The sequence below is a fragment of the Bufo gargarizans genome, chromosome 4 (genome assembly GCF_014858855.1).
Source record: "Bufo gargarizans isolate SCDJY-AF-19 chromosome 4, ASM1485885v1, whole genome shotgun sequence".
Taxonomy (NCBI): domain Eukaryota; kingdom Metazoa; phylum Chordata; class Amphibia; order Anura; family Bufonidae; genus Bufo; species Bufo gargarizans.
In genome coordinates this window covers 95,666,155-95,810,333 of record NC_058083.1, presented here as the reverse complement: position 1 = coordinate 95,810,333, position 144,179 = coordinate 95,666,155, and the positions used below count along the sequence as shown (strand labels likewise).

The window sequence follows — 144,179 nt, the reverse complement described above, 5'->3', positions numbered from 1 at the left end:
GTCTTTTGCCAAGATATTTCTCTCACCCAGCATGGGTATATGTAAAATGACACCCCAAAACACATTCCCCAACTTCTCCTGAGTACGGCGATACCAGATGTGTCACACTTTTTTGCTGGCAAGGTGGGCAAAGGGGCACATATTCCAAAGTGCACCTTTCGGATTTCGCAGGCCATTTTTTACACATTTTGATTGCAAAGTTCTTCTCACACATTTGGGCCCCTAAATTGCCAGGGCAGTATAACTACCCCACAAGTGACCCCATTTTGGAAAGAAGACACCCCAAGGTATTCTGTGAGGGGCATGGTGAGTTCCTAGAATTTTTTATTTTTTGTCGCAAGTTAGTGGAATATGAGACTTTGTAAGAAAAAATAAAAAAAATAAAATCATCATCATTTTCCGCTAACTTGTGACAAAAAATAAAAAGTTCTATGAACTCACTATGCCCATCAGCGAATACCTTAGGGTGTCTACTTTCCGAAATGGGGTCATTTGTGGGGGTTTTCTACTGTTTGGGCATTGTAGAACCTCAGGAATCATGACAGGTGCTCAGAAAGTCAGAGCTGTTTCAAAAAGCGGAAATTCACATTTTTGTACCATAGTTTGTAAATGCTATAACTTTTACCCAAACCATTTTTTTTTTTTTGCCCAAACATTTTTTTTTTATCAAAGACATGTAGAACAATAAATTTGGCGAAAAATTTATATATGGATGTTGTGTTTTTTGCAAAATTTTACAGCTGAAAGTGAAAAATGTCATTTTTTTGCAAAAAAATCGTTACATTTTGATTAATAACAAAAAAAGTAAAAATGTCAGCAGCAATAAAATACCACCAAATGAAAGCTCTATTAGTGAGAAGAAAAGGAGGTAAAATTCATTTGGGTGGTAAGTTGCATGACCGAGCGATAAACGGTGAAAGTAGTATAGTGCAGAATTGTAAAAAGTGCTCTGGTCATGAAGGGGGTTTCACCTAGCGGGGCTGAAGTGGTTAAGTACCAGGACATTAGGGCGTACAGGTACACCCTGTGTCCCCAAAGAGGTTAATTCTTGTGGAACACCTAAAGGGTTAACAAAGTTTGTAAAATCAGTTTTGAATACCTTCAGGGGTGTCGTTTCTAAAATGGGGTCATTTTGGGGTGGTTTCTATTACGTAAGCCCGACAAAGTGACTTCAGACCTGAACTGGTCCCTAAAAAGTGGGTTTTGGAAATTTTCTGAAAAATTTTAAGATTTGCTTCTAAACTTCCAAGCCTTCAAACATCCCCCCCCCCCCCCCCAAAAAAAAAGAAAATACAATTTACAAAATGATCCAAACATGAAGTAGGCATATGGGAAATGTAAAGTAATAACTATTTTAGAAGGTATTACTATCTGTTTTAAAAGCAGAAAAATTTAAATTTTTAAATTGCGAAGTTTTCAAAATGTTTGGTAAATTTGCTATTTTTTATAAATAGATATGAAATACTTTGACTCAAATTTACCAGTGTCATGAAGTACAACATGTGACGAGAAAATCTCAGAATGGCCTGGATAAGTAAAAGCGTTTACGTTATTCACACAAAGCGACACTGGTCAGATTTGCAAAAAATAGCCTGGGTAGAAAGGTAAACAATGGCAGGGTCTTGAAGGGGTTAACTCTGACACAATCTGATACAATAGAAAACGGATCCGTCCCCTATTGACTTTCAATGGAGTTCATGACGGATCTGTCTTGGCTATGTTACAGATAATACAACTGGATCCGTTCACAACGCATGCAGGCGATTATATTTTCAGTGACGGAAGCGTTTTTTGCTGAACTTACTGACAATAAGTCGCACGACAGATAGGGCACAACTACACTGCAACATTTGTAGCGCAACATTTTGTTGCACCAATGTCGCGCGACAATTTTTATAATGGCAGTCTATGGTGTCGCACTGCAACGTGCTGCAACTGCGACGCAACAGTCGCAGAAAAATCCATCTCGAATGGATTTTCTGCGACTGTTGCGTCGCAACATGTTGCATTGCGACACCATAGACTGCCATTATAAAAATTCTCGCGTGACATTAGTGTAACAAAATGTCACGCAACAAATGTCGTCGTGTAGACGTAGCCTAAATCTGTGTTAGTGAGCACTTCTCCTTTGCCGAGATAATCTATCCCACCTCACAGGTGTGGCATATCAATGTGCTGATTAGACAGCATGAATATTGCACAGGTGTGCCTTAGACTGCCCACAATAAAAGGCCACTCTGAAATGTGCAGTTTGATCACACAGCACAAAGTCACAGAATCATTGCAACATTTGAGGGAGCGTGCAATTGGCATGCTGATTGCAGGAATGTCTTCCAGAGCTGTTGCCCGTGCAATGAATGTCCATTTCTCTACCATAAGCCGTCTCCAAAGGCATTACAAAGGCAATTTGGCAGTACATCCCACCGGCCTCACAACCGCAGACCACGTGTAACCACACCAGCCAGGGACCTCCACATCCAGCATGTTCACCTCCATGATCGTCTGAGACCAGCCACCGGACAGCTGCAGCAACAATCGGCTTGCCTAACCATAGAATTTCTGCATAAACTGTCAAACGTCTCAGGGAAGCTCATCTGCATGCTCGTCGTCCTCATCGGGGTCTGGGCCTGACTGCAGTTCATCGTCGTAACCGACTTGAGTGGGCAACCACTTACATTCTATGGCGTCTGGCACGTTGGAGAGGCGTTCTGTTCACGGATTAGCCACGGTTTTCACTGTTCACGGCAGATGGCAGACAACGTGTGTGGCGTCGTGTGGGTGAGCGGTTTTCTGACGTCAACGTTGTGGATCGAGTGGCCCATGGTGGCGGTGGGGTTATGGTATAGGCAGGCGCATGTTATGGACAATGAACACAGGTGCATTTTACTGATGGCATTTTGAAAGATACCGTGACGAGATCCTGAGGCGCATTGTTGTGCCATTCATCCACGACCATGACCTCATGTTGCAGCATGATAATGCACGGCCCCATATTGCAAGGATCTGTACACAATTCCTGGAAGCTGAAAACATCCCAGTTCTTGCATGGCCAGCATACTCACCGGACATGTCACCCATTGAGCATGTTTGGGATGCTCTGGATCGGCGTATACGGCAGCGTGTTCCAGTTCCTGCCAATATTCTGCAACTTCGCACAGTTATTATCTAAGGCACACCTGTGCAATATTCATGCTGTGTAATCAGCACCTTGATATGCCACACCTGTGAGCAAAGGTGTGGCATATCATGCACATGTGCGTGGAACACGGACCGTGTGATACCGGCCTGGATTTCTTCTGAGTGCAGGAGCGCACGGCGTCATTGGTTGCTATAACGCCGTGCGCTTCCTGCTGCCGCCGCAGTACAGTGATACACTGGTATGATCTATACCAGTGTATAATAGATCACACCAGTGCATTACTGTACTGTGGCGGCAGCAGGAAGCGCACGGCGTTATAGCAACCAATGACGCCGTGCGCTCCTGCGCCCAGAAGAAATCCAGGCCGGTATCACACTGTGTTCCACAGACGTGTGCATGAGGCTTAACACAGATTTAGACAGATTTGTGAACAATATTTGATGGTAATGGGTCTTTTGTGTATGTAGAAAATGTTTCAGATCTTTGAGTTCAGCTCATGCAAAATGGGAGGAAAACCAAAAGTGCTGCGTTTATATTTTTGTTCAGTGTATATATATATATATATATTTATTAGTGTCTAATGGCAGCCTGCATGTCTAGGAGCTGGATTTTCTACACCTGTGGCAATGGAACTGAAAGAAACACCTGAATTCACTGATTAAAACATGTGTCCCAATACTTTTTTCCATACAGTGTATAGTCATTGCTAACATACTGTATGTACAAGGGGACAGTGATGGAGGTGCCTTTAGTGACAAGTATAGCAGTGACATTCATTACCCACTATGGCACCAGCCATGCTACCGATGTGCCCCCACCACACGCCCAGCACCCTGCGTTAACCCCTACGTGTCAACCCCACAGCTTCCTCTCTTCCCCCGTACAGACTCTGCCGTGACGTCACACGCCCGGCACCGACTCCCATCATACACTGCGTCTATCAGTCGCTTAGGACAGCTCAGTGGTTGGCAGCCAGTGACACGTTGCCGGGAGCACAGCGCATGCGCAGTAAAACCATTAGCGCACTGCGCAGGCGTTCTGTGGGAAAGCCATGGCGGCGGTGCAGGAAAGCGTGAGCAGTCAGTGGCTGCCGGACATGGACTTTATTAGGAAGGAGCTGGAACGGCAGGACCCCACTGTGCTGTCCGTGGTGGCGGCGCTCGTGGTTGTGCTGCTCAGCCTGGGTGAGTGTGAAAACTTGTGCCTCACGTTATCCCTCCAGCTGTTGTGGCACCACAAGTCCCAGCATTACAAGATCTGGAAGGAGCTTGTAACGTCCTATAGGAAGACATCAGGTGCATCAGGCCTGTGTTATGGGTTGTGTAGTTGATATCCTAGGATTGTATGGGTGCCAAGGTAGTCACAGCCCTAAAAGGGGCGCTCCAGTTACAAGTAATGATCGCCTATCTGTGGTATAGGGGACAAGTGTCTGATCGGTGGGGGGCGCATGTCGAGACCACCACTCCATTCAGTGTCTGACCCAGGGGAGTGTGGACTTAGCTGTTGGTCCCAAACCTGCTCAACTGCTCGCTATGCACACAGGACCCCCATTCTGGTGATCGGACCCCACTGATCAGACCCTTATCACGTATAATTACTTATAACTGGAATACCCCTTTAATGCTGTGCGACTACCCTGGCCCCCCATTTAGTCTTACCGAAGTGTGTTGGGGGTCATTGTCCGGCTGGAAGGTGAACCTCCGTCCGAGCCTCAGATCACGCACAGAGTGGGACTGGTTTTGCTCAAGAATATCCCTGTATTTAGCACCATCCATCTTTCTCTCAACTCTGACCAGTTTCCCAGTCCCGGCTGCTGAAAAACATCCCCCAAGCATGATGCTGCCACCACTATGTCTCACTGTGGGGACGGTGTTCTTTGGGTGATGTGTTGGGTTTGCGCCAGACATAGCGTTTTCTTTGATGGCCAAGAAGTTCAATTTTTGTCTCATCAGACCCGAGCACCTTCCTCCATACATTTTGGGAGTCTCCCACATGCCTTTTCGCAAACTCCCAGTGTGCCTTTTTGTTTTTAGCTGAAAGTTATGGCTTTTTTTTCTGACCACTCTGCCCTAAAGCCCAACTCTATGGAGCGTACGGCTTGTTGTCGTCCTATGTACAGATACTCCATTCTCTGCTGTGGAACTCTGCATCTCCTCCAGGGTTATCTTAGGTCTCTGTGCTGCCTCTCTGATTAATGCCCTCCTTGCCCGGTCTGAGTTTTGGTGGGCGGCCGTCTCTTGGCAGGTTTGCTGTTGTGCCATGTTCTTTCCACTTGGTTATAATAGATTTGATGGTGCTCCTGGGGATCATTAAAGATTTGGATATTTCTTTATAACCTAACCCTGACTTATACTTTTCAACAACATTGTCCATTACTTGTTTGGAGAGTTCCTTGGTCTTCATGGCAGTGTTTGGTTAGTGATGCAGCCTCTGGGCCTTTCAAAAAAAAGAAAAAGGTGTGTGTATATGTAATGACAGATTATGTGACACTTAGATTGCACACAGGTGGGCATCATTTCACTAATTATGTGACTTTTGACGGTAATTGGTTGCACCAGAGCTTTTTATGGCTTCCTAACAAAGGGGGTGAATACATACGCACGTGTCAATTTTCTGTTTTCTATTTCTAAACAATAGTTTTATTTATATATTTTTCCCATTTCACTTCACCAACTTAGACTATTGTGTTCTGATCCATCACATAAAATTCAGATTAACAAAACATTGAACTTAAGGCTGTAATGTAAGAAAATACGAAAAAAAAGGCAAGGGGGTGAATACTTTTGCAAGGCACTGTATCTCCATAACTCCTATAGAAATGAGTGGAGCAGTTGCGTGTACGCCATACTGGCCTCTCCATTCCTTTCGTGGATTTCCCAGCGTCAGGACCACCACCGATCTGTTATCTCCTGTCCTGTGGCTAGGGAGATAACTTCATATAACCGGAATACGCATTTAAAGCTGACCGTAGTTGTGGCACGGAAATGCACAACTATGTATGTAGAGACTGGCCGATGTAAACGTGGGGCTTTATGGAGTCTTATTTCTTCTTTGAACACAATTGGTGGGTCAGAAATTCAACATAGACGATTAGTTTTATGGAGTCAAACAAGAAGCAGGTGCTAAAGAGGATCACCGTCAGCAAGGTAGAATTTGATGCCACCATATATTATATTTAGGGATCAGCGAACTTTTCCAGTTCGGCGTACAAGGTTCGGTTATCTAAGGATTACGCTATAACTAGGGACGAGTGAAACATGTTTCATCCGAAGTCGATTTGCTCATCCCTAGTTATGACTTATGGTCCGTGGTAGTGGAATCCTAACCTGAACCCAAACCTTGTACGCTGAACTTGAAAACAGAAGTTCACCCAACACTAATTATATTGAATTTAAGGGGTTAGTCTCACGTAAACAGTCTTTGGGTCTGGATTCTCTAACCAGTAAAGGGTCCATGACATTTCTGCTGCAATGTGGAAGCATTGGGTCCACCAGACCAACTCACCACTCTGACGTCCATAGGGAAAACACAGGCGGGTCTGTCTGCCCACTGTGCCTGATGAAGAAGGCCTTTGTGGTGGAACAGCCCTTTTAGGTCCATACTTGTTGCAGTCTGGGCCTCGTAGGTCTAGAAGAACAGAAGCTCAATGACAGTTTCTTACACATCTTTGTTATTCTAGTGTTGTGTAGCCTCATACTACAGAGCGGGACATTATGGTTGGTTGATTTTAGTATCGGGGCCGAGGAGTTTATGCTTCACATGGTTATATATTGTATTGTATGTTCCACCTACTGACATGGATCCTCTAACTTGTGGTTCCTTTTTTTTTAGTGATCTGGAGGTTGCTGCGGGGAAGTCAGAGCAGCAGGAGAGCCGTTCTACTCGTGGGCCTGTGTGACTCTGGTAAAACCCTCCTCTTCATCCGGGTATGACATTCAGTATTCTCATCTCACTGTCGATCAGGGTGTATTATAACTAGGGATGTCCCAATAGCATTTTTTTTAAGACAGAGTACTGATACTTTTATTAAAGCATAACTGTCACATTTAGACCCCAATTTCAATTTTCATATATGTAGTTACTAATAACATGATATTCCAGAATCAGTTACTATTAGACTGACTTACCCCATGTTTAATAAGATTCAGCCCTTAGTAAGCAGTCTGCATAAAACTGCAATTTCACTATTCAGTTAAGATGGCCACCACTGCCCTCACCCTGAGGCTAATCCCGCCTGCCCTCACTAGCCAGTAACAATAGCCCCCCAAAAGTGTCAGTAACCAGAGCCCTCCCCCCTAAAGGGTTAATCTCCTGCAGCACAAAGGGGTCCTCTTACCACATGTTGCTTTCATTTATACACTGAGCAGACGGCAGATCTCCCTTCCCTGCTCTGCGCTGCTTCCACTCTGCATTGTCCCAGTCTGCTGAGTGAGGGAGCGTCTGCCAAGCGCAGGGACAGGGAGAAGTGCACACAGCCCAGGCACTGTTATCAGCTGCTGGGTAGGACCTGGCTTCAAACATTTACTTGCAGTCCCTGGCTGTCTGTAATCTGACCTTGCACGCTGCCTGCTTCTGGATCCTCCGTCCTGCATAGCAACCCTATTTTAAGCACAGGTAAAAGTAGGCAGTACAGGGAACAAAACTGTGGAATTAAGGGGTAATTGAATACACAGTGAAAAGTTGAAATAGGGCCACCAAGGTGATATTAATCACCACAATCCAATACTCCAAAAAATAAATATACAACAGTTATCCTTTAAAGTATAGGTGCAGCACCTGAGGGGTAAATTGCCACGGCTCGCAAGATCGCTGTGCCCTGTTATTGGGGCTAGGTGCTGGGTTTGTGATACCGCCGCCGGCACCTGCAGCCTACACTTGAATTACTGTGTTAATTACATTCATTGGCCGCAACCCTTCCTCTCCTCCTCACTGCTAGTCTCATTGGTGGCAGCAGCGGCACCGTGGGGAGGGACTCCCTCCTTCTTCACTGTGCTGCTGAAGAGATCATGGCGCGTGCTGAGCGCAGTACATGTCATGTTCTCCTACACATACTAGGATGCGCAGCCTAGTATCATTAAATAGTAAGACCTGGTATCGTATCGATCCGGATGTAACCGTATCGAGACTTCAATAACCGATGCAACTCTAGTAGAAATAAATGTTGGAAAACCATTAGAGTACCTTCTGGTGTGAAAAAACTTGTGGCCTTAAACTGTAAGGTCTTATTCAGCCGGCCGTAGTGTTCTGCGCATCCGCAAAACATGGATACCGGCCCGTGTGCGTTCATGGACTTCGTGTCATCGTATAGAGGTGATGAACAAGAAACTCTGGAGACACAGATCACTTAGTTTGTTTCACAGATTAAAAGGGTTGTCCTGCCATATATATTGATTTCCTATCATCAGGATAGGTCATCGGGATCTGATCGGTGGCAATCAGACCCCGGCTGATCAGCTTTTTAAAGAGGAGGTGGCGCTCCGTGTGAGCCCTGCTTCCTGATGATTACACTGCCGGTTCTCTCCTGTAGATCAGCAGCGTAGTGTAATCATAGGGGTTCGCTCCATTCAAGTGTATGGAGTGAGTACTCGTTACACTTGCTTCCAAAACAAAGTGCTTTGTAATGAACAGGAAGTACCGCATGCATGGACCATCGCCTCCTCTTCAAACAGCTGATTGGACCCCCGCCAATCAGATATTGATGACTTCATATCCTGATGATAGGTAATCAATACATATGGCAGTACAGACCCTTTAACAGAGTGGATATGCTGTGTGCGGATGCCCCTGGCAAAAGATTGAAGGGGCCTCAGGATTGGTGTGCTAATGCTGAAGACCCTGCAACACGTACAGTACATTTAGGGGGTTGTTGGGTAACATTAAATTTGTTTCAGTTTTGTATTTTTTATTTCAGCTTCTAACTGGAAAATTCAGTAAAACGCAGATGTCCATTTCTCCCAATACTGGAATTTACAGAGGAAAGAACGACAAGGTGAGATGGCGGAGCATTTATACAGTAACCTTGCACTTGTGACCTACCTGTAAATCTTCCCTGAAGACGACCCTGGGTGTTGGTTCCTCCTTACACGCTTCAATGTTATATGCTCCCAGCAGAGTGGGGGTTATGTATGGACTACTGCAGAAACAATGGAGCGGGCTGCTATGTCCAGATAGTTGGTTTAAAGGTGGCTAAACCCGCTAGTATGGGAGCAGCATTCAATCTAATGTGTACTGAGATGAAAAACACACACCAGACCTAAATTACCTTAAAGGGGTTGTCTTGCCGTTACTAGGGCAGAGTTCAAATCTTGTTTTTCCCATCCATTTAATGTATACATTAAACGGATGCCTCAGACATGCCGTACAGTGGCACCCGTTCACCATAGAGTTCCATAGTGAAAACTAAATACAAATAATATATATACATACATACTTACATCAATGTGTGTGTGTGTGTGTGTAATATATATATATATATATATATATATATATATATATATATATATATTTTTATTTATTTATTTTTTTTTACCGGACAATAAGGTTATGTAGCTGACATGAGTGATGTGCTACTGTCAGCAGTACGTAACAGCATGCTTTATAACTCCCTGCCTGCCGCCGTTCTTTTAAAATACTTTAAAAATATGCAAATGAACCTGTAGGTGCTACTGGGGCGTTGCTTCAGCCCCTAGAGGCTCGGTCTGCGCACCCTTTGGCACGCCCAGGTCCAGTTGATTGACTTTCGAGTCCTCCTCAGTGTCCCGTAAATCCCGATCTGTCCCGTTTAGTATTTGGCGCAGTAAAAACAAGCCTCTAGGTGCTGAAGCAACGTCCCGGTAGCACCTAGAGGCTCATTAGCATATTTTAAAAGTCTTTCTTTATTTTAAGGGAACAGCGGCAGGCAGGGAGTTATAAAGCATTCTGTTATGTACTGCTGACATCAGCACATCACATAACGTCATTTCTCATGACAAAAACCCTTTAAATAGATGGGAAAGTCCTGACCAACAGCCGGATGGGAAACGGCAGATAGATCCAGCTCGCTGGTTCAGTAGCATGGATCGCGATGCATGATCGCTACGAAAACCGCGTATCACAGCTCATAAGCTGCATAGCTTGCAGTGCTACGCTGTTTCCGTGGCTCTCATGCACGGTCGGAGTGCTCTAGTGTTTCCTGGCCAGAAGATGGTCGGGACTGTCTCGTCTCATCCTTAGTAACGATGACACAACCCCTGTAATGTTACTCTGTTCTGAAATGAATGTAATTCAGTTTTGCTGTGTGTTTTCCCTTTGCTGGAATAAACTGCAGCATAAACTCGGGTATGTTGTTGCAAAAATCGAAATGGTGCTATTTTATTTTATTTTTCTTTGCTGCATCAACAATGCAGCACAGACGTGACATGTGGCAATAGCCTAAGATTTCTTTGCCTCTTCTTTATGCCCGAGTTCAAAATGTCCTGTGTAGTAATAAGATGTACTATATTCCGCAGCGCTTTAGACATTAGCATCCAACTGTTCCCAATGGGGCTCACAATCTAAGGTCCCTATCAGTATGTCTTTGGAGCGTGGGAGGAAACCAGAGTATCCGGTATATTAGTATCTTTGCCTTGTACTTTGTGACTAACGTTTTTTTCGTTGCATCTACAGCGTTCTACTTTCACCTTGGTTGACATTCCTGGCCATGAAAGTTTAAGGCTTCAGTTCTTGGACCAGTACAGGACATCGATCAGGTACTGTATGATATGCGCCCATACTCCATCTAGCACAGACAAAAGTAACGTAGAGTAAAGTTCTGTTCACATTGCATTAGTGATTCTGACCCTGACTCATCATGCCTTCACCCCAGAATTCTGGCTTCAAAAAGTCGCCACATACTGCTTTTGCAGCTTTTTGCACTCAATTGCGCAATATTTTTGCAACTTTTTTCATTCTTATTAAAAATATGTGTATTCCCAAATAATGCAATGATCACAACCAAATATAGTTAAAAATATATCTTTATTAATACCACATAAAAGTGTTTTTAAAAAAACATATAGAAATCCACACCGTACATGAAGAAAGGACAACTGGAAAGGGGCTGGCCAAATTTCATATTCTGTGTATATCGATCAATTCCTCTATTGGTGACATGGCGTAATACTGGTAGTGCGTGGCTTTTGTATCGGCAGTATAACGTGCGTATCTATAAAAAAGCACAAAAGGTTGTAATATATTCAAACATTTGATTATAACAAGAGCCCATTAACCATAACAGGTATAATCTACATACATACAGTGGGATGCGAAAGTTTGGGCAACCTTGTTAATCGTCATGATTTTCCTGTATAAATCGTTGGTTGTTACGATAAAAAATGTCAGTTAAATATATCATATAGGAGACACACACAGTGATATTTGAGAAGTGAACTGAAGTTTATTGGATTTACAGAAAGTGTGCTATAATTGTTTAAACAAAATTAGGTAGGTGCATAAATTTGGACACTGTTGTCATTTTATTGATTCCAAAACCTTTAGAACTAATTATTGGAACTCAAATTGGCTTGGTAAGCTCAGTGACCCCTGACCTACATACACAGGTGAATCCAATTATGAGAAAGAGTATTTAAGGGGGTCAATTGTAAGTTTCCATCCTCTTTTAATTTTCTCTGAAGAGTAGCAACATGGGAGTCTCAAAACAACTCTCAAATGACCTGAAGACAAAGATTGTTCACCATCATGGTTTAGGGGAAGGATACAGAAAGCTGTCTCAGAGATTTCAGCTGCCTGTTTCCACAGTTAGGAACATATTGAGGAAATGGAAGACCACAGGCTCAGTTCAAGTTAAGGCTCGAAGTGGCAGACCAAGAAAAATCTCGGATAGACAGACGCGACAAATGGTGAGAACAGTCAGAGTCAACCCACAGACCAGCACCAAAGACCTACAACATCATCTTGCTGCAGATGGAGTCACTGTGCATCGGTCAACCATTCGGCGCACTTTACACAAGGAGATGCTGTATGCGGGAGTGATGCAGAGGAAGCCTTTTCTCCGCCCACAGCACAAACAGTGCCGCTTGAGGTGGGCTAAAGCACATTTGGACAAGCCAGCTTCATTTTGGAATAAGGTGCTGTGGACTGTTGAAACTAAAATTGAGTTATTTGGCCATAACAAGGGGCGTTATGCATGGAGGAAAAAGAACACAGTATTCTAAGAAAAACACCTTCTACCTACAGTAAAATATGGTGGTGGTTCCATCATGCTGTGGGGCTGTGTGGCCAGTGCAGGGACTGGGAATCTTGTCAAAGTTGAGGGACGCATGGATTCCACTCAGTATTAGCAGATTCTGGAGACCAATGTCCAGGAATCAGTGACAAAACTGAAGCTGCGCCGGGGCTGGATCTTTCAACAAGACAACGACCCTAAACTGCTCAAAATCCACTAAGGCATTTATGCAGAGGAACAAGTACAACGTTCTGGAATGGCCATCTCGGTCCCCAGACCTGAATATAATTGAAAACCTGTGGTGTGACTTAAAGAGAGCTGTCCATGTTCGGAAGCCATCAAACCTGAATGAACTAAAGATGTTTTGTAAAGAGGAATGGTCCAAAATACCTTCAACCAGAATCCAGACTCTCATTGGAACCTACAGGAAGCGTTTAGAGGCTGTAATTTCTGCAAAAGGAGGATCTACTAAATATTGATTTCATTTCTTTTTTGCGGTGCCCAAATTTATGCACCTGCCTAATTTTGTTTAAACAATTATAGCACACTTTCTGTAAATCCAATAAACTTCATTTCACTTCTCAAATATCACTTTGTGTGTCTCCTATATGATATATTTAACTGACATTTTTTATCGTAACAACCAACGATTTATACAGGAAAATCATGACGATTAACAAGGTTGCCCAAACTTTCGCATCCCACTGTACATCCTATAAGTGCAAAAAGCACAAAAGTATCTACTATTTAAACCTCGCATGCAAAGGCCCATACACCAAAAAAGAGATCAGTTCATATTACATAAAGTGCATATCCGGCTTTGAGGATGCCAGAATCCACCCGACTATCTCACAAGTCAACACAAACCATCCCAGTGTCCCTCACTTACCCAATGCGCAGTGCCCCCGTCCCCCTCAGTATTAAATCATTGGTGGCAGTGGCCACAGGGTCCCTTCTTCATTGGTGGTGCAGTGGCAGCTTCTGATCGGAGCCCCAGCAGTGTAATCCTGGGGCTCCGATCGGTTACCATGGCAGCCAGGATGCTACTGAAGCCCTGGCTGCCATGGTAATCTCCCTGCTGCTTTTTGTACTATGCACAGGGCTGCAGGGAGAGTGTGAGGACCTATTCACCCTGATAGATCTCTATTAGGGTAAATAGGACAAGGAATCAAAAGATCCCAGGTTCTGGCCCCTAAGGGGTGAAATGGTTATTAAATAAAAAGTAAAAAATATTAAGTATAAATCACCCCCTTTCCCAATTTTACATATAAAATATATAAACAATAAATAAACATATTACATATCGAAAAGTCCGAACTGTTCTATCATGTGCCGGACGTTCCATAAAATGCGGAATGCACATGGCTTTTTTGGTGCAAGTGTATTGTAATAATGCTTCATTTGAAATGCCCTCTTCGTTGCATAGGACTACTTTTGTGCAACCGCATAACAGGCATCAGCAGCAGGCATCATTGCGTGCACAGGAGAAGGGACCCAGCACCAGGTTCTGTGCAGGTAGCCACTGACATTCAGTGCAGTCTGCATTCTGATCATACAGCTGCTTGTTGAGGCCATTGTAATCAGCTTGTCTATAGAGCCCGATGCCTAGGATGTGGCAATGGGTTCTCTGCCCCTCATCTCAGTCTTGATAAAAACTCACAAGAGCACAGTAAGCTTAGACTATGTTCACACTGTTTAACCCCTTAAGGACACGGCCATATTTCACAGTAAGGACCAGGCAATTTTCAGCAAATCTGACCAGTGTCACTTTGTGTGAATAACTTTAAAACTTTTACTTATCCAGGCCATTCTGAGATTATTTGTTCGTCACATATAGTACTTCATGACACAGGTAAAATGGAGTAAAAAAAAAAAAAAAACTATTTATAAAAAAAAATACCAAATTTACCAAACATTTGGAAAAATTAGCAAATTTCCAAGTTTTCATTTCTCTACTTCTTTAATACATAGTAATACCTCCAAAAATAGTTATTACTTTACATTCCCCATATGTCTACTTCATGTTTGGATCATTTTGGGAATGCCATTTTATTTTTTGCGGATGTTACAGGGCTTAGAATTTTAGAAGCAAATCTTGAAATTTATCAGAAATTTTCAAAAACCCACTTTTTAAGGACCAGTTCAGGTCTGAAGTCACTTTGTGAGGCTTACATAATAGAAACCACCCCATTCTAGAAACTACACCCCTCAAGGTATTCAAAACTGATTTTACAAACTTTGGTAACCCTTTAGGTGTTCCACAAGAGTAATTGGGAAATGGAGATGAAACTTAAGAATTTCAATTTTTGGGGCAAATTTTCCATTTTAATCCATTTTTTCCAGTAACAAAGCAAGGGTTAACAGCCAAACAAAACTCAATATTTAAGGCCCTGATTCTGTAGTTTGCAGAAACACCCCATATGTGGTCGTAAACTACTGTACGGGCACACGGCAGGGTATAGAGGGAAAGGAGCGCCGTGTGGTTTTTGGAAGGCAGATTTTGCTGGACTGGTTTATTTACACCGTGTCCCATTTGAAGCCTCCCTGATGCACCCCTAGAGTAGAAACTCCATAAAAGTGACCCCATTTTGGAAACTACAGGATAAGGTGGCAGTTTTGTTGGGACTATTTTTAGGGTACATATGATTTTTGGTTGCTCTAGATGACATTTTTGTGAGGCAAGGTTACCAAAAATAGAAATTCAGAAATTGTTGAACACACAAAGCAGGCATCCTCAAACTGCGGCCCTCTAGCTGTTGTAAAACTACAACTCCCACAATGCCCTGCTGTAGGCTGTCCGGGCATGCTGGGAGTTTTAGTTTTGCAACAGCTGGAGGGCCGCAGTTTGAGGATGCCTAACCTAAAAGGTTAACAAAGTTTGTAAAATCAGTTTTGAATACCTTGAGGGGTGTAGGTTCTTAGATGAGGTCACTTTTATGGAGTTTCTACTCTAGGGGTGCATCAGGGGTTCTTCAAATGGGACATGGTGCAAAAAAAAACACAATCAATAACACAGAGGCCCGGATGATCGTCCTTTCATATCCCCCTCCTGTGACACACTCTGCACCTTTTTTGGGTCCGTCCGTTCTTTCCAGTATGGGGGACCACACCTGGAAAGTGTTGGCCAGGGACGATCCGGGCGCCTCCAGTTCCTGAGGTACTTCGGCCTGCTCTTTCCCGGTCAGAAAAGATCAGGTCTTTGAGGATTGCCTCATAGAACTGCAGGAATTTCCTGTGTTGCCAGCGCTCCGGGACAGCACAAAAGAGTTGTACAAGGCAACCTGTACCAAGTAGACCGCAACTTTTTTGTACCATGCCCGGGTTTTGCGCATGGCATTATATGGCTTGAGGACTTGATCAGAGAGATCAACTCCTCCCATATACCGATTGTAGTTAACGATACAATCGGGCTTGAGGACCGTTGCCGCCAGTGGTGTATCTTGGTTTTGTGCTGCCCTAGGCGAGACTAAACTCGGGCACCCCCCTAATATAAATTTGACCCACCCCTTCCTGTCAAGGCCAAACCCCTTTCTCTCTAAACCCCACCCCTTCCTATGTGCCATCCACAGATCCCCCTCCCCTAAACAGTGCCATCCACAGATCCCCCTCCCCTAAATAGTGCCATCCACAGATCCCCCCCTCCCCTAAATAGTGCCATCCACAGATCCCCCCTCCCCTAAACAGTGCCATCCACAGATCCCCCCTCCCCTAAACAGTGCCATCCACAGATCCCCCCTCCCCTAAACAGTGCCATCCACAGATCCCCCCTCCCCTAAACAGTGCCATCCACAGATCCCCCCTCCCCTAAACAGTGCCATCCACAGATCCCCCCTCCCCTAAACAGTGCCATCCACAGATCCCCCCTCCCCTAAACAGTGCCATCCACAGATCCCCCCCTCCCCTAAACAGTGCCATCCACAGATCCCCCCCTCCCCTAAACAGTGCCATCCACAGATCCCCCCTCCCCTAAACAGTGCCATCCACAGATCCCCCCTCCCCTAAACAGTGCCATCCACAGATCCCCCCTCCCCTAAACAGTGCCATCCACAGATCCCCCTCCCCTAAACAGTGCCATCCACAGATCCCCCCTCCCCTAAACAGTGCCATCCACAGATCCCCCCTCCCCTAAACAGTGCCATCCACAGATCCCCCCTCCCCTAAACAGTGCCATCCACAGATCCCCCCTCCCCTAAACAGTGCCATCCACAGATCCCCCTCCCCTAAACAGTGCCATCCACAGATCCCCCCTCCCCTAAACAGTGCCATCCACAGATCCCCCTCCCCTAAACAGTGCCATCCACAGATCCCCCTCCCCTAAACAGTGCCATCCACAGATCCCCCTCCCCTAAACAGTGCCATCCACAGATCCCCCTCCCCTAAACAGTGCCATCCACAGATCCCCCTCCCCTAAACAGTGCCATCCACAGATCCCCCTCCCCTAAACAGTGCCATCCACAGATCCCCCTCCCCTAAACAGTGCCATCCACAGATCCCCCTCCCCTAAACAGTGCCATCCACAGATCCCCCTCCCCTAAACAGTGCCATCCACAGATCCCCCTCCCCTAAACAGTGCCATCCACAGATCCCCCTCCCCTAAACAGTGCCATCCACAGATCCCCCTCCCCTAAACAGTGCCATCCACAGATCCCCCTCCCCTAAACAGTGCCATCCACAGATCCCCCTCCCCTAAACAGTGCCATCCACAGATCCCCCTCCCCTAAACAGTGCCATCCACAGATCCCCCTCCCCTAAACAGTGCCATCCACAGATCCCCCTCCCCTAAACAGTGCCATCCACAGATCCCCCTCCCCTAAACAGTGCCATCCACAGATCCCCCTCCCCTAAACAGTGCCATCCACAGATCCCCCTCCCCTAAACAGTGCCATCCACAGATCCCCCTCCCCTAAACAGTGCCATCCACAGATCCCCCTCCCCTAAACAGTGCCATCCACAGATCCCCCTCCCCTAAACAGTGCCATCCACAGATCCCCCTCCCTAAACAGTGCCATCCACAGATCCCCCTCCCCTAAACAGTGCCATCCACAGATCCCCCTCCCCTAAACAGTGCCATCCACAGATCCCCCTCCCCTAAAACAGTGCCATCCACAGATCCCCCTCCCCTAAACAGTGCCATCCACAGATCCCCCTCCCCTAAACAGTGCCATCCACAGATCCCCCTCCCCTAAACAGTGCCATCCACAGATCCCCCCTCCCCTAAACAGTGCCATCCACAGATTCCCCCTCCCCTAAACAGTGCCATCCACAGATTCCCCCCTTCCCTAAACAGTGCCATCCACAGATTTCCCCCCTTCCCTAAACAGTGCCATCCACAGATTTCCCCCCTTCCCTAAACAGTGCCATCCACAGATTTCCCCCCTTCCCTAAACAGTGCCATCCACAGATTTCCCCCCTTCCCTAAACAGTGCCATCCACAGATTTCCCCCCTTCCTAAACAGTGCCATCCACAGATTTCCCCCTTCCCTAAACAGTGCCATCCACAGATTTCCCCCCTTCCCTAAACAGTGCCATCCACAGATTTCCCCCCTTCCCTAAACAGTGCCATCCACAGATTTCCCCCCTTCCCTAAACAGTGCCATCCACAGATTTCCCCCCTTCCCTAAACAGTGCCATCCACAGATTTCCCCCCTTCCCTAAACAGTGCCATCCACAGATTTCCCCCCTTCCCTAAACAGTGCCATCCACAGATTTCCCCCCTTCCCTAAACAGTGCCATCAACAGATTTCCCCCCTTCCCCCCGACGCTCACAGGAGTACATTTATGAACTAATCAGTAACTTTATTTATTGGTGATCTCTTAACTGGATTCCTTACTCTGTCAGGCAGTGCGGGGGGGCGGCGCTCACTCACTGACGTCACGCGCCTGCTCCTCCCACTAGGCGGCACAGGCGTGTGACGTCAGTGAGTGAGCGCCGCCCGCACTGCCTGCTGCTACCGGAGCTGAAAGACAGAGTAAGGAATCCAGTTAAGAGATCACCAATGAATAAAGTTAAAGGTACGATTCGTTTTTAAATGTTCTCCTGTGAGCGGCGTGGCCCTGTATACTCTAACCCCCAGGCAAGCGCCCCCGTCACCATGGGAACGACTGGTGGTTAGAATATACCATTGGATCTTCTGAGTATACCGGCGGCATATAAGACGGATGGGACAAGGCATTTTGCCGCCCCATTGGCAAGTGCCGCCCTAGGCAAATGCCTTGTTTGCCTCGTGATAGATACGCCACTGGTTGCCGCGGTACCTCGCACAGGGACAGAGGTGATGCCGTTACCGTGAATTGTGGACAGTACAAGGACATCCCTCTTGTCCTTATACCTGACCAGCAACAGGTTTCCAGTGGTAAGGGCATGGGTCTCACCCCTGGGGATAGGTACCTGGAGGGGCAGGGTAGGGAGGCCGCGTTGATTTTTCTGCACGGTCCCACAAACTGACGTGGATCTGGTGGCGTCTCCGCCACCTTGGGGGCTCATCATCATCGCTAGATGAGGAGGACGCAGGTGACAAGAGGAAAGTGGGGTCATCCTCGTCCTCTCTGGGGCTCTCTGAGTCAGAGGCAAGCTGGGAGTATGCCTCCTCGGCCGAGAACGTCCGGCGGGCCATAGGGGAGTGTGTGTGTGTGTGTGTGTGTGTGTGTGTGTGTGTGTTGTGTGTGGAAAACTTTATTTAGTGTTCGTGTGTGTGGGGGCACGGGTGTTTGGGGACTTTTCCCTAAACCTAACAGAAAAAAAAAAAAAAGATTCAAATTTGCTCATCAGCCGTGGGGTGGGCGATGCGCTAAGAGTTCCAATCACAGTCAGCGTACACGTACTGTGGACCCCAGACACCTGATCAGGGTAATGCAACAGTCAAACCCCCTTTTTTTTCCCTAAACTTTCCCTGAATATCCCTGCCTAACCTAACCTGTCCCTAAAGTACCTTATAGTGCCAGATGGCACTGTGGAGGGTCAGAAGGGGGGTGGTGGGCACAGATGGGGGTGCTGGGTCAGGAGATCCAACGCAGGCTGCTCTCTCTCCCGGACGCAGAATGGAGGAGGAAAGGAGAGCTGGGGGGAGCTAACGCCCGTGCAGCCAATAGGAAGCGATCCTGTGAGGTGATGTCACCATCACCTCACAGGATCTAAGGATGGTGATTGGTGGTGTATTATCACACCACCGATCGCCATCCTATTCCGGGTTATCGGGTCACCAGAAACCCAAATAACCCGGGAATGCAGCAAACCGCAGGTCTGAATGGAGAGCATTCAGAGAGAGAAGAGCCCCTTTGTGTAATGGTAACGCCCCTGTTGCTCCAAGAGGCTCATTTGCATATAGTAAAACATCACTTCTCTCAGCAATGTGGGCACATCGTCGATACGGGGGGGGTCACAGGACCCCCCTCGGCATTGTCACAGAGTACGCGGCGGTGATTGTAAATACACATGACGTACCAGTATCATCGTCATGTGTCCTTAAGTGCCAGGGCATCATGACGTACTGCTACATCATGTGTCCCCAACAGGTTAAAGGGCACCTGTCAGCAGATTTGTACTTATGAAACTTGCTGACCTGTTACATGTGCGCTTGGCAGCTGAAGGCATCTGTGTTGGTTCCATGTTCATATGTGCCCACATTGGTGAGAGATGTGATGGTTTACTATATGCAAATGAGCCTCTAGGAGCAACAGGGGCGTTACCATTACACCAAGGGGCTCTACTCTCGCTCTGCAACTGCACCCTCTGCACTTTGATTGACTTTAGTAGAAGTCAGGGCCAGGCGTAATTACATTTTTACTGCTTGGCCCTGTTCATCAAAGTGCAGAGGGTGCGGCAGTTGCAGAGAGAGCAGAGGCTTTAGGAGTAACTACAACGCCCCCGTTGCTCCTAGAAGCTCATTTACATATATTAAAACATTATTTTTCTCAGCAATGCGGGCACATATGGACACAGATGCCTTCAGCTGCGATGATGTCCTTTAAATTCCATGTGGAGTCCATATCCCATTGTTGCCAATGGTAATCAGCATTGCTATTCATACGGCTGTGGATTTGTTTGTTTTTTATTGGGATTTTAAATTCACTTCAGGAAGTGGCATGTTACGTCTTGATGCTTTCACGTGTTATAAATTAGAAGCCTTGGTATATATACTTCTCCACGTTTCAGGACTGTTTCCTTGACCCTTCTGTGTTGTATATGCATTCAGACTTTTTATGGGAACTTTCATAGCATGTAATCTCAATATTTTGAGTGAATAATGGTGATTTCCTCTTGACTCTTGCAGGGCTATGATTTTTGTGGTGGACAGCTCAGCTTTCCAGCGAGAGGTAAAGGAGGTGGCAGAATACCTCTACCAAATTCTGACAGATTCGTCATTGCTGCGTAATGTTCCCTCTATACTGGTTGTCTGCAACAAACAAGGTGAGTTGTTTCCTGAATGTCCTCAGATCAAGTCCAACCTGTAGTGCCTGTAGATTCGCACAGCAGAGACCCGCGGCTAATGACCACAACAGGCAATAATGCCCATCATCAACTTTGTGCTGCCCATACTAACAGCAGAATAAAGTAGAGACAGGTGAGATGATTTCAGCGGTCTGTCATTTATAAGTTAAAAGTAAGTGGTTGCCGTGAACAAACATCACAATCATTGCAGACTGGGCCTGGAATAGTCATTGTCACCTGAGAAGACTCCTGGTTATTCATGAATTCCTGGTCTCCTGCTGATGGCTGACAGTCTTCTACCTAGTTTTCTCCCTTTCTCTCTAGGAGAGAACTGCCAGTCATCAGCAGATGGACGGGGAGAGCAGGAGATTATGTATAACCAGGACTCTCGTCAGGTAGATCTGACTCTCCAAGGCCTGAGCTGCAATGATTATGATGCTGGTTCTGAGCAACCGCTTACTTTTAGCTTATGAGTGACACACCGCTGACATCAGCATTTCTGTCACTATTTTATGCTGCCCTCAGTGAGGTCAGCATAAAGTTGATGACGGGTTCCCTTTAAATCGTTTAGATGCCTTGATCAAGTGAGATCATGTTTTTTTTTTACCGGCATACTCTGCCGAAAACGCCCCTAAAAAAACTTTTACTGAACTCGGTAAAAGGTTTTTAACAGTAGAAATAATAATTTTGGCTTATAGGAGCATTCTACTACTGTACAGCGCGCTCGTTCCATACAGCATTGAAACTAAGTTTTATGCAAAATGACTTTGGATGTTTCATCTGAAGTCTATTCGCTCATTTCTAGAAAGTTATGGGGTCAGAATATGGTGATGTTAAAAAACCAAAAAAATAAAAAAAATCTTAAGTTTATCTTTACGCTATTTAGACATTAAAAAAAATATACATATGGGGTATCGTTGTTGTAATCATACTGACCCAGAGAATGAAGGGGTCAGTTTTGCCGTAAAGGAAATGCGGTGGGAACAAAAGCCACAAAACGGTGGAGGAATTGTGTTTTTTTTTTTTTTTTTTTTTATTCCACCCTATTTAGAATTTTTTTCCCCCTCTTCCCACTACATTGTATGCCATTAGAAAGTACAACTTGTCCCGCAAAAAATAAGCCCTCATACAGCTATGTGAACAGAAAAATTAAAATTTATGGCTCAAGGAAAATGAAAACGAAAAAACCTCCGGTATCCTAAGGGTTAATAACACTTTTTAGTTAATTTTTTTTTTTTTTTACCATTTATTAGTCCCAAAGGGGTTCCTTGACATGCAAGCCTTTGATGTCTTCCAAAATGCACTGTATTACTTATGTAGTACAGTGTACTATGCTGTCAGTAAAAAATGAAAGTCTATTAGTGCTAAGGGCACAGCCTAATTCATACACAGAGGGCAGGCCTTATGGCTTTCATTGGACCCTCGGCTTCCCTGTAAAGACATTGTCACCCATCTGCATCAGTGCAAATGTAATGGAAGGGTGCCAGCGTAAGCCTTCCTCTGAAACCAGTTAGATGCCATGGTCGCTATTGACCGCAGCTGCCCATCCGGACTGTTAGGCTAGGTCTACACGACGACATTTGTCGCGTGGCAATTTCTATAATGATAGTCTATGGTGTCGCGCTGCGACTACAACGTGAAAGTCGCAAAAAATCCATTTGAGATGGATTTTTCCACGAGTGTTGCGTCCAAGTCGCAGCATATCGCATGTCGCATTGCGACACCATAGACTATCATTATGAAAATTGTTGTGCGACAAAATCTTGCGTGACAAATGTTGTAGTATAGTTGTGCCCTATCTGTCGCGTGACACATGTCGTCGTGTAGACCTAGCCTTGGAGCAGGAGCCCAGCTGTCATACAAGAGCCGAGCTCTTCTGGTTCTCCCATGCAGCGCTTATACTAGGCCCCTCAATGATCGCCATAAAAAGCCACATAGGGATATTATAATAGATGCTCCATAATTCTTACATGAGTGCAAGTAGCAGACATGTCAGGAGACTAACATTTACCGTAATTACCATATAACTTAAATTAATATGTAATAAATGAAAAGCATAAAAATTGAGAGATTGTAATTTTGAATTTTTTCCCCTAGATATTCTTATTAAAATAATGATTAAGTGTTAGTAGGTTCTGAACTGATACAAGATTGTATTAGTGGGTGTTGCCTGCTACCACAACGCTGGCCACCATTTTCATAATGGGTGTTACCCAAGGGCTCATGCACAAGAACGTCCCCTGCTGTGGATTGCAAATAGCGGTCTGCAATATACGGGCACTTGCCGTGAGCCCATTTGCGGAATATGTTCTTTTTTTTGCGGTACAGAGGCATGGACCGAAATCCCACAGAGGCACTACGTAGTGCCTCCTTTGCGCACCGCTCCATACCTTGTGGATTGTGGACCCATTCAAGTGAATGGATCTGCATCCGTGATACGGAATGCACACGGCCGGTGCCCTTATATTGCATACATTTATGTGCATGAGGCCTAAGCCTGCTGACCTACTAGAGAATTACATTGTGAATGGAGTTACCACTAGTGCCTGACCCCCAGCGCTGTTGTGTGTATTATTTATTTTTTTTCTACCTGTCCAATATGTAATTCGCCTCGTGCGGTTTATAATGGCTGTCCTCCTCCAAGACTGAACTGTAACTTTTTTTTTTAATTTTTTTAATTTTAAGTGTAAAGAGTTTCTGAGCTTGAGGCCGATCATGACATTTCAGTGATCATTTTGGATAAGGGTACTTTCACACTTGCGGCAGTGTGATCCGGTGGGCAGTTCAGTCGTCGGAACTGCCCGCCGAATCTGCCGCTGACTGAAAGAATTTGTGAGACGGATTTGGATGCAGATCAGTCTCACAAATGCATTGCAAGGACGGATCTGTCTTGTACATTTTTTCACATTTTTACCGATCTGCGCATGCTGGAACGATGGATCCGGTATTCTGAATGCCGAATCCAGCGCTAATACATTCCTATGGGGAAAAAATATCGCATCCGGCATTCAGGCGAGTCTTTTGCCTGATCATTTAAAACGACTGAACTGAAGACATCCTGATGCATCCTGAACGGATTACTCTCCATTCAGAATGCATGGGGATAAAACTGATCAGTTATTTTCCGGTATAGAGCCCCTGTGACGGAACTGTATGCCGGAAAAGAAAAACGCAAGTGTGAAAGTACCCCAAGTGTCTCGGATACATTGCTCCTTTTAAACAGAAGATAAATCGCTACAATATTTATTTTTTCTCCCTCAACAGATGTATCCATGGCCAAGTCAGCTAAACTCATACAGCAGCAACTGGAAAAGGAATTGTAAGTACATCAAGTACTGGTGCTATAGGCATGTAGTAAAATGTGTGGCTTACTTCTAGCTTATGTGGTGGCGTAGTGGTCTCTCCGGCATATTGCCACCCCTGCATCGTTCAGACTTTGTGGGATATCTAATAATACATTTGCAGAAGATAACTGTATCTTTTTAGAAACAGTTTGTATGTAGAGTGTATGCGCATATTCTCTAATGTTCTTAGGCATTGTGTGGGATTGTAAAAAATTGGGGGCAAAGGATGCCAAAAGTATAAAATAACAAAAAAAAACATTGCTTACCTGTTAAATCCACAACCTCTCCAATGCTGGTCTTTGTTTTCTGGATTGCAGCAGGGACATCGAGGCCTGAGCAGTGTACTACTGAGACCAGTGATTGGCTGCAGTGGCCATGTGTCGTCAACGGGACTTCACTAGTTCCTCTTATTTTATATCTTTGCCTTTGCTTCAGGTTTTTATGACACTGCGCTTCCCCTTTAATCTTAAAATAGGGAAGAATTCTTATCAGGATTATGCAAAATAACTGTGGAGCCCCAGTTATGGGTCTTCAACACAGTGAAAGCCAGATATCCCTCAAAGGAAGGAAAACCGAGAAAAGGGGTGTCCCCATTACAGAGATCACCAAAGCCACCATATTAAGTGGCCCCTATGTCAAGATCCCGCTCTTTTACAATCCATCTGCAGATAGCTGTTTCAGGGTGTTGCCCCTCATCAGTGGGGAGTAGGATGTGAAATTTCTAGCTTTTTTTTTTTTTATCCATTTTTGGGAAAGCTTGGTGTCGCCAAGCTTTCCCAGGCCTATCTGTTGTACATGTATCTAGTGATAGATCTGATTTGTTTGTTCAGGGTTGTCCGAACTGCCATGGCCAAAATACTTTGGGGGCCATTTATTAAGACTAGCGGTTTAGACGTCTGTCTTAATAAGCCCTTGCGGTGGATCCGCGGAAGTTCAATCCAGCACCAGTCCAAACGTAAGCCTGCTTCCTTGCTGGCTTACATTTAGACCATTTTCTACGCCAAAATGATGATGAATGAGACGGGCTGGAGACAGCGTTGGAGTCTAGCGCTGTGAATCATATGAATGGGGGGCGTTTATTACAGGCAGGAGGGCGACGGAGATGCGGGGTTCTCAGAAACTATATGTATGTGCTCCTTTTGCTCATTAGCATATTTTTAAAAGTGGATTTTACAGTGTGATCGGGCCTGAAATAAGGGAAATAAAGGTAGGATTGTGATCAGTGTTTGGAGCCCTACCTCACTATATATCTAGCATGGTATACTTGAAACAGGTGACAGAGCCTCATTAACTGCATCCTGGCACTGGCTCCTCACTTTTCCTGACCTGCGATGCTCCTCTGGGCTCCATCGCTGAAAACATCTGGTTTTATGCCGCCTGCAGCCAATCACTGGCCATGGCAGTGACCGGCTACCCTTACATCATGACAGAAGAGCATCGCAGGCCAGGAGGAGAAGGAGCGAGGAGCCAGCACTAGGGAGCAGATCATTTACAGGTCCACTCAAGTGCAAGGGTTTGCCAAACAAAAAACCCATACTTGCAGAACCCCTTTTTAAGACTCTGCCGACTGAGGCGGTAGATGGAAAGTCGCTCATTAATATCCTGTGGCAGTTCTGTTTGTTACTCTTTCTCTCTTCTTTTAAAGGAATACTCTTCGTGTCACCCAGTCAGCTGCTCCTAGCACCCTGGAAGGCAGCAGTTCGCCAACAACCACACAACTGGGGAAAAAGGGTAAAGATTTTGAATTCTCCCAACTTCCCTTGAAGATAGAATTCGTAGAGTGCAGCGCCAGAGACGGCAAGGAAGAGGAAGGGGATGCTAATCTTGGCAATGTGGAAGGATGGTTGGCAAAGTTGGCATGAGGGGAAAAAAAAACTCCTACAGTCTGGACACCTGAATATGGCGGCGATAAGCAGAACGTGATTAGACGTTACGTTTACATGTCGCTGTGAAAAATCTAAAGTATATCCAATAGACAGAAGAAAAGATGTAACAACAGATCCTGCCTGATAAATCCAAGAAGGGTTTCCATTTTCTTATGAGAGCCTGCCTGAAATACTTCTTATCTATAATGTCTGCTGCCTAGTGTCTTGTGGAAGCTCACTGAGCAGCTTCGATGAGTCTATTGATGATGTGTATGAATTATATATATTTTTTAAGCTGAACAACTATTTAAGCCTCAGTAAAGCTAAGCTTGTGTCTATCCATTCACATAATGTGCAGCTACGGGAGGTCCGCTCGTCTGGATGATAAGTCGGTGGGCTAGTTTGTCACCAAGCTCTGCAACCAACAAGTAGAACAGAGATGCACTCAAAATTATTCACACCTTATTGCAAATTAGTTTTATTATACAAGTTTCAAACTCCAGTCCACTTACATAGCTAAACATCTGATATACCAAGTGAGTTCTCCAAATTCTGCACAAACAGTCAATGGTTTGCGTCAACATCCTTTAAACAATAGATTACGAAAGAAGCTGTAATTTTGTAATGAATTTCTTCTACCTTTATTGCCCCTATCGTCTGGGCTGTGGTCACATGACTGTGTCCATGCAGCTCTTCTTAAATTCTGTGATTATTATGTCCATGGGTGGGGCAGTGATAGGGGAGTGTCTATATAACTAGGTGGGAGGAGCTATACATTAGCTGAGGGTGGTGCTGGAGCTGTGGCAGAGGAAGGAGCAGTGCATCATGGGTTTGGTCAGATACAGCAACAGAAGGCGCTACATACAAGAGGGAGACAAACCAGTGGGATGTTTTAACATGGTGTTAAACATGTCCTATACTTGTCAGTGAAAATCAGGACATGGCCCAATTGAAGTCTATAAGTAAGCAAAAAAATTTAAAGCTATCTGTTTTTTTGCGGACATGCTGAACTGTCCGCAAAAAAAAAAATCCGCATTTTTGCGGGCAGCATACTGCCATCTGAATGAGCCCTAACTCAAACTCCTGAATAAGGTGCCTTATATGAGCACACAGTTGCAAACCAGTACACCTGATGAAACTAATCAGTGGCTCCATTACTTTCATACGTCTGCCTGAGATAAAACACCTCAAGTTCCTGGACTGGTTAGGAGTTTGTTGACTGACGTTTGAGTGCATTCTAGAAATATGGAAAAGTCAAGACTAGTCATCGTTATCAGGTTGGTGGGTGTCCAACATGCCACCACCACTGCACTGAAACGAACAGTTAAAGGAGTGGAAGTAGAAGGCGCCATATACTGTGTAGTTTCCAGCGTACTGAAGCTCAACTCTCACTTAAGTAGGATCTCTGCTGCTCGTACTCCAGCATGGACACTCCACAGTGTTAGGAGCCTTCTGCTCTGTACACTGTTAGGCCCCTTGCACACGGCCATGTTTCACGGCCCTGTGCGGGCCGTGGAACCGCGGCCTGGATCCCTCCTGAGAGCAGGAGCGCACGGCGTCACTGGTTGCTATGACGCCGTGCGCTCCCTGCTGCCGGCACAGTACAGTAATACACTGGTGTAGATCATACCAGTGTATTACTGTATTGCGGCGTCAGCAGGGAGCGCACGGCGTCATAGCAACCAGTTAAAAGGAACCTGTCATCTGGATTTTGGGTATAGAGCTGAGGACATGGGTTGCTAGATGGACGCTAGCACATCGGCAATACTCAGTCCCCATAGCTCTGTGTGCTTTTATTGTGTAAAAAAAAAAACCTGATTTTATACATATTCAAATTAATCTGAGATGAGTCCGCTTGAAAATATGACTCTTCTCTGGTCACACAAGCGAGATATTACTCTTTTATGTTAATTTGCATATGTATCAAATAGTCTTTTTTTTTTTTTACACAATAAAAGCACACAGAGCTATGGGGACTGGGTATTGCGGATGTGGCTAATAAAGCTAATTTGCAGTGGAGTTAATAATTGCTGTGGGAATAATTTTGATTGCAACTGTATGTAGTCCTGATTCCTGCCAAATCAATCAAGTTACCTGATCTCAGCCATATTATAATATGTTAGGAGCATTCATTTTAGGACTCATGCACATGTGATTGGCCCGGGAAACATGGTCTGTGTGTGTGCCTGATCAACCAGGCCGTCAACAGCTTCCCTGAACGTCAATGTCAGCATCATAGTGTTTTATGATGCAGTCAGTTCATATCCAATCTCAGATCTCTTGTACTGATATTGATGACCCATCCTAAGGATAGGCTGCCAATATTGATTTCCTGGATAAGGCTTCGTTCACATCACTATTCAGCCTTTCCGTTCTCCTGCTCCGTTTAGGAGCAGGAAAACGGAAATGACGGATTTGGCACATAACTGAGCCGAACGGAACCTAAGGACCCCATAGACTATAATGGGGTCCGTAAGGTTTCCGCTCAGAGGAAGATTTTTGAAGGGGAGACAAAAATCCTGCATACACAACTTTTGTCTCCGCTCCAAAATCATCTTCTTAGCGGAAACCTAACGGACTCCATTATAGTCTATGCGGTCCTTAGGTTCCGTTCGGCTCAGTTATGGGCCGAATCCTTTTTCGTTCTCCTGCTCCTAAACAGAGGAGGAGAACGGAAAGACTGAACGGTGATGTGAACGAAGCCTAACCCCTTTAAGCATGTTTTTATTTTTGTTAAATTATATTGGGCTAGGTTGTGAATGAAATGTTTTTTGTTTTGCCAAAGCTGGGATATGTCTTCAACTATATTACAAGCCTTTCTATTTAAGGACAATATTTTTTGTTTTGTCTTTCTTTCATAGATCAGCCCCCTAATGTCCGCCTCAACATTGATCTTTTTTTGTATTATTTAAGCTGAAAAATGCCTAAAGGAATCTGCTCTTTTTCACAGGACTTTTTCCATTTCTACTCTCCTCCTTCTCAGTATCCTAAGGCTGGCTGTGAAACAACTGGCTAATGCTGAAGCCACCCCTGTCTCCAGTAGGACATAGGTTGTCAAACCTTGCCTCCTTGGTTAAAGGTCCTTTTACATAGACCAATCTTTCAGACAATTATCGGGAACAAACCAAACATTCCCAATAATGGCCTGATATCAGTGGAGACAAGGTCTGCATTTACATTCAGCAGTCACCTTCGCTGTATGAGGACAAGCAATCATTGTTCCTAGGCAGTGATTCCCTGTTAACACAGCACGATTTGCTGAACAGATACAATGATGTTAGTGCCGGCTGAAAGACACGATCACTGGATGTGTAAAAGGACCTCTAGTTTGCCTCCTCAGACATTTACTAGCTGAGACTAGTAGAGGTTGGCAGGAAAGTTAAAGAGGTTATGTCATCTCATACATTGAGGACATATGCTTATTTACTAGGATATGCTCCCAATGTCTGATAAAGGTGGGACCTGCACCTATCTTTAGAACAGAGCCCGCAAAGTGAAGAAGGGCACACCACGCATGTGCGGCCTCCCTCCATTCATTTCTATAGGCGTGCCACAAATAGCCAAGCAAGATGCTCAGCTATCTTCATAAGTCCCATTGAAATAAATGGGAAGTGCACCACACAAGCGTAGCCACTAGTGATGATTCGGTAGTTCGGCCTGAACACATTGCTATATTCGTAGTGGAAGTCAATGGGAGACAACCAGGAATCCCCTGCTCTTAAGAGGAGAGGGTGCCTGGTCCATTGAAAAAGGTCAGAAAGTGACAGAATCACCACCGAAATGGATCGGGAACAGCATGGGGACAGTGGATGCATCTTGGACTCCCAGGTCGCTGCTGGGAACCATGTTGTCTGAGTTGTAGGCCACTTTTACAGGAAATATTGTTAGGAAACATTCTTTCCTGTATATTCAATTGTATAGAAAGTGCAAGTGCTGCAATTACAAACAAGAGGAACTCCGAAACAGCCTGTATCTCACATAAAGGAGGGCCTCATGCACATTGTGGTACAATTGTTCAGGTAGTGGGACTCCTACACATAAAGCCTATGCACTAAGTGAAAGGGCTGCCAAAAATTACAAGGAACTGACACTCCAAAACACCCCTTGTTACACATAAAGAAGGGCATTATACACAGCCTTAAAAAAATTATGATTGATGGCGTGCTGGTGACCCTCAAAAACATTTGGAGCAAGGGCCTGCTGATCTGACCATCTAAAACCTGAGGGGCGAGGGCCTGCTGCCGCATTGGTGACTCTAGATAACCTCTGGGCAATTGCAGGTCTCCGTGACGGCTGCCCTATTAGCTTTCGATGTCCTTTTCTGCACCTACCATGGTGATCACGGGGAATCAGGGTTCCATGCCGGAGAGGGAGCTTCAGAAAGGGATACCACATCCAAGGGAGATCAATGGCTGAACTCTGATAATTGTGAACCACCCAGAGAGGGTAGGTCAAGTTATTAAAGCAGAAACATCCAAGGAAGGCAGCAGGCGCGTGGCAATTACCCACTCCCGACTCGGGGGGGGGGGGGGGGGGGAGAATGTCACTGCGGTATTTTTTTGTCACTGCGGTATTTTGGATGAGGAAACGTTATACAGCCCTGCTGCCGCTTTGTTAACTCTAGATAACTTCTGCCTGATCGCAGATCCCCGTGACGTCCATGATCCATTTGGATATCTCCCCTATCAACTTTCGATGTTCTTTTATGCGCCTAACATGGTGACCACCGGTAACAGGGAATCATTGTTCGATTTCGGAGAGGGAGCCTGATAAACGGCTACTACTTCAAAGCAAGGCAGCATGAGCTGCGGGCCTGCATGTGAGCTGACCCTGTAAAAGATTTGAGTTGTGGGCCTGAAGGTGAGCTGACCCTGTAAATGATTTTAGTTTCGGGCCTGCTGGTGAGCTGACCTTGTAAAACATTATATGCTAGTGACTGCGGGTGAGCTGACCCTGTAAAACATTATATGCGAGGGCCTGCAGCTGAGCTGACCCTCAAAAAAGTACAGTCGCGGGCCTGCATGTGAGTTGACCCAGTAAAATATTTGAGTTGCGGGCATGCAGGTGAGCTGACCCAGTAAAAGATCTTGGGTGTGGGCCTGCTGGTGAGCTTAGGTGGAACCGACAACCCCAACTTGATTTCATGACCAAGGGTCATTGATGCCCCAGTTTCCAGGTCAAAATTTACAAATCTGACATGCGTCACTTTATGTGGTAATAGCTTTGGAACACTTTTATTTATCCAACCCATTCTGAGATTGTTTTCTCGTGACACATTGTACTTCATGATAGTCATAAATTTGAATCAATATATTTCACCTTTATTTATGGAAAAAATCCCAAATTTACCAAAAATTTGCAATTTTCAAAATTTTATTTCTCTGCTTTTAAAACAGAAAGTGATACCTCATAAAATATTTATTACTTAACATTCCCCATATGTCTACTTTATGTTGGCATCATTTTGGAAATGTCATTTTATTTTTTTAGGACATTAGAAGGCTTAGAAGTTTAGAAGCAATTCTTAAAATTTTTAAGAACATTTCCAAAACCCACTTTTTAAGGACCAGTTCAGGTCTGAAGTCACTTTGTCAGGCTTACATATTGGAAACCTCCCATAAATGACCCCATTGTAGAAACTACACTGATTTTGCAAACTTTGTTAACCTTTTAGGTGGCCAAAAGAATTAAAGGAAAATGGAGATGACCTTTCTAAATTTCACTTTTTTTTGGCAGATTTTCCTTTTTATATAAAAAAAAAAATCTTTAACACATTGAGGGTTAACAGCTAAACAAAACTCAATATTTATTACCCTGATTCTGCGGTTTACAGAAACACCCCACATGTGGTCGTAAACTGATGTAAGGGCGCACGGAAGGGAGCAGAAGGAAAGGACTGCCACATGGTTTTTGGAAGACGGATTTTGCTGGACTGGTTTTTAGATGCCATGTCCTATTCAAAGCCCCCCTGATAAACCCTTACAGTAGAAATTCCCCAAAAGTGACCCTATTTTGGAAACTAGGGGATAATGTGCCAGTTTTATTGGTACTATTTTGGGGTACATATGATTTTTAATTGCTCTATATTAAGTTTTTTTGTGATGTGAGGTGGCACCGTTTTGTTATTTTAAATTTTTTACAAGATTCATCTGACAGAGTAGATCATGTGCTATCAAAACTATGAATTAAAGAGGACCTTTCACCTGTAAAAACAATGTGAACTAAGTATGCTGACATGGAGAGCGGCGCCCGGGGATCTCACTGCACTTACTATTATCCCCGGGCGCCGCTCTGTTCTCCCATTATGCCCTCCGGTATCTTTGCTTTGTAAGTTATAGTAGGCGGTGTCTGCCCTTGTCCTGTGGGCGTCTCCTTCTCCTAGGCTGCAGCGCTGGCCAATCGCAGCGCACAGCTCACGGCCTGATGTTTTAGTGTCTCCATGTTCTGAGAGCTATAGTTTTTTGAGAGCTACGATTTTCTTATGCAGAGTCTCATTTTTTGCGGGATGAGGTGGTTGTTTTATTGGTACCATTTTGTTTGACATACGCCTTTTTGATCGCTCGTTGTTGCGCTTTTTGTGATGTAAGATGACAAAAATGTATTTTTTTTTACACCGTTTTTATTTTTTTATGGTGTTTATCGGACGGGGTCGATCATGTGATATATTAATAGAGACGGTCGTTACGGACTCGTTGATAACTAATGTGTAGTTTTTTGGGGTTTGTTCACTTTTTATAGGAAAAGGCAATTTTTTTTATTCAAATATTTATTTATTTATTTTTACTTTTATTATTTTCACATATTTTTTTTTTATCAAGTCTTACTTGGATCTTGAAGATCCAGTGGGGCTGATGGCTGTACTATACTTTGCAATGCTCTTGCATTGAAAAGTATAAAATACTATCAGATTTCCTGAAGATGGCAACACCAGACACCTTTGTAAAGCGTCCGGTTGCCATGGCAGTCCCAATAGCATCTAAGGGGTTACAACAAAGTGTCAGCATACAGCTGACACTCACTGCTGATGGCGGCGGCTCAGGAATGGAGCCGCCGCCATCAAATACAGCAGGGGGACCACATCGGGGGGCAGGAGGCACAAATGGGGCAGTACTGGAAAGGGGGGTACGGCCAGCATTGAGGGGGCACAGATGGGGGCAGCATGCATGGATGGGGGGGGGGCCGCATCAGGGGCAGGCGGGGACAGATGGCAGAGGCAGGGCTCACAAGGTGAGGGGTTGGAGGCTCACGGGGGGGTACAGATCGAGGGGCACCAGGACACATTACCTGATTTTCAGGATCTGATCTGCAGAGCGCAGATCAGAGCCTGGAACAGGCACTTTTACACTGCCGGGATCCGATTAAGCAATCGGATCGATTGTCGGCAAGGGAGCACTCTGGTCCCTTGCCGGCATTACTGAACTGTATGCTGTCCCTGACAGCAGCAGGGCAGGGGCAGAAGCTTTAATCCAAGCGTTTTGCAGTGCTTGAATTAAAGAGCTGCCATGACATCTATACACGTGCTAGCTGCACCGGGGTATGTGCAGCTAGCACGTATATAGCTGTATGGCAGTCGGGAAGGGGTTAATCTGCAGGTGACCATGATACAGCTCCACAGATTGTTTCCACCTGCATCTTTCTCAACAATCTGTGGCCTCAGTCTTTTATCCAGACTCTGTCATTGTGCCACTATGTGGTCTCCTCATGCTGCCATCTCCATACCATGTCACATTGCCACTCATTTTTAGCACCATGCTGCTGATGCTGCTTAACCCCTTAAGGACATAGGACGTACCGGTACGCCCTATTTCCCGAGTCCTTAAGGACCAAGGACGTACCGGTACGTCCTGACTTTTAAATCGGCATTCCGGCGCCGCAGGGGTTAATTTGAACAGGATGCCGGCTGAAATCATTCAGCCGGCATCCTGTTAAAACGCCAGGGGGGGTCATGTGTCGGCGATCGCAGCAAACCGCAGGTCAATTCAGACCTGCGGTTTGCTGCGCTTTTTGCAGTTTCTGATCCCCGCGGTCCCTGACCGCGGGGATCAGAAACTTCTGAGTGCCTAAAATCAATATTGCGCACCCCCCCCCCTGCACCCCTGTATGATTTGATGGCGGCGGGTGGTGCAGGGGGGGTGTCGCAGGCAGTGGGGGCGTTGCGGGAGGCGGGCGGTGCGGCAGGCGGGATCGCGATCCCCCGCCCGCCTCCCATTGCATAATCGTTGGTGTACAGTGGGTTATACCAGGGTGCCAGCACATTGCTGGCACCCTGGTATAAACGGCTGACATCGGTGATGCGATGTCAGCCGTTTAACCCTTTCCATACAGCGGTCCGTACGGACCGCTTTATGGAAAAGGTTAACAGTAAAAGGGAGCTCCCTCCCTCTCCGATCGGGGGGCTGCTGTGCCTTTGCAGCCCCCCGATGGGAGAGGGAGAGAGCCCCCAGACAGCCCCCCCAGAGCCCCGTCCTTACCCTTCCCCGTCTGCGCAGTTCTGACCATAGCTGAGCAGACGGGGAAGGTTCCCATGACAACAGGACGCCTGCTCAGGCGTCCTGCTGTCCATGGTGCTGAACAGATCTATGCTGAAAGCATAGATCTGTTCAGTGTAAGTAAAATACAGTTACAGATACCTATATAGGTTCTGTACTGTATTTTACAGACATCAGACCCACTGGATCTTCAAGAACCAAGTGGGTCTGGGTCAAAAAAAAAAAAAATAAGTGAAAAAAGTTAAGATAAAAAAAAAAAACATTTATCACTGAATAAAAATTAAAAAAAATAAAATAAACTACACATATTAGGTATCGCCGCGTCCGTAACGACCTGATCTACGGTCTAAAACGGTCATGTTACTTTCCCCGCACAGTGAACGCCATAAAAATAAAAAAATAAAAACTATGAGAAAATTGAAATTTTGCCCACCTTACTTCCCAAAAAAGGTAATAAAAGTGATCAAAAAAGTTGCATGTACGCCAAAATAGTACCAATCAAACCGTCATCTCATCCCGCAAAAAATTTGACCCTACTCAAGATAATCGCCCAAAAACTGAAAAAACTGTGGCTCTTAGACTATGGAAACACTAAAACATCATTTTTTTTGTTTCAAAAATAAAATCATTGTGTAAAACCTACATAAATAAAAATAAAGTATACATATTAGGTATTGCCGCGTCCGTATCGACCGGCTCTATATAAATATCATATGACCTAACCCCTCAGGTGACCACCATAAAAAATAAAAATAATAAATTGTGCAAAAAAAGCAATTTTTTGCCATCTTACGTCACAAAAAGTGTAATAGCAAGCGATCAAAAAGTCATATGCACCCCAAAATAGTGCCAATCAAACTGTCATCTCATCCCGCAAAAAATTAGACCCTACTCAAGATAATCGCCCAAAAACTGAAAAAACTATGGCTCTCAGACTATGGAGACACTAAACAATTTTTTGGTTTTAAAAATGAAGTTATTGTATAAAACTTACATAAATAAAAAAAATTGTATACATATTAGGTATCGCTGCGTCCGTGACAACCTGCTCTATAAAATTACCACGTGATCTAACCTGTCAGATGAATGTTGTAAATAACAAAAAAACGTGCCAAAAAAGCTATTTCTTGTTACCTTGCCGCACAAAAAGTGTAATATAGAGCAACCAAAAATCATATCTACCCTGAACTAGTACCAACAATACTGCCACCCTATTCCGTACTTTCTAAAATGGGGTCACTTTTTTGGAGTTTCTACTCTAGGGGTGCATCAGGGGGGCTTCAAATAGGACATGGTGTCAAAAAAACCAGTCCAGCAAAATCTGCCTTCCAAAAACCGTATGGCATTCCTTTCCTTCTGCTCCCTGCCGTGTGCCCGTACAGCGGTCTTCAACCACATATGAGGTGTTTCTGTAAACTACAGAATCAGGGCCATAAATAATGAGTTTTGTTTGGCTGTTAACCCTTGCTTTGTAACTGGAAAAAAAATATTAAAATGGAAAATCTGCCAAAAAAGTTAAATTTTGAAATTGTATCTCTATTTTCCATTAAATCTTGTGCAACACCTAAAGGGTTAACAAAGTTTGTAAAATCAGTTTTGAATACCTTGAGGGGTGTAGTTTCTTAGATGGGGTCACTTTTATGGAGTTTCTACTCTAGGGGTGCATCAGGGGGCTTCAAATGGGACATGGTGTCAAAAAAACTGTCCAGCAAAATCTGGCTTCCAAAAACCATACAGCGTACCTTTCACTCTACGCCCCGCTGTGTGGCCGTACAGTAGTTTACGGCCACATATGGGGTGTTTCTGTAAACGGCAGAGTCAGGGCAATAAAGATACAGTCTTGTTTGGCTGTTAACCCTTGCTTTGTTAGTGGAAAAAATGGGTTAAAATTGAAAATTAGGCAAAAAAATGAAATTCTCAAATTTCATCCCCATTTGCCAATAACTCTTGTGCAACACCTAAAGGGTTAACGAAGTTTGTAAAATCAGTTTTGAATACCTTGAGGGGTGTAGTTTCTTAGATGGGGTCACTTTTATGGAGTTTCTACTCTAGGGGTGCATCAGGGGGCTTCAAATGGGACATGGTGTCAAAAAAACTGTCCAGCAAAATCTGGCTTCCAAAAACCATCCGGCGCACCTTTCACTCTACGCCCCGCTGTGTGGCCGTACAGTAGTTTACGGCCACATATGGGGTGTTTCTGTAAACGGCAGAGTCAGGGCAATAAAGATACAGTCTTTTTTGGCTGTTAACCCTTGCTTTGTTAGTGGAAAAAATGGGTTAAAATTGAAAATTAGGCAAAAAAATGAAATTCTCAAATTTCATCCCCATTTGCCAATAACTCTTGTGCAACACCTAAAGGGTTAACAGAGTTTGTAAAATCAGTTTTGAATACCTTGAGGGGTGTAGTTTATAGAATGGGGTCATTTTTGGGCGGTTTCTATTATGTAAGCCTTGCAAAGTGACTTCAGAGCTGTAGTGGTCCCTAAAAATTGGGTTTTTGTAAATTTCTGAAAAATTTCAAGATTTGCTTCTAAACTTCTAAGCCTTGTAACATCCCCAAAAAATAAAATATCATTCCCAAAATAATTCAAACATGAAGTAGACATATGGGGAATGTAAAGTCATCACAATTTTTGGGGGTATTACTATGTATTACAGAAGTAGAGAAACTGAAACTTTGAAATTTGCTAATTTTTCCAAATTTTTGGTAAATTAGGTATTTTATTATGCAAAAAAATAAATTTTTTTGACTTTGTTTTTTCGTCACATATTGTACTTCATGACACTGGTAAAATAATCTCAGAATGGCCTGTATAAGTAAAAGCGTTTTAAAGTTATCAGCACTTAAAGTGACACTGGTCAAATTTGCAAAAAATGGCCTGGTCCTTAAGGTGAAAATGAGCCTGGTCCTTAAGGGGTTAAAAGGCCTTGAACTGATCACCAAGCCCACAATGTAAAAAAATTGATTTTATAGGAAAAATTGATTGAAAACATTCTTTCCTGTATATTTACTTGTATATAAAGTGCAAGTGCTGCCAAATATTACAAGGAAGAGGCACTTTGATACAACCTGTATATTGCATAAAGGAGGGCCTCATTCACATTGAGTTGCAGGCCTGCAGGTGAGCTGACCCTGTAAAAAAATTTGATGTGAGGGCCTGCTGGTGAGCGGACCCTCTAAAAAATTAGATGCGAGGGCCTGCTTGTGAGTGGACCCTCTAAAAAATTTGATCTGGGGGCCTGCTGGTGAGCGGACACTCTAAAAAATTATATTCGAAGGCCATATACAGTATGTGAGTGCATTATATGTGACAAATAAGCAATGCTTGTTTATATGACGGAAGAGGAGGAGGATGAGAAAAGGAAGATTCAACCATATACCCTTGTTTGTGGTGGAAGGGGTACATGGGAATACAGTCTACAACTACATTAAAAACAACACATGTAAATTGCCTTTATGTTCATCAGCTTTCCTCTGGTGGAGTCGAGAAGTTATAGTCAATCCAGGCCTTGTTCATTTTTATATTAGTCAACCTGTCAGCATTTTCAGTTGACAGGTGGATACACTTATCTGTTATAATGCCACCAGAAGCACTAAATACACGCTCAGACAAAACGCTGGCAGCAGGGCAGGCCAGCACCTCCAAAGCATAGAGCGCCAGTTCATGCCACATGTCCAGCTTGGACACCCAGTAGTTGTAAGGCACTGAGGGATCATTGAGGACACTGACACGGTCTGCTATGTACTCCACCATCTTCCAAAAATTTTCTCTCCTTGTGGCAGTAGGCCAGGGTGAGGGTGCTGACAGGGTGTAATGAAACTGTTCCAGACTTTGGAGAGTGTTGCTCTGCCTCTGTTGGAACTGCTGTGTGTTCCCCTTGTCTCCCCTCCTTGGTTGGCCAAGGAAGTACGGACTCTGCCGCCAGCGTTGTCAGATGGAAAATTTTGGAGCAATTTTCCAAGGATCTTCTGGTACTGCACCATTTTTCTCGTCCTCTCCACCAGAGGAATGAGAGATTAGACGTTCTTTTTGTAGCAGGGGTTGAGAATGGTAAACACCCAGTAATCCGTATTATCTAAAATGCATAACGCGAGGGTCGCTGAAAAGGCAGCCTAACATGAAGTCAGCCATGTGTGCCAGAGTACCAACAGGTAAGACGTCGATGTCGACTTTAGGATGACTTTCCATCTCCTCATCCTCCTCTTCTGCCCATCCATGCTGAACAGATGGAATTAAAGTTCCATGGGTACTACCCTATGTAGCAGATGTAACTGTCTCCAGCTCCTCCTTCTCCTCTTTATGGTCCAATTCACTCTGAGAAGATGAACTGTGGGTGGTCTGGCTATCACCCTGTGTAATGTCCTCCCCCATTTCCTTGTCTGCCACATTCAGAGCATCGTCCTTAATTGTGAGCAGCGATCGTTTGAGTAGACACAGCAGTGGGATGGTTACGCTGATAATAGCATTATTGCCACTAACCATCTGTGTGGATTCATCAAAGTTTTTTAAAACCACAGAGGTCTGACATCAATGCCCACTCTTCACTTGTGAATAGTGGCAGTTGACTCGAAAGGCGACGACCATGTTGCAGCTAGTATTCCACAACTGCCCTCTGCTGCTCACAAAGCCTGGCCAACATGTGGAGCGTAGAGCTCCAGCGCGTGCTCACATCGCAAAACAGTCGGTGAGCTGGAAGTCGCAATCACTGCTGAAGCGTTGACAGACCGGCTGAAGCTGTGGACGACTTGCGGAAATGGGCACACACGTGGCGCGCCTTCACTAGTAGCTCTGGCAGATTGGGGTAGGTTTTGATAAACCGCTGAACCACTAAGTTTAAGACGTGGGCTAGGCATGGGATGTGTGTCAGGTTGCCGAGCTCCAAAGCTGCCACCAGTTACAGCCATGCCTGGTTGTAGGTTGAGTGTCGAGAGACACAGCTTGGTCTTGTCCCTTATACTCTGCCACAGCTCTGCGGTGGTGTGCTGTTTGTCCCCTAAGCAGATCAACTTCAGCGCGGCCTGTTAACGCTTACCCACAGCACTGCTACACTGCTTCCAGTTAGAGACTGATGGCGGCAGAGGAGAAGTGGGGGTTGGAGCCAGTAACATAGCTGCTGGCGGAGACCCTGATGGAAGTAGGGCCTGCAATCCTGGGCTTGGGTAGCACCTGTGCCATCCCAGGGTATGACTCACTCCCGGCCTCCACAACATTCACCCAGTGTGCGGTCAGGGAAATGTAGCGTTCCTAGCCACCAGCACTTCCATGTGTCCGTGGTTAAGTGGACCTTCCCAGTAACTGCGTTGGTAAGGGCATGGGTGATGTTCTGGGACACATGATGTAAGGCGGACACGGCACACCGTGAAAAATAGTGGCGGCTGGGGACTGCGTACCGAGGGACGGCCTCCGACATCAGGATGCGGAAGGCCTCAGAGTCCACAAGCCTAAATGGCAACATTTCAAGAGCTAGTAATTTCGAAAGTTGCGCATTTAGTGCTATGGCCTGTGGGTGGGTGGGTGGGTATTTGCACTTGCGTTCAAATGACTGTGTTATGGACATTTGGACGCTGCGCTGGGACAGGGAAGTGGATGTTGTTGCTGATGATTCATGCAAAGGTCCAGGTGCAGGGCGAGTGGCATCCGGGCCTGCGCCTTCGACAGGGGATTAGCCAGCAGTGCGTAACACAGGGGAAGAGGAGGCAGCGCTGTGACCCGCAGACCCAGATTGTGGACCCAGGCGTTTGGCCCACTTGTTAGGGTGCTTGGATTCCATGTGGCGGATCATGCTGGTGTTGGTGAGGTTGCTAGTGTTCACGCCCTGGCTCATTTTGGTACGGCACAGGTTGCAAACTACCACTCTTTTGTCGTCTGCACTTTCCTAAAAAAAGCGCCATACTGCGGAACACCTACCCTTTGGCAAGGTAGATTTCCGCATGGGGGTACTCGGTGTAACGGTTGTGGGCTTGTTTGTTCTGGGCCGACTTCTCCCTTTTGCAACCCCACTGCCTCTTCCAGCCTGTTGCAATGCTGCAGATTCCTCTCCCTCGCTCGACTTTTCACCTTCCCATGTTGGGTCAGTGACCTCATCGCCACCTCCTCTTCCACTTCCTCACTCTGCTAATCCTCCTGACTTGACCTAACCACAACCTCAGTGATTGACAACTGTGTCTCATCATCATCCACCTTGTCAATGAATGATTGCAGTTCACCACGGTCATCTTCTTGATACTGTGAAGGTTCAAGAAGTTGGGAATCAGGGCACAATATCTCAGGTCCCTCTTCAAGCTTGCTGGGTGCGAGGGCCAAATGTAATAGTGGCGCTGGATATTGCTGCTCGGAATATCCGAGTGTGGGATCACTCATTTGGCAAGCCTCTCCATGGTGGGAGGAAGGATGATCAGAGTGAGGATTCGGTTGACCAGACTCTTGGCTACAGGGACTGGACTTGGTGGAAGAGAGGGTGGTGCTTAACCGACTGGAAGCATTATCTTCAGCAATCCAACCGACCAACTGTTTGCACTGGTCCGACTTGGACAGTGTTGTCCTGTGCGGCCCAGCTAAGTTGGACATCAAGCTGGGTACGGTGGATGTTTTTTCGTTTTTTTTTTTCCTGGTGCACTGGCAGCAGGCACAGTTTCATTGCTACCAGGGCCACGGCTTCTGCGTGCACCATTAGCATCACGCCCACTTCCCAGTCCCTTAGTGCTCACCTTCTTCATATTAATGGTTTTGTCACTAGGTGTGGCGCAAATTGTTTTACAGTCCGCTAAAGACACAGTTTTCTGATGCAGGACAGTACAGGTCCTTCTCAAAAAATTAGCATATTGTGATAAAGTTCATTATTTTCTGTAATGTACTGATAAACATTAGACTTCCATATATTTTAGATTCATTACACACCAACTGAAGTAGTTCAAGCCTTTTATTGTTTTAATATTGATGATTTTGGCATACAGCTCATGAAAACCCCAAATTCCTATCTCAAAAAATTAGCATATCATGAAAAGGTTCTCTAAACGAGCCATTAACCTAATCATCTGAATCAACTAATTAACTCTAAACACCTGCAAAAGATTCCTGAGGCTTTTAAAAACTCCCAGCCTGGTTCATTACTCAAAACCGCAATCATGGGTAAGACTGCCGACCTGACTGCTGTCCAGAGGCCATCATTGACACCCTCAAGCAAGAGGGTAAGACACAGAAAGAAATTTCTGAACGAATAGGCTGTTCCCAGAGTGCTGTATCAAGGCACCTCAGTGGGAAGTCTGTGGGAAGGAAAAAGTGTGGCAGAAAACGCTGCACAACGAGAAGAGGTGACCGGACCCTGAGGAAGATTGTGGAGAAGGACCGATTCCAGACCTTGGGGGACCTGCAGAAGCAGTGGACTGAGTCTGGAGTAGAAACATCCAGAGCCACCGTGTACAGGCGTGTGCAGGAAATGGGCTACAGGTGCCGCATTCCCCAGGTCAAGCCACTTTTGAACCAGAAACAGTACTTTTTTCGGATGAAAGCAAATTTTGCATGTCATTCGGAAATCAAGGTGCCAGAGTCTGGAGGAAGACTGGGGAGAGGGAAATGCCAAAATGCCTGAAGTCCAGTGTCAAGTACCCACAGTCAGTGATGGTCTGGGGTGCCATGTCAGCTGCTGGTGTTGGTCCACTGTGTTTTATCAAGGGCAGGGTCAATGCAGCTAGCTATCAGGAGATTTTGGAGCACTTCATGCTTCCATCTGCTGAAAAGCTTTATGGAGATGAAGATTTCATTTTTCAGCACGACCTGGCACCTGCTCACAGTGCCAAAACCACTGGTAAATGGTTTACTGACCATGGTATTACTGTGCTCAATTGGCCTGCCAACTCTCCTGACCTGAACCCCATAGAGAATCTGTGAGATATTGGGAAGAGAAAGTTGAGAGACGCAAGACCCAACACTCTGGATGAGCTTAAGGCCTCTATCGAAGCATCCTGGGCCTCCATAACACCTCAGCAGTGCCACAGGCTGATTGCCTCCATGCCACGCCGCATTGAAGCAGTCATTTCTGCAAAAGGATTCCCGACCAAGTATTGAGTGCATAACTGAGCATAATTATTTGAAGGTTGACTTTTTTTGTATTAAAAACACTTTTCTTTTATTGGTCGGATGAAATATGCTAATTTTTTGAGATAGGAAATTTGGGTTTTCATGAGCTGTATGCCAAAATCATCAATATTAAAACAATAAAAGGCTTGAACTACTTCAGTTGGTGTGTAATGAATCTAAAATATATGAAAGTCTAATGTTTATCAGTACATTACAGAAAATAATGAACTTTATCACAATATGCTAATTATTTGAGAAGGACCTGTATATGTCGTAGAAACACACAGAATGTGGACACTATATTAGGCCCAGATTATTGGAATCTGCGGTACAGACACATCACTGTTTTATGATGTAGTTTATATTTATATTTTTCACTATATCTGGGCCTGACAACCACGCAAGGTGTGGAAGCGCAGATCACAACCGGAAACACAATTCACGGATTTCACCGTTTACAGCAAAAATGTGGTTTATGGGAAAAAAATAGTTTTCACTAATATTCTTCCTATCTCTGCCCCTGACACACATAAGGTATTGCTGCACAGATGTCACAAGTCACTGCAGACACCTTCTATATAGCAAAAGAATTGCTATTTCACAAAGTATAAAAAAAAATAACTTTGCACAATTAAATTGCTGCCACCACACACAATAGTCCTTAAAAGGACTTTTGGGGTTTCGAAACGTTATTCACTGAAATATATTGCGATCACAATCTTCCTACACCATCTGTCCCTTCCTAAGCGCAGCTCTCCCTGATGCGCAATGAGCCGAATCTGCGTCATCGGGTGCTATATAGATAGATGTACTACGTGGTGTAAGGTTTGGAAGCGTGATAGAGCCACGTGGCGGTGACACAGATGCACTAGTCTGAGTGAAGTAACGTAAAGCTTTATTTCAGCTCCAGACGAGCTAGACAAAAAATAAAAACAGAAACAGCACCAAACAGCGTTCGCCTGGCTCGGCCCCTGTAGTAACTGAGCACTCCTGCCTCCCACTCCCATGGACGTCGGTAAGACTCGGACCTGTTACCAGCCTGCAGACTGCCTGTGTCTGTCAGCTAGGCTCTTCTCCCAGCAAGCCCTACTGGTTAACTCAGGCTTTTAAGCACCTCTAATGAGACACGCTTTTTCCTCAGGTGAACATGCTGAGTTTCCTACACTCTCTAGTGGAGTGGGAGTGGTGAGTCCCACCACCACCTCTTCACCACTCCAACAAAGCCGGTCCAGATGTTATCATGTATCAACAGTTCAGAAACTAGGCTCCTGAATAGAGTTGAGCGAACACCTGGATGTTCGGGTTCGAGAAGTTCGGCCGAACATCCCGGAAATGTTCGGGTTCGGGATCCGAACCCGATCCGAACTTCGTCCCGAACCCGAACCCCATTGAAGTCAATGGGGACCCGAACTTTTCGGCACTAAAAAGGCTGTAAAACAGCCCAGGAAAGAGCTAGAGGGCTGCAAAAGGCAGCAACATGTAGGTAAATCCCCTGCAAACAAATGTGGATAGGGAAATGAATTAAAATAAAAATTAAATAAATAAAAATTAACCAAAATCAATTGGAGAGAGGTTCCATAGCAGAGAATCTGGCTTCCCGTCACCCACCACTGGAACAGTCCATTCTCAGATATTTAGGCCCCGGCACCCAGGCAGAGGAGAGAGGTCCCGTAACAGAGAATCTGTCTTCATGTCAGCAGAGAATTAGTCTGCATGTCATAGCAGAGAATGAGGCTTCACGTCAGCCACCACTGCAACAGTCCATTGGCATATATTTAGGCCCAGCACACACACAGGCAGAGGAGAGAGGTCCCGTAACAGAGAATCTGGCTTCATGTCAGCAGAGAATCAGTCTGCATGTCATAGCAGAGAATCAGGCTTCACGTCAGCCACCACTGCAACAGTCCATTGTCATAAATTTAGGCCCAGCACCCAGGCAGAGGAGAGAGGTCCCGTAACAGACAATCTGGCTTCATGTCAGCAGAGAATTAGTCTGCATGTCATAGCAGAGAATCAGGCTTCATGTCAGCCACCACTGCAACAGTCCATTGGCATATATTTAGGCCTAGCACACAGGCAGAGGAGAGGTTCATTCAACTTTGGGTAGCATCGCAATATAATGGTAAAATGAAAATAAAAATAGGATTGAATGAGGAAGTGCCCTGGAGTCCAATAATATATGGTTATGGGGAGGTAGTTAATGTCTAATCTGGACAAGGGACGGACAGGTCCTGTGGGATCCATGCCTGGTTCATTTTTATGAACGTCAGCTTGTCCACATTGGCTGTAGACAGGCGGCTGCGTTTGTCTGTAATGACGCCCCCTGCCGTGCTGAATACACGTTCAGACAAAACGCTGGCTGCCGGGCAGGCCAGCACCTCCAAGGCATAAAAGGCTAGCTCTGGCCACGTGGACAATTTAGAGACCCAGAAGTTGAATGGGGCCGAACCATCAGTCAGTACGTGGAGGGGTGTGCACACGTACTGTTCCACCATGTTAGTGAAATGTTGCCTCCTGCTAACACGTTGCGTATCAGGTGGTGGTGCAGTTAGCTGTGGCGTGTTGACAAAAGTTTTCCACATCTCTGCCATGCTAACCCTGCCCTCAGAGGAGCTGGCCGTGACACAGCTGCCTTGGCGACCTCTTGCTCCTCCTCTGCCTTGGCCTTGGGCTTCCACTTGTTCCCCTGTGACATTTGGGAATGCTCTCAGTAGCGCGTCTACCAACGTGCGCTTGTACTCGCGCATCTTCCTATCACGCTCCAGTGCAGGAAGTAAGGTGGGCACATTGTCTTTGTAGCGTGGATCCAGCAGGGTGGCAACCCAGTAGTCCGCACAGGTTAAAATGTGGGCAACTCTGCTGTCGTTGCGCAGGCACTGCAGCATGTAGTCGCTCATGTGTGCCAGGCTGCCCAGGGGTAAGGACAAGCTGTCCTCTGTGGGAGGCGTATCGTCATCGTCCTGCCTTTCCCCCCAGCCACGCACCAGTGATGGACCCGAGCTGCGTTGGGTGCCACCCCGCTGTGACCATGCTTCATCCTCATCCTCCTCCACCTCCTCCTCATCCTCGTCCTCCTCGTCCTCCAGTAGTGGGCCCTGGCTGGCCACATTTGTACCTGGCCTCTGCTGTTGCAAAAAACCTCCCTCTGAGTCACTTCGAAGAGACTGGCCTGAAAGTGCTAAAAATGACCCCTCTTCCTCATCCTCCTCCTCCTCCTCCTGGGCCACCTCCTGTTCCATCATCGCCCTAAGTGTTTTCTCAAGGAGACATAGAAGTGGTATTGTAACGCTGATAACGGTGTCATCGCCACTGGCCATGTTGGTGGAGTACTCGAAACAGCGCAACAGGGCACACAGGTCTCGCATGGAGGCCCAGTCATTGGTGGTGAAGTGGTGCTGTTCTGTAGTGCGACTGACCCGTGCGTGCTGCAGCTGAAACTCCACTATGGCCTGCTGCTGCTCGCACAGTCTGTCCAGCATGTGCAAGGTGGAGTTCCACCTGGTGGGCACGTCGCATATGAGGCGGTGAGCGGGAAGGCCGAAGTTACGCTGTAGCGCAGACAGGCGAGCAGCGGCAGGATGTGAACGCCGGAAGCGCGAACAGACGGCCCGCACTTTATGCAGCAGCTCTGACATGTCGGGGTAGTTGTGAATGAACTTCTGCACCACCAAATTCAGCACATGCGCCAAGCAAGGGATGTGCGTCAAATTGGCTAGTCCCAGAGCTGCAACGAGATTTCGCCCATTATCACACACCACCAGGCCGGGCTTGAGGCTCACCGGCAGCAACCACTCGTCGGTCTGTTGTTCAATACCCCGCCACAACTCCTGTGCGGTGTGGGGCCTGTCCCCCAAACATATGAGTTTCAGAATGGCCTGCTGACGTTTACCCCGGGCTGTGCTGAAGTTGGTGGTGAAGGTGTGTGGCTGACTGGATGAGCAGGTGGAAGAAGAGGAGGAGGAAGCCGAGAAGGAGGAGGTGGCAACAGGAGGCAAAGAATGTTGCCCTGCGATCCTTGGCGGCGGCAGGACGTGCGCCAAACAGCTCTCCGCCTGGGGCCCAGCTGCCACTACATTTACCCAGTGTGCAGTTAGGGAGATATAGCGTCCCTGGCCGTGCTTACTGGTCCACGTATCTGTGGTTAGGTGGACCTTGCTACAGATGGCGTTGCGCAGTGCACACTTGATTTTATCGGATACTTGGTTGTGCAGGGAAGGCACGGCTCTCTTGGAGAAGTAGTGCCGGCTGGGAACAACATACTGTGGGACAGCAAGCGACATGAGCTGTTTGAAGCTGTCTGTGTCCACCAGCCTAAATGACAGCATTTCATAGGCCAGTAGTTTAGAAATGCTGGCATTCAGGGCCAGGGATCGAGGGTGGCTAGGTGGGAATTTACGCTTTCTATCAAATGTTTGTGAGATGGAGAGCTGAACGCTGGCGTGTGACATGGTTGAGACGCTTGGTGACGGAGGTGGTGGTGGTGGTGTTGGTGGTACATCCCCTGTTTGCTGGGCGGCAGGTGCCAACGTTCCTCCAGAGGCGGAGGAAGAGGCCGAGGCGGCAGCAGCAGAATAGGCCGAGGCGGCAGCAGCAGAAGAGGTAGCAGGGGGAGCCTGAGTGACTTCCTTGGTTTTAAGGTGTTTACTCCACTGCAGTTCATGCTTTGCATGCAGGTGCCTGGTCATGCAGGTTGTGCTCAGGTTCAGAACGTTAATGCCTCGCTTCAGGCTCTGATGGCACAGCGTGCAAACCACTCGGGTCTTGTCGTCAGCACATTGTTTGAAGAAGTGCCATGCCAGGGAACTCCTTGAAGCTGCCTTTGGGGTGCTCGGTCCCAGATGGCGGCGGTCAGTAGCAGGCGGAGTCTCTTGGCGGCGGGTGTTCTGCTTTTGCCCACTGCTCCCTCTTTTGCTACGCTGTTGGCTCGGTCTCACCACTGCCTCTTCCTCCGAACTGTGAAAGTCAGTGGCACGACCTTCATTCCATGTGGGGTCTAGGACCTCATCGTCCCCTGCATCGTCTTCCACCCAGTCTTGATCCCTGACCTCCTGTTCAGTCTGCACACTGCAGAAAGACGCAGCAGTTGGCACCTGTGTTTCGTCATCATCAGAGACATGCTGAGGTGGTATTCCCATGTCCTCATCATCAGGAAACATAAGTGGTTGTGCGTCAGTGCATTCTATGTCTTTCACCGCTGGGGAAGGGCTAGGTGGATGCCCTTGGGAAACCCTGCCAGCGGAGTCTTCAAACAGCATAAGAGACTGCTGCATAACTTGAGGCTGAGACAGTTTCCCTGGTATGCATGGGGGTGATGTGACAGACTGATGGGGTTGGTTTTCAGGCGCCATCTGTGCGCTTTCTGCAGAAGACTGGGTGGGAGATAATGTGAACGTGCTGGATCCACTGTCGGCCACCCAATTGACTAATGCCTGTACCTGCTCAGGCCTTACCATCCTTAGAACGGCATTGGGCCCCACCATATATCGCTGTAAATTCTGGCGGCTACTGGGACCTGAGGTAGTTGGTACACTAGGACGTGTGGATGTGGCAGAACGGCCACGTCCTCTCCCAGCACCAGAGGGTCCACTAACACCACCACGACCATGTCCACGTCCGCGTCCCTTACTAGATGTTTTTCTCATTGTTATGGTTCACCACAACAACAAATATATTATTTGGCCCAATGTATTGTATTCAAATTCAGCGGGATATAAATTTGAGGCCTAGTATTTAGGCGCTGGGTGACCGGTATGGATTTAGTGACAGAATTAGACTTGGAAATGCACAGAAGCGTGTGTGTGAAGTTATTCTGAATGACCCAATGTGCACCTTGAATATTATATACCCTTTTTGGGATAGATTTCAAATAGCTCTGATATAGCAGGAACCACTAAATTATGAAATTGCTAAATTGGGAATTGTACTTCAACCCAGAACAAAAAATGTGCTTTGACGGGCACTAAATAACTTTCCCAGCTACAACAGGACAGCGGTAACGAGAGATTTAGAGGGATTTAAATTTGAGGCCTAGTATTTAGGCGCTGGGTCACCGGTATGGATTTAGTGACAGAATTAGACTTGGAAATGCACAGAAGCGTGTGTGTGAAGTTATTCTGAATGACCCTATGTGCACCTTCAATATTATATACCCTTTTAGGGATAGATTTCAAATAGCTCTGATATAGCAGAAACCACTAAATTATGAAATTGCTAAATTGGGAATTGTACTTCAACCCAGAACAAAAAATGTGCTTTGACGGGCACTAAATAACTTTCCCAGCTACAACAGGACAGCGGTAACGAGAGATTTAGAGGGATTTAAATTTGAGGCCTAGTATTTAGGCGCTGGGTCACCGGTATGGATTTAGTGACAGAATTAGACTTGGAAATGCACAGAAGCGTGTGTGTGAAGTTATTCTGAATGACCCTATGTGCACCTTCAATATTATATACCCTTTTAGGGATAGATTTCAAATAGCTCTGATATAGCAGAAACCACTAAATTATGAAATTGCTAAATTGGGAATTGTACTTCAACCCAGAACAAAAAATGTGCTTTGACGGACACTAAATATCTTGCCCAGCAACAACAGTACAGCGGTGGGTAACGAGAGATTTAGAGGGATTTAAATTTGAGGCCTAGTATTTAGGCGCTGGGTCACCGGTATGGATTTAGTGACAGAATTAGACTTGGAAATGCACAGAAGCGTGTGTGTGAAGTTATTCTGAATGACCCTATGTGCACCTTCAATATTATATACCCTTTTAGGGATAGATTTCAAATAGCTCTGATATAGCAGAAACCACTAAATTATGAAATTGCTAAATTGGGAATTGTACTTCAACCCAGAACAAAAAATGTGCTTTGACGGACACTAAATATCTTGCCCAGCAACAACAGTACAGCGGTGGGTAACGAGAGATTTAGAGGGATTTAAATTTGAGGCCTAGTATTTAGGCGCTGGGTCACCGGTATGGATTTAGTGACAGAATTAGACTTGGAAATGCACAGAAGCGTGTGTGTGAAGTTATTCTGAATGACCCAATGTGCACCTTCAATATTATATACCCTTTTAGGGATAGATTTCAAATAGCTCTGATATAGCAGAAACCACTAAATTATGAAATTGCTAAATTGGGAATTGTACTTCAACCCAGAACAAAAAATGTGCTTTGACGGACACTAAATATCTTGCCCAGCAACAACAGTACAGCGGTAACGAGAGATTTAGAGGGATTTAAATTTGAGGCCTAGTATTTAGGCGCTGGGTGACAGGTATGGGTTTAGTGACAGAATTAGACTTGGAAATACACAGTAGCGGGTGTGTGTGAAGTTATTCTGAATGACCCAATGTGCACCTTCAATATTATATACCCTTTTAGGGATAGATTCCAAATAGCTCTGATATAGCAGGAACCACTAAATTATGAAATTGCTAAATTGGGAATTGTACTTCAACCCAGAACAAAAAATGTGCTTTGACGGACACTAAATATCTTGCCCAGCAACAACAGTACAGCGGTAACGAGAGATTTAGAGGGATTTAAATTTGAGGCCTAGTATTTAGGCGCTGGGTGACAGGTATGGGTTTAGTGACAGAATTAGACTTGGAAATACACAGTAGCGGGTGTGTGTGAAGTTATTCTGAATGACCCAATGTGCACCTTCAATATTATATACCCTTTTTGGGATAGATTTCAAATAGCTCTGATATAGCAGGAACCACTAAATTATGAAATTGCTAAATTGGGAATTGTATTTCAACCCAGAACAAGAAATGTGCTTGAACGGACACTAAATAACTCGCCCAGCTACAGCACTAGGGACAGATTTAGCTGGATATAAATTTGAGGCCTAGTATTTAGGCGCTGGGTGACCGGTATGGATTTAGTGACAGAATTAGACTGGGATATGGCCAAAAAATAAACAGACTATTGCTGGTTAAATGCACTTGGTGTGACAGCTTCACCCTGATGTAGGCTTTAGCCAAAAAACAACCACACCATTGAGGGTTAAATGCACTTGGTGACAGGCGCAGCTTGCCCCTGATTTTGTATATGGCCAAAAAATGAACAGACTATTGCTGGTTAAATGCACTTGGTGTGACAGCTTCACCCTGATGTAGGCTTTAGCCAAAAAACAACCACACCATTGAGGGTTAAATGCACTTGGTCGCAGCTTGTGCTGGCGCACCACAAGACACAAAATGGCCGCCGATCACCCCAGAAAAATGAGACTGACAAACGGTCTGTGCAGCCTAAAAACAGTGAGCAATTGAGGATCAGCAGCTCAATGATCCACAGCTGCAGATCGATCAGTTAATCAAGTCCTTTGGAGGAGTTAATCTGCCTAATCTCGCCCTACTGTCGCAGCCGCAACCTCTCCCTACGCTAATCAGAGCAGAGTGACGGGCGGCGCTATGTGACTCCAGCTTAAATAGAGGCTGGGTCACATGGTGCTCTGGCCAATCACAGCCATGCCAATAGTAGGCATGGCTGTGATGGCCTCTTGGGGCAAGTAGTATGACGCTTGTTGATTGGCTGCTTTGCAGCCTTTCAAAAAGCGCCAAGAAAGCGTCACAAAAGCGCCAAGAAAGCGACGAACACCGAACCCGAACCCGGACTTTTACGAAAATGTCCGGGTTCGGGTCCGTGTCACGGACACCCCAAAATTCGGTACGAACCCGAACTATACAGTTCGAGTTCGCTCATCCCTACTCCTGAACAAAACAAGACTATCCGGCTTTTAATATCTCACCCAGCTCAACTTTCTGGGCGAGATATACACTCCGTCCAATACAATTCCTGCCATCTGCCCACAGTGGTAAGATTATCTCCTATTTACTTTTATTATTCTTCAGTGTACAGTCTTACACCTTCTGGTCTTGCTGTGTGGATATTCTCTGTAAAGTGTGGACCTTGAGGTCTCTCTAAAGCCATATTTGCATTCACCAAAATGTACTTTGTTTTTCTTTTGCTGCAGTTTATGGGTCACAGAGTTAGTGCCTGGTGTGAATGTACTCTTACAGCAGTATGCAATTAGACCGCAGATCCGTTATCCACCATTCCTGTGACTGTTACAGAAATCACATTATCCTTAATACCCTGCTGCTTCAAGTCTCCCTTTCTAGCCATAGTCCTTAATAATGTAGGGCAGCAGCTGGCACTGCAAATCGCAAGCTGCTTGGATTCAGTGAATTGGACTTGTTCTACCCCTGGTCTGATCTCAGCATCACTCTCTTTTGTACAGGGAATGATGATGATAGTAATGTTATATGAGGAAAGTGCTGATAATGCAGTTCCCTAATATATTATGTAAAGTAGCTCCAAAGAAGAGCCTCTCTTTATGATAATGGATGCATTGATTGGTCATGAATGCTCTGTAGCAAATAATGTGATAAAACCCAAGACGCCTTGAAGAACCCACCTGAGGTTCTCTGCAGTTTTGTTGGAAATGTTGAGGCTCCATTTGGTAACCTTTCCTGATGCTTAGACCTAATGTCATAGTTGATTTGTAGAGGTATATCTTGGAAATTAAAGGGGTATTCCGGTCATTAAAAGTTAACCACAGGATAAGGGATAATTATTGGATAGGTGGAGGACCTACTGCTGGGATCCCACCAGTCACAGGCATGTTAGTCATGCGCACTGCCACTCCATTCATCTCTATGGCAGTTCTGGAAATGGCTGTACTCTGCTGTCTCCAGAGCTCCTGTAGATGAATGGAGCGGCAGTACGCACACTCGACCTGCCACTCTGTTTATTTTGGGAGGCTTTGAGGGGTACCTGTTTTTATGATTGATTGGTGGGGGTCCCAGTTGACCCCTACAACCTAATAATTGTCCTCTATCCTGTGGACAGAGAATAACTTAACCAGAATTAAGTTTTGATTATACGAGTGACACAGTTAGGGAAATTTTAAACAAAAACTGGTGACTTTTTGCACTTTTCTCATCACTTTTATAGAATAAAAAAAAAGGGAGACATTTAGCAGAAAGGCTTGACAAATTTTCCATAATATGTCAGAAATTAGCATAAATTATGGTCAAAACCTATGCTGCTCATATGAACAGGCCTGTGGTCATAGCTTGGTGATGGGATGCTAGGGAGGGGACATATACATATCTCCACACAGAAACCAAATAATGGTACCATGGTTGGACTCTACTGGTAGCCGAAACCCAGGCGGACCCATTGGTCTCAGAACTATCTCCCTGTGACCTTCTGGTCTAGAGCTATGAGCCCTAAAGGGCTTTGTGGGTCATTTTCTGCCAGCCCAGAAGAGGGGGAGTGGACCCCTCCCAGAGGCCGGGAGGGGATGTGCCGGCTACAGGTTAAAAGGCTTGTGCCAGCAAATGGGCGAGTCTTTTCTCTGAAGGAGGGCCACATCGTGCCATGTGTTTAGAGGGACTTGCAACCTGCTGACATCACTGCCCTCCATGTGACTACAGCAAAGGACTCATCACAACCCAAAAGGACTCATCCATCTGGTAAACTGACTTTCGCTCTGTTTAATCCTGTTTGTACCATACCACCTGTATTTGTAACCTCAGACCACTGTATATATTCTTTGTGTGTATATTGTGTCGCGTCTAGTGTGCCCTTAAGGCAATTATATATATAATTTAATCTTGTGCTGTCTTGTATCTTGATCACAAATCCCCAAGTCCGTGTTTTGGTCTAGTAATACGCTACCGCGGGTTGGTTTCTTACCCTATATAATCCCGTTAGCGGACCGGGCTTATATCAAACAAGACTGGTGGCAGTATACGTGGGCTGAGAACACACTGTTTCACTGGGGCAGTGAAAAGGCTCTCTCAGCTTGTTGCCTCTCTGTGCCCGTGTGGACAGGAGGAGTCTGTGAACACTGTACTAAGCTGACCTTACCTGCTCCTCAGGGACGGCGTAACGTCACGTCTTGGTAAACAGTGACCATATCGTATCTCGCTGGCTCTAAGTAGTTGATGTCGAACGTCAGTCGGGGTACGGTATTCGTCACATCGGTGTAGTGATCTCATGGTTAAACTGGTAAAACAGTCCAGACATCTATCATTGATTTATCCCTACTTCTAAATCCATAGAAACATATACGTAGCTATATCTCTCTCTAGATAGTGGAGAAAGGAATAATGGGGGCATTATATACCATATGTATCGCCGGGGGATTATTTTTTAGGCAGGAAAGTGGAAAGGGCTAACAATTCTAATTGTATGACATAATTCCAGAGCATCTTTTCTTGTGCCAGTCCTTTGCTGTTCCTCCAGGAAATGGCCTTCCCCTTGTCAAGAGAGCATGACATTATCCACCCTGGTTGGACAGTCTGCTTAAAGGGGTTATCCGACTTGTACATTGCTCCAGTGCAGCTCCCAGTTCTGGGATCATGTGCCATACATTGGGCACGTGACCCTAGCTTGGTTAGAATCCACTGCGCATGATTGAGAATGAATGAATCTCAAGAGAAAAACGTACAAGCACACCAACGCTTGCTATTGCCTGATACACATCAATGAAGCAATAAAGAGGAAAACGTCTTCAACATCCTACTTCATCAGTGCCGGACAAAGTCTACCTTTTCTTTTCCTCTACTAGTGAAAAAACACCTGGCATTTTTTACAAGCCTAAAAATGTGAAGAAAAAGACATATGTCCTGATTTATCAAACTGGTTTTGTCTTTATTTGGAGTAAATTGTGACTTTTCTGTCGTTTCACTTTAAGACAAATTTATCAATATTCTGCGACAGGCCAATGTTATTTTAAGTGTCGGCTAAGGCAGCTTCAGAAATCCAGCTTTTTTTGTGGGTGTTCCTATGGATCACATTGGATTTTGGTCTTCATATTGGGACAATTGGAAAAGTCCCCAAAAATTGTCTCAACTGCACTCCACCCCCGACCTGCCATAGATGTAGCAGGTGGAAATAAGTCAGAATTAGGGATAAGCGAATCAGTGGAAGTTCTGGTTCGGGACCCGAACTTGACCCCGAACCCAAACTCCATTGAAGTCTATGGGGGCCCCAACTTCACTTTATTATTTTCAGTTATAACATGGTTATAGCGGAAAATAATAGCATTCTTAAGACAGAATGCAAAAGAATATGGCCATTTAGGGGTAAAAAAAACAACAACTCACCTCATCCACTTGATCACAACATCATCACAGATCCTGCTGAAAGAAGATAGAAGACACTGCGGCAGCATGATCAAGTGGATGAGGTGAGGTTTTTTTTTTACCCCTAAATGGCCATATTCTTTTGCATTCTGTCTTAAGAATGCTATTATTTTCCGCTATAACCATGTTACTGTATAACGAAAAATACTAAAATCACCCAAGCACCGAACTCGGACTTCAGTGAAAAAGTCTGGGTTCGGGTCCGGGTTCCTGAACTCGCAAAGTTCTGTAGGAACCCAAACTTTGCAGTTCGGTTCGCTCATCCCTAGTCAGAATGTGATAGTTTGCCTGTGTTAAATTTAACTGTTTGTGTGTGTGTCACTTTCATAATTATAGACTATGGAGACAATCTTCAATGTGTCCCTTGTTGATAAATCAGGACCTTAGAGTGCCATCAGCCTTATATACCTTATTTTTCGCCCTATAAGACGCACAGGCCCATAAGACGCACCTAGGTTTTTTTTAACCAAAAGGTGTGCTGTGTGTTTGGAACTAATAGTGGTCTGTGGATGGCACTATTACTGGGGATCTGTGGATGACGGACACTGTTATGGGGGGGGATCTGTGAATGACGGACACTATTATGGGGGGATCTGTGGATGACGGACACTGTTATGGGGGGATCTGTGGATGACAGACACTGTTATGGGGGGGATGTGTGGATGACGAACACTGTTATAGGGGGCATCTGTGGATGACGGACACTGTTATAGGGGGCATCTGGATGACGGACACTGTTATGGGGTGGATCTGTGGATGACGGACACTGTTACGGGGGGGATCTGTGGCTTGCACTGTTACGGGGGGATCTGTGGCTTGCACTGTTACAGGGGGATCTGTGGCTGGCACTGTTACAGGGGGGATCTGTGGCTGGCACTGTTACAGGGGGATCTGTGGCTGGCACTGTTACAGGGGGATCTGTGGCTGGCACTGTTACGGGGGGATCTGTGGCTGGCACTGTTACAGGGGGGGATCTGTGGATGGCACTGTTACAGGGGGGATCTGTGGATGGCACTGTTACAGGGGGGGGGGATCTGTGGATGGCACTGTTACAGGGGGGATCTGTGGAGGGCACTGTTGCTCCAGTATACAAATATAAGATGTCATATTCAATTAATAATTATTAAACATTCCCCCTCACTCCTATTACTACCTTACATTCTAATCGCTTCTGTAGAATTCAGGCAGGCAGGCCGGGCGGCCGGCGCGTCTCTCACTGACGTCACTTGCCTGCGCCGCCTGCTTCATTCATAAAGTAGGCGGCGCAGGCACGTGACACGAGTTACGCTGCCGCCCGCCCGTCCTGCCTGCCTGAATTCGACAGAAGCGATTAGGATGTAAGGTAGTAATAGGAGTGAGGGGGCATGTTTAATAACTATTAATTGAATATGACATCTTATATTAGTATACCGGCGGGGCTATACTACACTGACTGCACCACCCCGCCGCTATTGCCAGCCCCCAGATCCTCCTCCCAGTCCCTCCCTGAGTCCCCGCTCGCTCGTACATCGCAGCTTGCGATGTAAAACTGCAAGCATTCGCCCCATAACACGCAGGGGCATTTCTCCCCCATTTTGGGGGAAGAAAAAGTGTGTTTTATGGGGCGAAAAATACAGTACTCTTTGATGGAATAGTTTTTAGAGAATGGTCTCCACATTAGTGTTCGTTCATGCCACCACTTTCTACCTCATCACAGTGAAGTGCCTCTGGAGAGGTAGAGACCTGTATAGGTTCATACCACCTAGGGTGGAGGTTACCAACATTTTCAAAGGGTGCGTTCTAATATGATGGGCCTTGAAAAGCTACGCTGAATTTTAAAAGTCAAGAAGCCTATTAGATATGATGTAGTGATATGGTTCTTACCCTAGTGTTAACAGCCAGTGATTTAGTTTTTGACTTTGGTTCCACATTCTGGTAATATGGTCTCCTTGGAACCACTTGTGCACAATTGTGTATAAACCCTCTAACAGCTAGGGAGCCCTAGGTATGATGGGTCCAGTCTGATTAGGGCCTCTCCTCTCCGCAGGTCTGCATCTATGGTGCATATCCCTATAGCAGTAGGTCCACATCACCGACACAGTCGTCCAATGTGTTATTCCTTCTCCAGGTTACATCACCTTAGTTCTCTGATTCATTGACTCTAATTCTTATGGAAACAGCTATCAGAATTATGAATGTTATGAAATTAAAAGGCTTTTATTGTGTGATATAAAAAAAAACCGCAGTAATGGGAATAATGCTTTACGAGGGGCAGGACACGGTCACCTCAAAGCATGTTCTTCTAGGAACCTGTACATTTATCACCTATAATGTGCACACATAATTCTGCAGTTGGAATTGGATTCATTCTTTATTCACCTAGTGCTACATTCAGATAGTAGATCATTAAATTGTCTTATCGAGCACATTGCTGTAAATGTGTACAAGCCGCATTCCAGTCGCCAAATGAAAAATGCACACCTGTGTCTCCTGATGAAACGCAACCCCTTAAATTACAATGTGCTACACACATCCCGTCATATAGTTTTTGGCAATTTTAATAAAGTACAATTATATATATATTACAACAAAAAAGTGAAAATAAAAATAGAAGGTCAATGTTAGGAACAGCAGGAACTTTTTTGTATTCTTATAAGAAGGGAAACAGTTTTGGTGTGAAAGGGGGAGAGAAAAGAAACTTACAAATTCAATCAGATTAATCTTAGTGAACTACTGGGGAGATCGTGTGCATTTAGATCAAGTTAATTTACACTTATTTGGCTATTCTTGGCTTTTACTAGTCAGTAGAGTTTAAGCCACTTGGTGAACTGTTCTAGGTTTCTACATCTAGTTGTTTGGTAGTAAGAGAGTGATACTGTACACGTGTTAGCAAATAATCTCAAGGTGCATTTAGAAGGAACTGGGAATGTGAGCACAGGAGGGTCAGAAAGAAGAGACATGGTGGAATAAACGTGAAATGAGTCAAACATCTCTGAAGAGAGGGGGAAAGACTCAAGACCAACACAGGAACCAAAGAAAGTAGACAAAAGGCAAACTAGGTCTCCAGGGAAAGAAGAGATCAGGAACAGTGGTGGATCTTGAACTTCTCTAGATGTGGTTTCCGAATGTTTGTTTTTCCAGGCTAACCAATAGGAAGCATCTTGGGGCTAAGCACATGTCCTCTGGCCTCTCACCTGTCATGCGCTGCATATTAACAAGAGCACCCAGCATCAGCAACTTGCGGTTCTTGGGGTTTGTCAAGTTTTATGTCAATCACTGTGGTGAAGTTGGTTAAGGAACATGAACGGAAAAGAACATTTTGCAGAATGGAGAAGATAGAATTATGATATATTCCTAATTAAATATATATGTAGATTATATAAAGCTACCGTACTTACCTAACGTATGAGTAATTCAGATGAAGTAGCTTCTATGCCAACGGGTGATGTTGGGTGCTGTTACTGCTGGGCGCTATATTTTTGTACCCTTGTATTAGCATAAAGAGGACCTGTCACCACAAAATGCAGTGCAATCTACATGCTGAATGTTATAGAGCAACAGGAGCTAAGCAGATGTATAGTTTTATGAGAAGATTCAGCAAAACCTGTAATTTATACATTTAAAGGGAGTCTTTCACCTAATCTGAGCGTTTTAGACCGCTCAGATCAGGTTATAGACTCTTTAACCCTCATTACGATCATACCTGTCTCTTATGTGTCCCTCGCCCAGATAATGAAAATAACACTTTTTAAACTTATGCAAATTACCTTCTGAAGGTGCCCAGGGGCGGCGTTACTGGGCGATGTGCCCAGAAAAACACACCTCCAGCCGGCGGACGTCACGAGCGGCACCAGAGGACGGCGGGCTGGGAACTGGCCTGCACCTGCGCACTGCTCTGCCCATTATGGGCAGAGGAACATTCTTTCATATTGCGCATGCGCCGGCCGGCTGTCTTTAGTTGGCCGGCGCATGCGCAATATGAAAAGCTTATACAGAGAATGATATAAATCACTGATAACACCTCCCCTATGTACAGCTATCAGCGACTGACAGCTATATCTGTATACACACTTACACAGAGAATGCTATCAATCACTGATAACACTTCCCCTGTGTACAACTATCAGTGACTGACGGTTATCTATGTATATACACTTACATAGAGAATGCTATCAATCACTGATAACACTTCCCCTGTGTACAACTATCAGTGACTGACGGCTATCTATGTATATACACTTACATAGAGAATGCTATCAATCACTGATAACACTTCCCCTGTGTACAACTACCAGTGACTGAAAGCTATCTATGTATACACACTTACACAGATAATGCTATCAATCAATGATCAGTGGTGCCTGCATGAACGACAGGATCACCCGATGAACAAGTGGTTCGCTTGTTCATTGGGTGATCGGCAGCACATTTAGATGCCAATATGATCATTAATTCACCTTTAAATGTATAAATTACAAGTTTTGCGCAATCCTTTCCCATAAAACTATATGTCAATCTGCTCAGCTCCTCCTGCTCTATAATATGCTGCCTGCTGATTACACTGTATTTCATGGTGACAGGTTCCCTTTAAAGAGGTTATTAACTCCCCTTTCCTTGGCAAAAACAACATCCCATTGCTGCAAGTGCCCATAGTGTCGTAAGGACACTGGGCTGTCATATAGTGACAGATGGGAAGAGTTATCAATGAAACTTGCAGCAATGGGAAACCTCCCTGGGCACTTGCAAACTCATTAGTATGTAGCTTTTTAAACATCAGATACACAGAAACTGGAAAGAAAGGCACGGATTGGTAACTGTTTTGGACCCACTCCTGGTTTTGGCTTAAAACAATGATGCTTAACCTGCGGCTCTCCAGCTGTTGTAAAACTACAACTCCCACCATGCCCTGCTGTAGGCTGATAGCTGTAGGCTGTCCGGGCATGCTGGGCGTTGTAGTTTTGCAACAGCTGGAGTGCCTCAGGTTGGGCATCCCTGGCTTAAAACATACTAATCAAATACTGTAGTGTGAATGAGGCCTAAATGGGGAAAATGACATCATGACATTTATGCCATAACCACACCAGTCTCAAGAATAGGAGTCCCATCTCATGGCTGCTGTGAATGGAGACGTGGCCAAGCGCAGCATTTCTGGTAAAGGATACTTCCATCCTTGGTCTTTTCCTCTGTGCACTCCATGCCTGGCAAGGCAGAAGCCACCCTACGAAACAGCTGAAAAGGAAAGCAGATGGTAGACTATTGCGGTTGAAAGTAATTAGTGTACAGTATTTTCCCGTATTGATGACCTATCCTCAGAATACGTCATCAATATCAGATCGCAGGGCTCTGACTCCCAGCACCCCCACGATCAGCTCTGTTCTCTTCACCATTTACCTGCTCGCCGTTGGCATTGTGTTGAGCAGTGTAATTACATCTCCTCCGTCCTATTCACTTGAATGTGTAGGAGCACTTATAGTTACACTCTGGCCCATTCAATCCAACCTGCTCGCCATTGATATCACACAAGCTCTGCGTTCTCTTCAATCAACTGATTGGTGGGGTTGCCCACTCCCAGCACCCCTGCTGATCTGATATTGATGATCTATCCTGAGTATAAAATGCCATGCTGCACATTTCAAATCCGCAATTCCGCACATTTTCCGCTGCATTTTTTTTTAAGCAAGGTGTGGTAGAGAATTCAGAGATTCTTTTCCACTTTGCTAGTACTGTACAACGCTACGAATTTCCCGCGCAAAAACCTTCAATGGCAAATCTGCAGCTATTTAGTCATATGTGAACACTGCCTTAAACATTTTTCTATTGTAAACAGAAAAGTAGTATAAATCTAATATACATACAATGATACCAGCTTACCTGTTTAACATTGTATCCGGTTTTGGCACTAGTTTCAATAAACATGACACTCAGCTCTTTAGCCCGTTGTTCTCCTTCCTCAATGGTGATCTGCCTAATGAAACACAAGAGTACTTTCATGTAAGGTTATGCTGAAACTCAGAACATCCAAAAACTCTGACAACCCAATATAGCACTGCGGCAAAACAGCTTAGTATTAACGAGACGTGTGGTTTGTGTGATGTAAGAGCAATGTCAGACTGCTGTACCTTGGGCCTGCTAGAGGAAGAGGGCCCACCTTCCACCTGTACAGAACATCATTCTGCACCTCTACTTTTTACACCATTGTAGTCTTTGTAGTCTTTGCTGCTCTTTGTACACCCAGAACATATCATTAAATGGGCCATTTCTGAATCAGTCTGTAACAAACAACCCTAGTGCTAAGTCATTGGCTCCAAAGTCATCTCCAAATAGGTTTCAGCTACACCATTGCTGCCAATTGTTAGAGACGTACGGGAACTTAACAGTTTGGCCAATACATCCACAGACCTAAACATGTCCCTTGTTTGTCCATATGACACTTATAGCCCCCAACCCTCTTTAAGCTTCATGTACAGTTGCATTCTTCATTCCTTTGCCTCAGATTTATTCTTGGGCTTAAGGAATTTAGGTATATTCAGTTTCATACAGGTTGTTAACCATAGAGAACCAAGATTAAACCATTACAGGGCTCTTTTACTGTATCAGTACACCTTTAGGACTTTTTCAGACATCCATATGTTTTGCTCCGCACCCGTTCTGCATTTTTGCGGAACAGGTGCAGACCCATTCATTTCAATGTGGCCGCAAAAGATGCGGACAGCACACCGTGTGCTGTCTGCATTCGTTGTTCTATTTTTTTGCCAAAAATATAGAGCATGTCTTATTCTTGTCCGCAGTTGCAGACAAGAATAGGCATTTTCAATGAGAGGACGGCCATATGCGGTCCGCTAATTGTGGAACGCACAAGGGCCGGTATCGGTGTTTTGCGGATCCGCAATTTGCAGACCACAAAACACATACAGCCGTGTGAATGAGCCCTAAGGAGGAGAAATTATACAAGCATCATCATACCAATTTTTCATTGATATTCAGTAGAGATCATTGACCCCTATGTAGCTGTCTTCAGATAATGTGTAATTGTACTACAGTATCTCTAGATGCTGATATTGCGATAGCTCTATTTTATTTTATAGTCATAAAGATCCATTCATTTTCAATAAAATAAATTGTAGCTCCCATGTGATCAAAGTGTTCCCTACCATAAACCAGCCGCAAGCCCTATAGTTATATTACAGCTGTTCCCGCTTGTCCTGTTAATCATGGGTCGTGAAAGAAAATGAGCCTAAATTTAAATATATTAGATGGAGAATGAAAGCCATCATGGGAACGCTGGGATAAATGAGGGCTCTGATTAACCTGTAATTGAGTCCATGTAAATGAGCAATTAAATTGTCAGCACTTAATTAAAAGTTCATCTACTTACAACTCAACTACAAGAAACATTTGAGTCCTCATTAATGTGGGTCCCTAACAATTGGGACAGAGGTTTCAGCAACTGACCCTACACCTGGTCATATGACCCTAATACCTGGGGGTGCTCTGATACATGAGAAGATGCCCACTCGTGTACACATTAATCTAATTGTGTTAAATACAGTTACTGTATCTGTGACACAGTGAGGGGTTGTGTCTGGCAAGGCAGGTATTTTCCTCCCAGCATGTGTGGCTGGGCTGGTTTCCAGCCAGGTGAGGTCAAATAGTTTAAGTGCCGGTCTCGGTTTTGGCAGCACCTGGCTGTCCTTAAATTGGCAGCTGGGCTCAGCAGAGATGTCTCTGTTTTTGGGATCTGAGGCTTTGTGCCATGCAGGAGGGCTGAGAGCCGTATGCTGTGGAAACGGGCCCCCTAAAGCCTACTGTTATATGAACTTTCCATTGTGTGTGAATTAACACCAAGACTGCAAAAGTTACGTGCTGTTTTGTGCAATTGCCTCAAGTGTGAATAAACAGTGATGTTTTGAGTTAAGAACTCTGTACTGCGTCCGCTAACCCTATCTACCAGAGTGAAACTCCAACATTAGTGGAGGATGGGGGCAAGAGCAGTGAGGCTGATGTGAATGCCGATATTTTTGGTTTCTTCATTTTTAAGGCACGGTTGTATGTCGTACATTAAACCAGCTGTATTATAACCAGTGCCCCACGACAAAATTGAGGCTGTTGTGAAAGCCCTCATGGAGGCAAGCCTGCAGCAGTGAGAGACAAACCTGCAGCAACGCAAGGCTAATAAGCAGCAGCAAGAGACTAACCAGTTGCTGCTACAACATGTGATGGCTTTGCAGACAGCAGGAGCAACCCGGAGCATCCAAGATGCCCGGAAAGCAGTCCGTGCCGCGATTCCTAAGATGGCCCCCGCAGACGATGTCGAAACCTACCTGGCGATGTACGAAAAAGTGGCCATCAGGGCAAACCTAGCCGGTGACCAGTGGGCTGAGATCGTCGCTCCGTTCCTGGCATCCGATTCCCAGCGGGTGTATTTTGACTTGCCAGACAATCAAGCGGCCGACTACCAAAAAGTAAAGGCTGAGATTTTGGCAAGACTGGGGGTGAATGTGTTGGTCCGGGCCCAGCGGGTACATCAGTGGGGGTTTAAGCCGGCTGAGCCTGCGAGGACCCAGTATTATGACTTAATCTACCTCTTGAAAAAGTGGCTACAGCCTGATGTGCTGAGTCCCACGGCTATGCTGGATGGACTATTAGCTGATATGTTCTGACCGAATAGCTATGGACCTCATAGGCCCAGTACCGAAGTCCGCCACAGTAGGCATCAACACATTTTAGTCATTCTAGACTATGCCACTCAGTACCTGGAGGCGGTGCCACTGCGACATACCTCGGCCAAACTCGAGTTAATGGAGGTGATTTCCTGAGTAGGACAACCTAAAGAGGTTCTGACCAACCAAGGGACCCCTTTTATGTCCAAGTTGATGAGGGAACTCTGTAAGTTGCTGCACATAAAACAACTACGGACGTATGTTTACCATCCGCAAACGGACGGTCTGGTAGAATGGTTTAACCGAACATTAAAAAATATATGTTGAAAAAGGTTGTGTCTAAAGATTGGAAGGACTGGGACCTCCTTCTGCCCTATCTCATGTTCGCAATGCGAGAGGTACCCCAGGCCTCTACTGGGTTCTTTCCCTTCGAACTGCTAAATGGTAGACACGCCTCGCGGTCTCTTGGACGTGGCCAAAGAGGCGTGGGAACAATGTGTCATTGAGTACATTACCCAGATGCAAAATCGGATAGAGACAGTGTTGCCTCTTGTTAGGGAGCATATGGAGGCAGCTCAGCAAGCCCAGAGTCTAGTCTATAATCATCAAGCTCGGGTCCGGATCTTTAACCCAGGTGATCGGGTTTTGGTTCTGGTGCCGAACGTGGACAGTAAGTTCCTGGCTAGGCGGCAGGGGCCCTACGTGGTACTCATGAAAATTGGAGATGTAAACTACAAGGTACACCAGCCAGGGTGGCGAAAGCCAGAGGAGGTTTACCATGTGAATTTACTCAAACCGTGGAAAGACAGGGAAACCTGTACAGAATACAGCCTGCGGCCGGGTTTTCTAGGAGAGGAGGTACCGGCCCCTCTATCTTATGCAAGAGAGGCGGCTGCCACAGTAAAAATTGCTGACAGCCTCTCCTCTAAACTGACTTAAGAGGCCAGGGCGTTTGATAGTCGGAACACTGATGTGTTCTCGGACCTCCCTGGACGCACTTCCATAACCCAGCATGACATTGTCATTGAGCCTCAGGCAAAAGTCAGATTAAAACCATATCGGGTACCTGAGGCTCGGCGACAAGCCATATTGGAGGAGGTGCAGCTAATGTTGCAGGTAGACGTCATTGAGGAGTCAAAAAGTGAGTTGTCCAGTCCTGTAGTATTAATACCCAAGCCGGATGGGACATTGTGGTTTTGTAACGACTTTCGAAAACTTAATGAGGTTTTCAAATTTGATGCGTATCCCATGCCCTGGGTGGATGAGCTTATCGCGAGGTTAGGATAAGCCCGGTATTTTTCTGTTTTGGAACTCACGAAAGGGTACTGACAGGTGTCCTTAACGGAGGCTGACAAAGAGAAAACTGCCTTCATCATGCCTGAGGGGCTGTATTAATATAAGGTCTTACCCTTTGGTCTGCATCTTGCCCCCCGCCACTTTTCAACGACTAATGGACATTGTGCTTCGTCCACATCGTCGGTACGCTTTGGCTTACCTGGACGATATTGTCATCCACAGTACCAACTGGGAAAGTCACCTACCCAAAGTGCAGGCTGTGGTGGACTCCCTTCGGACAGCTGGCCTAACTGCTAACCCAAGAAAATGTGCGATAGGGTTAGAAGAGACTAAGTACCTGGGGTATGTCATTGGGCGCGGAATGATCAACCCCCAAGTGAACAAAATAGAGGTGATATGGAATTGGCCCCGACTAGGGATGAGCGAACTCGAACTGTATAGTTCGGGTTCGTACCGAATTTTGGGGTGTCCGTGACACGGACCCGAACCCGGACATTTTCGTAAAAGTCCGGGTTCGGTGTTCGTCGCTTTCTTGGCGCTTTTGTGACGCTTTCTTGGCGCTTTTTGAAAGGCTGCAAAGCAGCCAATCAACAAGCGTCATACTACTTGCCCCAAGAGGCCGTCACAGCCATGCCTACTATTGGCATGGCTGTGATTGGCCAGAGCACCATGTGACCCAGCCTCTATTTAAGCTGGAGTCACATAGCGCCGCCCGTCACTCTGCTCTGATTAGCGTAGGGAGAGGTTGCGGATGCGACAGTAGGGCGAGATTAGGCAGATTAACTCCTCCAAAGGACTTCACTTGATTAATCGATCGATCTGCAGCTGTGCATCATTGAGCTGCTGAAATTCAAATGCTCACTCACTGTTTTTAGGCTGCCCAGACCGTTTGTCAGTCACTTTTTTCTGGGGTGATCGGCGGCCATTTTGTGTCTTGTGCGGTGCTGCGACCAAGTGCATCCAAGCTGCGACCAAGTGCATTTAACCCTCAATGGTGTGGTTGTTTTTTGGCTAAAGCCTACATCAGGGTGAAGCTGTCACACCAAGTGCATTTAACCAGCAATAGTCTGTTCATTTTTTGGCCATATACTACATCAGGGGCAAGCTGCGCCCATCACCAAGTGCATTTAACCCTCAGTAGTGTGGTTCGTCAAGCTGTGACACCAAGTGCATTTAACCAGCAATAGTCTGTTCATTTTTTGGCCATATACTACATCAGGGGCAAGCTGCGCCCGTCACCAAGTGCATTTAACCCTCAGTAGTGTGGTTGGTCAAGCTATCACACCAAGTGCATTTAACCAGCAATAGTCTGTTCATTTTTTGGCCATATACTAAATCAGGGGCAAGCTGCGCCCGTCACCAAGTGCATTTAACCAGCAATAGTCTGTTCATTTTTTGGCCATATACTACATCAGGGGCAAGCTGCGCCCGTCACCAAGTGCATTTAACCCTCAGTAGTGTGGTTCGTCAAGCTGTGACACCAAGTGCATTTAACCAGCAATAGTCTGTTCATTTTTTGGCCATATACTACATCAGGGGCAAGCTGCGCCCGTCACCAAGTGCATTTAACCAGCAATAGTGTGGTTATTTTTTGGCCATATCCCAGTCTAATTCTGTCACTAAATCCATACCGGTCACCCAGCGCCTAAATACTAGGCCTCAAATTTATATCCCGCTAAATCTCTCGTTACCGCTGTCCTGTTGTGGCTGGGAAAGTTATTTAGTGTCCGTCAAAGCACATTTTTTGTTCTGGGTTGAAGTACAATTCCCAATTTAGCAATTTCATAATTTAGTGGTTCCTGCTATATCAGAGCTATTTGAAATCTATCCCTAAAAGGGTATATAATATTCAAGGTGCACATAGGGTCATTCAGAATAACTTCACACACACGCTACTGTGCATTTCCAAGTCTAATTCTGTCGCTAAATCCATACCGGTCACCCAGCGCCTAAATACTAGGCCTCAAATTTATATCCCGCTAAATCTCTCGTTACCGCTGTCCTGTTGTGGCTGGGAAAGTTATTTAGTGTCCGTCAAAGCACATTTTTTGTTCTGGGTTGAAGTACAATTCCCAATTTAGCAATTTCATAATTTAGTGGTTCCTGCTATATCAGAGCTATTTGAAATCTATCCCTAAAAGGGTATATAATATTCAAGGTGCACATAGGGTCATTCAGAATAACTTCACACACACGCTACTGTGCATTTCCAAGTCTAATTCTGTCGCTAAATCCATACCGGTCACCCAGCGCCTAAATACTAGGCCTCAAATTTATATCCCGCTAAATCTCTCGTTACCGCTGTCCTGTTGTGGCTGGGAAAGTTATTTAGTGTCCGTCAAAGCACATTTTTTGTTCTGGGTTGAAGTACAATTCCCAATTTAGCAATTTCATAATTTAGTGGTTCCTGCTATATCAGAGCTATTTGAAATCTATCCCTAAAAGGGTATATAATATTCAAGGTGCACATAGGGTCATTCAGAATAACTTCACACACACGCTACTGTGCATTTCCAAGTCTAATTCTGTCGCTAAATCCATACCGGTCACCCAGCGCCTAAATACTAGGCCTCAAATTTATATCCCGCTAAATCTCTCGTTACCGCTGTACTGTTGTGGCTGGGAAAGTTATTTAGTGTCCGTCAAAGCACATTTTTTGTTCTGGGTTGAAGTACAATTCCCAATTTAGCAATTTCATAATTTAGTGGTTCCTGCTATATCAGAGCTATTTGAAATCTATCCCTAAAAGGGTATATAATATTCAAGGTGCGCATAGGGTCATTCAGAATAACTTCACACACACGCTACTGTGCATTTCCAAGTCTAATTCTGTCACTAAATCCATACCGGTCACCCAGCGCCTAAATACTAGGCCTCAAATTTATATCCCGCTAAATCTCTCGTTACCGCTGTCCTGTTGTGGCTGGGAAAGTTATTTAGTGTCCGTCAAAGCACATTTTTTGTTCTGGGTTGAAATACAATTCCCAATTTAGCAATTTCATAATTTAGTGGTTTCTGCTATATCAGAGCTATTTGAAATCTATCCCTAAAAGGGTATATAATATTCAAGGTGCACATAGGGTCATTCAGAATAACTTCACACACACGCTACTGTGCATTTCCAAGTCTAATTCTGTTAGTAAATCCATACCGGTCACCCAGCGCCTAAATACTAGGCCTCAAATTTATATCCCGCTGAATTTGAATACAATACATTGGGCCAAATAATATTTTTGTTGTTGTGGTGAACCATAACAATGAGAAAAACATCTAGTAAGGGACGCGGACGTGGACATGGTCGTGGTGGTGTTAGTGGACCCTCTGGTGCTGGGAGAGGACGTGGCCGTTCTGCCACATCCACACGTCCTAGTGTACCAACTACCTCAGGTCCCAGTAGCCGCCAGAATTTACAGCGATATATGGTGGGGCCCAATGCCGTTCTAAGGATGGTAAGGCCTGAGCAGGTACAGGCATTAGTCAATTGGGTGGCCGACAGTGGATCCAGCACGTTCACATTATCTCCCACCCAGTCTTCTGCAGAAAGCGCACAGATGGCGCCTGAAAACCAACCCCATCAGTCTGTCACATCACCGCCATGCATACCAGGGAAACTGTCTCAGCCTCAAGTTATGCAGCAGTCTCTTATGCTGTTTGAAGACTCCGCTGGCAGGGTTTCCCAAGGGCATCCACCTAGCCCTTCCCCAGCGGTGAAAGATATAGAATGCACTGACGCACAACCACTTATGTTTCCTGATGATGAGGACATGGGAATACCACCTCAGCATGTCTCTGATGATGACGAAACACAGGTGCCAACTGCTGCGTCTTTCTGCAGTGTGCAGACTGAACAGGAGGTCAGGGATCAAGACTGGGTGGAAGACGATGCAGGGGATGATGAGGTCCTAGACCCCACATGGAATGAAGGTCGTGCCACTGACTTTCACAGTTCGGAGGAAGAGGCAGTGGTGAGACCGAGCCAACAGTGTAGCAAAAGAGGGAGCAGTGGGCAAAAGCAGAACACCCGCCGCCAAGAGACTCCGCCTGCTACTGCCCGCCGCCATCTGGGACCGAGCACCCCAAAGGCAGCTTCAAGGAGTTCCCTGGCATGGCACTTCTTCAAACAATGTGCTGACGACAAGACCCGAGTGGTTTGCACGCTGTGCCATCAGAGCCTTAAGCGAGGCATTAACGTTCTGAACCTGAGCACAACCTGCATGACCAGGCACCTGCATGCAAAGCATGAACTGCAGTGGAGTAAACACCTTAAAACCAAGGAAGTCACTCAGGCTCCCCCTGCTACCTCTTCTGCTGCTGCCGCCTCGGCCTCTTCTGCTGCTGCCGCCTCGGCCTCTTCCTCCGCCTCTGGAGGAACGTTGGCACCTGCCGCCCAGCAAACAGGGGATGTACCACCAACACCACCACCACCTCCGTCACCAAGCGTCTCAACCATGTCACACGGCAGCGTTCAGCTCTCCATCTCACAAACATTTGAGAGAAAGTGTAAATTCCCACCTAGCCACCCTCGATCCCTGGCCCTGAATGCCAGCATTTCTAAACTACTGGCCTATGAAATGCTGTCATTTAGGCTGGTGGACACAGACAGCTTCAAACAGCTCATGTCGCTTGCTGTCCCACAGTATGTTGTTTCCAGCCGCCACTACTTCTCCAAGAGAGCCGTGCCTTCCCTGCACAACCAAGTATCCGATAAAATCAAGTGTGCACTGCGCAACGCCATCTGTGGCAAGGTCCACCTAACCACAGATACGTGGACCAGTAAGCACGGCCAGGGACGCTATATCTCCCTAACTGCACACTGGGTAAATGTAGTGGCAGCTGGGCCCCAGGCGGAGAGCTGTTTGGCGCACGTCCTTCCGCCGCCAAGGATCGCAGGGCAACATTCTTTGCCTCCTGTTGCCACCTCCTCCTTCTCGGCTTCCTCCTCCTCTTCTTCCACCTGCTCATCCAGTCAGCCACACACCTTCACCACCAACTTCAGCACAGCCCGGGGTAAACGTCAGCAAGCTATTCTGAAACTCATATGTTTGGGGGACAGGCCCCACACCGCACAGGAGTTGTGGCGGGGTATAGAACAACAGACCGACGAGTGGTTGCTGCCGGTGAGCCTCAAGCCCGGCCTGGTGGTGTGCGATAATGGGCGAAATCTCGTTGCAGCTCTGGGACTAGCCAATTTGACGCACATCCCTTGCTTGGCGCATGTGCTGAATTTGGTGGTGCAGAAGTTCATTCACAACTACCCCGACATGTCAGAGCTGCTGCATAAAGTGCTGGCCGTCTGTTCGCGCTTCCGGCGTTCACATCCTGCTGCTGCTCGCCTGTCTGCGCTACAGCGTAACTTCGGCCTTCCCGCTCACCGCCTCATATGCGACGTGCCCACCAGGTGGAACTCCACCTTGCACATGCTGGACAGACTGTGCGAGCAGCAGCAGGCCATAGTGGAGCTTCAGCTGCAGCACGCACGGGTCAGTCGCACTACAGAACAGCACCACTTCACCACCAATGACTGGGCCTCCATGCGAGACCTGTGTGCCCTGTTGCGCTGTTTCGAGTACTCCACCAACATGGCCAGTGGCGATGACGCCGTTATCAGCGTTACAATACCACTTCTATGTCTCCTTGAGAAAACACTTAGGGCGATGATGCAAGAGGAGGTGGCCCAGGAGGAGGAGGAAGAGGGGTCATTTTTAGCACTTTCAGGCCAGTCTCTTCGAAGTGACTCAGAGGGAGGTTTTTGGCAACAGCAGAGGCCAGGTACAAATGTGGCCAGACAGGGCCCACTACTGGAGGACGAGGAGGAGGTGGAGGAGGATGAGGATGAAGCATGGTCACAGCGGGGTGGCACCCAACGCAGCTCGGGTCCATCACTGGTGCGTGGCTGGGGGGAAAGGCAGGACGATGACGATACGCCTCCCACAGAGGACAGCTTGTCCTTACCCCTGGGCAGCCTGGCACACATGAGCGACTACATGCTGCAGTGCCTGCGCAACGACAGCAGAGTTGCCCACATTTTAACCTGTGCGGACTACTGGGTTGCCACCCTGCTGGATCCACGCTACAAAGACAATGTGCCCACCTTACTTCCTGCACTGGAGCGTGATAGGAAGATGCGCGAGTACAAGCGCACGTTGGTAGACGCGCTACTGAGAGCATTCCCAAATGTCACAGGGGAACAAGTGGAAGCCCAAGGCCAAGGCAGAGGAGGAGCAAGAGGTCGCCAAGGCAGCTGTGTCAATGCCAGCTCCTTTGAGGGCAGGGTTAGCATGGCAGAGATGTGGAAAACTTTTGTCAACACGCCACAGCTAACTGCACCACCACCTGATACGCAACGTGTTAGCAGGAGGCAACATTTCACTAACATGGTGGAACAGTACGTGTGCACACCCCTCCACGTACTGACTGATGGTTCGGCCCCATTCAACTTCTGGGTCTCTAAATTGTCCACGTGGCCAGAGCTAGCCTTTTATGCCTTGGAGGTGCTGGCCTGCCCGGCGGCCAGCGTTTTGTCTGAACGTGTATTCAGCACGGCAGGGGGCGTCATTACAGACAAACGCAGCCGCCTGTCTACAGCCAATGTGGACAAGCTGACGTTCATAAAAATGAACCAGGCATGGATCCCACAGGATCTGTCCGTCCCTTGTCCAGATTAGACATTAACTACCTCCCCTTAACCATATATTATTGGACTCCAGGGCACTTCCTCATTCAATCCTATTTTTATTTTCATTTTACCATTATATTGCGAGGCTACCCAAAGTTGAATGAACCTCTCCTGTGTCTGGGTGCCGGGGCCTAAATATATGCCAATGGACTGTTCCAATGTTGGGTGACGTGAAGCCTGATTCTCTGCTATGACATGCAGAATGATTCTCTGCTGACATGAAGCCAGATTGTCTGTTACGGGACCTCTCTCCTCTGCCTGTGTGCTGGGCCTAAATATATGCCAATGGACTGTTGCAGTGGTGGCTGACGTGAAGCCTCATTCTCTGCTATGACATGCAGACTAATTCTCTGCTGACATGAAGCCAGATTGTCTGTTACGGGACCTCTCTCCTCTGCCTGTGTGCTGGGCCTAAATATATGCCAATGGACTGTTGCAGTGGTGGCTGACGTGAAGCCTCATTCTCTGCTATGACATGCAGACTGATTCTCTGCTGACATGAAGCCAGATTCTCTGTTACGGGACCTCCCTCCTCTGCCTGGGTGCTGGGCCTAAATATATGCCAATGGACTGTTGCAGTGGTGGCTGACGTGAAGCCTCATTCTCTGCTATGACATGCAGACTAATTCTCTGCTGACATGAAGACAGATTCTCTGTTACGGGACCTCTCTCCTCTGCCTTTGTGTGTGCTGGGCCTAAATATATGCCAATGGACTGTTGCAGTGGTGGCTGACGTGAAGCCTCATTCTCTGCTATGACATGCAGACTGATTCTCTGCTGACATGAAGACAGATTCTCTGTTACGGGACCTCCCTCCTCTGCCTGGGTGCTGGGCCTAAATATATGCCAATGGACTGTTGCAGTGGTGGCTGACGTGAAGCCTCATTCTCTGCTATGACATGCAGACTGATTCTCTGCTGACATGAAGACAGATTCTCTGTTACGGGACCTCCCTCCTCTGCCTGGGTGCTGGGCCTAAATATATGCCAATGGACTGTTGCAGTGGTGGCTGACGTGAAGCCTCATTCTCTGCTATGATATGCAGACTAATTCTCTGCTGACATGAAGCCAGATTCTCTGTTACGGGACCTCTCTCCTCTGCCTGGGTGCTGGGCCTAAATTTATGAAAATGGACTCTTACAGTGGTGGGTGACGTGAAGCCAGATTCTCTGCTATGGGACCTCTCTCCAATTGATTTTGGTTAATTTTTATTTATTTATTTTTTATTTTAATTCATTTCCCTATCCACATTTGTTTGCAGGGGATTTACCTACATGTTGCTGCCTTTTGCAGCCCTCTAGCCCTTTCCTGGGCTGTTTTACAGCCGTTTTAGTGCCGAAAAGTTCGGGTCCCCATTGACTTCAATGGGGTTCGGGTTCGGGACGAAGTTCGGATCGGGTTCGGATCCCGAACCCGAACATTTCCGGGATGTTCGGCCGAACTTCTCGAACCCGAACATCCAGGTGTTCGCTCAACTCTAGCCCCGACCTGTCACCACTAGGCAAATAAAGTCATTCCTGGGAATGGTGGGCTATTACACGAGATTTGTTCCCCAATTTGCTACTCTAGCCGCGCCCTTAACAGGGCTCTTGAAGGGACGAAAATCAGTGATAGTTCGCTGGGATGATAGGGCAGACGAGGCTTTTGTCGCTTTAAAGTCGGCCCTGTGTTTGGTGACGCCCGACATCAAGAATGAGTTTGTGGTACAAACGGATGCCTCCGAAGTAGGCCTCGGTGCTGTACTGTCTCAGGAAGTCAACGGGGAGGAGCGTCCTGTTGTATTCCTAAGCCGCAAGCTCACCCAGCCGAAACCAGGTACAGTATAGTGGAGAGAGAGTGCTGGGCACTCGAGTCTCTCTGCTAATATTTGTTGAGGAGAAAGTTCCGCCTGGTGACCGACCACTCCCCTCTCTGGGGAGGAGCCAGGCCAAATACAAGAATGCTCGGGTCACCAGATAGTTTTTGTCTCTGCAGAACTTTAAGTTCTTGGTAGAACACAGAGCAGGCCGGTTGGAAATGCGGATGCCCTGTCCCGGGTGCATTGTCTGGCGTGTCGACCCCCTCAGGGGTATGTGACACAGTGAGGGGTTGTGTCTGGCAAGGCAGACATTTTCCTCCCAGCATATGTAGCTGGGCTGGTTTCCAGCCAGGTGAGGTAAAGTACCCAACCGGAGTTCAAGTGCTGGTCTGGGTTTTGGCAGCACCTGGCTGTCCTTAAATAGGCATCTGGGTTCAGCAGAGATGTCTCTGTTTTTGGGATCTGAAGCTTTGTGCCGTGCTGGAGGGCTGAGAGCCGCATGCTGGGGAAACAGGCCCCCTAAAGTCTGCTGTGGACTACTAGAGGCAGAACTTTCCATTGTGTGTGAATTAACACCAAGACTGCAAAGTTGCGTGCTGTTTTGTGCAATTGCCTCAAGTGTGAACAGTGACGTTTTGAGTTAAGAACTTGTATTTTGCCTCTGTACTGCGCCCGCTTACCCTATCTACCAGAGCAAAACCCCACAATACTTAAAGGCAAAGCATTAGAAATGGCTATTTTTTATAAATGTTTTTTACATTTTTATGTGATTTTCCATTTTGGTGTGACGCTTTTCTGTGTAGACTGGGACACAGATATTCTCCTCTGCTCCACTCATTGGTCATCGGAGTCGGAATGCTGTACTGAATGCCTTACCACATTGTCTTTGTATATTCTCCAAATGTCTCTATGGCTTTTTTGATATACTGGTTTCATCCCAGGCCCTAGTGTAAATCTGAGATGGAAAAATTTGACTGTGAGCCCCATTGGCTACAAGGACTAATCTGAATGATGCCAATCTTTGTACAGCACTGCATATGTGAGCAGCAATTAAGCAATAAAGTACAAACCCCCTGCTATAATGTGTATATAGTATAGGAGTCATCGCATTGCAAACGGTGGTTACATGGTCCTCAGAGAGTCTGTGGTGGGCTCAGGATTTCGTATAGGTGCTTCAACCTATTTATCTTGTTCCTAATGTTGTTATTTCTTGACCGTGAACTCAGAAAGCAGCTTGCAGAAAAGATGCATTCAATGTGAGGATGTTACTGCTAGCTTTTCTGTCATTGCTTGCATTAACCTCAAACTGTCTAAGGATCCATTGAACTGATATACCACACGCTGAGAGCCAAAGGTTAAAGAAGAATTGGCTTCTTCTCCAAGATGCTGCTCAGTACAGTAAGATAATGCATCAAGATAATGAGGTCTGTATCCGGCAATACATATATCCTTGTCTTCTGTGCAGAGTCGAGAACATATGACCTTGGACAGCAGGGAGCTGCCGAAACGGTACCGTACAGCTAAATTTGTTTCCGTTTTTATAGCACTCTAGATAAACCGACACCATTCATTGTGACTATATCAACATACAATGTCATCTGGCTTTGATTTATCAGATTTGATTATTTTTCACTTTGTGTTGGTGGAATCAATGTAATAAAGTCCTGATCACATTTTCACAGAAACCAATTTTCCTCACGTGCATAACCTTACATTTGTTAAACCTGATCCTGTAGAAGGCTTGCATAGTAAAATATCAGTTTGTGCAGCTGACACTAAACTGTGTAAAGTAATTAACACTGAAGAGGACAGTATACTACTACAGAGGGATCTGGATTGATTGGAGTCTTGGGCAGAGAAGTCCAAGCCTCCAATCTATCCAGATCCATTTGTAGTAGTATACTGTCCTCTTCTGTGTTAATTACGTTACACAGTTTAGTGTCATCTGCACAAACTGATATTTTACTATGCAAGCCTTCTACAAGATCATTAATAAATATATTGAAGATAATAAAGCCCAATACTGACTGATACAGTACAATACAGTAAATGGTGATACGGATCCTGCACGTCATGCTGGGGTGGTGCACTTCAAGTTTTCCATGGTAGCTACAAAGTCCATTTGCCTATAGTGCATTTACAAGCATCTTTGTTCCAACAGGACATAAGCCATTACCAGAGAGGTCTGGATGCAGCTTATTCCCCTTTCCTTATTGAAATAAAGATGCTTATTATATTAAATTGTTGGTGGAGGTGTGTAAAGGCACCAATCTGGGAGGGATTGGATAAACTGCCCCACAACCATTGGGTGACTAGTCACCACGGGCCAATCAATGAATTGCCATAGTTTTAACATGTCTCACCTTTGAAAACCACTAATTAACTGCACTGCAAAAACTACTGTGGTAAATTTATGGTAAAGCACATGCAGTATTGCCAAACTCTAAGGCCCATGTGCCGTACCCCAGCGGGCCACTTCAAAGGGTTAATCATTGATAAAGAGTGAATTTAAAGAGGACCTGTCACCACTCCTGACATGCTTATTTTAATAGCTTCATGCATTCCCTGTGTAATAACAGTTCTGAAGCATCCAGTCTTATGTCTCTATGTTGTGCCATTCCTTTATTATTTCTACTAGAAGTTATGGATGAATTGCTATTAGCCTTCAGTAAGGGTACAGAGGGGCGGTAACCAGTTGGGGGGTGTCCCTGCACAGTCTGACAATGTCAGCACTGATTGGATAGAGTGATCTGTGCAGGTACACCCCCCAGCTGGTTACCGCCCCTCTGTACCCTTACTGAAAGCTAATAGCAATTCATCCATAACTTCTAGTAGAAATAATAAAGGAATGGCACAACATAGAGCCCTAAGACTAGATGCTCCAGCATTGTTTTTACATTAAGGAATGCATGAAGCTATTAAAACAGGCATGTCAGGAGCGGTGACAGGTCCTCTTTAATAATACAAATAAAGATTTGTTTTCACACTGCTTGGTTGCTGTGGATAGGGTTCCCACCCCAGTAGTATTAGATAAGTAAATCACAGCAGGATCTTGTTTTCATCAATCAATAGTGCTGTTTATTTTAACACTTTAAATTTGACATGCGGCTTTAGTATACGTATACTAAAGCCGCATGTCAAATTTAAAGTGTTAAAATAAACAGCACTATTGATTGATGAAAACAAGATCCTGCTGTGATTTACTTATCTAGGTCTTCTTTAATGTTACCAAGTTAAATGTTGTGATTTGCTGTTAAAGAAATGATCTATTCAGAGAACCTCTATCTCTGAATCTTCAGCTGCCTAAGAAACAACTTTACAACCAAAGTACCCCTGAGGGAAGGAGGCAAAGCGTCTTAGAAGGTCTAGAACTACGTTAAGGCCGTGCAAGCTAACATCAGTAAGGTACAGGAGGTGGAAGGCATATATTGCTCGAGCACCTGCCACACTTTAGGCGGACTGGCCATCCGGATCTTAGATCGTCACCCCTCAGCTCGGGAATTGGCAATGTGAACACTGTAAAAACAGGCGTGTTTTATGGAAATCGTTGTTGTGTAAACGATCTCATCCAAACACATTTGAACACAATCATCTTCGTGTGACATGAGGCATAAGTCTGTAGTGATCTATAAAATGCACTACAACAATGGAGGAGATTTATCAAACTGGTGTAAAGTAGAACTAGCTTTCATTTTTGACAGCTCCTTTGGAAAATGAAAGGAGCAATCTGATTGGTTGCTATGGGCAACTAAGCCTGTTCTACTTTACACCAGTTTGATAAATCTCCCCCAATATTTTTTTTATTTGTGGTATTTTTTCTAGAGGGTTTCTTTTTATTTTTTTCAGTCAAATGCATTTTTTTTAACTCAGCATGCTCTAGGTTTTTGCCATTTTCTTATAGATGTAAAAAAAAAAAATGTTTTTTGTCATTTTTTTTTTACTAGACTGGAAACACACAAGAAAATGGCCAAACGTATAAAGGCAGAGTACCAGCGTGATGTAGGATTTTCTTTAAAATATGCTAAAGTGGTGTTATTAATGGCTACATTTTTTATAATGTTTAGACCTGGAATTTGAGGTACAAGTCATAGCACTGCCAAAATATTACTGTGACTTGTGGCTCACCATGGAACCCGTGACTAAAACATTTCGGGGGAGACATTTGGTGTAAAGGAAAACTGACTTAGTTGCCCATAACAACCAATGAGATCCCACCTTTTATTTTCGAAAGGAGCACTGAAAAAAGAAAAGTCGAATCTGATTGGTTGCTATGGGCAACTAAGCCAGTTCAACTTTTTGCCAGTTTTGATAAATCCCTTTCTTTTAGGCATGCATACAGTTCTTTGCAGTTAATGTTTTTTTTTCTCATTGGTACCTTTTGTCTGCAAGATCGGTCTTATTTCCAACCAGCATAATTATGACGTCACTTCCTCGCTCTGTTCTGACATCATCAATCCATTTAGATGTTTGATGGAAGGAATTCAAGTCTGTAAAACAAGCAGATCAGTATTGTCACATGGCAAGAAGGCAGGGAACTGGACCTTATAGATTGTATTTTCTTGTCACTTAGTTTGCAGAGACGTATCCACACAAAACAATGATGGACGTAAAGAATTTGGGATGATTTGGAAGCAGTGGCATACATAGAGAAGTAAGGATTAAACCAGGCCCCCCACACAGAACAGAAGGGTTTCCACCTTAACCCCTTTCAGTGACCCTTGGGCCATTTTTCCACTGCCTCATTTGCTAAAACTTGTTTAGAGGGTAGAGTCCTGACCAAGTTTTTACAATCATGTATGAACGCGTCATCTGAGGGGTACAAGGATGAGGGAGCAGAGCAATCGCCGCTCCCTGTCAATGCACCCACTACTTTTAAAGAAATTCTCTTTGTGAAGAAGTAATTAGTCTCTAAGCCAAATCAAATTTTGGGAATAATTCACTCATCTGTATTCATAACCTGTGGGCACATATTATGCCTCCGTATGTCATACAATATCTGATTTCTAGACCTGGACATGACCAAACCCTCTAGGCTTGTCCTGGTTTTTAGGCATAGGATGCAAACCATAATTTCTTTTGGTGGAGAACTGAAATACTAAGGCCCACATGTACACCATGATTTGGTAACTTCTTGCATAGTTGCTAACAGGCCCAAAATACGTCCAGTACATTTCCATGCAGCCTTCGTGGGCTGCCGTAGGGTCTCCTTTGGGAACCATATGTGCATAGACATTCTTCCTCATAGCCAATGGTTCTAGGGCAGAATCCTCTCATATGAACGACGTCTGAGGGAACCTGCCACTAGTTTTTTTTCTCTCAGATTTTGACAGAAGAAAACTTCCAGAGGCATTCAGTAGAATTCTCATGCACCTCTATGGCAGCCTTGTGTATCCTCAGGACTAGAAGCTGACAAAGTGGAATTCAATCAGGATTTCAGGAATTATTTGATTTGCACCAAATCCGAATTTCCTGACCCTTTGTGGCTGCTGCACATGTTAGGACATGGAGTAAGGAACTCTGAGAACGAGGGATCACCCACAATGCCATGCATGCAGACAATCAGCAGCCAGCCAGCCCTGTGATGTCACAGCCCTATAAATAGCCTCAGCCATTTTCCAGTGTACTCAGTGCAGGGAAAGACATAAGCAGGCGCTAGGGACAGTATCTAGGAAAAACTTGGAAACTTATATTTTGCTCAATAGAAGTTCAGGGAAAGACCATTAGAAGTGTAGAGAAAGGATAGGGAGGAATTATTCCACAGTATTGAAGCAGAACAGGGTCCAGCAGGGGAGCTTACAGCCTGGGTAATAGGAACAATCATATTACACCTTGCTGCACTGACTGCAGATCCAAAGTGCCATTATACTGCTGCTCATTTCAGGTTTGCAATACCTCTGTAATTCCAGCAAACCGTTCTTGTTATTGGGGTCATATTAGCCCTTGTGCAGTGCAGTTATATATATATGTTCTAAAGCCTTTTTTTGCCGTGCATTAGTGGAGGGAAGAAAGGGGCTTATTAGCCGTTGTGTGTTGAAGTGAGAAAATGACAGCCCTTTTTGGCGTGTATTAGTGGCCCAAAAAAGTATTATTTGCCATTACACGGCCACAGCTATATGTTCTAAAGCCTATTTTTGGCATGTATTAGTGGGGAAAAAGAAAAGAGGCTTATTAGCCGTTGTGTGGTGAAGTGGGAAAATTACAGCCCTTTTTGGCGTTTATTAGTGGCAAAAAAAACCACTTTATTTGCCGTTCACGGCTGCAGTTATATATTCTAAAGCCTTTTTTTGTTGTGTATTAGTGGGGAAAAAAGGGGCTTATTAGCTGTTGTGTGGTGAAAATTACAGCCCTTTTTCACATGTATTAATTTGCTTTTTATTTACTTATTTGATCTAACAGTATGTGCCAGAGAAGTGCCAGGCCCTGCACAGGGGAGGGGCACAGGCCTAAATGTTTCTGGTGCAGGCACAGGTCGCAGCAGGGGTCACTTCAAGAGGCCTGAGCTTCCAGTGTCAGCTAGCGGTCGTGTCTTGACCAGCAACCCATGTAACTAAAATTGAGGCACACAGATTACTAGGTTTTGCGTTTCAAAAGAATACCGTATTTATCAGCGTATAACACGCACTTTTTCCCCCTGAAAATAGGGGGCAAATGATGTATGTGTGTTATACGCCGATATAATGTTAAGAAGCCATGTTTTTACATACCGGAGGTATAACATTAAGACGGCGCAGCGCCTGCCGCAGCTCCCTCCTCATGCGCCGCCTGTCCCAGCTCCCTCTGTCATGCGGTGCCTGCCCCAGCTCACTCTGTCATGCGCCGCCTGCCTGTTCATTCATAAAGTGAGATAAGCAGGCAGGCGGCGCATGAGGAGGGAGCTGGGGCAGGCGGCGCATGACCGAGGGAGATGCCGGTCTGCGCCGTCTTAATGTTATTCCTCCGGTGCTACAGTAAGTACCGTACAGCGCGTCTACAATTAGATATAGAGATCAGATTGAATGTTTAAAAGTTGCGGGGCCCGGTGTATTAGAGTAGAGTCACTGCACCGGGCCCCGCCATGAGTGTCCCCGCCTCCTCTCTCCACACTGATCCATCTGATGGGGGATCTGTAGATGACACTTATGGGGATCTGTGGATGACATAAGTGTCATCCACAGAGCCCCATAAGTGTCATCCTTTTTCATTATTCACCTTATAAGTGGTAATAATATTAATAAAAAAAAGTTCTGAGCTACCCTTATTTTGCTTCAAAGTTCTTTATTTGAAATTTAAATTTTTTTCCTGAAATTTCCCTCTTAAAATGAAGGTGCGTGTTATACGCCGATAAATACGGTATATTTATTTACACAGTGGTTTCATGATCCAGTTGCCCAATACTTTACATTCAAAAGAAATAACATAAATCCTTGAATGTACGTTTCGGTCTGAATAGACCTTCTCCAGCGGTCAGATATCTGTAGCACATGTGCCACTCGCCGCACATGTGCTACAGATAATATGTGACCGCTAAAGAAGGTCTATTCAGACCGAAACGTACGGTCAAGGATTTATGTTATTTCTTTTGGATGTAAAGTATTGGGCAACTGGATCATGAAACCACTGTGTGAATAAATATATTCTTTTGAAACGCAAAACCTAGTAATCTGTGTGCCTCAATTTTTGTTACATAGATTGTGGCTAATTCTAGCCCTTCACTGGCACCAGAAGAAAAAATAGAAATAAATAAATAAATAAATTGACCAGCAACCCAGTGGTTCTTGAATGGTTGACTCGATCTTCGACTTCATCGCAAGTGACATCAGACACCCCCAGCCAAGAGTCGGTGGGTTCGTCAGACACAACCCTTAGTTGGCATCGCCCGGGAGCATGCCTTGTGCCCTCACCTGTCCTCAACCTGCCTCTGTCCTTTTCTGTTCCCTCAGCCAGAAAATTATATGCTGTGGGCTCAGCTCCACTACACAGTGAGAACGAGCTACTAGAAGACAGTCAGCAGCTACTGGCAAACCAAGATGTGGAGGAGAAATCCGCCGCTTCCTCCACTAGGCAGGCAAGTAGTGATGAGGAGAGTGGCGTAGGAGCTGGTGTTGCGAGCGGTCAGGCTCCTGACCCAGAGACGGTCATCAGTGACTTGCAGACAGTACTCGATGATGATGATGTAGCTGATTGCACTTGGGAGCCGGGTAACGAAGGGGATTTATCATCATCGGGAGAAGAGGGTGGCAACTTGCGCGTGAGGCAGCAGTGGAGCCAGCAAGTCGGTAGCGTGGCCAAGAGTCAGCAGGTTGGGAGCCAAACGTGCCCGGCGTAGAACACCCGCTTTGCAGGAGCCTACCGGCCTGAAATGTAGTGGTGCAGGGGTTCATGGAGGCAGTGGCGGTATCAGCCAGTCAGTGCAGAGTGTTGGGGGTAAAATCCCCTACTATGTGGTGTGGCAGTTTTTTATTAAGCCGCCAAGTGTGGTGAACATGGCCATTTGTCAAATCTTTGGGCAGAAGGTGAAGCTTGGCCAGGGTGCCAATGTTGGCACCGCGGCCCTGCGTCAACATAGGCAGCGTCATAGGAGAAGCGTGGCTCCGATGTGGTGGTCCAGCCTGCTGCATTAACCGCTGCATCACCCAGTAGCACGCAACCGATTTCAGGCAGTCAAGGCTCCACCACCTCAGTCGAAGGAAGCTTTCTGTCCTTCCCATCATCTGCTGGTCCTGATTCTGCGATTGCCAAGAGACAACAGTATGCGTGCACTGGTGGAGAGTCCCAAGCTGTCATTTCTTTGCTAAAAAGGCAGTATTAGCCCTGCACACACATGTAAAACAGAAGGTCGGCCAGTCCTTGAGCCTGACGGTGTCTGTCAAAGTGCACGGCAGCGCCAACGTGTTTTGCTGTAACTACGGTCAAGGACAATATATGTCCTTTATGGTCCACTGGGTAAATGTGGTTCCTGCCCAGTCAAACCAGCAAATTGGCCAGGTGATGCCGCTTCCACCTCCACGTTCTCATGCTGTTGGTCCTGCGACAATGTCCGCCTCTGCCTCCTCATCCTCCATCTTGTCCTCAGCCTCCACTGCAGGGACAATTCACAGTGCCCCACCAACATACCACATGTGCAGGACACGGTGGTGTCACGCTGTTCTGCACCTAGTTTGCCAGGGTGAATGGAGTCACACAGGGGAGGAACTGCTCCGCGTCCTTCATCAAGAAATCGAATCCTGCGAAAATTTTAAATCGGAACCATGGTTCCGACAACGGGAAGAACATGGTCTTGGCGCTGCGTCAAGGAGGGCTAAGCCATGTACCCTGCATGGCTCACGTGTTCAATCTGGTTATTAAGCGTTTCCTGAAGTCTTCCACCCATCTGCAATACATCCTAACAATGGCCAGGAAACTTTGCATGCACTTCAGCCACTCGTACACCGCCAAGCACACACTCCTTGAGCTATACCAGCAGAACGGCATCCCCTAACATAAGCTGATATGCGACATTTCCACCCGTTGGAATTCCACCCTCCATATGTTGGACCGACTGTACGAACAGAGAAAGGCCATAAACGATTTCTTGATGATACAGGCGGACAGAGGTACTCCCCTGTGTAACTTTGATGTTAGCCAGTGGCAGCTCATGCATGACACCTGTCGTTTGCTTGTGCCCTTTGAGGATGTAAGGTTATTTGTCAGTCACCAGGACTACGGGATTCGTCATTCCACTGCTTCATGTCCTGGAACAGATGCTGGTAAATCTGGCTGGTCAGGGGACTGGAGACCTGGCGCCTACATCTCACAGCCACATGAGCCCTGTGGGTGCTGAACTGGAGGAGGAGGAGGACATTGGAGCACAAGCAATGTGTAGCAAAATGGGTGGTTTTTATACACAGAGGAGGAGCAGGATCAGCCAGTGGAGCTACAGGGCGATGAGGAAGCCGAGGCAGAGGACCCAGATACACAGTGGCAGTATGCAGTGGAGATGGAGGCAGGGAGTCCCTCTGAGTCACTTGCACAAATGGCCCATTGCATGCTTACTTGCTTGTGTAGTGACAGCCGAATTGTCAGCATTTGGCAGAGGGATGACTTCTGGCTCTCCACCTTGTTGGACCCTCGCTACCAATCCAAAATGGGGGCTTTTTTTTTACACCCGCTGAGAGGGAGGACACAAACTGAACTACTATAGAGACATCCTATGTAGTCAGTTGGCCGCTGCCTATCTGCGTGATCGTCCATCCTCTCGCAGGTCTGACCGGGGGGGCCCTTTGCGCTCACGTTCCACTGCCATGGCTGCTGGGGGGTGGGCTGGCAAGAGCAGTACCAGCTTCATCAGCAGCAGCCTGAGTCTAGAGTCACTAATGAGCAAATGTCTTCACCCACATAGTGAAGAAACTACTCATCAGCAGCTAGACATAGAGCAGAACCTGAACCAGCAGGTGTGGCATACTTGGAGGGCACCCTGACAGCCGTCATTGAATATCCGCTGGACTACTGGGCAGCCAAACTGGATTTGTGGCCGCAACTGGCCGAGTTTGCCCTGGAAAAGCTAGTTTGGTGGTGGCCATAGTTACCCCAAGGAAAACTCGCTTGTCCATCCAAAATGTGAAGAGACTGACCTTTGTCAAGATGAATCAGGCGTGGATCAGCCAGGATTTCCACCCACCAATGCCTGATGCATCAGATTAGATCATCCATGCCCTTGACAAAAGAGACTGGTTTCTTCTGGCTACCTGCCTCAGCTACTATTCTGATGCTGCCACCCACCTGATGCCACACATCTGATGCCAAGTGCTCCTTCTTACACCCACCATCGTTAGCGAGTACTGATAGTGCCACCCACCTCCCCACTCTGTCACTGGGTCACTCTGTGGTCTGCTGATGCTGCTGCCACCTCCACACTATGTCACCATGCCACTCTGTGGTCTCCTCATGCTGCTGCCACCTCCACACTATGTCACCTTGCCACTCTGTGGTCTCCTGATGCTGCTGCTACCTCAACACTATGTCACCTTGCCACTCTGTGGCCTCCTCATGCTGCTGTTGCCACCTCCACACTATGTCACCTTGCCACTCTGTGGTCTCCTGATGCTGCTGCTACCTCAACACTGTCACCTTGCCACTCTGTGGCCTCCTCATGCTGATCCTGCCACCTCCACACTCTCATTGTGTCACTCTGTGGACTTCTCATGCTGTTCCTACCCTCCCTACTTCATAACTGGGCCACTATTTTGCCTTTTTGGCCTGGTTGACATCATTATTTATTTGACCCTTCTGATCTGTCAGAAGGAAGGAAAAATTAGACGGACAACGGATCCTGTCTGTGTAGCAGCTGTAAGGCCTGTATGGTCCCATCAGAATTGGCTTATGATTTGGTAGCCAAAAGCAGGAGTGGGTACAAAACACAGAAGACATGCAAATATTCCATTCACGTGTTATCTCTGTTTTGGATCCACTCCTGTTTTATTTTGGCATTAGCAATACTGATGGATTACTGACTAAATGGTGACCGTGTGAAGGCGGATGCTCAACTGACGGACCAGAGGAAGTGCAAAATAATCAGTGACGTCAACACAACCTTACTGCTGACACCTTCTCCACTCTGTCGGGGGGGGGGGGGGATCTACTTGTATAAGCGTTTAATTGTATAAGCGTTTAATAGAATAGGTTCTGTAGACATCTATGTGGAATCAGCTGGCGATGGTGTAAAAGAAGTGCCCAAATAAGTGAAGTGTGCAGTGATTCTAAGAGCGACGCCTGTCATCTGCATGTCATACGGACTCACAGTATTGTTTCCCTACCACAGCAGACTCCCTATGCGTGTTACTACAAGGCACAGTGTTCTACACCACTACAAAGGATCTCTGCAGCCAGGAAATAGCTGTTTTTTAAAGCGATTCGCCACAAATTAATTTGGATCGAATTGAATCTTTTTGGAAAATTCGGCAAACCGACCAAATCGAATTTTTAGGACCTCCGCAGGTAGTTGTGCTATCTTCTGCTGGCTCAAGTGGAGTTCAGTTCAGTTAAGCCGCTGTTGGCAGACGGTTTGGGCGCACATAGAAAGGAGACATGCGTCTGCGCCTAGGAGGGGGAGATAAGAAGAGGACTAATGGGTGCGGCTGGGCTCTAGCATGGATAAGTGCTTCTCTTTTGAGTCATTTCACCTAATTAGCATATAGAAAACTTGTTTTTTGGGAGGTAAAGATTGATTTGAAGATAAAAATATATTTACAAATGGCTATAGCAGAGCTACAGTGCTATACAAACAGTTACAAATGGGTGACAGATTCCCTTTAAGGTGCTTTTTTTGTGTCAATGGGATTTTTTTTTTCATATCGCAACATGCTCTTGCTCTGTTGTTTTTTTTTTTTTCAAACTCATTACCTGACATTTTTTTCTCTCGTGGACCTCTATTGTTTTTTTGTTTTTCAGCTTTAAGAAATGCATGTGCAATGTTTGTTGGTGTTTCTTTTACCAATGCATTTTTCCCACACTGCTGTACAGAGAAAGCGACATAAAATGGACGCACACACACACTTTCCTCTGAAGACAAAAATCCAGGCATTCAAACAATGCCATAGAAAATGGCAGGTGCTAAAACCCACTATTGCAGACGAACGTGTTCTGTGCGCGATCCTCTGTTATGGAGCCTGCTTGTTTCTCAGGAGCGCACAGCATTATACAGATTTGGGGCTCGTTCACATGACCGTTGGTGTCCCGTTCCCGTATTGCGTACCGCATTTGAGGATCCGCAATACATGGGCACTGTTCCGTTGTCATTCCTCATCACGAATGCGACCCCATTCATTTCAACGGGTTCGTAAATCCAGAGATTAATTCACCAGGATAAAACTTGTGTGTGACGGAGCCCTTTAAAGAGGACCTGTCACCTCTTTTAGTAACTACTTGCATTCCCTGTGTAATACCAATTCTGGAGCATCTATTCTTATGTCTCTATGTTGTGCCATTCCTGTATTATTCCTGCTAGAATTTATGAATAAATTACTGCCAGTCTGCAAACAATGTCCAGATGGGTTTGCCCAGTTAGGGGTCTGACACTGGCAGCACTGATTGGATAGTGTCAGACTGTGCAGTGACACACTCCCAACTGGTAACACCCATCTGGACCTTCAGTTGCAATTCATACATAATTCTAGCAGGAATAGTAAAGGAATGGCACAACATGGAGCCATAAGAATAGATAGTTACATAGTTAATACCATTGGAAAAGTCCATCAAGTTCAACCAAGGGAGAGGTGGGGACGCGAATCCCAGAAGGAAGTGAGACTCAGATTTCTACACATTTTCATAAGCATTAATGTCATTTACTTTTAAGAATTCATCTAAACCCTTTTTAAAACTGCCCACTGTTCCTGCTGTGACCACGTCCTGAGGAAGTCTATTCCGCAGACTCACAGTTCTTACAGTAAAGAAGTTTTGGCGCTTCTGGAGACTGAACTTTATCTTCTCCAGTCGGAGGTAGTGCCACCTTGTCTTTTTAGGGCATTTGACATGGAACAGTTTTTAACCGTATTCTTTGTATGGCCCATTTCTATATTTCTATAGGTTAATCATGTCCCCCCTTAGATGTCTCTTCTCAAGACATTTAATTATTTTAATCTTTCTTCAGAACTAAGACCCTCCATGCCCCTTATCAGTTTAGTCGCTCTCCTCTGTACTTTTTCCAGCTGCAGTGCGTCTATTCTATGGACTGGTGCCCAGAACTGAACTGCATATTCCAGATGAGGCCGCACCAATGCGTTGTAAAGTGGTAATATCCCTGCCCTGCGAGTCCATGCCTCGTTTAATGCATGACAATATCCTGGTGGCCTTAGAAGCAGCTGATTGACATTGTAGTCTGTAATTTAGTCTACCATCTACAAGGACACCTAAATCCTTCTCTATAAGTGACTCTCCCAGTGTTACATCCCCTAGGACATATGATTCACAGAGATTATTACTACCAAGATGCATAACTTTACATTTATCCACATGGAACCTCATTTTCCAAGTTGATGCCCAATCACTCAGAGTGTTCAAGTCAGCTTGTAGTTTATGGACATCTTCCATAGACTGCACAGTACTAACACAGCTTAGTGTCATCTGCAAAAATAGATATGGTGCTATTAATCCCATCCTTCTTATCATTAATAAATAAATTAAATAATAAAGGGCCCAGCACTGAACCTTGGTGTACACCACTTATAACCTGGGACTAGTATTGAGCAAACTTGTGTTTTAAGTTCGGCGTCTAATGTTCGGGTTATCGAAGAATCGCGGTATGGATTCTAAATTCCGTTATGGTCCATGGTAGCGGAATTCATAACGCGATTCTTCGATAACCCGAACTTTAGACGCCGAACTTCAAACACAAGTTCGCTCAACACTACCCGGGACCATTCTTGATAGGAATCATTGACCACAACTCTCTGGACACGGTCCTTCAGCCAGTTTTCAATCCAATTACAAACTATACTTTCCAAGCCTATAGGTCTATAGTTACCTGTGGATGCTCCGGAATTGTTATTACATGAGGAACGCAAGAAGTCAGGAGAGGCGCCAGGTCCTCTTTAAGAAAGGAATCGACAGGAGTGAACCGTACTTGGCGGAGGCTGCAAACAACACATCTCAGTTTCTGTTGTAGCAGAGCCTGTCTGAGAGGTATAATTACAGTAATGTATCTTCCTGCTGCTAATGCACACACGCCTGGATTTGTGATCACAGCTCGGAGGAATGTGATAAGAAGGGGATTTAAACATGTTAACAAGATGTTAAAGAGCCACTAAATAGCAACTGTTAATTGTCTAACCGGCTGATAGTGTTTCTTAGATTTGAGAAATAACGTCCCCCCAGGGGGTCAGAAGCAGCTAGTGACACACTGCAGTAATTGGCAGCGCCTGCAGATGGCAGCACCCTCCATGTGTGCCCAGGGAGCAGCACACCCTGTCCTAATTTAGTCCTGCAGTCCTCCCCGCACAAGCTTTTCTTCTCCTGGACACAAGCTGAATGTTAATGATCAGGCTGGAAAGGGAATGTTATCAAGCGCTTGTCTTACTTATGGATGGATGAATGTTTGCAAACAAGCAATCTCTTCTTTCCTTTTACAATTAGCAATTTGCATTTATTACTAGTAAGGTTACCAGAGGCGAATAGTTTGGTGGCAGAGAGGCACGCCCGGTGCACATGGAGGAAAATCATAATGCAAAGTGCCCCTGGGAGCTAAAATGGCGGATGTATTGCTTGTAAACCAACTTAGAACTGAGATAATTCACAGTGGCGTCGCAATGCCAACAATGTAATGTGTACGAGGAGCTCCCAACTTTCCCCTGACAGAGGATGTTGGGGCATAAACGGATCAGACATGTTGAATTTCACCATTGGAGATACCTGGCAGAGGCTTTCTCCTCTCACCCCATGAAAAACATAGACAGGCCCAGCCAAATATTGTAATTTTAGAATGATGGGAATAGCAGTATAAACCAGCCTATTTCCTACCAACACTGTAATCAATGATTGTGATAGGAATACAGTACATTAAAAACCCCTAGTAAAGCCTCACATATGCCAGTGCTTTCCAGTGAATGGACAGACCAAGCAAACAATATACACAGCTGACAATAGGCCACCATATTCAGTGAGATCACACAGAGCTGCGTACACGTCTACATGGCGGAATCTACAATATACTCACTTGTAATGTCATATACTACCACAGCCACGGTGGAGTCGCGGATATAACTTGGGATGAGGCTGCGGAACCTCTCTTGTCCGGCTGTGTCCCAGAGCTGCAGTCTGACCTGGGACAACATAACAAGTGATAGAGGAGACAGCAACTTATTCCTTATCTACCAATCTATTATCTATCTATGTAATATCTATCATTTATCTATTATCTATCTATCTATGTAATATCTATCATTTATATATTATCTATCTATCTATCTATGTAATATCTATCATTTATACAGTATATTATCTATCTATCTATCTATGTAATATCTATCATTTATATATTATCTATCTATCTATCTAACCCATATATTTATCTGTCTCATCTATTATCCATCTATCTATCTATCATCTATCTCATATCTATAAAACTAAGATGTGTCATGATCAGGGCCGTCTTTAATATTGATTGGACCCTGGGCAAAAATTTACTTGGGCCCCCTGGATCCCGCCTTCCCACACCTTAGCATGCAATCACGCTCTCCACCACAACACACACACACAAAAATGCACACATCTGGTAGAGTCCAGTAAATGACTGTAAATCCTTCCAGTTCTGAAGACTCCAGCGGCTCAGGATCAGTGCTCTGGGCAGCTGGGCTCAGGCTGGAAGTGGGCACCGCTCTGCAGGAAGGAGACCAGGGCTCGGCTCACCCTAGTGTTACAGTGCACCCCAGCACCCCACAGTATGCAGTATAGCACCCTGTAGTATACAGCACCACACAGTATGCAGTATAGCACCCCACACTATACAGTACCCCACAGTATATAGAACCCCACAGTATACAACACCTCACAGTATACAGCACCCCAAACAATACACGATACAGCCCCCCACACTATACAGTACAGCAGTATAGCACTCCACACTATACCGCACCCACAGTATACATTATACAGACCCCCACAGTATACAGTACAGCAGTATAGCCCCCCTACACTATACAGGCCCCCCCACACTATACAGCCCCCCCCCCCACTATACAGCCCCCCAGAGTATACAGGCCCCCACACAGTATACAGCCCCCCCACAGTATACAGGCCCCCACACAGTATACAGCCCCCCACACAGTATACAGCCCCCCACACAGTATACAGCCCCCCACACAGTATATACAGCCCACCACACAGTATATACAGCCCACCACACAGTATACAGCCCACCACACAGTATACAGCCCTCCCCACAGTATACAGCCCCCACGCAGTATACAGCCCCCACACAGTATACAGCCCACCACACAGTATACAGTCCCACACAGTTCCACACAGTATACAGTCCCACACAGTATACAGCCCCCCACAGTATACAGTCCACCACACAGTATACAGTCCACCACACAGTATACAGCCCACCACACAGTATACAGCCCACCACACAGTATACAGCCCCCACACAGTATACAGCCCCCACACAGTATACAGTCCCACACAGTATACAGCCCCACACAGTATACAGCCCACCACACAGTATACAGCCCACCACACAGTATACAGCCCCCACACGTATACAGTCCCACACAGTATACAGCCCCACACAGTATACAGCCCCACACAGTATACAGCCCACCACACAGTATACAGCCCCCACACAGTATACAGTCCCATACAGTATACAGCCCCCCACACAGTATACAGCCACCACACAGTATACAGCCCACCACACTTTATACAGTCCCACACAGTATACAGCCCCTCACAGTATACAGCACCCCACTATACATTAGTTTACAGTATATTAACATAACAGCCCCTGAGTGTCACCTTTTTCTGATGTAATCTTCACACAAAAAAGCTCCAAAGTTAACTTCTGCAACACTCCACAGGACCTGTGATGACCTCATAGCCATGTGACCAGCAATTGCTAGGTTACTGGTCACATGGTGATGATGTCATTAAGGTCCTAGATCACAACTTTAACACAGTACGATCATGATGCCTGGACTCCTGGTAGAGCTGACAGCCTGACACCCGGGGCAGTGGCTAGCAGGGCTCAAGAGGCAGCTGCCTTGGGCCCCCCAGGAGCAACTGGGCCCGGGGCAGCTGCCCCTTTTGCCCCTTGGTAAAGACGGCCCTGGTCATGATAATCCTCCTTATGGTGCTTTGCACACTTAAAGGGCATCTGTCAGCAGATTTGTACCTATGACACTGGCTGACCTGTTACATGTGCACTTGGCAGCTGAACGCATCTGTGTTGGTCCCATGTTCATATGTGCCAGCATTGCTGAGAAATATGCTGTTTTAATATATGCAAATGAGCCTCTGGGGCAATGGGGGCGTTACTATTGCACCTAGAGGCTGTGCTTTTTCTGCAACTGCTGCTCCCTCTGCACATTGTTTGACAGGGCCAGGTGTGATGATGAATTCGCTGTCTGGCCCTCTCAATCAAAGTGCAGAGAGTGCAACTGTTGCATAGAAACCGGAGCCTCTAGGTGTAACAGTAACTCCCCCATTGCTCCTAGAGGCTCATTTGCATATATTAAAACATAATTTTTCTCAGCAATGCGGGCACATATGGACATGGGACCAACACAGATGCCTTCAGCTGCCAAGTGCACATGTAACAGGTCAGCCGGTGTCATAGGTACAAATCTGCTGATAGATACTTTTTAAAGGCTATAGACACCTTTGGGAGCACTTTTTAACCCTGCATTTTACTTATTTGGGGCTAAAAATAATTTCTTCAATTGGTGTTTATGAAAAATTTGCTACTCTTTTTCCTCTACAGCTTTCCCTTTCACTACATCTACAGACTATTGCGCTGAATCCATCAGGGAGTTTCCTGACAGCTCGATATGTAGCCTTTATCTCTGAGCTCAAAAACATTAATTATAGCTATATTCTTATGTAATTGATACAAAATCTGGCTTACAGGAGTGTTTATGAGCTTTTAGGAGTCTAGCGATAAAGGCTACATATCGAGCTGTCAGAGAAGCTCCCTGACAGATTCAGTGTGAGGCTGAGAGCAATAGTCTGTAGATGTAGTGAAAGTTAAAGTTATATAGGAAAAACTTTTAAAATTGTTAATAAAGACCATTTGAAAAAATGTTTTTAGTCCTAATGAATAAAATGCAATGATAACCAAATATTGCCCACAAAGGTGTCGGGACCAACAAAAACTGAGTTTCCTATTTAGACTGTGGACCCCACTGTAGGACAGGGGTAGATGTGAGTGATGACAATCTCTGTACACCTCTGTGGAATATGTTGGCGCAATATAAAGAACAGCAGATACATGGTCAGAACTAAATAGAAAGATAAGCTGGATTAAAGATAGGCCGGATCCAATATACTGTGCTGCAATAATTGTGTTTAGACCCCATGGATCCAACTCTCATTGTCACTCTATTCAATAGTTCAAAGTTTTAGAAAGAAGAAGCTCACCGTCCGATCCTCCAAATACATTGTCTTTGACAGAAAGTCTATTCCAATGGTAGCCTAAAGGAAACAGACAAGGCAAGAGTGACATGAAAATATCATAGGGTGGGCGCTGTGCGGACACCATTCTGACTTCACCCTGACCCACCACATATTTACTCAATTGAATGCAAATCACCATACTAATGTATTGTAATCTCAGTTGTATTTAATAGGACTGCGGGGGAGGGTGGGGTCCGGATCTTACGTAAGAAGGACATAGCAATCTTCTTTAAAGGGCATCTGTCAGCAGATTTGTCCCTATGACACTGGCTGACCTGTTACATGTGCTCTTGGCAGCTGAAGGCATCTGTGTTCGTCCCATGTCCATATGTGCCCGCATTGCTGAGAAAAATGATGTTTTAATATATGCAAATGGACCTCTAGGAGCAACGGGGGCGTTGTCATTACTCCTAGAGGCTCTGCTCTCTCTGCAACTGCCGCACCCTCTGCACTTTAACAGAACCAGGCAGTGACAACATCATCATATAATATGAATGACCACGGCACTCGTTTTACTATTTAATTAGTAGAGTTTCTTTATTATCCATCCAGGAAGTAATAGTAAATAAGTAATGGCCAACGTTTCGGTCTTATCACAACACCTTGTTCACGGCCTGAGGCAAAATGAGAGATATGGTACATATAAGAACACATATAAAGACAACCCAAATTCCTGCATAAAGTAAATCAAATATTAAGTATAATATACTAAACATAGAAAATCATAAGCGGAGGAGAGCTGTTGAGTCTCAAGGAGATTATTAGTCAAAAGGTAAGTATATGGCAAAAGTCATACGTCTAGACGAGGTCGCAGTCTAAGGCCTCTTTCACACTTGCGTTGTCCGGATCCGGCGTGTACTCCACTTGCCGGAATTACACGCCGGATCCGGAAAAACGCAAGTGAACTGAAAGCATTTGAAGACGGATCCATCTTCAAAATGCGTTCAGTGTTACTATGGCACCCAGGACGCTATTAAAGTCCTGGTTGCCATAGTAGTAGTGGGGAGCGGGGGAGCGGCATACTTACAGTCCGTGCGGCTCCGGGGCGCTCCAGAATGACGTCAGATCGCCCCATGCGCATGGATGACGTGCCATGCGATCACGTGATCCATGCGCCTGGGGCGCCCTGACGTCACTCTGGAGCGCCCCGGGAGCCGCACGGACGGTAAGTATGCTGCTCCCCCGCTCCCCACTACACTTTACCATGGCTGCCAGGACTTGTCCCGGCAGCCATGGTAACCATTCAGAAAAAGCTAAACGTCGGATCCGGCAATGCGCCGAAACGACGTTTAGCTTAAGGCCGGATCCGGATCAATGCCTTTCAATGGGCAAAAAGCGCAGCATGCTGCGATATTTTCTCCGGCCAAAAAACGTTCCGGTCCGGAATTGAAGACATCCTGATGCATCCTGAACGGATTTCTCTCCATTCAGAATGCATGGGGATATGCCTGATCAGGATTCTTCCGGCATAGAGCCCCGACGACGGAACTCTATGCCGGAAGAAAAGAACGCAGGTGTGAAAGAGCCCTAACACAAGTGTCTGGAGATTCCTGCTACATATAGTCAAACCTGTTGGATATAAGGAATGTAATTAGGTCTCTGGGTTAGAAAGTAGTAGTCCTATTTCCAGTATATACAGGTCCTTCTAAAAAAATTAGCATATTGTGATAAAGTTCATTCTTTTCTGTAATGTACTGATAAACATTAGACTTTCATATATTTTAGATTCATTACACACCAACTGAAGTAGTTCAAGCCTTTTATTGTTTTAATATTGATGATTTTGGCATACAGCTCATGAAAACCCAAATTTCCTATCTCAAAAAATTAGCATATTTCATCCGACCAATAAAAGAAAAGTGTTTTTAATACAAAAAAAGTCAACCTTTAAATAATTATGTTCAGTTATGCACTCAATACTTGGTCGGGAATCCTTTTGCAGAAATGACTGCTTCAATGCGGAGTGGCATGGAGGCAATCAGCCTGTGGCACTGCTGAGGTGTTATGGAGGCCCAGGATGCTTCGATAGCGGCCTTAAGCTCATCCAGAGTGTTGGGTCTTGCGTCTCTCAACTTTCTCTTCCCAATATCCCACAGATTCTCTATGGGGTTCAGGTCAGGAGAGTTGGCAGGCCAATTGAGCACAGTAATACCATGGTCAGTAAACCATTTACCAGTGGTGTTGGCGCTGTGAGCAGGTGCCAGGTCGTGCTGAAAAATGAAATCTTCATCTCCATAAAGCTTTTCAGCAGATGGAAGCATGAAGTGCTCCAAAATCTCCGGATAGCTAGCTGCATTGACCCTGCCCTTGATAAAACACAGTGGACCAACACCATCACTGACTGTGGGTACTTGACACTGGACTTCAGGCATTTTGGCATTTCCCTCTCCCCAGTCTTCCTCCAGACTCTGGCACCTTGATTTCCGAATGACATGCAAAATTTGCTTTCATCCGAAAAAAGTACTTTGGACCACTGAGCAACAGTCCAGTGCTGCTTCTCTGTAGCCCAGGTCAGGCGCTTCTGCCGCTGTTTCTGGTTCAAAAGTGGCTTGACCTGGGGAATGCGGCACCTGTAGCCCATTTCCTGCACACGCCTGTACACGGTGGCTCTGGATGTTTCTACTCCAGACTCAGTCCACTGCTTCCGCAGGTCCACCAAGGTCTGGAATCGGTCCTTCTCCACAATCTTCCTCAGGGTCCGGTCACCTCTTCTCGTTGTGCAGCGTTTTCTGCCACACTTTTTCCTTCCCACAGACTTCCCACTGAGGTACCTTGATACAGCACTCTGGGAACAGCCTATTCGTCCAGAAATTTCTTTCTGTGTCTTACCCTCTTGCTTGAGGGTGTCAATGATGGCCTTCTGGACAGCAGTCAGGTCGGCAGTCTTACCCATGATTGCGGTTTTGAGTAATGAACCAGGCTGGGAGTTTTTAAAAGCCTCAGGAATCTTTTGCAGGTGTTTAGAGTTAATTAGTTGATTCAGATGATTAGGTTAATAGCTCGTTTAGAGAACCTTTTCATGATATGCTAATTTTTTGAGATAGGAATTTGGGGTTTTCATGAGCTGTATGCCAAAATCATCAATATTAAAACAATAAAAGGCTTGAACTACTTCAGTTGGTGTGTAATGAATCTAAAATATATGAAAGTCTAATGTTTATCAGTACATTACAGAAAATAATGAACTTTATCACAATATGCTAATTTTTCGAGAAGGACCTGTATATATATATATATATATATATATATATTCACATTCCATATTGTACCACAGGAATATCGAAAGGATATCCAAATTGCCATGGTGGATGTCATGGGAAGGTTTTATTGGCATAAGGGCATATATTCCATACAGTACCCCAGAAAGATCGAGACGAACATAAGGAAGAAATAAGCCATAGGAAGGTCCATGTAGTAGGGCATCCCTTAGTATTTGGAACATCTTGTATGCTGGATGGCTTTTTTGAAATGAGACGTTAAGAAGCGTGTGACGGCATCGCGCATGCGCGGACATTCGGAGAGAGCTACTAAGGGCACTGGCAGCAAGTGCTATAATAGAATAATATAGGACAATGATAAATAGTAGCATAGCCGATTCCAGAATTATTCTATAATACTTGGTGATGCATAAAAAGAACAATAGTGTAAGAGGCTGGATCACTATATTCAGATAAGATATACATAGGCAATATAAAGGATATAGGTGAATATAAGCATATATACGGAACGAATTATCATATATGAGATATCATTAGATCAAACTATACTATGTGGAGTCACGTACTACCTGTCGTGGTTGGACTTTAGGAGTCATTTTGTCTGTAGGGAGTGAAGAGGAGAAAGGAGATATTATTAATAATGAATACAGCATGATATCATTAATAGTAAATACAATACGCCATTTTAGCATACAGCAAATATACAAACTATCTTAAGTCAACAATAGTCAAGGTAGTATGATAATGACCTATATGTAGCAAAGCGAGGTATTATAAGTGTTGTCCATATGATTTTATAAACAAAATTTTATGAAACGCAGAAATAAAAATCTCTGTTAATCCCATGTGGTGACAAAGTGTTTAATTCAAAGATCCAAAAGGATTCACTTTGTTTTAAACGTACAATCCGGTTACCTCCTCTTCTTACCATAGGAACGTGTTCCAAAACTTGAAATTGAAGTTGATTGATTTGATGCTTTGCGAAAATAAAATGACATGGAAAGGGAAGTTCAGTTTTTTGGCAACGAATGTCAGACTTATGCTTCGAGATACGGTCTCGAACATTCTGAATAATCTCACCCACATAGGCTAAGCCACAAAGGAAGAATTGCATGTGTATAGTTCTCTAGAATGGTACACTTTGCCTGAATGTGGATGTATGATTCTATTACCTTTGATCACATTGGTGCATTGGGCACGATTAAGGCAAGGGTACGTGCCTGTATTTTGGGGCGCTAGAGTAGTTTGTCTAAGTCTAGGTTTGAGTGGACCTATATCAGCACACACAAATTTGCCTTTTAAATTGGCCGGTCTTTTGTAGCACATGCGGACATTCCTCATAAACGAAAATACATAAAAATCTCACCGATCCTCCAAGCCGACCCATTGTCCCATTGTCCCTAATTTAAATTTTTCTGGAAAAAATCCTAACTCCACTTGTCAAACAAACACGCTCTTTATTACTAGATACCTCCCATTTTATATCCGAATATTTGTTAGTCACACTTGATGTTAAAGCTTGTATAACTCAATCTCTCAGGATAAGGGTGTCCAGGCTGTTTCATCACTCCTGGCCACTTCGAACTATTCTCCAAATGCACAATCTTTCTGTGTGACACTGTTACAATACGTACTACTAAATACCTATTTAATGTTTGCAGATGATTACTACATCCAGAAACGGGGTACCGCTATGGGGGCGAATGTAGCGCCGCCATATGCAAATACTTTCATGGCCAAATTTGAAGAAGATCTAATCTACCCACATCCTCTTTTTCAGACATACACAAACACCTGGTATCGATACATAGATGATGTCTTTTGCATTTGGAAGGGGGACTCGAGCTTACTTTCTGATTTCATTGATTATATCAATAGACAAGACCCGGACCTAACCTTTACTTCTCATGTTGATTTACAATCCATTAGCTTTTTGGACACTGTTGTTATCAAAACACAAATGGGTAAACTTACCACGGACCTACACAGAAAACCTACGGACCGCAATACTCCAGTTGTCATCCCAAAAATACCAAACATTCCTTACCCCGCTCTCAATTCAAACGAGTGGCTAGAATCGTAGAAAACCCAGCCCTCAAGAACCAGCACCTGACCGAAAGGGCAAAAAAATTTCAAGAGGGGGGTTATCCTACCACACTTCTCCAACAGGAACTCTCTTCTGTCAAATCTACTCCATCTACCACATTGAAATTGGCATCTTCACAACGTGTTCCCTTGGTAATTACCTATCATCTCTTTGCACCTAAAATTTTATCTATAGTCAAAAAACATTGGCCCATTCTCCAACAATCCTACCCAAGTGTTACTGAATTCCAACACCCTGACCGCATCAGCTACAAAAGACCGGCCAATTTAAAGACAAATTAGTGTGTGCTGCTATAGGTCCACGCAAACCTAGACTTAGAAAAACTACTCTAGCGCCCAAAAAAACAGGCATGTACCCTTGCCTTAATTGTGCCCAATGCGATCAAAGGTAATAGAATCATACATCCACATTTAGGCAAAGTGTATCATTCTAGAGACCTATACACATGCAATTCTTCCTTTGTGGTCTATTTGATTAAATGCCCGTGCGGCTTAGCCTATGTGGGTGAGAGTATTTAGAACGTTCGAGACCGTATCTCGAAGCATAAGTCTGACATTTGTTGCCAAAAAACTGAACTTCCCTTTCCATGTCATTTTATTTCCCCAAAGCATCAAATCAATCAACTTCAATTTCAAGTTTTGGAACACCTTTCTATGGTAAGAAGAGGAGGTAACCGGATTGTACGTTTAAAACAACGTGAATCCTTTTGGATCTTTGAATTAAACACTTTGTCACCACATGGGATTAACAGAGATTTTTATTTCTGCGTTTCATAAAATTTTGTTTATAAAATCATATGGACAACACTTATAATACCTCGCTTTGCTACATATAGGTCATTATCATACTACCTTGACTATTGTTGACTTAAGATAGTTTGTATATTTGCTGTATGCTAAAATGGCGTATTGTATTCAGTATTAATAATATCTCCTTTCTCCTCTTCACTCCCTACAGACAAAATGACTCCTAAAGTCCAACAACAACAGGTAGTACGTGACTCCGTATAGTTTGATCTAATGATATCTCATATATGATAATTAGTTCTGTATATATGCTTATATTCACCTAACCTTGCCCCTATATCCTTTATATTGCCATATTGTCTATGTATATCTTATCTGGATATAGTGATCCAGCCTCTTACACTTTTGTTCTTTTTATGCATCACCAAGTATTATAGAATAATTCTGGAATCGGCTATGCCTTATGTTCGTCTCGATCTTTCTGGGTTACTGTATGGAATATATGCCCTTATGCCAATAGAACCTTCCCATGAAATCCACCATGGCAATTTGGATATCCTTTCGATATTCCTGTGGTACAATATGGAATGTGAATATATATATATATAAATATATACTGGAAATAGGACTTCTACTTTCTAACCCAGAGACTTAATTACATTCCTTATATCCAACAGGTTTGACTATATGTAGCAGGAATCTCCAGACACTTGTGTTACACAGCGACCTCGTCTAGATGTATGACTTGCCATATACTTACCTTTTGACCAATAATCTCCTTGAGACTCAACAGCTCTCCTCCGCTTATGATTTTCTATGTTTAGTATATTATACTTAATATTTGATTTACTTTATGCACCTTGATATATACTACTAATATCCAGGAATTTGGGTTGTCTATATATGTGTTCTTATATGTACCATATCTCTTATTTTGCCTCAGGCCGTGAACAAGGTCTTGTGATAAGACTGAAACGTTGGCCAGTATTTACTTATTTACTATTACTTCCTGGATGGATGATAAAGAAACTCTACTAATTAAATAGTAAAACGAGTGCCGTGGTCATTCATATTATATGGTTACTGCAACTACCACTGAGCACCAGAACAAGTAACAGAGGAGTGCCGTCCAAACTATTTAATATTGTGACAACATCATGAAACCTGGCCTTGTCAAAGTGCAGAGAGAGCAGAGCCTCTAGGTGTAATGACAACGCCCCCATTGCTCCTAGAAGCTCATTTGCATGTATTAAAACATAATTTTTCTCAGCAGTGCGGGCACATATGGACATGGGGACAACACAGATGTCTTCAGCTGCCAAGTACACATGTAACAGGTCAACCGGCGTCATAGCTACAAATCTGCTGACAGATGCCCTTTAACGGACCTAAGCCTTCAGCTTAAAAAAGATCAGGTAGGCAAAAGTAGTGGGATGCAACAGTCCAGTTTTCTACTGAGGTGGACGTTTAGCCTGTCCATTATAGATTTAGCTAAACTTAGATTTAACTTAGCCCGATGAATTTTCTTTCAGAATTGATAATTTACCAAAATAAAGAATGGACCAATTAAAAATATGTCCAAAACATGATTCAAAAATTGCTTGGACACGTTAACATTGGACTCAGCAGAGATCGGCGTCAGCCACCAACAGTCGGATTGCTATGCTTATGGCATATGCTAGTCATGTGCTATAATTTATATAGAAAATTGATTAAAGAGGTTCACCACCTAAATTAATTTGTAGAAAAGTCTGCTTAAAGGGTTTCTACCACCAGAATTACTGTTATGTAGCTGACTGACATTAACGATGTACTAATGTCAGCACTACATGACAGTGTGATTTTTACCTTTCTCCTTGCAGCCGTTCTGATAAAATAACCACTTTTATAATATGCTAATGAGCCTCTAGGTGCTATGTGGGCGTAGAATCAGCACCTAGAGGCTCCGTCTACTCACCCTTTATCCCACCCAGGTCCCCTGTTCTGCCCGCCCGCTCCTCTTGATTGATGGCACGGTTGCAGCATCGCTGTTGAAATCCCGCACCGTTCACTTCTGTATTCGGCTCAGATGCAGTGATGTCTACCTCTGACTTAGGCCTCATGCACACGGCCGTTACCATTTTTGAGGTCCACAAATTGCAGATCCGCAAGACACGGATACCAGCTGTATGTGTTCCACATTTTGTGTAATAGAACGACCTGCCCTCTACAGAACTATCCTATTGTCTGTAAATTTTTGTGGGGCCACAGAACAGACATACAGATGTGGGGAGCACAGTGAATGGGTCCGACCCACAAAAAATGCAGATCAGGTGCAGACCAAAAATACCCTTCATACGCATGAGCCCTTAAGGTGGGTTTAGACGGAGTAATAATTGAGCAGATTATCGGAAACAAATGTTCCTGCGAACGTTCTTTCCGAATCTGCACATCTAAAGGTACAGCCTATCTACTGATGAACAAGCGAAACGCTCGTTCATCGGGTGAAATGATCGTTAGTGGCGGCACCTAAATGATCATTTCTAGGCAGCAGATCATGCCGTCTAAACAGTGATCTGCTGCCCAGAAACAATGCAGCTGTATGAGGACGAGCGATCACAATATCGATCCCTCGTCCTCATACTATGGAGGTGATCACTGCACTGTAAACTCAGTGCTTCACTTCCACTGAACGAGCAGCCAACTGTGAGGAAAGAACGCTTCCTTCCCAACAATCCGCTGCTGTTCGGCCTATCTAAATCCACCTTTAAGGCTCATTCACACAAACTTATTTTCTTTCCGTTTCCATTCCATTTTTTTTGCGGACCGTATGCGGAACCATTCATTTCAACGGGTCAGCAAAAAAATGGAAGTTACTCCGTGTGCATTCCATTTCCATTGCATTACAGACAAGGATAGGACTGTTCTATTAGGGCCAGCTGTTCCATTCTGCAAAAAAACTGAATGCACACAGACGTCATCTGTAATTTTTGCGGCTCTGTGTTTTGCGGACCGCAAAATACATATGGTTGTGTGAATGAGTCCTTATTCTGTAAATAGAACAGTGTGAATAGACCCTTATAAGCAGAGATCATGGTAAATGTTGCTAGTATTTTATTTTTGTGTTTTCCCCTAAATGACCACCCACTGACTTTTGTCGTTGCTGTTTTAGATGGAGCAGAGCGCTTCTGTCAGCACTTCTGCTCCACGAATAAACTAAAACGAATAGTTCCGATTCGTAGAGTGACCTTTTACTCTACAGCCAGGAATGGAGGTAGCTCCAATCCCAACTGTTCACCCTTTGATTGCCGCGGTCTCTGATTGCAGCATGATCATAGGGTATTTCCCCCTCTGATTGGGTCCCACTGATCTGATCGGAGGCTTAGTACGCTCTCTGCAGTCAGCCCTGGGGATCTTTAAAGGACACAGGACTGTAAAATTAGTAATCCTACTATAAGGGCACACTAGCGTTGCCCTAACCACAGCCGGTGCTATAGAGACAGAGAGCATAATGTATTAGCATACAGGAGTGGGAATAAAATGTAATAAAAAAACAAAGCTCATAAAAGTAATAATTAAAAAGTGATTATTTTACATAAAATATATTTTATTGTGTATACTTTACATAAAAGCAAAAAAAGTACCCCAAATTACCAGAACAACCAATTTAACAGGTTATCAGTTGTGAAATATGCACATGTAAACAATAAAGTAAAAGAGCTATGTAAAAAAATAGCTTTCTCTAGATTTGAGAAGCAAAAAAAGTATATAAAATTACAAAGTAATGTACGGTATATGTACTCTCAAACTGCACCAAAACTGCATAAATCTAGGCCTCATACACCCATGTTGATGAAAAAAAATTAAGGCAAAAATGGGAAAAAATAGCTGGTCAATAAGGAGTTAAGTTAATTTCAGATTGGATCAAGTCAGTTATGGAATATTTGCATCATCATAACTGTGAAACCACAATACTCACTAAAGTTGCCGTGTCACACTTACCTGATACGTGTTGTCAAAACTGTCATACATGAACCTCGTGATGAGAGACGTCTTTCCAACTGTAAGATGAGAAAAAAAATGATTAGTAATAGTATAATCAACATGACTAAGGCTGGGTTCAGACCTGAGCGTTGCGCAAACGCGCGTTTTTATGCGCGATTTTGTCGCGCGTTTTTATGAGCGTTTTTTGTAATAGTAAACGCGCGTTTGACGCGCGTTTGGGTGATTGACAGCAGTGTTGTCCAAAGAGTCTATGGCCCAAACGCGCCAAAAAAAGCTCCTGTACTTGTTTGAGCGGCGGGCGTTTTACAGCGCGATCGTACGCGCTGTAAAACGCCCAGGTGTGAACCATTCCCATAGGGAATCATTGGTTCTTGCCTGTTGTGCGTTTTACAGCGCGTAGGAACGCGCTGTAAAACGCTCAGGTGTGAACCCAGCCATATAGGAACATGGCTGGGCTTAAAGCAAGCGCTGTCATTCACATTTTTATTGGGATGTGCTATTTGTTCCCAGCATACCAGTCAGGGAACCTGCACTTAAAGGGGTTGTCCAACTGCGGTAGGTGAAATTTCACTTTTACAAAAACCATAAACACAATTATAGCAAAGCAGCGGCTAAAACTGCAAGTATTTATACAGGTTAAATGTATCAATAATGTGCAACTTATTACTAATAAGAAAACCATTAAATAACCAAAGACAGTGGAGCAGATTTATTAATACTGTCTGTCTTAAAGGGTTTGGGGGAGAATTTTTTTTTTTAAGATAAGTTTGTAAAGATAAAACCCGCTTGTGTTGGTCAAGTTGTCCTGTTTCCTGCAGCGTTGCATTATCCTCGCTGCTTCTGGTCCCTGCCTGGCCGGAAGTGCAATGTGCCGACTCCCTGCCTCAACCATCATGTGCCATCACCGCGACCGTCCAAGCAGGGACAGAGTCACCCCATCATGCAACACATCATGTCCAGCCATCCATAATTTTTTCATGGCCCCTTAAATTTATACATCTTAGAACTAGACTAGATGTTCTAAAAATTTTCACACAATGCCCTCTTTTCATCTACGCCATGCCCTATTGTGCAAAAAGTCTCTAGAAACCTAATAGATGTGGTGCAGGTCAGGTGTGGCAGAATTCTGACAGTTGAATTAGTAAGGCTACTTTCACATTAGCGTTCGGGGCTCCGCTTGTGAGTTCCGTTTGAAGGCTCTCACAAGCGGCCCCGAACGGATCTGTACGGCCCCAATGCATTCTGAGTGTATGCGGATCCGCTCAGAATGCATCAGTCTGGCACCGTCTGGCCTCCGCTCCGCTCAGCAGGCGGACACCCAAATGCTGCTTGTAGCGTCCGGGTGTCTGCCTGGCCGTGCGGAGCCAAACGGATCCGTCCAGACTTACAATGTAAGTCAATGGGGACGGATCCGTTTGAAGTTGACACAATATGGCCCAATTTCAAACGGATCCGTCCCCCATTGACTTTCAATGTAAAGTCTGGACGGATCCGTCTGGCAAACTTTCACACTTAGAAATTTTTCTGAAATATAATGCAGACGGATCCGTTCTGAACGGATACCATCGTCTGCATTATAGGAGCGGATCCGTCTGTGCAGACACCACACCGAAGTGTGAAAGTAGCCTAAATCTACCCCAAAAGTTTTGTATATACAGTAACATGCCTGTTTTGACCATGTACATGGAGTCAAAGGCAGTCACTGACACGGCACTGGCAGTTGCCAATAGTGAGGAAGCTTTACACTTTGGTGCGCAAAGTTTGGGTGGCAGTACTGTAAGCAGGGGTGATGCTATAGAGGGTGTAGAGGTAGAAGTCGCACATCGGCCCTGGTGCCTTCGGGGGTCCCTCTGCCATAAGATAAGACACCAATATTATGTACTACATCTGGTAAGTTAAGGACCTGTTACTGATTTTGCATTGGGGTCCAGGAGCTGCAGCACCAGGAAAAAACCCTTTTCCAGTACCTGCTGTCAAGTCATTAAAAAAATATCAATTTGTCCATTCTTAAAGGCTATGTAGACCTTTGGGGGCATTTTTTTTATTATTGCATTGTACTTATTTTGAGCTACAAATATATTTTTTAATAGGTCTTTATTAAAAATATGGAAATATGCAATCCCTTTTGTGTACATAGCTGAGATGCTGTAGTAGCAGCCTGTGGATTTTCTGTCTTTTCCATCAGACCAGGAGCGGACAGACTCACGGACTCCTTATCTCTGCTCCCTGACCTTATAAACACTCATTGTAGCTCAATTCTTATCTTATTGATAGGAATGTAGTTGAAATAAGTTTTTATGACTTCTCAGTAATTTAGAGATGAGGTTTATTAGATGACCGCACAAAGTGAACGTACCAGTCACACAGCTAGAAAAACAGTTAAGCCTTTGTGACAGAACAGCTTAATATTTTTAATAAAGGTCAATTGAAAATATGATTTTTAGCCAAAAATGTGTAAATTGCAATCACAAACAAAAATTGCCTCTGAAGGTGTACATAGCCTTTAAAGTCACCATACACATTAATGTATTGTCGACCTAACCCTCCAAGAATGGCAGGTTTGGCAAACAGTCTAATCTGTGTGGGAAGCTCCTGACTCTCCTCTGACATCATTTGTAAAGTGAATTTTTTCACCCAATCCTCCAGTTCTCCTGGGAAATATACACGTTTTGGCCAAACCGAATGAGCAAGTGAGGCCGGACAAGAACCGCAGCGGTAAGGGGAGGCCGGCCATGAAGAGGGTTTGGCTGAGAGGGGACAGGTGAGTGAAGGGTTAAGGTGCAGAGAAGTTAGAAAGGGCGCGGGTAGTCATGAGAACGAGGGGGAGGGGCTGCTGGTCAGAGTGAGGAGGAGGCGGGGGGCAGAGGTATTCGGCCAGGAAAAGCAAACGGAGCTGCAGGATCATGTCGGAGCTGCCGTTATCAGTGGAGGAGTTGCTGGAGTTGCTGCGCAGGGAGGTGGAGGTGCGGGGGCCTGGCTGGTTGCAGGAGCAGGTGGGTGCGTGCGTTATTACCCCTGCTTCTGCAGCCACCCCCACTGTAAGGGCTGTCTGGCCGCAGCGGGGTATCCCACCGGCGCGCCTTAGTCCTGAATGCACCCCCAGGGTCAGGCGCTGAGTGGGGAGCCCCTCCAGGGACCCTTCGCGGCGGAGAGGGTCTGCTCAGCCTTCAGCAGGGCGCTCTCGTCGCGGGAGGAATCCCAGTACACGGCGGGGCCCAGAGCGGAGTGGGACGCCCCTTCCCCCACTCTCACCTGCTAGTCTTGAGGATGCGGGACCAGGAACGGTGGACCGGCCCAGTCCAGGTCCCAGCGGGCGGTCTACTCAGCGGTGTGAGGAGATCCACATGCGTCGGGTTGCGCAGACTGGGCGGGAAGAGCTGTGCAGGCCCAGTGAAGGAGCGGGCGCTGTGGCGGTGGACCAGAGGCCGGTCAGCATCATACAGCGGGCAGTTCAAGTCGTCCGGGAGGAGTCGCCTTCAACGTCCAGGAGAAGCGCCGAAGTAGAGGATGAGTGGCGGGAGTCAGGATCTGCGGCAGTGGGAGTCACAGCGCCCGTGGTGCCTGGTGAGACTAATTGGGGTCCCTTATTAGCGCAGGGCTTCCCGGTGGGCAGTGTTGGGGGGGGTGGTCATGGGTGATTTAGGAAAGGGTTTGGGGCAGTTGCTGGGGGGTTTGGCGGGGTGGTTGGCTAGTTTGGGGTCCGCGGGCGGGTCGCCATTATTGGCGTGGGGGGTGTTGTCGGGACCGGTAGCCGGGTCGAGTGGGGGGGCGACGTCGGTTGAGACTCAAGTTGGGGGTGAGGAAGGGCAGAGGTTGGATGATAGAGCGCGTGGGGAGGTGTATGTGTGCTTTGAGGGCCCGTTGGGGGCTCATTTGAAGCAGGAGGTAAAAGAAAAAATCTGGAAAGGGGAATATGTGGAGATTTTTTCCTTGCTTCCGTTGGAACGGTTTAATTTGGATAGGGGAAAGAAGGATGAGGGAAAGAAAGAGGATGAGGAGAAGCGGCGGCATAGGTTGATTCCCCGCACATTTGCTAATTGGCTGCAAGCGTTTGCCATATTAGCAAGTGTCATTGGGGAGAAGTCTCCGGAATGTTGTTCGACGTTGTTCTGTTACCAGGATGCGATAGAGGAGGCGTATCGGGTATACGGCGGGGTGGGGTGGCTCTGTTACGACGAGCAGTTTCGGCAGCGTAAGGCAGTTAGGTCAGATATACGGTGGGACCACAAAGACATTGGGTTGTGGTTGAAGGTGACGGCACCGCCTAGGGCTGGGCAGTCCTTTCGGGCAGAGCCTGGGGGATCGTCCCCGGGGGCATTGGCGGCAGCATCCGCAAAAGGGTTGTGTTTCCTCTTTAATGAGGGGAACTGCAGATTTGGAGCTAAGTGCAAATTCAAGCATGAATGCTCATGTGTGGAGGGGCGCATGGGGCTAGCCGTTGCTTTAGGGGCAGAAGGCAGAGGGGTGGGGATGGTGTTGGAAAGGGGTCGGACGCCGGTGCGGGTGGAAAGGATGCAGGAATTTCTAGATAGGCACCCGGACCGGGCGGCAGCCAGGCTATTGGGGGATGGTTTTAGATGTGGTTTTCGCATCCCGGCGGAGGTAACAGCGGGGCCTGTGGTTCATAAGAATCTTAGGTCTGCGCTTGAGCATGCGGATGTGGTGCCCAAGAAGTTAAATAGGGAAGTTGCGTTGGGGCGGATGGCCGGCCCGTTTAAGGTGCCGCCGCTTCCGAACCTTAGAGTGTCCCCTTTGGGGGTGGTGCCCAAGAAGAAGCCGAATAAGTTTCGGCTCATTCATCATTTGTCTTTCCCGAAAGGTGCGTCGGTCAATGATGGTATAGATCCTGAATTGTGTTCGGTGGTGTATACGTCATTTGATGCGGCTGTTAGGTGGATGAGATGGTGTGGGCAGGGGGCGTTGTTGGCAAAAGTTGATGTTGAAGCGGCATTTCGGCTGCTTCCGGTTCATGTGGAGAGCATGGGTTTGTTGGGCTGTTATTGGGGTGGGGAGTATTTTGTGGATAGGTGTTTGCCTATGGGGTGCTCTCTCTCTTGTGCGTATTCTGAGACGTTCAGCTCATTTTTGGAGTGGGTGGTGGTAGATGTTTCGGGTTGTGCGTCGGTTATTCACTATTTGGATGACTTTTTGTGTTTGGGGCCGGCAGATTCTCGGGTTTGTTCTTTGTTGTTACACACGGTTCAGTCGGTTTTTGTGCGTTTTGGGGTGCCGCTAGCGATGGAGAAGACGGTGGGTCCAGTTACCGAGTTGTGTTTTCTGGGGATTGTTATAGACACGGTAAGGATGGAGTGTCGGCTTCCGGCGGACAAGGTGCTGGATTTGAGGCGCGAAATCAGTCAGGCCATAGGGAGGGAGAAGATTAGGTTGCGGGAGCTGCAGTCATTATTGGGGAAGCTTAATTTTGCATGTCAGATTATGCCGATGGGGAGGATTTTTTGTAGACGGCTAGCTGCCGCTACAGCGGGAGTGTCTGCGCCGTATCACTTTGTTAGGTTGCGGAAAGAGTTGAAAGGGGATTTAAGGGTTTGGGCGGAGTTTTTAGGACATTATAATGGGAGGACGTTGGTTATGGGGGAGGTTTGTGATGTTGCAGATTTTGAGTTGTATACGGATGCGTCGGGGGGTGTGGGTTTTGGTGCTTATTGTCAGGGGCAGTGGTGTGCGGGCGGATGGCCGGAGTCGTGGGTGGAGCGCGGTTGGGTGTCGAATATTGCACTGTTGGAGTTGTTTCCTATTGTTATGGCGGTGGTGTTGTGGGGGGATAGGTTTGCGAATAGGAAGGTGCGCTTTAATTGTGACAATTTGGGGGTTGTTCAGGCTATTAACAGCTTATCAGCATCCTCCCCTCCGGTGGTTAAGCTGTTACAGTTTTTGGTGTTGCGGTGTTTGTCAATTAATGTTTGGGTGGTGGCGAAGCATGTGGCTGGTGTGACTAATTCTGTGGCGGACTCTCTTTCTCGTTTACAGTGGGACCGGTTCCGGCTTCTTGTGCCAGAAGCGGAGTTGGAGGGTCTGGAGTGTCCGTCATGGCTGTGGGGGATCTTGGAGGAGACGTGATGGGGTTGCTTGGGGATTCGCTGAGCCCTGGTACGTGGAGGGAATATGGGAAGGCGTGGGAAATCTGGGAGAAGTGGATTGGGGACTGGGGTTCGGGTGGGGAAGACGGGGGGTCAAGCTGGTGATGTTATTGGGGCATTTGAAAGGGGAGGGGTGGTCGGTGTCCAAAGTCAGTCGGTTGATTGCAGGTATAGCTTTTGGTTTTCGGCTGCGGGGATTGGTGGATTTAACAAAATGTTTTTTAGTGAGACAGGTTTTGAAAGGCTGGCGTAGGGGGGCAGGTAGGGTGACAGATAGTAGGAGACCGGTGTCGTTTGAGCTATTGGTCCAGATGGGTGAGAAGTTTTGCGTGGTGTGTAGCTCGGGATGGGAGTTGGGGTTGTTTAGGGCGGCATTTGCGTTAGCATTTTTTGGGGCTTTCAGGTTGGGTGAGTTGGTGAGCAGCAGTGTTTGTCGTGCGGGGGGATTGCTTAGTGAGGACGTGGAGATTAGGGGAGATAGGGTCCTGGTGCGGATTCGCAGGTCTAAGACAGATCAGGAGGGTAGAGGTCGACAGGTTACTTTGTTTTCTGTCACGGGTTGTGGTATGTGCCCTGTTCAGTGTTTGGGGAGGTATTGGTCAGGCAGGGAGACGGATGTGTTGCCGTTTTTTCGTCATGAGGACGGTTCGTTTCTGTCGAGATTTCAGTTCTTAGCAGTGTTTAAGAAATGTTTGAGGAGTTTGGGGGTGCGTGATAAGGATTATTCTGGTCATTCGTTCCGGATTGGTGCTGCGACTGAGGCGGCAAGATTGGGTATCAGTGATGAGGTAATTATGAGGATCGGGCGTTGGGAGTCGGCGCGATTTAGGTCCTATGTTAGGCTGGGTCTTCTATAGTTGTTGATCGGTAGTTGGGGGGCTGTGTTAATTTTGTTTTTTGTTTGTTTGCAGGTTTTCCGGTGGCCTTGGTCTGGATTTTAGGACATTCCTATGTGTTCTGGGGGGCGATTAGGGTGGATGTTAGGCCGAATGGCCGCCAGCTGGGGTTGAGCTCGGCGGTTGCTACGGTCAGGTGGTTGGGGGTCAGAGGAATGTTGTGGGGAGGGGTTTTGCGGGAGGTGCAGCGGTTTGCGCGGTTGGACAGGCCTCCGGATGTGTTGGTACGTCATGTGGGGGGCAACGACTTAGGGAGGCGGCCATTTAGGGAGTTGGTGCGAGATGTGAAGTTCGACCTGCTGAGGATTTGGGCGTTATTTCCGGGTGTTGTTACATTGTGGTCTGACATTGTACCGCGTAAGTCATGGAGGGAGGCTAGGTCGGTGGAGAGCATTAATAAAGCCCGGATCAAGGTGAATAGGGCAGTGGGCAGGTTTATGGCACGGAATGGGGCGGTGGCAGTACGTCATGAGGAGTTGGAGAAAGGAGTTGGTGCATTTTGGAGAACGGATGGGGTGCATTTGAATGTGGTGGGGACTGATCTGTGGTCTTTGGGGATTCAAAATGGAGTGGAGATAGCGTTACGGATGTGGAGGGACGCGCAGGCTTGAGGAGGTCAAGCTGCGCGTTCTTGGAGGCGGGGGAGGTCCTGGAAGTGGTAAATATGGTGGTATCTGAGGATGGGAGGGCCCCGCGGTAGGGGCTGGACTCTCATGGAGGAGCTGGTACTAACGAACTAGGCGTCCATCAGTTGCTGCCTCCGAGCTGGGTTCAACGGCTGGGGGCAAGATGGAGTCGCAGGTTTGTTACGGTGTTTATGAGGTCATTGGGGCTTCTAGGACCTCCCTCGTCATTGGTTAATTTATTAAGTTATGTTATGTATTTATTTCATAAACGGCTGCTGTGGCCGATTAAATCCAAGCAGTTGTGTTGTGTGGTCATTTATATGGGGCTGGGTGGGAGTTACGTATTATGTGGGGATAAGGGACTGAACATATAGCCAATTCCCTCTTCATGTGTAGGTGGAATTCGGAAGAGATTGCTGTCGAACGAACGCATTGGCCGACCGCTATTGAATATGAAGGGCAGCTTGTAGTTGTATCTGTTTCCAGGGAAGCTGAAGGACCTTCCAATATGGCCACCATTAGAGCTTCTGCAGCTGCTTACCCTCAGCTTTCTCATACAAACGGCATCTATAGGCAAGGTGTATACAGGACACTAAAACAGATGGTTGACGGCACCGATAGGAACTGTAGCAGCCATTGTTGGGAGTTAACCAGCTTTGTGGCTGAATAGCATTTTCTACAACTGAAGAAAAAAGTGTGGCCCCATAGAGTCGACATCTGAAGGGTTTATATTATTTGCACATATCCATTTCCTGCAGTATTGGAATCTCCACTAAATGTTATTTAGACTCTGAAATTCACATTCTTTTAAATTACAAAGAATAAACCTTTGTATTTTGTGATAGTAGAAGGTCTTTCAGACTGAGGAGTCTAACAATCTTCTTTGCATGAACATTTTCACAACATTTTCATTCTTATATACAGGGGCAGACTGGGCATAGACCCTACAGGTAAATGTCCTGGTGGGCCGATACCCAGGGGGCTGCTCGAGCCCTCCTCATGCCTGCCATTATACATAATATAATGCTCTCAGCCTTAATTAATGCTAGGAGCATCAGCTACTTATGCACCTGGCTGGCGGTGGCAGATGCCCTCCTAAAGTCAATGGTATTGCCATCCTCAGGACGGTGATACAGTTGAATACTGCATGGGGGGTTGGCAGTATTTCATACTGCACTGTGGTATTTGTTTCTGCTGGGATGGTATTTTGTGCTGCACTGTGGTATTTGTTTGTGCTAGGGTGGTATTTTGTGCTGCACTGTGGTATTTGTTTCTGTTGGGATGGTATTTTGTGCTGCACTGTGGTATTCAGTTCTGCTGGGGTGTTTTTTTTGTGCTGCACTGTGGTATTTGTTTCCGCTGGGGCAGTATTTTGTACTGTACTGTGGTATTTGTTTCTCCTGGGATGGTATTTTGTGCTGCACTCTGGTATTCAGTTCTGCTGGGGTGGTATTTTGTGCTGCACTGTGGTATTTGTTTCTCCTGGGATGGTATTTTGTGCTGCACTGTGGTATTCAGTTCTGCTGGGGTGGTATTTTGTGCTGCACTGTGGCATTTGGTCCTGCTAGGGTGGTATTTTGTTCTGCACTGTGGTATTTGTTTCTCCTGGGATGGTATTTTGTGCTGCACTGTGGTATTCAGTTCTGCTGGGGTCGTATTTTGTGCTGCACTGTGGTATTTAGTTCTGCTAAGGTGGCATTTTGTGCTGCACTGTGGTATTTGTTTCTGCTAGGGTGGTATTTTGTGCTGCACTGTGGTATTTGTTTCTGCTGGGATAGTATTTTGTGCTGCACTGTGGTATTTGTTTCTGCTGGGATGGTATTTTGTGCTGCACTGTGGTATTCAGTTCTGCTGGGATGGTATTTTGTACTGCACTGTTGTATTTGTTTCTCCTGGGATGGTATTTTGTACTGCACTGTTGTATTTGTTTCTCCTGGGATGGTATTTTGTGCTGCACTGTGGTATTCAGTTCTGCTGGGATGGTATTTTGTGCTGCACTGTGGTATTTGTTTCTGCTGGGATGGTATTTTGTGCTGCACTGTGGTATTCAGTTCTGCTAGGGTGGTATTTTGTGCTGCACTGTGGTATTTGTTTCTGCTGGGATGGTATTTTGTGCTGCACTGTGGTATTCAGTTCTGCTGGGATGGTATTTTGTGCTGCACTGTGGTATTTGTTTCTGTTGGGGCAGTATTTTGTGCTGCACTGTGGTATTTGGTTCTGTTGGGGCAGTATTTTGTGCTGCACTGTGGTATTTGGTTCTGCTAAGGTGGTATTTTGTGCTGCACTGTGGTATTTGTTTCTGTTGGGGCGGTATTTTGTACTGCACTGTGGTATTTGTTTCTGTTGGGGCAGTATTTTGTGCTGCACTGTGGTATTTGGTTCTGCTAAGGTGGTATTTTGTGCTGCACTGTGGTATTTGTTTCTGTTGGGGCAGTATTTTGTGCTGCACTGTGGTATTTGGTTCTGCTAAGGTGGTATTTTGTGCTGCACTGTGGTATTTGTTTCTGTTGGGGCAGTATTTTGTGCTGCACTGTGGTATTGCTGGCCCTGCCTTCTGTTACTTTAGACCTTACAACTACATGGGGCCACTTTTAGTTTTTTTTTACAGGGTCACTTTAAAGGGGTTGTGTCACTTCGCCAAATAGCATTTATTATATATAGAAAGTTAATACACTTCCTAATGTATTGTGGTTGTCCATATTGCCTCCTTTGCTGGCTGGATTCATTTTTCCATCACATTATACACTGCTTGTTTCCATGGTTACGACCACCCAGCAATCCATCAGTGGTGGCCGTGCTTGCACACCATAAAAAAAAGCACCAGCCTATGTGCATTCCCACGGTCCCAGCCACCAGAGCAAGCAATACTTTTTTCTATATTGTGCAAGCACGGCCACGGGTGATGGATTGCCGGGTAGTCATAACCATGGAAACAAGCAGTTTCCACAAAACAGACAAGAATAGGACATGTTCTATCTTTTTTGCGGGGCTGTGGAATGGACATACGGATGCGGACAGCACACTGTGTGCTGTCCGCATTTTTTTGTGGTTCCATTGCAAAAATAGGATCAGATGTGGAGCAAAAAATACGGTCGTGTGAATGGGGCCTGTCACAGCTTTAGTAGATACTGCTGGTGGCTGTTGAAGAATGGAACTGAGCATGTGCGACCACCACAGCAGGTGGATGTGCACTTGGCTATGCAGATTAAACACCAGGTGGTGCCATTTTAAGAAAGGAAAGCAAATAGCTTACAACTGGAGCTATTGGGTTTATTTACATCTACTAGTAAAATGCATCACTGAATCCCCATATTGACTGCACCTCTGTTCACGTATATACTGTTGGAGATGAATGACTGTGACCTTTATTGCTGCACCACTGCTGTCTCCATACTTTCACCATTTACAGACTGCAGGCTCCATAAACTCTACCTGTATTCCACCAACAGTGCCAGGAAGAGACGCTGGATTTCCTTGTGCCTGCTCTACCCTTGAAGTGTAACTATAATTTTATTTATTTTTTTGTAGTATGTAGAGGCAGTGATAATGACAATTTTTGTAATATACTTTATTTACTGAAATCGTACGTTTCTCTTAGAAAAATATTTCTAACAATGCTATCAGCTTTACTTAACTGTAAAGACGCGCTCCACACTGACTGCTGCTGCCCTCACTACCTCTCTCCATATATACGGATGGATCATATATGGACTACACTGATTGCTGCTGTCCTCACTGCCTCTCTGCTTTTATTCTCAGCTTTTATTTACATTTGAGCAAAAAGGGTCCAGTCCAAAATTATTCATACCCTTCTCAATAATCAATAGAAAAGCCTTTATTGGCTATTACAGCAATCAAATGCTTCCTATAATTGCAGACCAGCTTTTTGCATGTCTCCACTGGTATCTTTGCCCATTCATCTTTAGCAATGAGCTCCAAATCTTTCAGGTTGGAGGGTCTTCTTGGCATCACCCTGATCTTTAGCTCCCTCCACAGATTCTCAATTGGATTCAAGTCTGGACTCTGGCTGGGCCACTCCAAAACGTTAATGTTGTTGTCTGCTAACCATTCCTTCACCACTTTTAATGTAAACAGAAGACAGAGGGGCGGTCTTCCACACTGCATGCCTGCATTAGGCCCCTTTCACACGGGCGAGTTTTCCGTGCGGGTGCGAAGCGTGAAGTGAACGCGTGGCACCCACACTGAATCCTGACCCATTCATTTCTATGGGGCTGTGCACATGAGCGGTGATTTTCACGCATCACTTGTGCGTTGAGTAAAAATTGCAGCATACTCTATATTGTGCGTTTTTCACGCGACGCAGGCCCCATAGAAGTGAATGGGGCTGGCAGAAAAACGCAGTACATCCGGATACCATGCGTTGCGTTGCGTTTTTCACGCTTGTAACTAAGCAACACTTCAGAATTTAAAGACAGGAAGTAGGCGTTTTTTAGCGTCTGTCTGCGTCTATCTGCGTCAGTTTGGTGTCTGAGAAGAGGGAGAAAGTTTGCTGCCAAACTTTTCCAGCCCTTGCGGAGTGAAAAAATGCCCAAATCACCACACGTCATTGACGTTGAAAAACTGATTGTCCTGGTGCAGGAGAGGCCCTGCATCTGGGATCTTCGGGCTGCCGAGTACCAGGACCGCTACAAAAAGGATGATGCCTGGACGGAAATTACCCAGGATCTTTTTGCCCCAATCTGGGAGAAGACACAAGGCCCAAGTAGAAGGAATTTAAGTAAGTACACAATGTATACCATGTTTGAGCCTTTCAGTACTCCCTAGTATATAGACGTAGTTATACGTTATTGTTCCTAGTATATAGACGTAGTCATACGTTATTGTTCCTAGTATATAGGCAGAGTTATACATTATTGTTCCTAGTATATAGGCGTTAATTGACTATTTTTTAGGAATAGATGTAGCTATTGATACCTGTTCCTTTCATGTCTTTGTATTACCAGTTGAGGAGGTCAAGAATCGTTGGCGGAGCTGCAGGGACCAGTTCCGCAAAGAGATGAAACATCGTGGGCGGAGCGGGTCTGGTCCCCCCCAAGAAAAGGCCCTATCTTTTCAGGGAGCAGCTGATGTTCCTGCGCGATGTTATGGAGCTGCGTCCGTAAGTTCATTTTATAGTCATACTGAAATGGTCATCTGAGTAGTATTTATGGTATGGACATATATGTTACAGATGTAGCAGGGTAATACACATGCTTTATGTGACATGTGATGCTAACTAAATGCTTATAAATGCATTATACAATAGCTTATCGCGCCATTTTGCTTAAAGATAACATGATTATTACAGACATTCAAGTTAAAGAGTGTGTGTGTTATTCCTGCTAAATCTGTACTTATAATGTAACTAAAGTATTGAAATTTCAACATATGTTTATTAATTTTCTACTGTTTTTAGAACTGAAGACAATCTAGAGGAGGAAGCTGATGAGTCGGGCCCACACCAATCAGGTGGATGTGAGGAGGACACCACATCAGCCCAGCCTGAAACTGGAGCTGGACCAAGCACAGCACCATCAAGGCCTCCTGCAGCATCTGGTGGCGAGTCCCCCACCCAGGGCCGGCCTTTGGGGTGTGCGGGCTGTGCGGCCGCACAGGGCGCCATAGCAACAGGGGCGCCGGGCGGCCGACACAGCCCGCCGAACTCTAAGTGAAGTCAGTCTACTACTTACTACTATATTTTGTTGCCGCCGCGGCCCGCCGGCCATCTAACAGCATGAGCCATGAACATGAAGTCACCGTGACACCGTCACGTCACGGTCCGGAGTCCGGACTAAGAGACTGAGTGAGGAGGGGGCGGGGCCCGCGGCTGCTCTGTGCTCCGCTCTGCTCCCTGGCCTGCCTCTCTCTTTAACAGAGCAGAGCATACCAGTGGCTGCTGGAGTGTGGCAGAGGCAGAGAGAAGAAGGAGGCGGAGCGAGCCCGAGCACCAGCCAGCAGCAGCCACGCCCACAACAGACGCCTGAGCCAGCCAAAGCCAAGCAGCAAGTTCCAGTGTTCCACCGGACCAGGACCACCATAACAAGTCAGAACACACAGAACTACTTACAGGTATTTGGTAGTAAAGTACAATTTTGTACAAAGATAAGATAAGATAACATCTGGATGGATCCCATCTGCCACTGGCCCTGTGGTGGCCCATAATGGAGTGGGAAAAATGTGCCATGGGGGGGGGGGGGGGGAGGCTCATAGAGGACAGGGGGACAGACTGACAGTGTGTGCTTAATCCTGCTACATCACAACCACCTAGTGTCTGAGGGACCAGCCTTGGCACCTGGTCACTCCAGTAGGTGTCAGGTTTATAGTCCACAGCTCTTGATGTAGCAGAGCTGAGCATGTCATCCATGATAACACAACAGGTAGGTGAGCAGCACCTCCAGGCAGCTCTGCTACATCCCCCTCAGTCCCACCCTATGCAGCTCTATCATTGGCACAGTGACTACCGTGCAGAGCACTGACTGCGGTTTATAATCCGCAGCACCTGCTATGACCAGCGACAGGTGCTCAGGTACCGCATGCCCGTAACAAACTTCCTGCCCCACGTGCGGAGCACCCACTCCCTGGGAGCCACAGCGCTCTCTCCTTTTAACCCTTTAAAAGGGGTTAACCCCCCCATTACCAGCGGAATGCAGCCTCCCGCCCATTTCAATGAAGTTGATTGATCTGTAGCGGGACGTGCGGCTGTCAGTCAGCAGTGCTGCAGACAAGTTTGGCGTTGCTGTTACCTGGTGACAGCTCCCCCTCGCTCAGGTCCCCAGAGTCCGTGTCCATGGTGTGCTGAGGTCCGCGCTGTCACTTGCCGCTCCGGCCGCTCTCTCCGCCTGTGACACTGCCGAGCTCCGCCGCCTATTGCCAGGGCCGGCCTTAGGGGTTACAAGTTTAAATACCTTTTGAATAAAAGTTGTATTTTTATCATAGCTTGTAATCTGTTTTTTGGGGACTTAGGCCTCTTTCACACTTGCGTTGTCCGGATCCAGCGTGTACTCCACTTGCCGGAATTACACGCCGGATCCGGAAAAACGCAAGTGTACTGAAAGCATTTGAAGACGGATCCGTCTTCAAAATGCTTTCAGTGTTACTATGGCACCCAGGACGCTATTAAAGTCCTGGTTGCCATAGTAGTAGTGGGGAGCGGGGGAGCAGCATACTTACAGTCCGTGCGGCTCCCGGGGCGCTCCAGAGTGACGTCAGAGCGCCCCATGCGATCCATGCGATCACGTCATCCATGCGCCTGGGGCGCCCTGACGTCACTCTGGAGCGCCCCGGGAGCCGCACGGATGGTAAGTATGCTGCTCCCCACTCCCCACTACACTTTACCATGGCTGCCAGGACTTTAGCGTCCCGGCAGCCATGGTAACCATTGAGAAAAAGCTAAACGTCGCAACCGGCAATGCGCCGAAACAACGTTTAGCTTAAGGCCGGATCCGGATCAATGCCTTTCAATGGGCATTCATTCCGGATCCGGCCTTGCGGCAAGTGTTCCGGATTTTTGGCCGGAGCAAAAAGCGCAGCATGCTGCGCTATTTGCTGCGGCCAAAAAACGTTCCGTTCCGGAACGGAAGACATCCTGATGCATCCTGAAGGACGGACTGTCCATTCAGAATGCATTAGGATAATCCTGATCAGTATTCTTCCGGCATAGAGCCCCGACGACGGAACTCTATGCCGGAAGAAAAGAACGCAGATGTGAAAGAGCCCTTAACGGAATGGAAGGTTTTAAATGGAGCCAATATTGGAGAAATGGGTGTGACCACTGAAAGCGTGTGGTTACTGAGGGGCTTGGTTACTGAGGGGCTTGGTTACTGAGGGGCGTGGTCACTATGGGGCGCTGTAAAGCTTTTTCGCACAGGGTGCCTAAAGGCCTAAGGCCGGCCCTGCCCCCACCTCCCCTCTGGCTCTACCCAGCAGGGCCAGATGACGGGCAATGCCTCCTGCCGACTCTAACATCAATTTGCAAGTTCTAGATTATTTATCTAGAGCATGGCAGGAGGATCATCACAACATGTTTGCCCGTAGTCTGGCCCATTTTATGCGTCAGCTACCTCCAGAACGACTACTGCGAACCAGAACTGCATTAGAAATAGTTCTGGAGGTAGCTAATCGCCCCCAAGAGCCAACTGAAATGTTTGATGCGCTCGAAAGCCTGCGCTGTCATGGCAACATATTTAGCCCCCAACACCCCGCAGGTAGTCAGCCCTCACAGGGCCCCCAACAATTTCAGCCCCAAAGGGATCCCTATGGCCCACCAATTGCCCCATATGTGCCACAGTATCAGGGGGAACCCAGTTACAGTCAGCAGGGCCCATCGTCCAGCCAACCTGGCCCAAGCCAATACTCTGGACCCCCTTCCCAGACACAATTTCATGGACCACAATATCAGGGCCCATCATCCAGCCAACCTGGCCCAAGCCAATACTCTGGGCCCTCTTCCCAGACACAATTTACTGGACCCCAATATCAGGGCCCATCGTCCACTCAACCTGGGCCTAGTCACTACTCCGGGCCTCATTCACAGCAACAAATTTTTGCCCCTCATTATCAGGGAGCCTTGTCGCCATCAAGACGTTATGTAAATTTATAATTTATATTTGTTCCCTGTTTATTTTTTTTTTGAAAAGCCAGAGTATACTGTAATATAGTGTGCAATAAAACACGTTTATTTTTCAAGTTTATAATTGTTAACTTTGGTGTTTATTTTGCACAAACACACACAATACAATATAGATTTATGATTTGTGGAAAACATCATTAGCCACAAAAGATCCATACATTTAAAAGTTTTTATTCACAATCTGTAAACACACATTCATGTATTGGTTTTTTGGCCTATAATTGAAGAACTTTGGAGGGTGCGCACGGAGCTCAGCGTACAAGCCAAAAAAAGAGTCCTTTGCTGGGCCTCTGCGAAAGTATAGGATGCACCCACATACGCTTCTTCCGCGGCTCCTCCTCAATCATTTCTGGCTGCTCCCCAAAACAACGGGACACCAGCCAGTGCAAAAACACATGGTCAGTTGATGACAGGGTGAAAGTGGACATCCTGCAAAGGATAATCCAATAACAAAGACACACGTCAACCACACAAAAACCACTCCACCAAAAAAATGGAGCTGTCCAACGAAACACTGCATGCTGGGGCTATTTTTATTGTCTTTGCATTACAGGTGAATCTAGTGGATGGATCAGTTTTTTTTCACGCACGTGAAAAACGCATGCCACACGCGCGTGAAACGCGACGCAATCGCATAGTAAAATTACAGCACTCGCTAGAAAAATCGCAAGCTTTTCACTGAATGCATCCTGAACGCATCCGGCCAAAAAACATGACGCCCGTGTGAAAGAGGCCTTAGGCTTCAGAGTGAAGAGGCGTGTCTCTCAGTAATCCAATCTGATTGGCTGGCAGGGAGCTGCAGGCTTCAGCAAGTGTGTATGGGAAGTGAGGGAAAGCAGTTTTGGCCTCAGAGAACTGGCAGAGGAACCATCTTGAGAAGGTCCTCGTATTGTAAATGTTTAAACAGCTGTAACTAAGGAAAAAACTCAAGGAAAATGGTATGTGAAGAAACTAAAGATTGCTTTATGCATAATGCTGCTGCAGCAGTAACATATGCTAAAATGTATTTTTTTATGAGAACATGACAGTTACCCTTTAAGACGTTTCGGTCCAAGAAGGGACCTTCCTCAGTATCACGAGCCTTTCCTGCAACTATGTAGAACTGACCGTGGACCCCTATATCACTGCCCCTACACATTACAAAAAAAAGAAGGCCAGTTATACTTTAAAGCTGGATCACTGTTTGTATAGAGAACAACTCCATAAGCATTAAGGAATTGCTGTGACGGTACATCACTAGTTACTGCCAGTATTCATCAGGTTAAAATAAAACCTCCACATATTTGTTGCAGAGGAGCCACCTTAACTGACCGAGAGGGTCTGACAGGCGCCCGTCTCTTTTGTATTGTAACTAAGCAACAAAGACAGAAGGGACCTTTCAGCCTTACTTTACATTTTCCCCAGAGACCTTGCAGGAGAACAACCCTCAGAGTAAATATCCTTAATGAAATCTTTCTTCTGGTCCACAATAGTAAGAAGCTACCTTGCAGGAAAGGCAGTGCCCAGTATACCAGTCCTGAACACACCATGCAGCCGGGCCGCTCATCCGTGTCCATTGTAAGCTCAACTGTAAGGCCTCATGCACACAAACGTATATTCTCTCCTTGTCCGTTACGTATTTTTTGAGGATCCGTTTTTGCGGACCGCAAAATACATACGGCCGTGTTTATGAGGCCTAAGGCCTCATGCACACGACCGTTCCGTTTTTTGCGGTCCGCGGAAAAAAAAGGAAGCCGCACGTGTTGCCTTCCGCAATTTGTGGAACGGAACGGGCGCCGGCAATATAATTGCCTATTCTTGTCCGCAAAGCGTGGACAAGAATAGGACATGTTATATTTTTTTTAGCGGGGCCGCGGAACAGAGCAACGGATGCTCGGATGCAGACAACGGTCGTGTGCATGAGGCCTAAGTGATACAAAATCTATATGTTCCTAGAACTGTAATTAGAGATAAGCGAATTTCATAAAAGTTCAATTTAGCTGATTCGCCAAATTTCACAAAAAAATTAGCTTTGTGATGAATTACTTAGTCACGAAGCGCATTTTTTTTGTAAGTAGCGGGTGCAATGACAGGGAGCTGTGATAGCGCCACCCCCGTCATTTTACCCCTCAGATGCTACGTTCATACAGCATCTGAGTGTAAAATTAACAATAAATAAAAAATGTAATCAAACTTACCGCCCCAATTTGCTCGCGACGGGCAAGCAGCCGCCATCTTACTTGAAGATCTCGGCCGAAATCCTGTGCAGCACGAGATTATGACGTCATCACGCCGCCGGCGGAATGATGTCATCTCGCGCTGCACAGGATTTCGGCCGAGATCTTCAAGCAAGATGTAGGCTGGCGGCCCGTCGCAAGCAAATGGAGGAGTTTGAATTTTTTGGTTTTTTTTTATACTATTTCTGGTTAAATCGATTCGCTAACACAAGGAAATTCGGCTTCTAGGCGAATTGAATTTATCCTGAAATACGGATCGAATTCCACTTCATGGGATTCGATTCGCTCATCTCTAACTGTAATGTCCAACATACTGTGAGAGAGTCATTTCTCCAGTGAACTGAGATGCCCGACAATTAATCCCAGACTGAACCAAGTCATTAGGATTCTCCTCAAAGACGCTGTGTCCTTCTGTGAACTGCTTGCATCCCAGAGAAAGGTGATCGCTTTGCAGACCTTGTAGCCGGCACAAAGCACTTTCCATGTCTGGTCTGATGACTGACAGCTCCCCTATAACAACACCGACACTGTCTGCAGGAACAGCCTGGCTGTCAAGAAGCAGAGAGCTACCTGACATTATTATTCTGTTTAGAGATGAATATTCGAGGAGGCCATTTTACTGGGAAAACATCTACAAGGACATTTAAAGGGCACTTCCCCATCAAAATAGAAAATCAGTAAAAGGGAGCCCTTGAGTTGTCCTCTTCTTACAAGATGTTTAAGGTGGTCTTATCTGTTTTTGAGAAAACAGGATGATAACTAATATGGTTGCCTCTGCAACTCCTTCCAGATGCCGTAGGCTGATACACAGGGCAATAATTGGGAATGAACCGTTCCCGATTGTGTGGGCTGCAATTACGTGCAGCAATTAGAGATGTACAAAGTTCTGAAAAATTCGATTCGGCTGCTTCGCCGAATTTCACAAGGAAACTGTGATGAATTACTTTCTCACAAAGTTCATTCCTTTGTACGTCCCGGGCGCAATGGAGAGGAATGGCGATCGTGCCGTCCCCCAACATTCAGCCCCTCAGGTGTCGCGTTCATCGCTGATCGCGGCATCTGAGGCTACAATTTTGGCCCTTCAGGAGTTAATCAGGGTAAAATAAAATTTTAAAAAATGCTCATCTCATACATCTGCTCGTGTATAGGTCGTTGCCACCATCTTGATTGAAGACACCACACAAAATCTCGCTCGTGATGACATCATCATGTTGGCCAGGCGTGGTGACATCATTTTTCAGGAAAAATATTTGTTACCACGAAGAGCAAGGAAATTCAAATTTTTCCTGAAATTTGGATCAATGTCATTTTGTTTTTCTTCGATTCGCTCAACAATAGCAGCTATTATCCTCTTTTTGTGGGGATGAATGATCGCTACTCCAATTGTTCATCCCCATACCGATTCATTGTCAGCAGCAGATCTTTACACAGGATGATCTGCGGCTGACATAAGAGACTATTGGGTGCTGCATAAACTATCGGATCAGTGGCACATTTACACAGGCCAATTAACAGGAACGAGCATTCGTAGGATAACTGTCCCGATCCTCAGCCCATGTGAAAGTGCTTTTAGACACCTAAATGGTAAATAGTAAATCTGTCTACCATATTGCAACTCTATACCTCCGCATAATACTAGTAAAGCTGGGTTAGATGCCAAGTGCTATGATGGCTCCCATATATACTTGTCACAGCCTTTTCCAGCAACAGATAATGAATTTTTCACAACTTGTGAGATTTTATTTTACTTCAGTATAGTATTTTTACTATACTCTTATTATTATTATTATTATTATTATTATTATTATTATATGATATTATGCTTGTTTTTATGGTTAAATAAAAGACCATTTCAATAGAGAGAGAGTGCAGGGAAAGCGAACACGTGACAACACAGAGAGAGAAGATGGAGGAAGAATCATTTGGAAGCCATTAACCGTATTCAGCCGAAGACCTCATTAAGTATTGATTACCTAAGAAGGAAATTGGTGCACTCTGGGATTAAGCACGCACAGCTTCATGGCGGTTAAGAAAGGTGGTCTACAGCATTTGCACTATTCCACCTTCAACGTCCAAGAGAGCCTCAGATGTAATAGTAAGCAGTTTAGGGTCCTGCATTGCCTGGTACCGTAGATCACATCATAATGTCAGAGACACAACATCGATGAGGTTCTGTATCAGATAAGCGGACATATTAATTGAGAGGGCATGGTGGGGGTGGTAGTTTCACAAAGTGACTGGAGAACCAGTGAGCCACAAGCTGGAGACTTCTTTTCTGCATACAATCAAGATGGCCATTATACAGTCTTAGGGCTCATACACACGAACGTATTTTCTTTCCATGTCCGTTCCGGGTTTTTTTGCAGACCGTATACGGAACCGTTCATTTCAATGGGTCTGCAAAAAAACAGAAGGTACTCCCGTGTGCATTTCATTTCCATATGTCTGTATTTCCATTTCACAAACAAATAGAACATGTCCTATTATTGTCCATATTACGGAAAAGGATAGGACTGCTCTTTTAGGGGCCAGCTGTTCCATTCCGCAAAATACGGAATGCACACGGACGTCATCTGTATTATTTGTGGATGCATTTTTTTGTGGAGCGCAAAATACATACAGTCGTGTGGATGAGCCATTATAAAGACATGGGGGAGATCAAATTGGTGTAAAGTAGAACTGGCATAGTTGCCCATAGCAACCAATCAGATTCCACCTTTTATTTTCCAAAGGAGCTGTGAAATATGAAAGGTGGAATCTGATTGGTTGCTATGGGCAACTAAGCTACTTCTACTTTACATTAGTTTGATAAATCTCCCCCCTCATGATACATAGCTACTAGACCTGAAACATGTAAACCCTGTTTGGTTTTAAAGATGCACAATGAAGTCTTTATGCTCTTTGAGTTTTTCCATTCATTTCTAAGTTCATTAATTGTGTTTTCCTTACATCTTCCATGTGTGTGGGGCCGGAATGAGCTGTCCGCATTTGCATTTGCGGATCCGCGCTGTCCGGATCCGCACAAAAAAATAGACCTATTCTTGTCTGCAATTGCGGATGAGAAAAGGCATTTTCTATGAGAGTGCCGGCGATGTGCGATCCGCAAAAGCGGAACGCACATTGCCAGTGTCCGTGTTTTGCGGATGCAAAACACATACAGACGTGTGAATGGACCCTTAAAATGAGCAAAGATTTGAAAAATTTGATTTGGCCCATTCGCCGAAGTTCACCAAGAAATTCGATCTGTTCCAAATGACTATAAATCAGGTATACCCAGGCGACTTTGCCTAATCATATTCTGCACACTTGGTGGTTCAATCTCAGTGTGAAATCTTGGACTTTAACCTTTCCCGACCACCAACAGTAAATTTACATAGGCAGTCGGGTATTTAAAAATGGCGCGTCAGGTGTCTGCTGTTTTAAAGAGCATACACCCTGCACTAATGTCCGCGACTGACGTTAATGCTGGTCGCGGACTTTTAATTCTTCAGATGCAGTGGTCATCTGGGTGTACTCCGGCTCCTACCGGCGGGGATCGGGGGAGGCGGAGCATGTATGCAGCAGCCTCTGTCCTCCTGTGTGATGGTACCAGAGGTGGTATACAGAATTGAGGCAGGAAAACCTTCCTCAAAGCAATAAAATTGAGGGATTCACAACAGGGGTGACCATAATCCTATGTGTATCCCTCCACAAGGTCCAGGACCCCTCCTTACTATGAATCTAATGGTATTTTGCTTTTAAAATTATTAGGGTTAAAACCAGGTGCCGCAGATGGTGGATGGATCAAACATGGCCACTGGATTATTGCAGCAACACTGTCCCTAGCGCATGAGTACTTGCCACGTCTCTCCCTATGCTCAGCTCACAAGACAATGGTGGAGACCATGTGGGATGAGGGTTTTATAGAGCTGTGACATCATAGGGGATGGCTGATTGGCTGGCTGCATGACATATTTTAATAGCGTGGACATTTTCGGACGTGGCAATACCGGTTTATTTTCTTTTTTATTTATGTTTCTATGTAAAAAATGGGAAAGTGATTTATTTGAATGTTTAATATTTTTGTATTTTTCAAATTAAAAAAATAAAAATAATTTTCCCTTTTTGTTTTACTGTACTTTTTAATTCACTTAAGGGACTTGTATATGCGATCTCATGATCGCTTGTACCATAGACTGCAACAGAATACTTTTGCATCCTATGGGATTTTCACAGGTTGCCTTTTAGACTGTGCCTAAAGCATGTGCAGTCGTCGGGCACACGGCAAGGGGTCCCTTGAAGTACATGTTTGTCAAGACGCCAGCTGCAGTGAAGCAACAAGGGCACAGGGCCCCTTTTAGTTAAGTGGTAGATATTACCCAGGTATAAGAATGCCAGAGTGGTGTAGGGCAGCCTACAATGTACCTTAAGGTTTTGTGCATGTGTCAAGGTGCTCCTACCTGGATACGCTGGACCCCAGGCGTTGCCTTCCGAAAGCAGAAAAAAGGGAAGTCCAGACCTTATATATAGTTGAACAGCAGCTTTACTTGAATAAATGTTCATCAGAAACAATCTTCAAGCTTTGTCTTGGTTCCAGCAGGCGTTAGCATGAACTGTGGCAGGCAAACTCCTCTCTGCTACATCTATTGCTCTCTGGCTCTGCTGTGCTGACAGGATAGCTGTATAACTTAGCTTTCTCTGGGTGCTGCAACTTCTCTCTGTAGTCTGACTCTAATTTGTCCAGGGAACTTTACTTCCTGGCTTCAGAGGCTTCCAGCTGTGGACCCTACATCCAGCAGACAGGGCTCGTCCAACAGGGTTGTGCTTCCTGCTTCTTTCCCCTAGAAGGAGATAAGCTGAACTGACTAGGAACTGGACTCCACCCTACCTGCAGCAAGCGGGACATGTCCACCACACCACAGAGGGGGGTGTAAGAATGAAAGGAAAAGCTCCATTCTCTGTGAGATAGCTCTGCCATGTTTTCTGCCACCTGCTGGTGAACCAGGCATGTTACACTTGAACAGTTACATAACAAGGTTATGGATGCACATTGTACAGGGCCTGGAAATAAATAATGACATGACACTAACCCATTAGAGATAGTAGCAGGGTGCAAAAGTGGTAATGCACCTCTGGGGCGATACACATGGCTTTGCAGGCAGGTCACTATGACAGCTCTGGGAGCATTCACAAGGCCTCAGGCTGTCATAGCAATTGATTGAAGCCCTGTCATTTTGCCGCAAGAGCTTCAATCAGAGACAGAGGGAGTCCCCTTCCTCTGTCTAACCACTCAGATGCCACGGTCATTACTGGCTGTGCCATGTGAGAGGTTAAAAAAAAGGAATTGGTGTTAGCTCAAATCCCGTTCCTTGCTGCAGCATAGGAGCCAACTCCATACACTAACACTGTACCAACGACGTCCTCGGTAGTAGTCATCAGTATCCATTTGCTTTTCCACTGCCGTGTTTTGCCGTCTGCAAATCGTGGCTCTGCAAAATACGGATACCCGACATGTGCACACTGCATTATGGTGCCGACCCCTCGACTTCAATGGTTCTGTGGTCCATGTGTTGTGGTGAAGCATAGGATCTGTGTGGCCACAACGTAAAATATAGGATATATAAGTCCTATACTTCACTGCAACACGCGGACCCACGGATTCATTGAAGTCAATAGATCTGCACCATGATGCAATGTCCACATGGCCGTTATCCATTTTGTGGACCACAAACTACAGTCGTGTGATTGCCCCTTAAACAGTGAATGGTAACAGAGGATGTCATCAATATCCATAGCCTCGAGAACCCCTTTAATATTCATCACATTAATGAAATAAAAACTAGAAAAGGGGTTCATAGCAGGGTAACCAATCAGCACGACACTCAAGCCATTATTATGGAGACTTTTGGGCTATTACGTAAGCATTGTGGCTGCTGTTCTATGGGTGCCCTGATGCCAGTGTGAACAGAGCCTAACATTCCTTTTCCCACCCTGTATTGTCAAATAACGGTGAACCTGACCGATGATACCTGTAGCAAGAGAATTACTGTTTAATAAAAAATTTCTAAGAAAAGCTGATTTTGATAATAAATGTAGAGGCCAATAAAACACAATTCTAAATAACTGAGACATTTACAAGATGAAGAGATTCCAGTCACAAGCCAGAAGGGACAGATATAACTAAGTCCTTGCTGCTGCCCTGCCGGCACTGACTAGTTCAGGATCCTATAATCAGTGAAATGGGCATTAGCCGAGGCTGTCACAATAATGTGCTGCCAGTCACTGTGACAGCCTCTGTATTCATGACGGCAGCTAAGACGGCTTCCCTGTAGCCTTGCAATATGGATAATGAAAATCTGTATTATCTGTAATTAGAATATGTACAGTACTAGTCATATTTTGCTAAAAAAAATACTGCACCAGCGATTATCATATGCTACTAGTGCCACCTCCTAGTGATACCAGCTACTAGTGCCACCTCCTAGTTATACCAGCTACTAGTGGCACCTATCAGTGATATCAGCTTCTAGTGCCACCTGCCAGTGATACCAGCTACTAGTGCCACCTATCAGTGATACCAGCTACTAGTGCCATCTACTAGTGTCACCTCCTAGTGATGCTAGCTACTAGTGTCATCTCCTAGTGATACCAGCTACTAGTGCCATCTATCATTGATCATCTGCTACTAGTGCCATCTATCAGTGATACCCGCTACTAGTGTCACCTCCTAGTGATACCAGCTACTAGTGCCACCTGCCAGTGATACCAGCTACTAGTGCCACCTGCCAGTGATACCAGCTACTAGTGTCACCTCCTAGTGATACCAGCTACTAGTGTCACCTCCTAGTGATACCAGATACTAGTGTCACCTCTTAGTGATACCAGCTACTAGTGCCATCTATCAGTGGTCATCTGCTACTAGTGCCAACTCCTAGTGATACCAGCTACTAGTATCACCTCCTAGTGATACCAGCTACTAGTGCCACCTATCAGTGATTACCAGCTACTATTACCACCTATTCAGTGATTAACCACTAGTAGTACCACCTATCAGGGATCACCCACTACTAGTGCCATCTTTTAGATATTTTCAGCTACTAGTGCCATCTCTCAGAGATCACCAGCTAGTGCCACCAATTACTTGTGCCATCTATCAGTGATCATCAGCTAATCAGCTACTAGTGCCATCTATCAGATCTTCAGCTACTAGTGTCATCTATCAGAGATTACCAGCTACTAGTGCCCCAATTAGTGATAACCAGTTACTAGTGCCATCTATTATCGGCCACTTGCTACTAGTACCCATCTATTGATTAGTAGCCACTATTACCTATCAAGGAACATCAACTACTATTATTATCCACTACTAGTGCCATCTACCAGAGATCCCCAGCTACGAGTGCCATCTATACGAGATCATCAGCGACTAGTGCCATCTATAAGGGATTATTTGCTACTAGTGCCAAATATTAGTGATTACCAGCTACGACACCATCTTTAAGTGATTACCAAGTACAGATGACATTTATCTGAATACTAGCTACTAGTGCCATCTATTAGTGATCATCCACTAGTAGTGCCACTTATCTGTGGTCACCAGGTACAAGTGACACCTATCTTTGGTCACCAGGTACTAGTGCCACCTATCAGTTATATTATTCTTCCAATGACCCCTATCAGTGATTACTAGCTACATAGTTGCTAACTGTCCCGAATTTGTCGGAGGTGTCCTTGATTTTCAGAGTCCTGGCAAATTTGTGATGTATGAATATCTCCAATATAATGCATTAATATTATAACTGAATAGGCTTTGCATGTATAACTTAACCCTTTAAGGACCTCCACTGTACATGTACGGCAGAAGTCCGGTCCCCAAACATGGCGCCCACTCGTACGTGCAGCGGGCGCCATAGCCGCCGGGTTTCTCCTATTTTAAATAGCAGAGACCCGCGGCACATGTATGCGATCAGGCTGATCGCATACATTTTCCCTTTCAGATTCCGCGGTCAAATCAGACCACGGCACCTGCGCCGTTCGGAACCGGAAGTCGCGCACTTCCACTCCGGTAACAGCGTTCCCCGGCTGAGATCAGGAAACCTGTTATATTGATCTAATAGGCTGAAGCCTCAAGCAGGCTTCGTTGCCTATTAGATGACTATACCAATACAGGCCACTAGGTGCAGCATTGTATTGGTATAGTGTTCAATGGTGTCTATATAGACATCAATGAACACAATAGGCAATCTAATGATCACCAGTTATTGTCACCCAAGGTGACTTTAAAAAGTAAAAAAAAAGTAAAAAAAAGTTTTAGCAAATATAAAAAAAATGAAAAAAATAAACATTCAAATGACCCCCCCCTTCCTTAAAATAAAAATACTTAAACAATAAAAAAATAAACATCATGGGGATTGCCGCGTGTGAAAATGCCAATACTATTAAAATATAAGAATATTAATGTCGTAATGGGGAAAAAAAATTTTTTGTCACTTCAACTACCCAATACATTTTTAATAAAAAGTGATCAAAAAGTCGCACACACATTAAATTGGTATCACTGAAAAGAACAGATCGTTCTGCTAAAAAATGAGCCCTCACATAGTCCTGTACACATAACTACAAAAAAGTTATAGGGGTCAGAATATGGTCAAAGGTTTAATAAAAAAAAAATCTGGATTAAAATGTAAGAAAAATTATAGAAGTGTGGTATCGTTGTAAGCGTACTGACCTGGAGAATGAAGATAACAGGTCAATTTTACCGCATAGTTTACAGTGTAAAAAAATAAAAATAATAAAAACCTTTATCAGAATTGCATTTTTTCCCAATTCTACCCCATTTGGAATTTTTTTCCCGCTTCTTACTATATGGTATGCAACCGTAAATGGTGCCATTAGAAAGTACAACTTGTTCTGCAAAAAAATAACCCCCTTATAAGGCCTCATGCACACAACCGTTGTGTGCATCCGTGGCCGTTGTGCCATTTTCCGTTTTTTTTCGCGGACCCATTGACTTTCAATGGGTCCGTGGAAAAATCGGAAAATGCACCGTTTTGCAGCCGAGACCGTAATCCGTGTATCCTGTCCGTCCAAAAAATATGACCTGTCCTATTTTTTGGATGGACAACGGTTCATGGACCCATTCAAGTCAATGGGTCCGTGAAAGAACACGGATGCACACAAGATTGGCATCCGTGTCCGTGATCTGTGGCCTCAGGTTACTTTCATACAGACGGATCCGAAGATCCGTCTGCATAAAAGCTTTTTCAGAGCTGAGTTTTCACTTCGTGAAAACTCAGATCCGACAGTATATTCTAACACAGAGGCGTTCCCATAGTGATGGGGACACTTCAGGTTAGAATATACTAAAAGAACTGTGTACATGACTGCCCCCTGCTGCCTGGCAGGTGCTGCCAGGCAGCAGGGGGCAGACCCCCCCTCCCTGTTTTTAACTCATTGGTGGCCAGTGCGGCCGGCCCCCCCTCCCCCCCGTAGTTAACTCATTGGTGGCCAGTGGGCCCCCCCTCCCTCCCCTGTAGTTAACTCATTGGTAGCCAGCCCCCCCTCCCTCCCCTGTAGTTAACGCGTTGGTAGCCAGTGCCCCCCCCCCTCCCTCCCCTGTAGTTAACTCGTTGGTGGCCAGCCCCCCTCCCTCCCCTGTAGTTAACTCGTTGGTGGCCAGCCCCCCCTCCCTCCCCTGTAGTTAACTCATTGGTGGCCAGTGGGCCCCCCCTCCCTCCCCTGTAGTTAACTCGTTGGTGGCCAGTGGGCCCTCTCCCCTCCCTCCCCCCCTAATTAAAATCGCCCCCCCCCCCTATCATTGGTGGCAGCGGAGAGTACCGATCGGAGTCCTAGTTTAATCACTGGGGCTCCGATCGGTAACCATGGCAACCGGGGCGCTACTGCAGTCCCGGTTTCCATGGTTACTTAGCAATTTGTAGAAGCATCATACTTACCTGCGAGCTGCGATGTCTGTGTCCGGCCGGGAGCTCCTCCTACTGGTAAGTGACAGGTCTGTGCGGTGCATTGCCTAATGATCTGTCACTTACCAGTAGGAGGAGCTCCCGGCCGGACACAGACATCGCAGCTCGCAGGTAAGTATGATGCTTCTACAAATTGCTAAGTAACCATGGCAACCGGGACTGCAGTAGCGTCCCGGTTGTCATGGTTACCGATCGGAGCCCCAGCGATTAAACTGGGACTCCGATCGGTACTCTGCACTGCCACCAATGATAGGGGGGGGGAGATTTTAATTAGGAGGGGGAGGGAGGGGAGAGGGCCCACTGGCCACCAACGAGTTAACTACAGGGGAGGGAGGGGGGGCCCATTGGCCACCAATGAGTTAACTACAGGGGAGGGAGGGGGGGCTGGCTACCAACGAGTTAACTACAGGGGAGGGAGGGGGGGGGCCACTGGCTACCAACGAGTTAACTACAGGGGAGGGAGGGGGGGGGCCACTGGCTACCAACGAGTTAACTACAGTGGAGGGAGGGGGGGGGCACTGGCTACCAACGAGTTAACTACAGGGGAGGGAGGGGGGGGGGGCTGGCTACCAACGAGTTAACTACAGGGGAGGGAGGGGGAGCCGCCAGGCAGCAGGGGGCAGTCATGTACACAGTTTTTTAGTATATTCTAACCTGAAGCGTCCCCATCGTTCCGCCTCTGTGTTAGAATATACTGTTGGATCTGAGTTTCACGATGTAACTCATATCCGACAGTATATTCTAACATAGAGGCGTTCCCATGGTGATGGGGACGCGTCAAGTGAAAATATACCATCGGATTGGAGAAAACTCCGATCCGATGGTATAAAGGGACTCCTGACTTTACATTAAAAGTCAATGGGGGACGGATCCGTTTGCAATTGCACCATATTGTGTCAACGTCAAACGGATCCGTCCCCATTGACTTGCATTGTAATTCAGGACGGATCCGTTTGGCTCCGCACGGCCAGGCGGACACCAAAACGATTTTTTCATGTCCGTGGATCCTCCAAAAATCAAGGAAGACCCACGGACAAAAAAACGGTCACGGATCACGGACCTACGGACCCCGTTTTTGCGGACCGTGAAAAAATACTGTCGTGTGCATGAGGCCTAAGGCTATGTGAATGGAAAAATAAAAAAACATTAGGACTATGGGAAGGCGGGGAGTGAAAAAACGAAAACGCAAAAATCCCAGGGTCCTTAAGGGGTTAAAATCTAGTCGTGTCAGGCAAATTCCGAGTTCATATTTTGAATCAGTGCACTCATTTTAGTATAAATCACATGTTTTTCTCTCAGTAGCAAAATCATTGTTGCGCAGTGTTATGCTTTGGGCGTACTTAGAGGCGTGGCCTAGTAAGAAAAGATTGCTGTGATGCACGACGCACATATTGTCCCTCTTTGCGATTTTCGAAAGTTGGGAGAATTGCCTGAAGTATGCAGCTACTAGTGCCACCTATCAGCGATCACTCTTTTTCAGGGCAACTTTCACAGTACATGTATGTTTGCAGTTTATGTTTGCTGCAAACTGTACTATTCCATACTGAAAACAAGTATATCACAAGATATAGATTTTTTGGGGAATGAAGACCGTGACTGTGTGACCAAGGTTCACAACACGACCGAAGCGGCAGAATATAGTCAGGATCCAATCCTTTCCACCTGGCACATAACAAATTATATGACAGAATGCAGTCTTTTGTGATTTTCATACTGTGCGTATATACTGTGGCATGAGCAGGAGGTATATATCAGACGCAACCTTCATCAAAACTGGTGCAATGGAAAACTGGCTTAGTTGGCCATAGCAACCAATCAGATTCCAGCTTTCATTTTCCAAGGAACCTCTGGAAAAAAAAGGTGGAATCTGATTGGTTGCTGTGCGCAACCAAGCCAGTTTTGATAAATCTCCCTCAGTGTGAAAGCAGCCTAAGTAGGCCAGAGTGTATTGTGCATGACTTTGATAAATGACATTTGCAAAAGTAACTGAAATGAATGAATACCACACAGTGTTGTAGAATATAGTGGCCTATATAACGAAGGAGGGATAATAAATATGCTATATATACACACATACTCCTCCACCATCGCCTCTGTCCATATACACAGGCCTCATTCTAATAACAGCTGCACATAAAAAGCTTCTAGGAATAAAGATTGTCCCGGGTCAAAGGGTCCCTAAATAGTAGACCAGTGCTGTCACCTCTGACCTGAAGCTTTATGTGTTATACAAAGCGGCAATATTCTTAATGTGAAAGGCTCACGAGACAGCCATGTGCCATTCAGTGTCCGTCCGTCAATGCTCATCTATTCTCCATGCAAGGTGACTGGACCTCCCTTCTATGGAGATTGAATGCTCTAAGTGTACAATCTTCTTCCTCCTAAGGAAACATAAAGGGGTAGCTTGGTTTTGTGAGCCTAGTTTTAAATATCCCATTAGGGCTCTTAGTTAATATGGGAGGATCCTTAATTTGGGACTATTCTCAATTAGTTGGAGCAGAAATGGCTTCAAAACATATGTCTATCATTGAAGGACCTGACCCATCTGTGTATTAAAGGGTTTTTCCGAGATAATTTTACTGATGAACTATCCTCTGGATAGGTCATCAGTATCTGATCGTCGGGGGTCTGACACTCGGGACTGCCGCCGTTCAGCTGTTTGAGAAGGCAGCGGCGCTCACAGTAGCGCCACAACCTTCACTCAGCTTTCCCTAGGCCAGTGAGAACACATTTATCAGCCACATTACCTAGGTGCTAGTGATGAGCAGCAGGGGCAATATTCGAAATTTCATGAAGATTTTGTAGAATATTCGTCATATATTCGCAAAATTGAGAAGTCGCTATTATTTTCTTGATTGCGAAAATAGGAAATGTAATATTTGCGTAAAGCGCGCTAGAAGTTTCCTGAGACTGGAGAAAATGGTTGGCACGGCAGAACATTACAATAGCTTTATATGCAGATAGAGTGCTCCAATATATTCGCAATTGCGCTAATCGGCAATTAATGATGCGCATATTTTGACGCAATACGTGCAACTTCACATTTTAGCAGGTCTGACTACATATTACTGATTGGTGCACTATGTATTGTGGCAGGCAGGCAGGCCGGACGGCCGGCGCGTCACTCACTGACGTCACTTGCCTGCGCAGCCTGCTTCATTCATAAAGTAGGCGGCGCAGGCACATGACATCAGGGAGTTACGCTGCCGCCCGCCCGGCCTGCCTGCATTCTACTGAAGCTGTTAGGATGTACGGTAATAATAGGAGTGAGGGGGCACGTGTAATCACTTTTAATTGAATAAGACATTTTATATTTGTGCAGCGGTGGGGCGGGGCTATAGTACAGTGACTGCACCGCCCCGCTGCAATTGCCGGCCCCCAGCTCCTCCTCCCAGTCCCTCCCCCGCTCGCTCGTACATCGCAGACTGCGATGTTAAACTGTCAGCATTCGCCCCATAAGACACAGGGGCATTTTCCCCCCATTTTTTGGGGGGGGGGGAAATACGGTATATTCTAAATATTTGAGAATTCTCGAAGTGCCGACATTCGTGATTAATATTTGGTATTCGAATATTCGAGCCCAACATTACTAGGTGCAGCCCAGCTCCATAGAAGTGAATGGGGCTGAGCTGCGATACCACGCACAGCCGCTATACGATGTACAGTGCTGTGCTAGGTGAGCTGAGAGAAGGCCGCGGTACTACTGCAAGCACTGTTGCCTTCTCAAACCGCTGATTGACAGGGTTGGACCCGCACCAATCAGATACAGGTGACCTATTCAGAGGATAGGTCTTCAGTCAAAGAATCCCAGAAATCCACTTTAAGGCCCCATGCACACGGCCGTTGTTCACGGCCGTGTGCGGGCCGTGGAACCGCGGCCTGGATCCCTCCTGAGAGCAGGAGCGCATGGCGTCACTGGTTGCTATGACGCCGTGCGCTCCCTGCTGCCGCCGCAATACAGTATTACACTGGTATGATCTATACCAGTGTATTACTGTACTGTGCCGGCAGCAGGGAGCGCACGGCGTCATAGCAACCAGTGACGCCGTGCGCTCCTGCTCTCAGGAGGGATCCAGGCCGTGTGCATGGGGCCTAAGGCTACTTTCACATTAGCGGCAGCCTTCTCCGGCGGGTGAACAGCCTGCCCGATCCGTATTGCTGCTAGTAAAACGGATCCGGCAGGCTGTTCACCCGCCAGAACAGCCTGCCGGTGAAGGCTGCTGCTAATGTGAAAGTAGTCTAAGCTGGTAATATACATTAGATGTGTCTTGCCCGATTTTCAGCAACAATCTGCAACCATTTTATGTGTATAGGGGCAGCCTGCCTTTCCCACACCAGACATTGGGGTAGATAAGGATTGGGTAGTTGGATTTCAAGTGCCTGAACCTTTTGTTCTTGAGGATAAAAGCCACCAGATTTTCCTGTGGTGGCGCTGCTGAGAAATTGAAAATACTTGCTGTCAATGGCCCACAAAGATAACTAGGGGGTCTCACAGTAGGACAATCTATGATCTGATGATTTAGTGTCGACCATTCTAATTTGACCATTCACAACATCTGCAAGTGATATAATGGGCCCTTTAATATTGATTGGACCTGGGCAACCCACCACAGATCATCCCCCCACACCCCTTGTACTTGTTCCACTGATCCACTACTGGCGGGCTGCGCAGGCATGAGTTCAGTCACTTCGGTGCGCAATCCTGTCCTGCGGCACGTGATCCCGCAAGACCTGTGACCTCCCGCGGCGGGGCTCGCAGGATCATGCGCCGCAGGATGGGATTGCGCACCGAAGTGACTGAACTCATGCCCGCGCAGCCCGCAAGTAGCGGATCAGCGGAACAAGTACAAGGGGGGGGGGGGGGTAAGGGGGATGATCTGTGGGGTTGCCCAAGGTCCACTCCCATCAATATTTAAGGGCCCAAGCAAAGATTTCTGCAGTGGTGAGGAAATGAAGCATAACAGATATTGGAAAGTTACCGAATGTTGTATTCTATAATGACTGCAGTCTGCAGTACTGCACTTCATTTGCGTAAATCAGAACACCCCTTTAAGCACGCCTTTAATGTGCAATTTCAACACAGTGGGATTGTGCCACAGAGGTTTTCAGACCCTAGCAACGCCCCTGCCTATCTAATCCTTGAACCCCACTATTTCGACTAAACAAAACCACAACTCCCATCATGTTCTGTAAAATACCTGAACCTCTTCAGTGCTGCTTGGAGATTACTGTCACAGAAAATTTCTAATACATAAGGGTGGTGATTCAGATCCACTGAACTCAATATCCGTTTGTCTCAAATGCAATGACACCTCCAAGTTTTACCAAAGGCAGAATATACTCTGCTGTTGGAATCATCATGGCTCAAGTTCCTGGGTTGATTTTAGGTGGAAATTCCTAAACCATGATCACATATACATCAGATTTAGTATATACACCCAGGTGGAGTCAGCGTCAGGGCAGTTTCAGGGCAGATGGTGAACATGCATTACACTTGCCAAATCAAGGGTCCACATACACCTGAAGCCAGTCCTTTCCTTGAGGTACAATTTTTAAGATGGTGGTGAAAGCCCTAAGATTCATTTTACCATGCACCATATGGTAAAATTCCCCATATTATATGTCATATTAAAACAGGTTGAAAAAATGTAGTGATTGATGCGTCAGATTTCCAAAGGTCTGGCTCTGAAACAATGGTATGGTCCACACAAAGATCATCTCAGCACAGTTTGGCTGAATCACTGTGGAGTCTTTGGCCATCTTAATGCATTATACTATGAATAAATCCACTGTACATTCCTAAAACCTCAAGAAAGTTGAAGCTAGTCATCAGTCTTGTAATTAACCATTAACCGTAGACCTAGTTTAGCAGACAGCAGTCACTGTTGAGTTGAAGCCATTGGTAGGAAGCCGGTTAATATCTATTGATCTGTTTTTTCCCCCCTTCAATTAATAACCCCTAAAACAGCAGCTTGTTTTCTGCTCCATTTTGCTAGACATTAGTAAATATACAGTAATTCACTACTTTATGTATAGGGGATTAATACGGTATAATAATTATATAGGTATGTCTACCACCGCCTTGGACTAACACATCCTCCCCTGCTCTACAGATAACAGAAGCCTCTGTGTCTCCTGTACATATCCCAGGAGTCATTAAGGGTGTGTCCGACTGAAAAAAATGTACATTACACCATAGGAAGCCTGCAACCTGCTGTGTAATAAAATAATGCTGTGGGTATCAGGCGGTTTTAAGGGTGCAGTAACTCTATGTCTCTTCAAGAAAAAAAAAAATCTAATTACCGTCTGTCTTACGAGAAGCTTCTAACAGAAGCATTAGGCCCTGGCTCAATACAAGTAATGTATGATGTAGAGTAATGGTCTGACTGGTATTAGAGGGCATTGTAATTTCTACAATGGGCAACCCCTTCAGCCAATTTAATGATGATACCTAAACCAAATTAATTATAAGATATGAAATTAAATTTTACCAAAATGTTAGTTACCCTATTATATCCCGGTAACCGGTATGGGGCGACACTTCTGCGTCAATGTGGGAGGGGATAAACCTCACCTGTTCGTCCTCCTCGGTTATAAATGGGTTTAGGGGCTTTGACTATATGAGGATGAAATATTCTCAGTGATGAAGAAAGGTTGGTAGGTGGTGTAAATCCCATCTACCTGTCTATATGGGCGGAGGGTACAGGGAAATACAATATAGTATTACCTGTACTGGAGCCGATTGTGGAAAGAAATAGCAGCGAGGTACATTGGATAAAGTAACGGCACTTACCGCTCTGTTCTCCTAGAAATACCAGCTTGAATTTCCTCAGTGGGTTTCCAAAATCTCCCCCTGCAGACATGATGCTCGGGGAAGGACCAGGAGACAGGACCAGGAAAAAGAGCAGCCAAATCCCTTTCTGCAGGATGGTCTTCTCTTCTCTTGGTCCTGTGTGTCTGCTCTGGAGACTGCGATGCTGAATGGAGGCTGGAGATGCAGGAAGAGATGTGGGTTAACTGGGTGGTGTCTGCAGAATAGGTTAATATCTCCGCTAGGAGAGGCAGAGCAGGCAGTACAGTAGGTGAATAAGGATGCCTTAGGCAGCTCTGCTCAACATCTCTCCCCTCCCCACCCATGTGCAATACGCCTGCGTCTCCCCTCTCCCCCCTCACACACACTCTGCTGATGTCAGTGCACAGGCTGATTCAGAGACTGAATGAGCAGGGGAGGCAGAAAACCTGAAGAACGCTGCTGTAGAAATACCTGCACTGCTGTGCAGCTGGAGCAGACACAGCCCCGGTACTGCCGCCGCCTCATCATACAGACATAGCAATACGTTTCCATATGATTCTATATCTACCGTATATCTCTCCTCAGTGAATGACCCTTTCAAATAACAGTTCTTTGCAATTATAATAATGACATTTTCCGTGAGATGTGAATTGTATTTATTTTTTATTTTACTCATTTATATATCGCCATCGTATTCCGTATCACTGTACTGAGATTGTCATCACTCGTTTCCTGTCCCAGAACACAAACAATTGATGATAATAGATATATATATATATATATATATTGTACTAGCAGGATGACCCGGCTTCACACGGGTATATTTCAGCTATTTATTTTAATGTTTGTGTGTGAGGTTAAAAGACCTCTACAGCACCCCTCCCCCTTTATAGTGACCTCCATAGCAGCCCACCCCCTTAACTTTGACCTTCACAGCAGCCTGCCCCCTTAACAGTGACCTCCACAGTGCCCCACCCCCTTAACAGCGACTTTCACAGCCCCCCGCCCCTTTAACATTGACCTCCACAGTACTCTGACACCTTAACACTGGTCCTCCATAGTGGCCTGCACCCTTTACAGTGACCCTCCACAGTAATCTACCCCTTAACAGTGACCTCCACAGTGCCTCACCCCATTAACTGGGACCTTCACAGCCCCCCGCCCCCATAACAGTGTTGTCCACAGTGGCCCATTCCCTTAACACTGACCTCCACAATGCCCCACCCCCTTAACAGTGACTTTCACATCACATTGCCCCTTTAACATTGACCTCCACAGTGGCCTGTATCTTTTACAGTGACCTACCCCTTTACAGTGACCTCCACAGCAATCTACCCCTTAACAGTGACCCCCACAGGGCCCCATCCCCTTAACAGTGACCCCCCCAAGCAGCCTGCCCCCATAACAGGGACCTCCACAGTATGGATATATTATATTTAGCATTTATGTCTGCTATTTCTTTTCTCCAGAAGCTCTATGGTTGGACATCTGCAAAGGAGATGAATCACACCCGCTCCATCCCAGCATTATTTCTAGGTAAAGGTGGGTACAGGTTGAAGGGGGTTATTAAAGGGGTTCTGCAGTTTGTTTTAACTGATGATCTATCCTCTGGACACCCGGGACCCCTGCCGATCAGCTGTTTGAGAAGCAGCGCCGCGGCCTTCTCAGTGTTTACCGCTGGCCGAGAGACGTCACGACTAGTATCAACCAGCGTGGGTGGGGCTAAGCTCCATTCAAGTGAACCAAGCTTAGCCCCGCCCACGCTAGTTGATACTAGTCGTGACGTCACTGGGCCTGCGTGAAACAGTGAGTGCCGCTGGAGCGCCGCTGCCTTCTCAAACAGCTGATCGGCGGAGGTCCCGGGTGTCGGACCCCCGCCGATCAGATGCTGATAATCTATCCAGAGGATAGATTATCAATTAAAACAAAGTGCAGAACCCCTTTAAAGATTTGAAAAACATGTCTGCTTTCTTCCAAAAATGGCAGCGTACCTGGTTGTCTGTGGTATTACAGCACATTCGCTTCAGTGGACCTGAGCTGCAGCACCAGACACAACCAATGGGCAGGTGTGGTGTTGCTCCTTTTTATAATCCTGTAGAATCACTTTAAAAAGACATAATATATTTATTACATATTTATACATTGGTGACCAATTTATTCACAACCCCGAGAAACAAATGATTTGCTAATATTATTATTCTCCAAGTTGGGGTATCTGCCAACTCAAAATTAAGAGACAGAAAAGTTGATATTGACAAACGCCTAATTCAAGAGATGAAATGGATATATAGACCGGACTCCTTCTCCCCTTTAAGTATAAATGAAGGGTTCTCCTTTGCAGCATTTTTATAAGGAACTTTGACCTAACCTCATTTGAACGTTTATGGTAAGTTTCTTCTCAACCTGATATATCATCCAGACCACCACGAATAGTGAGTATTGGCTGGAGTACTTTTACTTCATCAACAAAGAAAAGAATTAACCATAGGGAATGATTTAACCCTTAGTACTGTGAATTCCTAGTAGGATCAGTATAATTACATACGGCTATTATCGTATAGTTTGCTGTTTGGGATCTAGTTAATGTGAAAATCATTTCATTTTGGATCACTGCCATTTTTTCGGTTGTCTTTTGTAATAATAATAGTTGGATATAATTACAGACACCTTTGAAACTGATACACTATCCTATTATCATGTGCAGTCTACCCCATATCCCATACCCTATCGATCCCTATACAAATGTAAAATTCTCTGCTTTAGGAACCTGCAGTGCATCATATAAACCAGTCATGACCAACCTGAGGCTCTCCAGCTGTTGTAAAACTACATCTCCCACCATGCCCTGCTGTAGGCTGATAGCTGTAGGCAGTCTGGGCATGCTGGGAGTTGTAGTTTTGCAACATCTGGAGAGCCTTGGGTTATAAACAAATGAAATCCAATACTAAGCGGCATGACATAGGGCGGTAAAAGAATGGTGCTAAGCAGCATGCACTAGGGCAGTGGTGGCGAACCTATAGCATGGGTGCCAGAGGAGCCACTCAGAGTCCTCTCTGTGGGCACCTGCACCCTGGAGAAGTCTATGGCATGCCAATATACCTGACATTCATCAGCGCAGGGCGCACTATGAACAGCGCTGGCAGCGCACTGAATGTAGGCAGGATATTATAGCTAAGTGATAAAGTACATGGAAGATATTCTATACAGGACTGTAGTGTTCAGGGTAAATACCTGTGTTGGCACTTTGCGATAAATAAGTGGGGTTTGGGAGAAATGTCACTCCACAGCTAAAGCATGCCCATGATGTGGAAGCTCCTGATTGGTCCAGTGGGATGTTACCTCATTGATGACATCACCACCAGCTTATAAATACATCCCACACCCTCGATTACACTGCATAAGCCTCTGGACTCTTGACAAAGCATGTAGACAATCAGAGCTGGTAGGAAGCAGTGTACTTCAGCATAGGGATGATCTGGCAAGCGGACTGCAGCCGGACTAGACTCCACCAGAGCACCTGCACTCAATGCTAGGCTTGTATGACAGGAATGCAGCAATACCAATTGAAATATCACAGTGACTTTAATGGGGTTTTCCAAGATGTTTGAGCTGATGGCCTATCCTCTGGATAAGTCATCACTATCTGATCGGTGGGAGTCTGACACCCAGGGTCCCCTCCAATCAGCTGTAGGAGAAGGCACGTCAGCACCACATCCTTCTCGCAGCTTTCCCTAGGCCATGTGATGTCACATTCATCAGTCACATGGCTTAGGAGCAGCTCAGTCCCATTTAAGTGAATGGTGCTGAGCTGCGATACCAAGAATGACCACTAAAAATGTATGGCGCTGTGCTTGGTGAGCTTAGAGAAGGCCGCAGAAATACTATGAGCACCACTGCCTTCTCAAACAGCTGATTGGCGGGGGTCCCAGGTGTCGAGCCCCCCCCACTGATCAGATACTGATGAATTATCCAGAGGATAGGTCAACAGTTTAAAAAATCTTGGAAAGCAGCTTTTAACACTTTGTGGTATATTCACTATTATCTAAAAAAAAACTTTGGAGAACTTGAGAAGTATGATGATACTATGAGAAGTACTGATTTCACCGCTCTCCAGACACATTTGTGGTGAATAACAATATCAGCGATACTTGGGCTGCTTACAGTCACACACTCACTGCAGCCCCACTCCATAAGGCAATTATAGGCATGGACACTACTAATACTATGCACACCAGCAGTTCTAATTGCTTGTTTCTTGGGGGGAAAGGGTGTGTGGTCTTTTCTTTCCTTATTTTTATGGACTAAGTTAACTTTTAAGAGAAATAATAAAATTAACGTTTTAAATGTAATAGTGTGAAGTACTGACCCTAGGGTAACTGTTGTATGAATGCATATGGGTATTTCAATTCTCTGACCCTATTGAACTGTGATTTGGTTTTTGTATACTATGGTTGACTTTTTGTCTGGCACTTTTCTTGCGAGGCATTGATTAATGAAGCAAAATAAGCATTTTCTGAATGGGACATCAGTAAATTTTCCCTTAGTACAGATACTCTTAAACCTGCATTCGAAGGTTGGTGTTAAAATATCAAATCGTGGCGAGAGATTCAGTCCCTGGAAATTTACTTAAAGAACAAGATAGTACCCAGGGGACTGAGAATTCAAATAGTTCCTGCTTTCAGGTCTAGATCCTCTTGCCTTTTTGAAAGATGGGAAAAGGAGCTAAACTGATAGGTCATTATGGCTCATGCAGATTCTATTGGATGAATTAAAAAATAATTTTGACAATACCCTGTCAACCTCCGCCGCACATGTGTGGCAAAAGTTGGGTATTTAAACATAGTGCCCACTCAGAAGATGAGCGAGCACCATAGTTGTGTGACTGCTGTTTTACACAGCAGACACACGGAAGCAATGATCAGCACCAATCACGGACATTTAACCCCACAGATGCAGTGGTCAGTTGCAACCACAGCATCCGAGAGGCCTTTTCTGGGAGCACTGCGCTCCTGGGCCCCATGGCACCCCAGTTCCAAGATTGAGGGAGCTGTTTGGTTGCTGTGGCAGCCTCGGCCTTCTCATTGCTCTGTGGCCTGCTACAGCTATGAAGCTGAGTGCTGTACTCAACTATCTTCAGAACTCCCATATAAATGCTCCATTCTTTTTAGGTGAGCTGCAGGGGGTACGGGGCCCCCATTCTTGTGATCAGTGGGGGTCCCAGCAGTAGGAACCCCACCGATCTGATAGGTATCCCCTATCTTGTGGATAGGGAATAACTTTTACCAACTGCAATACCCCTTTAATAATGTTATTATAATCTAAATCCCTTGCAAAATAACGCCCAATGTTCAACAAAATAAGTGCCTCTAAAAGTTCCTGTTTCATCAAGGACCACAGCTGTTTTTTTGTTTTACAATTTTCCGCTTTGAGAACATTCACTTGAAACTGGGGCGCAGACAAGAGTAAGGCCTCATCCTCATTTCTGCATCAGCGTAACGTCCGTGAAAGAAATCATACGTGTTTCATCCATGAAGATGTCCATGAAGGATCCGGGGTTGGTCCGTGTGTCCGTTTTACCATCCATGTGTCATCCATAACTGACAATGCTCAGCTGAAAATAAATTTCCAAAGAATCTCCGTATCAGTCTTCAGTGAAAAAACAGATGCAACACGGATGCCATGGCGAGCTTGGTCCGCATCACGGATCAAAGTAGTGCATGACCTACGGTCAGTAAAAATACTGAAATGTAAACAGACATATTGAAATCAATGGGTACGTGTTCTGTCAACATGAAATGCGGACAGCACACGTCAGTGAAAAACGGAAATGTGGACAAGGCCTAAGAAGAGTGCTAGCATTTTGGCATCAATGAGCAGCACTGGTTATTACTTACTGAGAGAACATATAAACTCCATGTAAACGCGGCTCATGGTCTGATTCACACCTAGCAGTCAATGGTATCTGTTCAGAACTGTTATGCTTTGGGTTTGATGCACCGAGAATGTGAACAGAACCGTAGGTTTGTATTTTGCATGTAGGAACAGCAGTGCAGCGTCTACAAATAACATCCTGGATCGATCATGCCTTTATTTCAGAATTCTGGCTTCAAAATCAGGCTTTTGCGATTTTTTTTTCAGGCTCACTTCAGCAAACATTTGGCGACTTTTTGCATTTTTCCTGCATTCACTCCAGTTCTGTAATGTCGGTGGGAAAGAGCACATGGTTAGCTATGTTAATGAGTTTCACTCCAGATTTATCACTGAGACTTTATTTTTAAGGTGCAAAATAGTCGCAATCTCACTCCAGTAGCAGGGTTAGGAAAATCGGAGCAAAGTAGGAAAATCGGAGCAGCTTTTCTAGACAAAAGTACTAGGTTTAAAGGGATTCTCCGGGAACTAAGAAAATGAAAATACTTAAATATTACTTTATTATAAATATATTCTCAAATACCTTTCATTAGTTATAAAGGATAGTATTGTCTGGGGAGCAATCATCAGGGGAAACAAAATGGCAGCTGTCCCATTAGTTTACGCAAAACCTGCCCTGATCACACATGAGGAAGAGTTACTTTACAGCACTGAGGTAAAGAGCTGCCTCATCCTCCTTCTCCTCTCTACTTGTCAGGGATTATCATCCTGAATACAGATGCTAAGAACTTTAGGA

The 144,179-nt window shown here is 45.6% G+C and overlaps 2 protein-coding genes across 2 annotated transcripts; one reads left to right on the top strand and one right to left on the bottom strand.

Moving 5' to 3' along the window:
* The first annotated feature begins 4,155 nt into the window (after window positions 1-4,155).
* SRPRB (SRP receptor subunit beta) lies at window positions 4,156-26,316 on the top strand. The gene is made up of 7 exons (XM_044289583.1): window positions 4,156-4,323; window positions 6,971-7,065; window positions 9,051-9,128; window positions 10,784-10,866; window positions 20,612-20,748; window positions 24,034-24,088; window positions 25,759-26,316. The coding sequence occupies exons 1-7, from the start codon at window positions 4,191-4,193 to the stop codon at window positions 25,973-25,975; spliced, it is 798 nt and encodes a 265-aa protein (XP_044145518.1). The 5' UTR covers window positions 4,156-4,190; the 3' UTR covers window positions 25,976-26,316.
* A 30,854-nt stretch (window positions 26,317-57,170) lies between these two features.
* On the bottom strand, window positions 57,171-137,718 carry RAB6B (RAB6B, member RAS oncogene family). The gene is made up of 8 exons (XM_044291122.1): window positions 137,516-137,718; window positions 102,296-102,354; window positions 92,208-92,261; window positions 88,786-88,891; window positions 77,497-77,608; window positions 60,563-60,656; window positions 59,854-59,920; window positions 57,171-57,967 (listed from the first exon to the last, which is right to left on the bottom strand). Exons 1-8 carry the CDS (start codon window positions 137,583-137,585, stop codon window positions 57,903-57,905), a joined length of 627 nt encoding a protein of 208 aa, XP_044147057.1. The 5' UTR covers window positions 137,586-137,718; the 3' UTR covers window positions 57,171-57,902.
* Between the last annotated feature and the right edge of the window lie 6,461 nt (window positions 137,719-144,179).

Excerpts from the sequence above, each read along its gene's own strand:
- SRPRB (XM_044289583.1), top strand. The coding sequence starts at position 4,191 with ATGGCGGCGGTGCAGGAAAGCGTGAGCAGTCAGTGGCTGCCGGACATG. Across the intron at positions 10,867-20,611 it reads CAGTACAGGACATCGATCAG|GGCTATGATTTTTGTGGTGG; the intron begins GTACTGTATGAT and ends TGACTCTTGCAG. Across the intron at positions 20,749-24,033 it reads GGTTGTCTGCAACAAACAAG|ATGTATCCATGGCCAAGTCA; the intron begins GTGAGTTGTTTC and ends CTCCCTCAACAG.
- RAB6B (XM_044291122.1), bottom strand. The coding sequence starts at position 137,585 with ATGTCTGCAGGGGGAGATTTTGGAAACCCACTGAGGAAATTCAAGCTG. Across the intron at positions 60,657-77,496 it reads ACCGATCTTGCAGACAAAAG|GCAGATCACCATTGAGGAAG; the intron begins GTACCAATGAGA and ends GTGTTTCATTAG. Across the intron at positions 59,921-60,562 it reads CCGGATACAATGTTAAACAG|CTGTTTCGTAGGGTGGCTTC; the intron begins GTAAGCTGGTAT and ends TTTCCTTTTCAG.